The 142,136-nt window shown below is 40.8% G+C and overlaps 10 protein-coding genes and 1 long non-coding RNA gene across 12 annotated transcripts in view; 5 read left to right on the top strand and 6 right to left on the bottom strand.

The window, feature by feature from the left end:
* ajuba (ajuba LIM protein) overlaps positions 1–1,801 on the bottom strand; it is an 11,001-nt gene extending 9,200 nt beyond the window's left edge. Inside the window, exons 1-2 of the mRNA XM_049568105.1 lie at positions 1,401–1,801; positions 1–1,290 (exon numbers count right to left, since the gene is read on the bottom strand). The exon at positions 1–1,290 is cut by the window's left edge and continues 868 nt beyond it. Of these exons, the coding sequence (XP_049424062.1) occupies positions 1–705 (705 nt within the window). The 5' untranslated portion in view covers positions 706–1,290; positions 1,401–1,801. The remainder of the gene's footprint in view (positions 1,291–1,400) is intronic.
* A 5,452-nt stretch (positions 1,802–7,253) lies between these two features.
* On the top strand, positions 7,254–10,491 carry mrpl52 (mitochondrial ribosomal protein L52; the record flags this gene model as incomplete). Its single annotated transcript, XM_049569211.1, has 5 exons — positions 7,254–7,401; positions 7,802–7,871; positions 9,778–9,845; positions 10,024–10,088; positions 10,183–10,491. Coding segments are annotated over 5 exons (504 nt in total), but the record flags the coding sequence as incomplete, so codon positions are not given.
* A 12,837-nt stretch (positions 10,492–23,328) lies between these two features.
* Positions 23,329–47,967, bottom strand: mmp14a (matrix metallopeptidase 14a (membrane-inserted)). The gene is made up of 10 exons (XM_049568197.1): positions 47,519–47,967; positions 33,941–34,089; positions 33,665–33,787; positions 32,642–32,949; positions 32,395–32,556; positions 30,920–31,059; positions 30,634–30,772; positions 30,310–30,460; positions 28,233–28,348; positions 23,329–26,732 (listed from the first exon to the last, which is right to left on the bottom strand). The coding sequence occupies exons 1-10, from the start codon at positions 47,600–47,602 to the stop codon at positions 26,413–26,415; spliced, it is 1,692 nt and encodes a 563-aa protein (XP_049424154.1). The 5' UTR covers positions 47,603–47,967; the 3' UTR covers positions 23,329–26,412.
* A 4,865-nt stretch (positions 47,968–52,832) lies between these two features.
* lrp10 (low density lipoprotein receptor-related protein 10) lies at positions 52,833–64,875 on the top strand. The gene is made up of 10 exons (XM_049568481.1): positions 52,833–52,868; positions 55,013–55,180; positions 55,356–55,379; positions 55,739–55,883; positions 56,530–56,723; positions 56,871–57,442; positions 57,539–57,975; positions 60,592–60,786; positions 61,075–61,204; positions 62,951–64,875. The coding sequence occupies exons 2-10, from the start codon at positions 55,132–55,134 to the stop codon at positions 63,602–63,604; spliced, it is 2,400 nt and encodes a 799-aa protein (XP_049424438.1). The 5' UTR covers positions 52,833–52,868; positions 55,013–55,131; the 3' UTR covers positions 63,605–64,875.
* Positions 64,876–64,951: 76 nt separating this feature from the next.
* On the top strand, positions 64,952–74,498 carry LOC125883823 (leishmanolysin-like peptidase 2). The gene is made up of 15 exons (XM_049568406.1): positions 64,952–65,152; positions 67,477–67,828; positions 67,909–68,002; positions 68,246–68,297; positions 68,407–68,556; positions 69,635–69,760; positions 69,911–69,995; positions 70,209–70,354; positions 71,483–71,666; positions 71,821–71,890; positions 72,021–72,117; positions 72,244–72,345; positions 73,307–73,444; positions 73,932–74,041; positions 74,119–74,498. The coding sequence occupies exons 2-15, from the start codon at positions 67,492–67,494 to the stop codon at positions 74,306–74,308; spliced, it is 1,881 nt and encodes a 626-aa protein (XP_049424363.1). The 5' UTR covers positions 64,952–65,152; positions 67,477–67,491; the 3' UTR covers positions 74,309–74,498.
* Positions 74,499–74,939: 441 nt separating this feature from the next.
* On the bottom strand, positions 74,940–78,086 carry LOC125884309 (probable E3 ubiquitin-protein ligase RNF144A-A). Its single transcript, XM_049569208.1, has 4 exons — positions 77,912–78,086; positions 77,659–77,759; positions 75,787–75,942; positions 74,940–75,661 (listed from the first exon to the last, which is right to left on the bottom strand). The coding sequence occupies exons 1-4, from the start codon at positions 78,084–78,086 to the stop codon at positions 75,200–75,202; spliced, it is 894 nt and encodes a 297-aa protein (XP_049425165.1). The 3' UTR covers positions 74,940–75,199.
* Positions 78,087–82,010: 3,924 nt separating this feature from the next.
* On the top strand, positions 82,011–111,450 carry LOC125883686 (ubiquitin carboxyl-terminal hydrolase 47-like). 2 transcript variants are annotated; one of them, XM_049568161.1, is made up of 13 exons: positions 82,011–82,114; positions 84,213–84,305; positions 85,338–85,443; positions 107,343–107,455; positions 107,583–107,653; positions 107,735–107,863; positions 108,885–108,980; positions 109,091–109,219; positions 109,308–109,427; positions 109,520–109,545; positions 110,721–110,752; positions 110,844–110,903; positions 110,984–111,450. In XM_049568161.1, the coding sequence occupies exons 2-13, from the start codon at positions 84,233–84,235 to the stop codon at positions 111,094–111,096; spliced, it is 1,068 nt and encodes a 355-aa protein (XP_049424118.1). In that variant the 5' UTR covers positions 82,011–82,114; positions 84,213–84,232; the 3' UTR covers positions 111,097–111,450. The 2 variants fall into 2 exon arrangements, with proteins under 2 accessions (XP_049424118.1, XP_049424117.1); XM_049568160.1 differs by having other exon boundaries at positions 109,299–109,427.
* LOC125883689 (ubiquitin carboxyl-terminal hydrolase 47-like) lies at positions 87,689–89,231 on the top strand. The gene is made up of 5 exons (XM_049568164.1): positions 87,689–87,890; positions 88,006–88,043; positions 88,433–88,464; positions 88,558–88,871; positions 88,997–89,231. The coding sequence occupies exons 1-5, from the start codon at positions 87,786–87,788 to the stop codon at positions 89,123–89,125; spliced, it is 618 nt and encodes a 205-aa protein (XP_049424121.1). The 5' UTR covers positions 87,689–87,785; the 3' UTR covers positions 89,126–89,231.
* Positions 95,246–96,527, bottom strand: LOC125883690 (E3 ubiquitin-protein ligase ARIH2-like). Its single transcript, XM_049568165.1, has 2 exons — positions 96,137–96,527; positions 95,246–96,022 (listed from the first exon to the last, which is right to left on the bottom strand). Exons 1-2 carry the CDS (start codon positions 96,221–96,223, stop codon positions 95,561–95,563), a joined length of 549 nt encoding a protein of 182 aa, XP_049424122.1. The 5' UTR covers positions 96,224–96,527; the 3' UTR covers positions 95,246–95,560.
* Positions 111,451–119,704: 8,254 nt separating the features above from the next.
* LOC125883688 (ubiquitin carboxyl-terminal hydrolase 47-like) lies at positions 119,705–127,687 on the bottom strand. Its single transcript, XM_049568163.1, has 12 exons — positions 127,680–127,687; positions 125,771–125,824; positions 122,838–122,943; positions 122,528–122,637; positions 122,335–122,405; positions 122,132–122,257; positions 121,942–122,037; positions 121,677–121,805; positions 121,464–121,592; positions 121,307–121,344; positions 121,156–121,187; positions 119,705–120,696 (listed from the first exon to the last, which is right to left on the bottom strand). The coding sequence occupies exons 3-12, from the start codon at positions 122,858–122,860 to the stop codon at positions 120,686–120,688; spliced, it is 765 nt and encodes a 254-aa protein (XP_049424120.1). The 5' UTR covers positions 122,861–122,943; positions 125,771–125,824; positions 127,680–127,687; the 3' UTR covers positions 119,705–120,685.
* A 4-nt stretch (positions 127,688–127,691) lies between these two features.
* Positions 127,692–140,178, bottom strand: LOC125883693 (uncharacterized). The gene is made up of 3 exons (XR_007448588.1): positions 140,150–140,178; positions 128,285–128,363; positions 127,692–127,733 (listed from the first exon to the last, which is right to left on the bottom strand). It is a non-coding gene; the product is annotated as an uncharacterized LOC125883693 (long non-coding RNA).
* Between the last annotated feature and the right edge of the window lie 1,958 nt (positions 140,179–142,136).

Raw genomic sequence — 142,136 nt, 5'->3', positions numbered from 1 at the left:
GTGCCTCTCTGGCTCCGAGAGGTAGCCAGGCTCTGCCAGGCCGCCTCCACCAACTCTGGGAGCTGACCCATACCCTGAGGAGGCTGGGTACGGCGGGGGAACAGAGAGGGGCGGTGGCTGGGAGAGGAGCTGCTGTCTTCTGACCAGCTGCTGGAGCTCCAGGGAGTAGCGCCGTTGATTGAGGGACGCCTTGGAGCCAAACGCTCCCAGAGGGTCACACTCAGGGCCCAGGCCAGACTCACGCCTCAGGTGGGAGTCCACGCCTTCACCCAGGTAACAGGAAGCCCGCTGCTGGGGGGAGCGGCGCCTCAGTGGTGCCAAGGTGGAAGGGTGAAGTTGTTGCTCGCCATCTTGAGGTACGGCACCCACTGAGGAGGAAGATGGCGGTGGGGTGAGGAGCTGAGTGGGAGGCATTCCCATCCCTCCTCCTCCTCCTCCCCCTCTCCCACTCGCTGGAACACATGCATCGCTTGTGGTTGCAGAGGCAAGCGAGAACTGGCCGGGTCTTGAGGGCGAGGCAGCTGCAGCGCTGGGAGCTGGTGGCAGACCGCTGCCCCCACCGCTGCCTCCGGAGATGCCAGCGTTGGCGTTGCTGTTATTAGAGTTGTTGGCAGAGTCATGTTTTTTCCTTGAACTGTTGAATTTCACACTCCCCGAGTCCGTTAGCTTTAACTTCTCCAACAACTTGCTTATTGGCTTGTCCATGATGAACCCCTCTCGTGTCTTTACCTGCCTGGGCAAAGTCAAGTCCTACAGCTCCCCCTTTAAATTACAGTGTGGGTAGATGTATAGCAGAACAAAGATGCTCAAGTAAATCTACAGTTCTCACTACAACAGATGAAGTAGTAGCTTTTAAATTCTCACAAATAAATCAAAAACTGGCCTTGAAACTAGCACAAAGCTTAAAAAGGACCCTTATATACACAGAATAAATACAAAACAGATAAATAAGACTTTATGACATTGTCCTCTGAGTCATCTGGTTTGCCCTCATGTGGAGAGTCCACAGGCACAGGTAGGCTGTGGTGAGGAAGAATCCATTGGATTATTAGACAGTTACAAACAGTTCAAGTCAATGCAGCCAGGAAACAGGAGACACATACATCCAGGACACTTCAGCGTGACCTATGGTCGTGGAGGGCCTCCTTTGTGGACCCTCATGTGGCTCCGCACATCTGCATCCTCACGGTTAGTTAAAGAGTCTGAAATATACTTAATTAAAGTCGGTTTGATGTCTTGGTTATCCAGTGCGGTGTGGAGGTGTCTCTCCGTTTGAATTCTTCTTTATTTCTAAAAACACAAAGCGGAGAGGTTCAGCGGGATGCAGGCTATCACCACTTCATGTGGGTCCAGTGTAGACAAGCAAATAAATCCGTTTGAGCACAGATAGTCAGACTCACCCGACTTCTGCCATTCATCCCAGGACGAAATGTGCTCGGGAAAATTAAAATAACTTCATTAACGTAAACGGGAAACACACACGGCACTCGCTAGACCCCTCAGTCCGTCCGTCCGCCTGTGCGACTCGACTGCTTTTATCATTCCCGTTTCCAAAGGAGAAATCCTGTCCGGGACTCGGCGAAATAGTAGCGGACAAGTTTGGAGAGTAGGAAGGAAATGAGGGAAACCGGTGCGCCGTTACAGTTACATCCCAGCGGACCGGTGCTGGACTAAACGAGTCGCTCGAGATAAATAAAATCCCTCCCCGTGTGCATTGCACGGTCGACAACTTTGTTTCTTTCTTTCTTCCCCCTAAATAATTACTTACCTCCCCCCTCTTTTTTTCACAAGCGTCAAGCTAGCTAAGCTACGCAAGCTAGTTCCGGTTACAAGCTTTTCAAAGTGAACTTTTTCCAGGCAACCGTTGTATTTAAACAACACAAAATCGTTAGCTAATGGTGTTTTAGCGTTGGTTTCTTTTTCACGTATACCACTTTACTCCCCTTTGATTTTAAAACAATGCGTTTTTAAGTTGGTGACGCCTAACGTGTAATTTATCACTTCCATTTCGAAAGCGGCACTATTTGTGCTTTTATTTTGAAGGTGCAATGACTGAACGACCGTTACTTCGGTTAGCAGTGCTTGACGCGTCACTGCTCCTTTATCAGTCAGCGGCGGCTCGTTTCCCCCACAGGGCCGGAACACCTTTCCGCCAGCCATGGTTGTTTCGTCATTCAAAACTCCCTCAGAGGATGTGTCCACTCCGCCAAGACCTGCACTTTGCAGCAAAAATAATAATATTAATTAAATAAAATACTTTAATATTCAGGTTTGAGCTTTGAAGTAGGAGTTTTTCATGGGAAAATAACCCCCCCAAAAATCCTAGTGTCCACTCACTAGATTCCTTTAGACATTTTCAGTCAAAGAGTCAACAACTCTTAAGCCAAAAATAAATGTTTTCACAGTTTCTGACATTTTAAATGAGGACATCAACCTACGCAATGCCGTAGCCACAACTGAGGTCATGTCTTCAGTATTTTTGGCTTGCAATGTGTGGGGGTTGGACAATACTGGAAGAAGTATTCAGATTTTTTTGGTAGAAGTAGCAATAAGCAAGGTTTAAAATCACTCGGCTTACATGGGTGTAGATTTTATTCTGAAATCGAGGTGGACACATATGAAACAGGGGTTTCAGGGTCCTCCACGAGAACATTTTGAGCATCAAACACTCAATTTCCTGCTTTCTGGTGAGTTTTCTGTGCCATTTCAAGCCTTTTCTGCATCAGCTTATGGTGTAAATGTCCTAAATGTTGTCAAAATAAATGTCCTCTCCTACTTGTATGTTTTGACGTGTCCCCCACATCCCCCCTGAGATCTACACCTATGCTTTGCTACAATTAAAAGTCTAAAATACAAATACAAAAAAATACAAACATGAGAGTAGCAGAGGGCTGTTATCTTGACAAAATTAAAGATATTTACACCATAAATTAATGCAGAAAAGGCGAAAAATAATGCCAAAAATTACTAATTGAATGCATGAAATTAAGTATTTCACGCTCAAAATTTCACCCCCATATGTGCCCCCCCCCCAGTTGTTTAAATGAAACCTACGCCCTTGAGTATAAAGAAGCACAACATGGAAATATTCAAGCAAAGTACAAGTACCTCAACAATGAGTACAGACTTTGAATAAATGCACTTGGAAATAAGTTTTCACCTTTATGATATGGTGTCTGTCACACTTTGACTCAATACATTCATATTTCTAAAATCCTTTTAACCATTAAGTTGATGTTTATTATGACTGAGCACTGGATGCAGATGTATTCATGCGGCTGTGGCTTGGCACAGGCTTAAACACTGAAGTGACCGCCGAGCCAAACCACGGCTATAAACAATTCTGTTCTCAGAAAAGCCATTATTTTGTTTTCCTCACATAACTGTAACCCCCAAATCACAACCAAAACCAAGTCTGCTGCTCTCTTGATAACGTGTTCTGCCCAATCCTGTGCAATTAATGTAGGCTGTAGACTGTAATACAGTTACTCAAAGACTGTGAGTGCAATTTTGAGTTTGGCCATTTGTACTTTACAGTAGTTTAGTATTTTAATTTTCTGACAGGCTGCTTTGAATCCCCGAAAAACTGTATCCCTAAAAGATAACCTTTTTTAATGTGTAGCCTAAAGTGTCAGGAATGGAGGGACCTTACTCTCCTGAAGCCTATTATCTTCAAAAGATGTGTGGTCATTTGTCACACACTATGGGGTTGGTTGTCCCTATTATTGTTATTTCAATGGGAAAATTTAAAAAAAATAAACAAATTGAAGCAATCGTAAAAATGAATTTACTTAAGGTTTTCATGGAAAAATCATTCCTATGAGTCAATTTTTCATCCTTTAATAGCACCATAAACAACGAAACAAAAAAACACCAAGTGACAACCAGCCCCAACTACGATGTTTTGCTAGTGACTCAAGCTAACAACCACGTTGTTGCCTAGCTACGACAAAAGCTAGCCTATTCAAACTATAGCTCACCCTTCATAGTAATAATTATTTTACTATAAAACCACTGTGTAAACAATTAAAATTGACACACACACATCTAATGAACGTGACAACCAACCCTGTTCTCCCCTATTTTACACTGCATTGCATTTGCTTTACACATATATATTAGTTTATTCATAAATTTTCTGCACAAAATAAATGATTATGTTATAAAATGCTGCACGCTGTTATTATTCTGCCCTTCTACTATATAAATTACTTAAAACTGACTCCTTGTCGACCAGCTACAGCATTAAAATGCAGCCAACACATTAACATTTTAATAATATTTAAATTATGTAATATATTTAATAATGTAGCACCATAACTGGGGGCATTATATTTAGGCTACTACTTATATTTGGCAGAATATTAAATGTATGACTGCTATTGCTTATTTTTACATTGTGGTTAATGAAATTTAGTTAATTAAAAAATCTGAACTGTTTTAAACATTTGTAGTCGCTTTGATTCTGATTTAAAGTCAAATACTTTGAAACTGCGTCGCTGAGGGCAACGGTTCTACTTTATTGTACCACCAGCCTGTGGAATGCGCGGAGGGACACAGCGCGGTGGTGCGGCTGGTGAATTTTTTCGGCGTGTCTGAGTTCTCCAAGGAAGAGACAGGGTAAACATCCCGCTACTATTTCAGGACTGGCCGGCATTAGTCAGTGCTGGTTCCGGCCGTTTTGTGGCAGTTGAGGGACACACCAAAACACACCAAGCCCTGATAAAGTCACTGTGTTTGGCGTGGCGTGTTTAAAAAGGCTTGTCGGCTCTCTATCTGCCCCGGAGCCCCTCCATGTGGAGCCTTTCATGGCCCCTGCGGTTCACCGGAGTCCCTACAGCAGCAGCAGCAGCAGCAGCCTCTGCACACTCTGGCGTTTCCCTCACAGGCTGCGAGTGGGAACTTGCCTGAAAAGCTAACAGAGAAATTCTTCTGGGCTTAGTAGCGGAGCACTTCATACAAAAACAATACTTTGAAGAGCTGAGAGCGGCTGTGCTCTGTCTGCACGTCTCTGACACACTCATGTCTATTATATTTCCAGAAGTCATCTCCTGCACCTCACATCTCAATCTTTACCCCTCTCACTGTGTGTTAGTGTACTTATTTTTTTCAAAAGGCAGACAGCAAACATGACCTTTAACTTAAATAGCCCCCAGCTGTGATGTGTTTCATTACTCTGAGGAAATGTGATGTTTGAGGAGTAATTTCAGTAGAAAGCTTTGTGTCACCCAAACCTAAAGGAGGCACCTAAGTGTTTTATATTTATTAATTCTTTAAAGCTGAGAGGCTGATTAGCCCATAAAGGTAAAGGTCACAACTGAACTTTGACTCCAAAGTATGGGCCATGTTTCAAAAACCCTGGATCTAATTGTTAAGGTCATTTTGTGTCTCTTTGTGGCCATTTTGTTTTTCTTTGTAGTCATTTTGTGTCTCTTTGTTGTAATTTTGAGTCTCTTTGTGGTCATTTTGTGTCTGTAGTCATTTTGAGTCTCTTTGTGGTCATTTTGTGTCTCTTTGTGGTCATTTTGTGTCTGTGGCCATTTTGTGTCTCTTTGTGGTCATTTTGTGTCTCTTTGTGGTCATTTTGTGTCTCTTTGTGGTCATTTTGTGTCTGTAGTCATTTTGTGTCTCTTTGTAGTCATTTTGTGTCTCTTTGTTGTAATTTTGAGTCTCTTTGTGGTCATTTTGTGTCTGTAGTCATTTTGAGTCTCTTTGTGGTCATTTTGTGTCTCTTTGTGGTCATTTTGTGTCTGTAGTCATTTTGAGTCTCTTTGTGGTCATTTTGTGTCTGTAGTCATTTTGTGTCTCTTTGTGGTCATTTTGTGTCTCTCTGTAGTCATTTTATGTGTCGTTGAGGTCATTTTGTTGCTCTTCGTGGTCATTTTGTGTCTCTTTGTCACCATTTTTTGAGTTGTTGAGGTCATTTTGTGTCTCTATGGTTGTTTTGCCCCTTTTGTCATTATTTATTGTCTCTTTGTGGTCATTTTGAGTCTCTCCCTGGTCAGCACATGTTAATTTGAGTGACTTTTTGCCCCTAGGCCTGTGCTTGGTTGGCCCATTCAGTGATTCATCCATGCCTTGATCATACACTCTGTAATTCTACTGAGTACCATTAGTTCAGTGGTTTCAAAGCTAGGGGTTGGAATCACCCAAAGGTCCTCAGATTAATCTGAGAGGTCACAAGATTATTCACAAGATATTGGAGGGAACAAGATAGATAAATTTAAAAAAACACATTCTGTAACACAAATTGTTCTTCTCTCCCACTTTTCCTCAAATTCCCCTGTGGTATTTTGGATGTTTTGACTGCTTTTGACCTCTAAGAGTCTACAAAGAGAAGCCAAAGATAGACGTCACATTGTTAAACTTTATAGGGGTCAAAAATAGGGAATAAATAAGTTAGGAACCACCGCATTAGACTCTAATGAAAACCTGTCTTTCAAAACGTCTCCGTCTCCAGTCTCAAAGTGAGATAAACCTGATTACATCACGATGACATCATCAGGAGATATTTTTCTCAGACTAGACAAAGCTCACCCAGAGCCTCAGGACACATTATACAACTGTTTTAACAGGCTGACAAGTACTCCTCATGACTAGTCACTTGACTTTGACGTGTAAAACAGTGGAGTGCTCCTTTAATGGTTGAGGGAAATCCCTAATGGCTTGTTTCCTTTCCACTACAGCCTCAATACAGATAACAGATAACATGTTTGATAACAACATGTCTCCCTCAGACATGGCTCACAAGCAAGGCAGGGCAGTTTTATGTATAGAGCAGATTTAATTAGAGGTAAACTCAGTGTGCTGTGCATTAAAGCCATACAGCAACATTAAGTTGTTGTAGAAAAGATAAAATACAAGAAAGTGCAACAGCAACAAAGAGACAAAGTCTGTTTCAATGATGGTGGCTAAAGATATGGCTGGAGCATGCTGTGATGGTGGCCCTGTGGCAAAAGCTCGCTATTAACCCTGTGTTTGATGTTACCTCAAACAATACATGATAATGACAATAATAATAATCACATAAGACATATATATATATAAAATAAACAGTGTGCTAAAAATAATAGAAGAATTTTTTGAACAGACACGTTTTGAAAAGTGATTTTAAAAGATGTCACTGTTTCTGAATAAACATGAAAACACTTTTAATAACTGCAAAACATGCTGAAATCAACATGAAAATAATCCTTGAGAATTTCTTGTCACTTTCATCGTTTTATTTTCTTTATTAAGGACCATAAAATCCACTTTTCCATTCACAAAAACACATTTATGTCTCCACTGACAAAAGGACATCCGGGCCCTCACGGTGCATCTTTAGCTCTACCTGGTGGTCAACACGGAATTGTGCAGACAAGATGGCGGCGGCCCCCGTGAGGACATTGTGCTGTTCAGGTGAGACAGAGGTTATTCACTAATTGTATCGCTTCTAAGACTTACCAAAACTTTTAAAGTTGAGCTTCGTTGTTTTATACACCTCGTTGTTTCAGCCGCTGCCTTTGACAGAGCTGCCTGTTTGAATAACCGCCGTAAATGCAGTAACAACGAGCATCAATGCTAATGCTAATGCTAACAGTGCTGTCATACAAACTGTTTAGCAACTGAATTAGCGTCTATGCTGTTGAGGGTGTTTCTGCGCTGTTTTAACGTTACTTAACTGACATAGATGCGGTTTTACTTATTTACTAATTTACTTAAGATCACAGTGAAGTCATCAAAGTGCACTCTCTGTACTTCAGGTGACATTAGAGCTGATGTCTGAGGCTGTTATGTTTCTGTGCCTGTTGTTGTCCAGTGCTGAGGCTCTCCAGCAGGCAGTTCAGCACGACATGTGGAGTGCAGGCTGGAGAGAAGTGGAGGAAAGAGTAAGTTACTGCTGACACACAGTCATCCTCATGTTCCCTGGGTCCTGTGTCTGTTGATGCAAACTAACATTACACTTCAGTTCAGTCACTGTGGAGACATCAGTGTGTAAAGTTAGTCCTGCCCACAGGTTTCAGGTTGTAGGTTTCAAGTTGTATAATGATACGCAAGCTGTAGGTGTATTAATGCACTTACCACTAACATACAAGTTGATAATACTTCCTTCTATATATCTAAGTGGACATGTGAATCTGCAATTTTCTACAGGCATATTAACTCACAATAATGTAATTTTAATTTTGTCAATATTTTATGGGGTGACTCTATTTAACTGTGGTCAATATCACTAAACCATGTTGTGGAGGAGCTGTGTAAACCCAGGATATATTTCGTAAAAACCAGGACCAGGCATTTATCTGTGAATCAAGCATGGTGTGCCCGTGCCCCACTTAACAGTCATCTAGATTGTTATGTGGGGTTACTTGTATCTCGTCTTTTAACCAGATCATGACATGAGATAAGATGAAATGAGATTAGATAACATAAGATAAGATACACCTTAAGTGATCTCTGTTAGGTAACTTAGCTTGACAGAAATAAATAAAAATACAAGTAGCAAAAAAATTAATAAAATAAAAGGGTACTACTGCATATGTGAAGAAAAGCTGCATACAGTGTTTTGTAGCATCATTTGTAGGGAATGTGAAGTTGTATATCTTCCCTGGATGAGGGGCACCATCTTGTGAGGATCGCTCTGTGTTATTTGTGCCTGCTGCAGTGGTCAGTCAATGGTATTTGGACAGACTAATCACGATGAACAACATGGATCCATTCGAGTTGGCAGCCCAAGACTGTATTACAGACCCTGATGCACTATCTCCACTCATATACTCTCATTTTTGGAGTGAGTGCATACACTTAAGTAATAACACATACCTCACAAGATGGTTCCCCCATCTCATACAATGTGATGTACCTTCACATTCTCTATTTATATGAGTATAAAAATGAAAAGAAGCCTGGAGGTTTGGGGCTAGAAAGAGGTGAATTTTCTCTGTAGCCTGCTCCTTATCAGCTCATAGCTAACTGTTTCATTAGCCTCTATTAGCTAACATACCCACATCTCCAGAGTAGATATGGCTGTGGCTGGAGCAGCTACGAGGCCTGCCCACCACCTACACGATCAGCCCCCTTCGCTCCTTGGTCCGGTGGAAGTAGAAGTTCTGAAGGAAACGCTAAGTTAGCGATTAGCTTGCTATGAAGTGTTAGGTTGAAAAGAAGGCGGTGAGTGTAAGGGACGGGTAAGGGTTACATCCTGTAACTTAAAAAGTGAATCATTAAAATTTTGGGACATGCACATATTTATTTGGTCAGTACACCAAGACAGTTTTTCAGTTGGGCTTGCATCATCTGATGAGAATGAGATAATCAGTTTCCTGCTCTCTAATCACATTTCCCAGAGGCAACATGTACATAATTAAAAAGGGTGGGTCCCAGAATGGACCCCTGGGGGACACCACAATTAGCCTCAATTTTAGAAGGCACCAACTCACCCAGGGACACCACGTATTCTCTTCCTGTCAGATAAGACTTGAACCAGGTGAGAATTATGCCTGAAATGTTCAGTTGAGTATGGAACCAGTTTAGAAGAAACCTTGTATGGAAATTTGACGGTTGAGTTGCATTGTGGGTAATGTAGGCAACAGTGTTGTGCACAGTCTCTGCCCTACCATTAAGTGTTTTTTGTTGTATATACTTCAAACCATGCCTGATAACTGAAGTAGTGAACAGTAGTGAACGTTACGACTTTCCTCGCAAAAGTTATGGGGGGTTACACATTCTTGCACTGCACAGTCTCTGCACGACCATCAAGTGTTTTATTTTTACAACATTTATGTTTGCTTGCAGACATGGGCTTGCCCGAAGCGGTACAGAGTACGGCCCTCTGACAGATCTGCCTGATTGGTCGTATGCAGGTATTGTTTATTTTGACTTTGTTTTATGTTGAGTGACAGTTATTTTGAAGCAACAGATGCCTGGTTCAGAGCTCGCATACATGACGAGTCAGTCAACAGAGTAACTGAGTTAACTTGAAAATTCAGGGTAATTTAACCAGTGCCGAAACAGGTAGATTGACTCTCTTCTCCTGGGCAGATGGGAGACCAGCCCCTCCAATGAAGGGACAGCTGAGAAGAAAGCAAGAGAGGGAAGTTCTAGCAGTGAGTATCAACACTTTTACCTTTTCTGAAATAATCTTATTCCTGTTTTTAACCCCATGCTTATTGTCTGTAACCATGGCGTTCTCTCTTACAGAGACGTATCGTGATGCTGAATTCGGAGTTGGACAGAGGAATAGAGATGTGGAGTGAAAAACAACAAGAGGCTGAAAGAGTCAAGGAGCACAAGAAGTCTCTTTTACTGAAACCTAAAGGGAAGTTGTTAAGGGAGAAGAAATCTAAAAGTTAGAAAACTGTTGTAACCTTGCTCCTTATTCTGAACAATATGTTGATATCAGCCTATTGAATATATTTATGAGGACTTGTGGGTTTTCTTCTGCTGTATAATTTGTGTTTTTCACTCTTCATGGATTTCTGCAATAAATGTTCTGATTTATACTTTAAATATGAATCTGTTATGATCACAATATATTTTTTATATAGATATAATTCAGGGTTCATGTCTCTCAGCTTCCACTAGAATGCAGCATTTCTCCTCTTGTGAGGCAGTGCAGAGGCTCAAACGCCATTTTGTCTGGTGCTGGGCTCAGAGAGGAGTTTTGTTGGGCAAGCAGAGGAAGGGAGGAGCTGGCGAACATAAAGTAGCTCTGATTCAGGACCTCGCTGTGTGTGAATGTGTGTTTAAAGCCAGAGAGAGGGGTTCACACCTTGGCATGCAACTCAGTGTTATTACTCGAAATACATGACGAATGTTGGGTCAAGACCACCTCGGTGAAGCGGCTTAGTTAAGTTTGAGTGTAGAGCCAATAAAAAGGAAACCTTATGTGACGCCATCACCGAAATGATCCTCCATTTACATGAATTTAGAAGCAAGATTGAAGACAAATCTGCTCCAAGATGAAAACTCCCATGTCAAAGTCATTTAAATAAAGGAGCAGTGTGTAGAACTCAGTGGCATCTTGCAGCATTTCATCCTGCTGAAACTTCTCCCATGTGCCATGTCTGAACTCCCGGTTAGAATTCCTAGCATATTAAAACCAGAAAAAACACCGACTAAAGCAGCTTCACATCACAAATCTGTTTGTATCTACATAGGGAGCTGGTCCTCGTCTATGGAGACCGCCATGTTGCAGCTTTGTTTCTACAGTAGCCCAGAAAAAACAAACCCAACACTGGCTCTAGATAGCTTCATTCATGGTTTTGCATCGGCCACTGTAGTTAGAAGCGTCGGAAAAACACTGATTTTAACGTGAAACTGCTTCATTCAGTGTTTTAAATCACCTGGACTGTTGCGTTGGTGAGGAAGAGACCTCTGCGGATAATTTGGCTCCCTGTTAAAAACTCCTGAACGTCTGGACCTTAAGTCATTAGAGAACAAAGGTGAGCATGTATTAGCAGGTCCTGCTCAGACATGGCAAACGGCGTCGGAGAAGTACTAATTTGTTACCACAGGCTGTAAAAATAATGGAGGTAGCTACCATGATGTGACTCGTCGTGAAGCCTCGTGTTCGGCATTTTAGTCGTTGCCATCTTGTTTTTTTGGAGCCAGAAGTGACCGTGACCCACTTAAAGTGGCTCGCCCTGAATTATATGTAATGTTAAGCCAAAAAAAATTGTTAACGGGTGTGTTACCTACAAATTTCGCCCCCCGTACAGTTGTCATGAAGAGGGAAATTAGCTATAGAGACCTGGTTTAATCATCTGGTCTGTTTGTTTTGGAGAGGAAAAGACCTCTGTGGATAATTCGGCTCCTGGTTAAAACCTCTTGAACAATGAACACTGAAGGAATTCTTACCTGGAGACGTTTCAGCTGCAAGCCTCACTTCTAAATGCCACTAATCCCTCAAATCTTACTGCTAATGTGTGCTCAACTTTTCCTTTGATAACTTTTCCTTTGATAACTTAAGATCCATATGTTCAGGAGGTTTTTACAGGGAGCCAAATTGTCCACAGAGGTCTCTTCCTCTCCAAAACAAATGGACCCGGTGATTTAAACAGGTAGAAACACTGAATAAAGTAGTTTCACGTTAAAAGTCAGTGTTTCTTCAATGCTGTTCGGCTCGTCGCAGCTGAGGCTACTAACTACAGTGTCTGACGCAAAAGTCAACAGCCTGATCTAGAGCCAGTGTTTGGATTGTCTGTTCTGAGCGACTATAAAAACATAGCAGTGCAACATGGCGGGTAATATGGAAAAGACTTTGCTCCCAGAATTCTTAATTTCAGGTGATTATACTCTAAGGAAAACACTTATTCTGCCACTATATCCCCCTAAATTCGACACACTCGACCTTAAAAGCAGCTTCTTTTTCGAGGGGCATGTCGAACAACAAAGAGGAGAAAGTTTGAATTTTAAATGTGTCGTCCTGCAGCCTAGTGTCTGGAAAGATGATTAGGGGGCTGCAGCCAAGTTGGCAGAAAGTTGCGTCCCACAGAAAGTGATATTCTCTGGTATCAGCTCGAATTTTAAGCCCGGCAAAGTTTTAATCAAGCTGCAGAAACACTTGCCGTTTGCATCATCTGATTTTAAAAGCAGAAAACATAAATCAGCCCTGAAGAATGGATTGCACTTCGTCTCATGTGTCTTTAAAGTCGAGTTGAGTGGCTCCTGCAGGGACTTTTTCAACTTTTTGTCGTATGCGTTTATGGCATAAGGGGACATTTTGCAGAGCAGCTGTGCCTTTGTAAAGTCAGCACTAATTTGGTGTGACTTTGACTTATAAACAGACTATTTACAAAATGAGGTAACCCTTTCCTCTTGCCCTCGCTCTGGCTCCTTGCTCCCTTCCTCCCTCACGTTTTTCTCTGCCTCTTTTTGCTCTTTCTCTTTGTCTTGTTGCAGACTTCAGCAAAGCCCCACTGTAATTAGGGCTGCGAGCCGCTGAGTTGCAGATTCTTTTCTGTGGAGATGGGAGTTTTCTCCCCCCTCCTCTCCTTGTCTTAACTTTTTCATACAGTTGACCAGAGGAGCTGACCGTTTGTTGTGTTACAGAAGTGTGGGAGGACACTGAACACACCACAGAGGGCTGTAAGAAATGTCAAAGTGGTTAACAAGGCGACATTTTTTTTCATCCTCACACCTGCACCTTCAAAGACCTCCATCTGCACCCACAGTGAGAAATGTGACTCCTCATTCTTTCTCTTGACACACCATTTTTTCACATCCTGCTTTTCTGTGAATGTCTTTCTCCTCAACAACCTCTCCTCCGACTCCTCCCATCCTCCCCCATCTCTCCCTTCCTCTCCTCCCCGTGTTGTTTTGGTTTTGGGGAAATGAGAACCAGATGTTGCTTATTGTGCAGAAGTCAGCGATGGAGGGAAGGAGGGAGGGAGGGTGCTTCAGGGGGCGCTAGGTGAGGTCAGTCTGCGCGGATGGAGGGCGCAGGATGAGACACATGTGGCTGCTTTTGGAGATTAGCTGACAGACCTCTGTAGTTTCGCCCGCAGACCAGAAACAAGGGAGGGTTTCCTGGCAGATATGACCGGGATGGGGGTGCAGGAAGATGAGCATGGCCCCGGGTGCAGAGTCGGGGAGTTTGTGGAGGGTCTGATTCAGCAACTCCCTTCCCGAAGACCGCTTCCTGACCTGGGTGTTCCTGGAGAATGGGGCACCCTGGGTAGCATGTTCAACAAAATTACCCAGCCTGAACATTTTGAACTGTGCATGACTGTATGAGAACTGGCACTGGAGGCTGCAATTATCTTTGTTTGTTGCTACTTGGACAGTAAACCTCGTGGCATCCTGGGTTCCTCTGATATTTGTTTGCTTTTTAGGGTTACTTTCCTTCGAGACTTTTCTTAGAGTTTAAGCTCCAAATTTTTACAACTGGAGAATGTCAGAATCACTTTAGACCTATAAGCAACTGGGGAGGCAAGGAATTGCACGCCCTCCTTGTCCTTGCGAACGAAGAGGCCATTAACCGTCAGATGACGGGGACGGTGAAGAACGGGTCAACTTATGAGAGAATCGCTGAAGCACTGACCAGCTGTAGCTTCCCTCCCATGTCACTGTTTACGTAACACGCTGAGCTACACGTTTTGTTACTTGCTCACGCCCCCCATTGCCCCGAAAAAGGCGCATTCTGTATAAACAAAAGTAGGTAGGTGGCATTTCGCCACACTCCCAGATTTTGCTTTTATACTGTCTATGCTGAAAAAAGACTGATTGGGCTTTCCTGCAAATTTGCACAATTCCTGTTTAACCCCACCTCTCGCTGGGAAAGGCTTCAGGCCACCGCAACCCCCAACAGGATAAGCAGTTGCAGAAAATGAATAAATACGAATGTTTTCAAAGCCACAGGGAGACACTGAAGAGGGGCCTTGTCGATACTAATGTATTGTGTTTTATAAGATTATGATATGTTTTTAAATGTAAAATCTTAACCTGAAAATTTGTATAGCTGTCTGATAAATACAGTGGAGTTATAGGTGCATTTTGCCCATGAGATGTAGTGGAGTAGAGGTATAAAGTAGCAGACAATGGAAATACTAAGTGTTGCACAAATACCTCAAAAGTGTGCTTAAATACAGGAGTTGAGTTAACGCACCGAGTTACTTTGCGGCGCTGGAGGTCAGGCAAAACAAGAAAATGAAGGGAAAAAGAAGAAAGTCACAGCATAAAGTAAATGGTGCCATAATGTAGGTCACCCAAACAAAGTCTCAGGTTGAATTGCAAGCAGCTGTCCTGGCCACTTCCTGCCTGGCATGGAGACGGAGTGCTGAGCTTGATGGTTGTTCCTGCACCGCCCAGCCACACTGTATGAGTTCAGCATTAAAATGGCTGACAGAGAGACAGAGAGAAAGAAAGGGGGAGAAAGGAGAATGGAAGCCAACATGGCTGCCAAAGGTCTCATCTGTGTTCATGTCCGTGTTGTAAAAGACAAGACAGAGAGCAGATGCTTGGCAGATGAAGTTGACAGCACCTCCAAACAGATGACTGCGTGAAACAGACAGAATTAGGTGAAAAATGTGTGACTCATTACTGATCAGTTGCACCTTTTACAACATTAGACACGGTTACATCTTGTCTCACTGTCTCCCCACCAAAATGGCATCGAGACAATGTAAAAGTAACATTTTTAACAGAAAAAGAAGCTTTACAAGAATTTTCTTAGAAAGAAACCATAAATTCTTTGAAAGATTTCTGAAAAAAATAAAATGTAGTTTGGTTTAATTTTATGGAGCATGGAGACATTGCTAATTAATAATCCCTGGTTCCCAGTCTGTGGTTTAGCATCATCTGAAAGGCTTATCCAGTAAATCTACGGGACTGTAAAACAATTAATGAGTTAGGAAAGCAGGGGGAAAAAAATGGCTCCAAAACAAACTTTATTTTATCCCCTCTGGAATTCCCCTAATCATTTCTTTATTTTCCTGTGGATTACTGGATAACATCATCTCTCTGTCTTCAGGCCTCAAACATGACCCACTTTACTCCTTCTTCGGCTTGTTTCTAACCAATAACCAAGAGGACGTTGTCTCACTTTAAGGGGTCACAGGCTGAAAGGGTTGGGAAACACTGACCTAACGAGTGTTTTAGTCAGCGGCACAAAGCAAATCTGGAGTGTAAAGTTGTAAATTGTTTAGAGAATGGCTTTTTGTGTGTGTGTGTGTATGTACAGTGGCGTAAGATAGTACACACTACTGTGAAAGGCCCTAGTGCACGTTATAAGGTGCCAGAAAAAGATTTGTCCCAATACATAGTATGCCAAATGAGGTACACCAAGAACACCAGGATGTTCTACTACATCTGGTCCAATTTTGCAGTATGCAGGCCAGCATGCTTCTCTGGCCATTCTGACCCACAATCCCCTGCACAGCGGACGATACGTCACGTCAGCTGAGCCGCAAACAGATTACAGCTGATTGACAGCTCTCAGAAGATGCAATGACAATGACGGATAGCAGAGCATTCAAACAACTGCTGACCGGTCGAATAGTGCTAACAGGAGTATTGATTGTTTAAGTGGACAAAATAATCATAAATATTACAAACAACAAAAGGACAGAGTTTGCATGTTCTCCCTATGTCAGCGTGGGTTTTCTCCAGGTACTCCAGTTGCAGTACCTTCTTAAAGTAAAGAGAAAAAGAATGCGATTCTGAATGTATCATGCTCAGCTTGTCAGTCTTGACACCTAAACTAGCCTCTGTATCGTGTCGTCTTATCACATGATCAGAGAGTTGACACTAGGCAACATACACCGATCAGCCAAAACATTAAAACCACTGACTGGTGAGGTAAATAACATTGATCAATGATCATACACACACCCAAACGACAAGACAGACCGAGTACACCCCCCTACTGGCAACTCCACTCCCTGATGGCAGTAGGACAAGGACAATGCACCATGCCACACCACAAAAACTGCTCAGGAATGGCTCGGCAGACCTGACTAGCTCAAGGCATCAACCTAGCCTCCAATTTCTCCAGATCCCAATTCAGTTGAACATCCATTGGGCATGCCTCACAACCCACAAGACTCAAAAGATCCGTCAACAATGCCTTGGTGCCAGACAACTAAGGACACCTCCAGAGATCCTGTCTCGATGCCTCGACAGGTCAAAGGCTCCACCGCAGATCAGACTTGGCTCTGACCTGCCGAGGCATCGAGACAGGACCTCTGGGGTACTGGTTTGTCCCACAGGTGCTCGATCAGATTGGGATCCGGGAAATGAGTAAGCTAGGTCAATTCCTTGAACTCTTAGTCACGTTCCTTAGGCCATACCTGAGCAGTTTTTGTGGTGTAACAACGTTTAGATGGTGTGTAAAGGTGTCCCATGGCACCATTTTTAATTTAATGTGAGTTCTTCGTTAAACACAGGTGTAGTTCTGAGGTGGCAATATGTGTGAAACTGTATTAAACATCAAAAGACACCATGTTGGGGTTTTTTGAAGGTCAGAGGTCAGGGTTGGCTCCACAGAAGCAGCTCTGAAACTGATCCCTGTTGCTGCAGTTCTTCAATATGTCCTCAGCTTTCTGTTATAATGTGTTTCAGCAGCATCTGCAGATCCATCAGTGGTCCAGTGGAGCGGTGAAAGTTTCTGTAGAAAGATGGATCATTCAAAACAGTTACTGTGCATAAGAGAGCTCCACTGAGACAAATGGAAACTCCAGGTGACACAGAGAGAGACTTTGGCTGGTGGAATGAGGCAAGTGGATGAACAGATGTGAGTAGAAAGAGTGGGGTCAGTCAGGTTGGTGTACAGTAGATCCATGAAGTCTGCAGCAGCTACACCTACTGCAACAACACCTCTACTGGTGTCTCACAAATCGAAGCCAAAGGTATAGTTGAAGCCTGACCTGTTTGCATTCAGTTCAACCATTCGAGCCAATTATTAACTTCCTTGTCTGCTGTGTTTTAACCAAAGGTCACGGAGGGGAAGTTTATTTTCCCCAGATATTCCTGTTAACATGCGGCTCTGTATACACCAATTAACATACCATAACATGTTATTTATCATGTAAAGATATGGAAAAGTGGAAAGGCTGCAGCTGCTTGTGCCAGTTTACTTCTTTGCGTCAAAGTTTCTTACTGATGGTGGACTTGTTCTACTGTTCCAACTCCCTTTTATTCCATCAACCACCTTCATGGGAAGGTCAGCGTTGGGATATTTGCACAAAACCTGCTGCTGTCCAAGTCTTTCGTCGACAACTGAACTTGCTTGAGTTTCTTGAAGACATTTCACCTCTAAGTCATCTGGGGAGGGATCCCTTCTCAGACAACTTAACACCTATTCACACCTGGACCCATCTAACCCTAATGACACACAAGATGGTCGAGTGGGTCAACAACTCACATATGACCTCAACGACTTTGTAAGACTTCACACCCACACAGAGTTTAAAGCCGTCGACTCCGCATCAGTCCGTTAGAACCGAAGAAGCCTCTTGGATGAGAGATTATGATTATTATGATTACCATGACGTGGATGACTGAGAATCTTCCAGGTGTGTTTCTCCTTTATACCAGAAATCTTGGCTTTTCTTTTGGGCATGCATCTCTACTGCAGCCTTGCCAAATGTTGGCTGGTTGGTTTGTGGCCTCAGCTTCGTAAAAGGTCAAGAGGCTGTGTGTCGCAAACTGCGGTAAAAACCCCAGTGGAGACACATATTCCTAAAACTGAAATAATATCATCATTTACTATATCGTAATTGGAAAATGCTATCTTTGCAATAAGGCCATCCTCCATCCATTTTCATACGCTCTTTTGGGGTTGGGTCGTGGGGGCAGCAGGTTAAGCAAGGTATTGCAGACATCCCTTTCTTCAGCAACGCTTTCCAGCTCCTCCTGGGGGATCCTGAGGCGTTCCCAGGCCAGATGAGATATATAATCCCTCCAACGTGTTCTTACCACTTGGACGTGCTCGGAAAACCTCTAACGGGAGGTGCCCAGGAGGCATCCTGATCAGATGCCCAAACCACCTCAACTGACACTTTTTGGCGCAAAGGAGCAGCGGCTCTACTCCGAGCTCCCTCCAGATGTCTGTGCTCTTCACCCTGTCTCTAGGGCTGAGCGCAGCCACCCTATAGAGGACACTAATTTCAGCTGCTTGAATCCATGATCTCATTCTTTTGGTCATGACCCAAAGCTCATGACGATAGGTGAGGGTCAGAACGTAGATGGACTGGTAAATCAAGAGCTTTGCCTTAAGGCTCAGCTTCCTCTTCACCGCAACGATCTGTTGCAATGCACCTCTCACTGCTGATGCCACACCAAACCGTCTGTCCATCTCTTGCTCTCCATTTTACCTCCACTTGTGAACTAGACCCTAAGATTCTAGAACTCCTTCGCGTGGGACCGTAACTCACTTCCAACCCAGAGGGGGTGATCCATCATTTTCCAGCAAAGAACCATGGCCTTAGACTTGGAAGTGCTCTTTTAATTCAGAATATCCAAACAGAACACGCTGTTTACATGACTTGAATCAGATTCAGAATATTGTCATTTTCTGAATAATCGAGGATTATTAGCGTATATGTAAACGTAGTCATTGTTCAATGCTTGCTCAAAGCCTCCACCAATCAAGAACAAGATTAGAAGTGTGTTCATAAGGCACTGTAATGCAATAACGTAACACAAAGAACTTTCCAAACAGGAGTGTAAACAGTTAAAATGCTCAAAGACAAAGGTTTTCCAGAGACTAAGCTGTAATTTCATACCAACCAGTTTTTTTTATGTTGGTGGTTGTTCGCCTTGATGTTGCGGTTCACCCTGACTGTTGTTGTTTACCGTTACACTCACACATTTACAGTATGCGAAGAGTTAAAACAGAAAGGGGATTGAAGGGGGGAGGAAAGGGCAGAGAGAGAAAGAGCAAAAACAGACCAGAGATACTTGTGGTGAGAGGAGGAGTGGTTTGAGACTGAAGCCTCATAAAAAGAACAATTTTGCAGTGGGTGAGGAAATAAGAGAGAGGGAGGAGAGGGAGGGAGGCAGCTCATAGAAGGATTTTTTGGATAGAAATGTGCAGAGGGAAAAATATCCCCAGCCCTGTAAAATAATTTCTGTTTTACTACCCTTCTCTCACCTCTCCCTTCCTTTTCTCTCCTTCTTTCACTCAATTTTTCATCACGTTTTTGCAATTAATTTCAGGGAGACAGAGCCAGGTCAGGGCGGAGACTTTTTTTTTTAATGAACTTTAACACACGCACACACACACACAAACATTACAGTACACACACATGTAGCTGGGCTTGGCCGAGAGGCTCAGATGTTTCAGGAATACCAGATGCTCGGTTGGAACGTGCATCTCCTGAAAAATGTGACTGTTCCATCATTTTTTCCAACTCGTTCCTCGACACATGACTGCTGGCTCCACGTCCAAAACAACCAGCGGTGGTGTAACTGTATCCAGACTGCTCCATCTGTGGCCCTCCAGCAGCCCATGGCTATAACTACAAATCACTTTGTCTTTGTTTCCTACCATTTGTTTTTGTACAGCCCTGCATTGCTTATTCTTTACCGATTAATATCTATAAATAGGTCACCCTTTGGATTTGGTTGTACACAGTGCAGGTGATGGCCAAAGTGCTGACATAAAAAGATTAATATAGGTTGATCTTTTAGATTAATGCACTTTATTTATATAAATGAAACTTTTTTTTTAAAAAAAAAAAAACAAATTAGATGACCACAACAATCAAATCTGTCACTGATTAACATTATAGTCCCACACACTGGAAAAAGGAGGAGGACTCCCGAATGAAAAAAAAAAGATGGCAGATGTTTATCTGACGACAGCTCAGGCTGACACTGAGTGAACTGGAATGATGTAATCCTCCCAAACAAACTATGTCCTCCAAACACTTTTGAATCAGTTTGGCAAGAAATGGCAGCGACAGGCCTACAAATTGTGAGATTTTATATGTATGTTTAAAAAATGGTTATGCTTTCAAAGCTTCAACTCAGTATGACGTCAGTTGGCGACAATTTTGCATCACAAAAATGGCAGAGGTGGAGTCAAGTCATTGTTTTGCAAGTCACAAGTACGTCTTAAGTCTTTGTTCTCAAGTACCGCATCAAGTAGTGATTCATAGGGTTACTTCGTAATACTTGAAATAAAGAAATTTATCATCATAAAGTGTCTTTGAGTACCAAGAAAAGCGCTCTATAAATACAATGTATTATCGTTACATTAATGTGTTTTAGTGAGTCAACAACTTATTTTAAGAAGTTCATCAAAATCAAAAACAATCTTGAAATTTTTGGGAAGGATGGAAGTAAAACAAGTAAGTCAGACTGTCTTAAATAAAATTATTGGACCATTAAATATCACCACAACTTTTGGATAAACATTAAATTGGTTCAACTTAATTTAACTTTTTGAGGTCAAAGCAAATCATGTTGGTTGTACTAAAACAAATGAGTTTGTCAGATTATAGCAGACTCATTGAATTGACTCAGTAGTGCCAGATTTGGAACCTACTTGCATGCCTACATTTTTTAAAGTTGAATCAGTGGATGTTTAATAGAGTACACCCTAAAAAATGATAATGGAATTAGTGGATAAAACTTAAAATAAAGGTGTTTTTCAGCATTGAAAAAAAAAACCCAATTACATTTGTTTTGTTTACGTGTTTTATTCAGTTGACATTTTTTTTTAAGAGTGGGTCAAAATCAAAAACAATCTTGACATTTTTGAGTAGGATAAAATTAAAATGAATATCAACACAGCTTTTGGATAAATATTAAGTTGATTCAACTTAATTAGGTTTTTCGAGGTCAAAGCAAATAATGTTGGTTGTACTACACTAATTGAGTTTGTCAGATTATAAAAGACTCATAGGACTGACTCAATAATGCCAGAGGTGAAACTACTTAAAAAGATGCATGCATTTTATATTATAATACTTACAATCTGTAGGCAAACCCCGGCGGAGATCTTGTCTCTGGAAGAAGAGCGGAAGAGCCCTGGTTTCCTGTTGTAGGCTGTTTGTAGTCCGCGTAATATTGACCAATCACGTTTGAGCTGGCTGCAGTTGTTGCCAGGTTAAACGCTCCGTGCGGTGAACTAATGAGGCAGAACATAATTGGCCTCACTGCAAACTGAATCCATCGCAATGGTTCAGCATATTTACTTATATATAAACAGAAGTCGGAAAAGGAAATTCACCTCCTCCGCCCAAATCAAACCGGAATGCCAAAAAATCAGGGGTCTGCCCCCAGAGGCTGTATCGCCATCTGCTGGAAGTCAGATGCTGAATACAGCTGATGGGTTCCGAGAATGTAATACTTGTACCATTGAAAATGTAATATATATTAATTGTATAAAATTATATATTAGTGAGAGAGAGATGTATTAGATTTACAACTAGAATTACTGCCTGGCATTGAATAATGGTCAAAAAGGTGTTTTTGCCTAAAATGATGATGTCATAGCGACCTTGACCTTTTGGATATAAAATGTCATCGCCTCATCATTTTATCCTGTCAGACATTTGTGTGAAAATTTGTCATAATTACCATATGAATTCCTGAGTTTAGAAAAAAACATGTTTTGTCCGATCACAGTGACCTTTGGCCAGCAAAATTGTCTCATTTCATTGTTGAGTCCAAGTGGACGTTTGTGCCAAATTTGAGGAAGTTCCCTCAAGGCCTTCTTGAGAATGGGACGGATTGACGGACACTGTTGTTGGTGACGGCTGTTGTTTGTGCGGAGGCATAAAGATCCTGAATGCTTTATATAATATTTCACTTCTTTGCTAAAAAGCTTTGTTGTATGTTGTTGCATCTTTGTCTGTAATTTTTGATCCGCACGTTTTGCATATAACAGTTTTTTGTTGATCACCTGTAAGGTTTGTAAGCCAACAAATTATCTTTGATTGCATTTTTCCAACTGGCGCTGCGTAGCATAACTGCAGTTCTTCAGTGTTTTCTCCTGCATCTTGACTGGTGCTGTCTGATTGGTTCAAGCAAAGTGGGTGTGGTGAACTAGGTGTCGACTTGATTGGAATGAATAGCATTAATGTTAGTTGATTAAGGAAATAAAGGGAAGTGAATTGATTCGTGGCTCACTTTTTAAATACCTTATTTTTAAATCTTTTGGGTTGGGGAAAGGTATCAAGTATTTTCAAGTCAAAAGGCTCAAGTCCAAGTGAAGTCATGAGCCATTGATGTTAAAGTTGAGGTCGAGTTGCAAGTCCTTTTTTTTGTTTTTGTCGAGTCTTAAATCATAAAATTTTGACTTGAGTCTGCACCTCTGCAAAAACGGTACAAATGTATTTCTGAGTACTACCTGTCAAAGTTGTACATTATGAAGATTACAACATAGTGTATACTTTAAAGATTTAGCATGTAGCACTGAGTAGGGACACTGTCTTGATAAAAATGACTCAAGCAGACTGTTTGCCGAAATGGAGGCCTGAATTTATGAAATCATTATGAAACAAGACTAAAAGCAAAACACGTCTATCTCCAAAACATCAACTTTTCCACAATGAATTTAACAGACGTTTCCAGTTTGGTCACGGTGTATTTCCTGAGTTTGACAGTGAGGTTTTAAGAGGCATTCAAAGCACGAAGGATGGTGATTCACTTAATTCTTCCTCAGCTGGTATGCAACAAGTTAACAAAACTTAAGTTGCATTTGCATTCTTTTTTCATTATATCATAAAAAATGAGTTAATCAAACAGAATTTCCTTCAGAATAGTTTTATGAAGGACTCAGGGTTGCATTTAACATTGTGCTTTTCTGTCTGTGTCCGTGTGTGTGTGTGTGTGTGTGTGTCCCCAGTTACTGGTGAGGTGAATATGAAAGCATGGAAGAAATGTATTCCAAGATTGTAGAAAATAGTTTAATTTCACTTTATCTAATGAAATACAAAAGTGAAAACAGGCAGGAAAAAAAATCTCATTCCATTTTATTGATATGATCATCATTATAAATATCATTACCATTATCATTGTTATTAATTAAATGAATTCACCTTCAATTTTGATTTGTGTAAAAAAAAAAAAATCAATGAGCACCATCAAAGTTCATAAATATCATCGCTTGTTATTCTGTGCCAACATTTCTGTAATTTCGGGCATTTCAGAGTAAAAAAATGAAACTCCCTGAAGTCACATTAACTCCCCTGATCTGATCTAATTCGTCACATGCTGCTGAGTGTAAACTGGGATTCATTTCCATCATTGTCACGTTATGCCTCTGTCCAGCAGGACTCCAAATGACAATGTACAAAAGACAAAAAAAAAAAGAAAGTCATAACTTTACCAGGAGAACAATAATAACAATAACCATACTTATAATAACAACAATTTCCCATAAAAACGATAATAATTAAATTGCACCATATTGCTGGAAACTGTACCGCTTACGTTTGGACAAGCAGCTCTGCTCCTATTTGACAACAAATGTACTGGAATGTTTGAAAACTGTCATCCGTGAGTCACGTTTTTAAGAAGTATTTTTCCCATCTGACTGCTTGCACTGAGAGAAGAGTTTTGCCTGTGAATCAAGTTGCAGTTAAAACATTGAAAAGGATTTTTGTACCATCTTTGCTTTTAGTTGCCTTGTCAAGGCTACAACTCAACCATCAAAAGAAAATCCCCCCAGCAGCCTCATTAAAGTCTGACTTTTGTGGACTTAATCCTGATAAACAAATACTAATCATAAACCCCATCTGTGTCTGCATAAATCAATACTAACACTGTACATTAGGGACGTGCTGTACTCAGCTCCATCAAACATGAGGCAGGTGATCGTAACTAAAACTAAAAATGATCGTCTTTAGCGTTAAGCAGATGGAAGAGAATCCTCGTTGTAGTGCGTTGTACGTTTCTGCAAACCACAGATATGTGACATTCGTACATTATGTCCAAACATCGAACCTGTGGTTGACATGCCGTTATGTTGAGGCACAAAAACCAAAAGATCATGTTTTGGCTTAAAATACCCAGTGTTGGTGGCACAATTACAGCTGGAAATGCCCAGATGTCTTAAAACACCCAAAAAACAACCGCTTTTGTTCTTTATTGGTCTCCAAAAGTGGTCTACAGCTTGGCAGCCGTCTCGCCTTGGTGACATGCCATCCACCATCCCCTCCACCTCCTGATGAGAAAGTCAGCTCATATTCATGTAATAATAACTATGTCACTTTGGTGATGTGATTCATGTGAGATGTACAATCCATGGTTTGCAGAAATGTACAATGCCAACATTTTCTTATGGTGACTGGGCTGTGTAGTAGGGCTAGGTATCATTAAAAATGTTCTTAACTAGTAAGGATATGGTGTTTTATGAGATGAGTTATATGATTTATGAGTTATATGAGATTTTTTTCCACTAACGAGATGCCAAAGTTCTCAAACATCGACAGCAACAGTACTTCGCCTTTACAAAACAGTAAAAAATTTGGCAAAATTTTGTCTTAAATCTGGAACTACTTGATTATAGAAAAAGGAAATGAATCTTAGGAAAAATTATCACGTATATGAGGTCAGACGTTCAGTACCAACTTGACAGTTTTTGATACTATGTGCAACAGACACATTTCAGGCAGTATGTCTTAGATTTAGATTTTGCCTTTACATTTTTAAAGGGTGCCTGAGACCTAACCTGGCTGTCACTGGATGTCAATATGACTTTAGAAAGACGTTGGACTCTTACATCAGTTACGTTGTTAAATTTTGGTAGCATTGAAAATTAGGTTGATGATTTCTTAAATGTCTAATGACGATGGGTCATGTTCTCCATACCATACGATTAAATGTCATAATTCTTCGTCAAGATGATGGCACAAGACTTTTAGAAGACATTGGATTTCGGTTACTTAACACAACTTTTCATCTATTGTCAGTACTCAACGTCACATTGACACTGTACTGGTCATCAATATGATGCCAGAAAGACGTTGGACTCTTACATCAGTTACGTCGTTAAATTTTGGTTGCATTGAAAATTAGGTTGATGATTTCTTAAATGTCGTCAAGATGATGGCACAAGATGTTTAGAAGACATTGGATTTTGGTCACTTTACAACAACTTTTCATCTGTCATCAGTATTCTACGTCAAATTGACACTGGCATTAGACATTGTTCTGACGTGGAATATTGGTCGCCCAATGTCACAACCTAAATTCAACCACCTGGCCAGTTGGGAAGATTTTTAGTGCAACCGTCTGCTTCACTGTAATTTTTCTGTACATGATTAGAATAAAGGAACTTGAATTAATGATGTAAAAGTTTCGATACCCAGCCCTTCTTAGTGATGGAGAAAAAAAATCCAACAAATACAGGAAATACTGCATAGCCGAAAATCAAAACTTTGCCAAAACAAAGGATTCAAGAGCAAAAATGTCATGAATTTCAAAGTAAAACTCCCCCAAAAACCCCAAAGCTCTCAACAGAGATGATGAATTTCTGAGTAAAAGCCAAAGTGAAGCACAGATGTCAAACCTAGGAATGAATCAGACAGCAGTTCAGCTGGAGTCGTCCAGTTAAAGGAGAGGAAGGAAGGAGGGATGTTTGTTTCTTATACCTGGGATGTGAGAGAGGAGAGGCGGGAGGGAAGTCGTTGATGAGTCTCTTTGTAATTTTCCCTTCTCTATGTGAGACTTTGGGTATGTTGTAAATCTCTGAACACAGAACAGTACATGTAAATAGTTAACATACAAATACACATTTTCCTGATTTCAGTTTCTAGGGCCTTTTTTCTCTTTTTCGTGGCACATACAAACCACCCAACATTTAATGCATCGTCCCCCTCCTACCCCCTGTATCTTCTGTCTTTTCTCCAGTTGCTCTCTCCTCCACTTCCACATCTTCCTCCGCTCGGTTTCCATCTTCTCCCGGCCCTCGTTCTCTCCTCCTCTCTTTCTGTCCCTCTGTGGCAGTCTGTCAATCACACCGTCGCTCTGCCTCTACACCTTGTCCAGGAGGGATCTCTGGCAGTAGAGGAGGCGTCGAGGCGTGCCGTACTTCCTGAAGAACAAAAGCGCTCCCAGAGTGACCACAACCAGCACCAGCAGGAGGAGAGGGATCACCACGGCTGCCGGCCCGGCCCCGCTCTGTGATTCGTCCACCTCGATGATGATCACCTCTTCTTCCCGACCCTTCTTGGGCTCATCGCTTTCGCAGCCCATCCAGTCACTGAGCACAGACTTGGGGTAGCCGGACTCCACCTTCATGTACTGGTTGTTGAACTTCCAGTACTTGTTGGCTTTGTAGAAGTAAGTGTAAGCTGAGGAAAGAGGAGAGAAAGAGTTTTTTCAGGTTTTGAGGGTTGCTTTGGGCTAATCACCTGTCCTTAGCTTTGCTGCTAATTTGTTTTGAAGTAAACTCACAGATCATCTGCATAAAAAATTGGCACCTAAGGACTGGACAAAGGGAGACAGAGATCCACCTGGGTACATGAGACCCTCAGAAAGAGGAGATATCACATGGAGTGCCACCAGCTGGTCCAGGAGCTGCACCTGGGTGATTGTTGGTTCAAGGCTTACTTTAGCAGGAATCAAGGATAGTTTGAAAATCTGCTGTCAGTCGTCAGGCTGAATTATGAGCCTGGTCTTACTCCTGAGTCATCGAAATCCGGCGCTTGGGCAGTGACTTGTGGCGTCAGACACTGATTAAAGAAGACGTCCGTCAATGACGGCATGATGCACAGCCGGTCGTTGTTATAGTTTAATGGTGCTTGGTGGTGTCAGGGGGAAACACGGTGGGACAAAAACAAAAGTTAAGGCGGTGAAAGTCTGAGAAGGGCGGGTGGGAGTGGTGATGGATTGGTCCAACTAACACCAACTTTCTTATTTGTATCTGGACGTGGAAAGTCCATGACCAAACGTCGATATGTGACAAGGTCAGAGTGAGAAAGTGTTGGAATTACAGTTACATTAAGATATTAAGATATTAGAAAGTAGCTGAGGCTAGAATTTGTGGTTGTTCAGATAACGTTGAAAATGAGCGAACATTAGCGCAAACAAACCATGCCTACCACTTCTTCACCACCACAGAACGCCTATCTCTAAATTCATCCGATTGGACAATGTGAAAAAACACCAATGAGTTGAGTTTTTCATCTCAGGGTGTTAAGGGCCCTTCTGCAGAATTGCGAGGCCCATATCGCAAAAAGTCAAGGTGCTCAACAGCGCAAGCAACAGCAGTGAACAAAACCCTTCACTTTTATTAAAACAATTACAAAACGCTCTGTCTGATTGGGGCCTTCTTCATTATATTCACATTACTTATGACTATTGATCAAAGTCTCACTGTGTAAATATTTACTTAAAGCCCCAATAGTCAACTCTACAATATCAGTGCAATATCGTTGTCGACAAATTTAGTAAAAAATATTACAATGTTTGGTTTTTTTCCATATTGCCCAGGCCTACTGCCCCAAATCTTCTCAGTTAACTGATTGAATGTTTGGTTTACAAATTGTCAAAAAATGCCCAACACAATTTCCTAAAGCCCAAAGCAACATCTTAAAAATGTTTGTTTTGTCTGACCAAGACTGGTCAGACAAAGTTCAAACCTCAAATACATTCAGTTTATCATTACGTAAGATAAATAACAGCAACTAATGTTAACATTTAAGAAGCTGTAACTAAGAAATGTTTGACTTCTTTCCTTGATCATGACTGATTGATTGTCAAAGAAGTTCCCAAGTAATTTTCTCCCCATTGACTGTTTATCATTTCATCCGTAACTGTCTTGGAATAAAGACTTGGGGTCTAACACTTACATCCATCTTCACTCATGATGGTAGCTTTGATGTTGTCTGGTGCACCGCTCCACATGCTGATGGGCTTTGGATAGCCATTGTCCACGGTGCGAGTCTGCTCATTGAAACGGTAGTACCTGCAAATGACACCAAGACACACAACTATTAAAGCTCTACAATACATAAAAATATCTTCTAAAAGAACATTTTTGGGTGATTCATTTGTACAACAGAGGCTGCAGGGGAACACAATGGTTCATGTCTTCAGTGTTGTTTTTGGGAATGTGAGGGTTTTCTACAGTTACACAAAATTACACATGGTAGTATTTAGGCTGATTCTGACATTTTTAAATTTAGAGAAAAAGAAATACAAATCAAGGGCTTTACTATTTGCCTTCTTTTTCAGATATGTAGTGGTATGCTGGACCAGAATTAAAGACAAGAAGAAAAAATGAAGAAAAAAATGTGAGTAAGAGAACTGAACTTTGGGGTGCTTTCTTCGTAACAAGTTAAGATAAGATAGCATATCAAAAGTACAAGTTCTAACAGGTTACTACATATGTACCATAAGCACGAGTCGTCTTTGTTGGGTGAAAGGGAAAGAGATTCAATCTCTGCATGAGTACTGCAGGAATGCTCCCATACTGTTTCATAGTATCAGTGTAAGAGGACAACAAAGAAGTACACTCAGTCATTGGTCCTTTGAAATGAGGACCAAATTACAGTGGCTGAACGTGCTCCAGCGGTCCAAGATGAACATGCTGCAGCTTCAGAAACAATGCCAACTCAAGAACACATAATCCAAAATAAATATAACAACGGAAACATGCTGCAAATAAAAAATGTAGAAGAAAGCCAAAACAAATTAACAGCAAACACACTGCAAATACAGAAACGATGCCAAGTCAGAAACACATAAACCCTGAAAACAAATGCAACAGAAAGGTGCTGCATACTCAGTCGACACTACGGAAGTTCTCTGGGCCTTTAAGGGGCTATGCAGCATTTTTCTGTTGCATTTTTTTGGGGTTTGAGTTTGAATGGTTTCTGCACATTTTCATTTGTTTTCAGCACATTTCTGTTGCAGTTTGTAGCTGAGTGTGAAGCGAGTGGGATGAGAGTCAGCACCTCCAAGTCTGAGGCCATGGTTCTCTGCCAGAGAACGGTGGATTCCTCCCTCCAGGTTGGGAGTGAGTTGCTGCCCCAGGTGGGGGAGTTCAAGTATCTCAGGGTCTTGTTCACAAGTGAGGGTGGAATGGAGTGTGAGATAGATCTGTGGTTTGGCGCAGCATCTGCAGTGATGCGGGTGCTGTGCCAGACCATTGCGGTGGAGAGGGTGCTGAGCAGGAAGGTGAAGCTTTCGATTTACTGGTCCATCTACAGCAACCCTCACCTATGGTCATGAGCTTTGGGTAATGACCTGAAAGAATGAGGTCGTGGATACAAGCAGCCGAAATGAGTTTCTTACGAAGGGTGCCATAGAGATAGGGTAAGGAGCTCAGACATCTGGAGAGAGGTCGGACTAGAGCCACTGCTCTGTTGCTTCAAAGGGGTCTGCCAAGGTGGTTTGGGGATCGGATCAGGATGCCTCCTAGGTACCTCCCGTTAGAGGTGATTCGGGACCGTCCCACTGGTAGGAGGCCCCGGGGCAGACCCAGAACATGCTGGAGGGAGTACATATCTTGTCTGGCCTGAGAATGCCTGGAGGAACTGGAAAGCGTTACTGGGGAGAGGAATGTCTGGAATACTCTGCTTAGCCTGCTTCCCCTGCCACCTGGCTTCGGATAAGTGGTTGAAAATGGATTGATAGATAGAAGTTTCTGTTGTTTTTGTTTTTGATTTTCATATGTGTTTTTAAATCGGCAGAATTTCTGAAGCTGCAGCACGTTTCTTCGAATGGAAATGTTTTGGGCTTTTGTAGTGCATTTGCACTTGTTGGCCACCGTACCAAATTGGAGGAATAACTTCTCTTCAGAGAAAATGCAGAAGTCTTGGAACGACATAGTAAAATCGATTTAACAGATCAGATTACACATATAACAAGATCACCATACTTTTAAGATGTGTGTGGTGAACTGTGAATAGAGGACAGACTCACTTAGTGCCTCTGAAGAAGTATGTCTGTCCTGTCGGTGTGTAGAAGAGAGCGGCATCGATCTTGTCTTTGGGTAGACCGGTGCCAAGATCTTTCAGGCTCTTGGGGGAATCCTTGTCCATGGTAGACTCACTGAAAACCCAGTATCTATCACCTGGTAATGTGTGAAAGAAAAACAGGATGATGACCAAAAGGGAGTCAGAGAACAGAAACAGGAATGAAAGGAAACCAGTCATGAGAGTCAACACATGAAATTCATCACGGACGCAGCTGCAGTGACTTAATCATCCTAAACCTGGTTCTAATATAAATTCAGACTGGACTTACCCTTGAAGAAGATGAATTTCCCATCATCCCTCTCATAAGCGGCATTGATGTTTGAGGGCAGGCCTTTCCAGAAGTGACTGATCGTCATTGGGTAACCTTGCAACACCTTGTTGTTACGCACACGCCAGAACCACTTGTCCTGCAAACACACACGAACACACAGATTAGAAATACAGAAGAATATATTCCAACATTTTTACTTAATGCATGTTAGTGGGACAAGATCTATAATTTTGCCTCTAAGAACATTTGAATGTTTGAGATAAAAAAAAAGGGTCACCTGTACCTTAAATACAAACTTTTCCCCTCTGAGGACAGCGATGGTGTCAAAGTGTCCTTCACAGATGTCTGGGCCAATGTCAGGGTAGGATGGCTTTGTGGGTCGAGGGCGAGGAGGGGGAGGAGGAGGAGCCCCAGACTTGGATCCTATAGGGAAAAGTTGTTTTGAGAGAGAGATTGTGAAATGGTTAATAATTTATTTCAACATACGTATGTACCAAAACTACATCGGTCTATCACTTTGGTCCAGACTGAAATATCTCAACAACCACTACTTTGGTCATCTTCTTTTTGTGCTCATTTCTAGGTTCATACTTGTATTTTAGGTTTCTACTAGAACACGTTTACATGCTTTAATGGTCAAAAAACACTTTATTTTTCTCATACTGTTTGTGCTGGACACCTGTAATCACCCTCTGTCTGAAACGCTCTGTTTTAGCGCCGGTCTCTTTAAGCACCCCCTCCCAAAAAAGCTGTTTCTGGCTCTTCTGTATCTCAATGTCCCTGCATTATCTTCGTAGCTGGGGAATGACAATATGAGAATAGCAGCACTCTCTGCCATGAAAATCACTAATAAAAGTTAAAAATCACACCTGGACATGTTCCAGCAGGACATTAGCATGCAGCTACGTGTACGTTAGCAGTGTACTTGGGGCCGGGGAATGACTGTACTGCAGTATAATTGCATTTTCTACATCTTCTAGACCAAACTATTCACAAATGGACATGTTGCAAATGGAATATAATTTGAAATCATGGAGAAATTAACAACATCTGCTATTAAGATTACACGTTTCTCTGACGTTAGCATACATGTAGCAGTGTACTTGTAGCCGAGGAATGACTGTAACAGCGTATGGCGACATTTTCTACAGTGAAAAATCACCAATATAAGCTTCTCAATCAAAATCCTCACAACTGGACATGTTCCAGTCGGAATATGATCAGAAATCAAGGAGAAATTTACAACATTGGCAGCCAAGATGTCATTCCTGACGTTAAAATCTCGCTACTTGTAGCAGTGTTTGTCGTGAAAACACTTGTGGTAGCGTGCCTGGATCAGATGACCACATAAAGAAATCCGTCAGCTTGTAGTTAAAGTAGAAAAAAAAGTTGGAAACTTGAAGTTTTTGCTCACAGGTATCACTTTAACATATATTTACCTTGTTAAACTTTGGTTACGTTTAACACAAACATCTGATGTTGTAACATATATGACAGAAATTAAGGAAGAGTATAATAGGCCCCTTCAAAGCTGAGAAACATCAGCATGTTATCATTTAGTTCAAAGCTTTGCTGTGACTTTGGTCTGGTCCACAAGTTCATATTTATGTAATATTTCATCGCAGTGACAGTATGTGAATGTTCTGTGTAGTATTTATGCTCCTTGAGGAGAACAGTTGTGGATTAAAGTTTGTATAACAGGAACATCACAGCAAATAAATCCAATAAATTCCCAGTTCCTTTAGGAGAAGTCCCCACCATAGATTGCCTGGATGCCTCTGCGGTCGTCGTCTGGGAGCTGGAAGTTTTCTGTTTCAAACCACTGGTAGAAGGGGGCCATGATGGCGGAGGGGTCGTTGGAGTGCTCCAGACCCAGAGCATGACCCAGCTCGTGCACAGCCACCAGGAAGACATCATTACCTTCAGACAGAGAGATGAATATAATTTAGTTTGCTTTCATTTCTTCCAGGATCTACATGTCACTGTCTGCTCTTCTCTCTCTTACCCCCCTGGTCGGTGTTCCCGGTGGTCCAGGGCTCAGCGAGGTCAAAGTGAGTGTCTCCTCCGATGCCGTGTCCAGGGAAGTAAGCGTGAGCCAGGAAGCCGCCCTCGCCGTCAAACGGTGTGCTGTCGCCGTGGAAACCATCCGCGAATGAGAGCATGATGTCGGCGAACTTGTCGGTCTTGCCTCTGATCTGGCTGTAGGGGATCTCTCTGAAGGTGAGCGGGATCACACTCTCCCACACTTGAAAGGCTTTTCGGATGGCGTCATACGTGGCTCGCTCCCCGATCTTTGGGGTGTAGTTCTGTATGCTGTTCAAGAGAACACAGAGACAGGGGTTGAGGCCTGACACAAAATTATACACCAGAGAAGTAAGAAACTAAGTAAGCGTGTAAAACAAAACAAAAGTTTTTCTCATCCTTTTTGCATTTTTTGGATATTTTGTGGACAAAACATCACATCCTCTTAAGCCGAGGGGGAAACAAAGCATTCACTACCATCCTAAAGCGTCGCTATGCGGCTTTCAAGATGTCAAATAAACTTAAAAATCCAGAGTTAAAGGGTATTTTCCAACCTGGACTCTATTTTCACATGTTTTTGTGTTTAAGTGACTAATGGGAACAACATTTTTTGAAAATTGGTTCAGTATTGAGCGAGAGCAGCAGCCAGACTGTGACGATAACACTCAGGGCATGTCTGCACCATCAATGTACGTCCACTAGAAGTGGTTGTTTTTGCCACTGACAGACTCACACTGTTACCTGAGTGTCTCACAACATTATCATAAGGTTCCCTACAGAGATAGACCTTTTTGTTAAAGAGTAAGATCCTTTTTGTTTAACCAGAACTCTGATTTAGTTGAAATAAACCTTTAATTCACATAGATAAATGTGAAAATATACTGGCTCTATATACACTAAAATTACTTTTTATTTAAATAAATAATAAAATAATTATGAAGGTCATTAGTTGTGTATAATAAATCACATTCACAGTATGAAAGTATTGAATAGCATGAGTGTTTACCTGAAGGTGACCTCAGACTTGTCCCACTTCAGACCCTGCACAGCGTATCTCTTCCTCCTCAGGTTGGTTTTCAGCTCCGGGCCGAACTTATCTGGGACGCCACACCTCGGCCGGCTCATCGCCCTGGCAACAGCAAAATAAATTTCCATTTCTTAACTATGTAAAACATTCACACTCCACTGAAGGACACATTTTCTTGTAAATAACAGCCTTGCTTTCTCGGAAACCAGGCAGTTATGTGAGATTAAAAAAAGTTTTCTGTCGATCAGGACTCACTCTATCGTGTTGGAGTCGATGGAGCCGGTGACAGTCAAACCGTAAAACCTCTGCATGGCTGATATCGCTGATTCGATGGACTTTGGTGAGCGGATGGCCTGGGCTCTGACGTCACCTGGAGGCAGGTAGCCATACTGCTGCAGCCAAGCCTGCAAGAGGGAGAAGATAATCAATGTCCATGTGTTCAAACATTGATTGAAACTTAGTTTGTGTGGACAATTATTTCATTATCTGTTAACTTCAATGTCATGACGATGATCACGTCATCTTTACACCTTAAAAAAGTTAATCTTTATCAATTTGAGTGTTTTAGCACGATAAACTCTACACGCTCTCAGTTGAGTCTTACATTTCTACTCAGGGAAGCGCTTCTGTTAAACTTTGTTTATTCCAAAATAAACCTTCTAGACTAACTCATCGATCATCAGTGTTGCCAGATGGGAAATGTCAAACACTTGTACCAGAGGCTTAAAATTATCCTTTTTTGAGGAAAATGATCATACAAGAACAAACAGGCATAAAGGTAAAGGTGTAATTTTATAAAACACATATTCAAATAAGTTTTTGACACACCAACAAATCCACCCACATCATTTTTTTAAAGCAAGCTAATGCGTGTATGAGTGTATGAGTCCATCAGTTTGTAATAAACCTACTATTACAAAACTGAATTACAACACAGCATGACTAGAAGTCTGTTAACATTCTGCATCAAAACAATTAAGGCCATAAGCTAAGCTAATTAAATAAATAAATAAATAACTGGGCTAAAACACAACAGCCGTGCTCATGAGTCATGTTCATCATACAACACGCATGACTGGCTGGAAAAAGGTCATGTGAGATGAGATATGTGAACACAGATGTCGGACATGTTGCGTTTCATGTCAGAAAATGAACTAAAACAAAACAGCACAGACTAAAATTAACTACTAATTGTTGCGTCACAAAATGGTCACATTATTGTACATTGTGGCACTTTTGGCATTATTAATTGTACTGCGCACAGAGAGCAAAATTGTCACAAAAATACGAAAATGATTGCTACTACTAAGCGAAAGATATGTCAAAAGAATTACTAAATATATTCTATTAAATTGGGATAGTTCCAGGATTTTATGACTACAAACTACACAACGGTCCTTATGATATCATAACGCACATACAACAGTTCATAGGATAGCCATCGAATTAGCTCCCCACGAATGACGTAGGAGGTGTAGGAAAGTCTTGTGTTGTTAAACCCATCCACCACCCAAACCAGCCTCATTACACAGACTTTTCAGTCTTCACACTACTCCCGAACAATTACTGGCTCATTATTATGTTATATGAATTGTGGTGCATTTTCTATTTCAATGGAATTCAATTTATATGTTGCATGAAGTCATAAATATGATTCCAGTGAGATTTCCGTAGGTATAATGACGAATGACATCCTGATGGCATACTATGGCATCCTGTATCATTACACTGTATTCTGTTTTAATTAAAAGAAACATGGGCATCTCAAACAGCGTCAACAATTGTATAACCTCATGATGAATATTAACATTATGAGACACTAAAGCTGAAAGTTGTAGAAAAATATCAAATACGTAGGATCTTATACATGAAAGAGTTGATACACTTTAAACTACTCAAATGCGCATTTATAATATATAACATGATTCTGAACCACCAAACATGTAATCCTTTACTTATTTAATTTGACTTTTTTTGACATTCATGGAATAATTGATAGATTTCATTAGTACAAAAAAAGGTGGTGAGATAGCTGCCTTAAAAACACAACTGTAGTCTTTCTAATGTCAAGATTCAAGTGGCAAAATCCAAATGTTTGGACACTCAAACCCTAAAAACCAGGCAGTTATTATGAGTTTTGCAACACAGAAAAATCTGCTTGTTTCTGTTTTACTTTCTTTGTGAGTTTCTCAGTCAGCTCGAAGTCAAACGTGCCAGAAACAACACAAAAACCACCTGAAAACATCTTAGTCAACATAAAAGAAGGGATTGGCCTCTTGTATGAGCCTGTGTGTTTGTGCTTCCAGTCACCCTTCAGAGCTTGTTTGGACCTGCTTCAGGTCAGATGCATCACACACAGATTGCATTGTGAATAAGGGAGACAAAGTGTGTGTGTTTGGGGTTTTTGTACGACTTGTTAAGCTCTCTCCTCTGCAGCAGCCAACACACATTGAAGTAACTCAGCATGTTAAATTTACTGTCGTTCCGTCACATGACTGTGACATTATCCTGTTTATGAACTCTTAAAACCCAACACCAAATCCTCGCATGCCCCCTTTGATTTATGCTGAACTCGTTAGGGGGAACTTTGTTGTGGGGTGTGTGTGTTGTGTTGAGGAACCAAAAGCCAAATAAAACACACAATCTAAAAGCACTGATGTCATTTCAGTCACGATGACCCAGAAGTCTGTCTAGACTATCGCAGCCAAAGACAACTGGTGGTCATAATGCTGGAAAAAGCAACATTTTCAGCAGCATTTGGGCTCCTCAAAGCTTGAGTTTAAGATCTCCCTGCCACTGTCTACGTCTGTCCTCCTCCTCTCTCTGTCTGCCTTCATGTCAACCAAAACCACCACTATTTATCTTTACACATGAAAGGACAGCCTATTCTTTCCACCGCCTGCTGCTGGTGGTCTAAGACTTAAAAGAATAGCTCAAGAATGTTGGGAATAGTCGCTTTCTTGCCAAGAGTCTGATGTGAAGAGTCCACTGTTAAATGTGAAGCTGGAACTAGGACGTGGTTAGCTTAGCATAACGACTGGAAATGGGGGTGAAAAAGCTAGCTGTGCTTTGTCTAAAGATAAAAAAAAATCTGCTAATCGCAATTAACAACAAATGCTAAGATGCTGTATAAGTAGAGAAGAGTCATTTAGTCAGTGAACTTAGTAAAATCCATTACACAACAACATCTTGTGGAGTTTGCTAAAATAAGCTAACATTAGCCAGCATAAGCTAACAGACCAAGTAATCCAGCTGTAAAAAAAATCCTGAGTTGAAGTGTGTGTTTCATTGATTAAAAATGTCTTATTTCCATTCTTTAGAGAACACATGTGTTATTTCTTCAAAATTCACTCAGTCTTGCTTTAAATCTCACTAATTAACATTTGCTAGGCTAACTTGGGTTGTGGGCTACGTTAGCTTAGGTTGTGGGCTGCGTTAGCTTAGGCTGTATATTTAAAGGAGCTCTAATAATCAGAGCATATCCATGATTCAAAGTCTGTGGCGGGATAGTCTACACAGGTTCTCAGCATGGAGGTGGCTGAGGCGGCAGCCAGCTAACAGTGCTAACTCAGTAAACAGTGCTAACAACAGCAACACTGCTGACAGAGCTAACATTGTTAACTTTGGGGGGAGGCGGCGGGTGGGTTTTAGGCTTGGGCGGTATCACATTATTACGGTTTACTAGGGTATTTAGAAATCCTGTTGGTATGATTTTCAATACCGTCAAAGATACAGACGCTAATACTTCTTTTAAAGGCAAAGCAAGGCAAGGCAATTTTATTTATATAGCACCATTCATACACAAGGCAATTCAATGTGCTTTACAAGAGAAATACATTAAAATAAAACATTTAAAGTCATATGGAGAAGCTGTATTGAGGATGTACTGTATGTAGTGCACATTATGCACCACCAGAGGTCAGTCTCTAGTGAGTGGAGCAGGAAGCTGAGCTGAGAAGGACTGCTGATGGTGGGGATAACGTTACAGGGCTGTAAACAGCTGGCCGGTAACGATGGAGAGTGACAGCAGGGAAAACCGCACATTTTCAAAATTTAACTTGGTAACTAGCACTGTACACGGATGCCGTCATATACCATATACCCAGTGACATGCCAGGAAGGTATTGAGATATTGAAGCTGTCCCACCACTATGGGTCGGGGCAGTGTTATCAGCGTTAACGGCCATCTAGGTACATCGGTGATTAGCTAGCCGAGGTTGGAGCCAGGACTAATGTCACATCTGAGTTGACCACATTATAGTACCACAAGTTGGAAAACCAAGATATTGTTAACCACACCAGTTCTGACAAAGTTAGCCATAGTTAGCAATACCAGTTGATAATAACGTGTTACGCTGTGTTGTGCTCATAGTCACTGTGGCAACACATCCACAGATAGAAGTTGAACAGTACTGTGTCTACAACTCTTTTAATGAGGCAAAAATAAGACAGAAGTGCAAATTAACAAATGCAAATTAAAGTTGAAATTTCCAATTGGGAACTCAGAAACTCTGAGAAATGGAACGCACCAACCCACAGAGGGACTCATAAGCACTAGCATGCACTCGCCACCGGACCGTCTACCACAACAAAGGACAGAGAAGCTTGGATTGCAACACACACAAAGGGAGTGTGACTTCATTCTCTGCTCAGGACACCATTACTCGCTATATCTTTACATAGCATTAGTAGTTTGCTGCTGTGTTAATGTTCTAAATTTACAGCTACAGCTCCTTTAAGAGACAAACATGAGTGGTATCAATCTTTTCATCTACTGGTTCCCTATGTTGGAGTTGCAGAAGATTAAATACATCTTGAACTGTGTGTTTCCACTTATGTATCTGCACACAGAGTTAACACACGTCTTCATCTCCACCACAGATTAAGTTGATGGAATTACCCCGAATTCCTTCGTTAGCGTCATCTTAACCTCAGATATCTTTCTTATTCCACCATTAGTGCTGTTTTTCTCTTCAAGTCTTCCCCCATCGAGTGAAGGGAAACGCAGAGGGGGAGGGATGGAAATGGAGCAACTGCATGGGCCGGACTACCTGGCCGTATACCGGCTAGGCACACACAGCTACTGTTAGTCATGTGGTGAGCAAAGAGGCCAGAGAACAAGGTTCACTTATGACGACCTGCAGAGAGGCAACATCTCCCCCTTCCCCCCATCTCTGCATCGTCCCCCTAACAATTTCTTTAAGATTTCTCAGGATTATTTAAGCGTATAGTTAATCTAATTTATCCCCTGACTCTCTCTTGAGTCAATCTGCCTACAACACCAACCAAATTTACTTTCTCTGCCTCTACACTGACTGCTGCTAGTGTGTCCTGTGGCTCCAGTGTGGTGACGCGTCTGCTTCTATAAAAACACTCCCCTGAAAAGTCTCCCCCCCACACCGTCAAGACCTCCACTTCTCTCCCTCTAGTCCCAAACTAACTCCACACACCACCAGCGCCACCACCTCCGGTTAAGACGCCAGGTATCCCAGCATGCACCCCTCCTCCCTGGAACTCCCAGCAGCCACCATCAAAGCATCTATTTATTGAGACTTGTACATGGCTGGTATTGTTGGCCTCGGGGGTAGCTAGGTAGCTCGCTACACGACCATGTGTGGTCAAAGGGCTGGCTGCTGGTTTGGTAAACACACCGCTGAGTGTGTGCAGTGTGTGTGTGCAGTGACGTGAGGTCTAAATGTATAATGCACAGACACTGAAACACAACCAGCGTGATGTAAAGCTGGTGGAAGAGGTTGTTTCGGTGGGGCTGTGATGTATACATGGAGTCTGTGACCCTACTGTGACCTGACTATCTTAGGTATCACTCAATCAATTAATTCATAGAACATAAAGTCATTTTTAAAGTAAATTAAGCCAAACATTTCATGGTTCCTGCCACTTAAATGTGAGGATATGCTGCTTTTTGTTGTCCTCCATTCTACTAAACTGTATATCTTCATCTTTTTGGACTGTTGGCTAGACAAAATAGACAATCTGAATATGTCGCCTTGGGCTCTGGGGAAATTGTGATGGGCATTTTAAGGCCATTTTCTGTTATTCTAAAATCTGTATTCGTATGAATAATCAAACTGATTGAAGACACTTTATATATCTAATAACTCAGGCAGGTAAAGTATGTGCCTCCAAAGCACCACTGCATATGGCTGCCTGCAATTATCGTCTTCTCAAGATCAGAACAGCAAAATCAAATTCTTGTGGCAAGTGAATCTTAAAAGCATACTTCAAGGAGGCCCTGGTGCAACAATAAGCTGCTGGGCCCTTATTAACCCTGCATTCCTCTCATACTGGGTGGCTATGGCTCAGAGGTAGTCAGTTTATCCACTAATTGGAAGATCTGTGGTTCAATACCCAGCTACTTCAGTCTGCACATCGAAGTATCAGAACCCTAAATTGATCCAGATGGCTGTTCCATTGGTGTGTGAGAGCGTTCTACAGGCACTCTGGACTATTGGCTATGGAGGCCCATTTTTGCAAGTGTGATGAAAAAAAAAAGAAGACTCCGTGAGAAATTTCCTTGAAATATTGACTTAGTATCTCAAAATAATGACTTAACATCCCTATGTAATGGGTTAGTGTCAATGTAATGACTTAGCATCTCTAAATATTGACTTAGTACCTCAAAGCATGACTTAGTATCCCTTAATATTGACTTAGTATCTCAAAATAACAACTTAACATCCTATGTATTGGCTTAGTGTCAAAATAATGACTTAACATCACTATGTATTGGCTTGGTGTCAAATTAACGACTTAGCATTCCTAATATTGACTTAGTACCTCAAAAACAGGACTTGGTATCCCTTAATATTGACTTAGTATCTCAAAATTATGACTTAACATCCCTATGTATTGGCTTAGTGTCAATAGTATCTTAGCATCTCTTAGTAATGACTAACTGTCTCAAATTAATGACTTAGTGTCTCAAAATAGTGATGCAGTATCCCCTAACATTGAGTTTGCATTGACAAAATTGAACTAATGAAGATTTTAAAAGTAGATTTTAATGCAGACATCCTCCTTAGGCTACGGCTTTAAGTTAAGGTATCAAGTCAGTTGATTTAATGCTGGACACAAAGTGTAAGTTGTATTAGCACAATGCAGTTGATACCCAGTCAACCTGCAGCTTTCAGGGCCCCTTTAAAGTTGCTCAATTGGTACGCAACGCACGATCACTACATCCAATCAGTATCAACAACTACAAAACGTAACCATGATGTCAAGCAGCATGCATATGATGTCTCAATGTCCAGCTGTCACCCATCACAGGATAAGCAAGTGCCATCTATTGTTACACTCTTACTCACATCCACATGACACTGTTTCCCGGATGCACCATAAAAAAAATCCAACCACAAGTTCCTACAAGACTTAAAAACAAATAAAATAAAACAAAAATCCCCCGTGCATTTATAGCTGCTGTGGTTAAAAAAACAAGAATGATGACGTTTTGTTAGGAAGTGAAACTGTGATTGTGTCTGAACATCTGTCATGTGAGTGTCTGTCTATATTTATGCAACGGATCCTAAAAGAAACTATGAATTAAACTGAAATAAAGACGTGAGCTTCTGTATATTTAACTATTTAACCATGTAGTAGTGCAGTAATGTGTCTGTTAAACAATGCCAAAGGCTGTCTTTTTGTTTATGGCAATGCTGCCATGTGTCTAAACACTGTTTGTTTCAAGCTGCCTCTATAAACCTCCACTGTTTTTAGTGGGAGTCTGTTTTTTCTAGCTCGAGAAATGAGCACTTAAACCAAAACTGATGGAAAAAATGGACAGACAAGAGGGTGAAGTACAGGAGAAGATGATCTAAAGTGCAGAGTTACATTAGCGAAGGAGAGGTAAAGACATTAGAAGGAAGAGCGGTAAAAGAAAAGTGGAGAGAGAGAACGAGAGAGAGGTTGGGAGCATGGCTGAATTTAAATTTGAGGGACTGAGTCAGTTGTTCCTCTCGCTCGGTGCCAACGGAAAAAACTGAGAATTCTGCTCATGAGTGCCTGAATCTCACATTGCCTTCATTTCTTGGCGTCTCTGACCCAGTTAGCACTCACATCAGCGCTGTGCGATATTATTTCTGCATTTACATTTCTGCTGGGTCAAACGGGTCAAATAAAAATCACTGGATCGTTTTATACTGTCTTAATGAAAACCCACTTAACTGATGCAGGCCAGCAGCAACTGGTATGCTAATTCATTTTATATGGTGGTAGATAAACACATATAGATCAAGGTTTACTGCAACATAGGACACTGCTTGTATGCCAGTAGGTCCATATAGACAACTACTGGTGGAATGTATAAGTATGTTTACTAAAGTACTGCAATTAAGCAAAAATTTGAGGTATTTTTTCCTTCCCTTAGTATTTCCATCTTATCTTGCAAATGTTGTACTTGTCCTGAAATGCATTTGACAGCTTGCATACCAAATAGCTCCACTCAGAACAGGTACAACATTAAGATGATGAGCACCACTTTCTAATAAGGTAAGATCTTTTAGCAGTGGGGGAAGAAGTATTTAAGTGTTTAGATCCTTTAATTAAGTAAGTAGCAATATCGCAGTGAAAAAAATGCTTAAAGAACATTATTAGCAGCAAAATATACAAACACATCAAACACAAACGTCTGCAAATGGGCCATTTATTTATGAGAGATGCAAATTTTAAAAAAGGCTAGTAAGTAGACCTTGAGTTGACATTGTTTTTGTCAGCTATTTGAATTTTGTATGAAGGCAATAAGGCTGCTTGATTATGGAAAAATTCATAATCACGATTATTTTGGTCAAAATTGAAATCATGATTACGCAAACGATTATGTTTTGACTTTGAAAACATGCTGTATTTATTATTTATTTAACAGTGAATGAGGCTGGATGCTTATTCGTTGATGATGTATTTAAAAAAAAATACACAGGCCTAGTTGTGGCACTATGTGGCGCGCTAACATTGCTTAAAGGACCAATCCGGGGTAAAATTGATCTGGGGTGTATTCCTGGATGATCCCGAGTTGAAACGTGCCTTGGGAAAATCATGCAAAACGGATGTAGAGCTTAGACAGCTTCAGCGCATACTAGCCGAATGGCTCAAACAGCTAACTCTAAGGGCATAGCGCGGAACCCCACTTAAAAGCTATCATTTAACCCACTTCCAGTGCACAGAATTGCACCACACTTTGGTGGTCAACTGCAACGGGCCCTAATATCAAACCAAAAGCATCGAGAAATTCTGAGGTTATCAGAGAGTTTATTTAAAAAGATTGTTTCACGATCACCAGACGATTAATTGCGCAGCCTTATAAGGTCATCATGTAAATTTATTGATTGGCTACCAGGTCCAACAACAATAATTGTGCATAACAAGCAACAACTACTTTAAATACTCTCAGGGGGTGGTGGAAGAAGTATTCAGAGTCTTTACTCAAGTAAAAGTACTAATACCATACTGTGAAAATAATGCGTCCTGGTTTAAAAACCTTACTTAAGTAAAAATGTAAGAATTCTTAGTTAAAATGTCCTTAAAACTCCACAGTGTAGGATTTAGTAGCATGTAGCGGTGAGGTTGCAGAACTGAAACGTCGACCGTGTACCAAGCGTCACTACAGTCGCCAACGTGAAAACATGAACAGCCTTATCAAGAGCCAGTGTTTGATTTGTCCCTTCTGAGCTGCTGTAGAAACAACATGGTGGACTCCGTAGAAGAGGACCCGCTCTGCATGTAGATATAAACGGCTCATTCTAAGGTAACGAAAGCACAACAACTGCAACTGCAATCTAGTGAAAAACAGTTATGAATATAAGGCTACAAACCATTTCATGCAGTGAAAACAGTTTCCATGACAACTGAGCAAACTCCATTGGCTGATGTAGACCATGAGATGCGAGAAAAGGCTCCAGAAAAAGCCAGGAAGTAGACCTTGAGTTTGCATAGTTTTTGTCAGCTATTTACATTCGTTATGAAGGTGATCATGTTAATTTACTTACAATAATTATTGTGTATATAACTATTAACAATGGTTTTGAAATATCTTATCTGTCTTATATCTTCCATGAGAGAGCATTTTTTTATGCTCAGGATTTTTTAGTGTTGTTTTATCCTCTGCATGGAAAATTTGAGCACCTACCCTCCAGACAGTGATAGATTTGGAAAGGCCAGGCCGAAAACTGTTAAATGCTGATGATGACTCTACTGATGATTAGTTGCCCTTTTAACGACTGGGGGTTTTGGTGATGACATAGGCTTACTTTAGGTTTCCTGTTGACAGTAAAGTGTATTCATGTATTTTGTCATGTTTGTCATTCTTGAGTCCGTTTGCCTACGTCTCTGTAGGTAGCTCTGTGTTTTTCACCTGGCTGTAAGACATTTCCTCTCAGGGCAGATCGAGTTGACGTTAAAATGATGTAAAAAAAAACAAACAAAAAACCCTAATTACGATCGTACTTCAGTAAATGTACTTAGTTACTTTTGGCAGGTGGTTGTCAGGTCTTTAAGCTGAATTTGGTTCAGCACATCTGGCCTTCAAATTAAGTAAAAACCAACCAGCTGAGCACCTGAGACTAAAAATAGTGATGCATTATCTTCAAAACCTGCATCTTTGACATGATGTTGGAAACTCTCCCTCTCTGATGTCCTTTGTGTTAACAAGGTGGGCCATTGTCATGGGTGTAGAGCAAAGATAAGCTCCCTTCCTCCCTTGAAGTCCATCAGTTTCTCATTAAGGCAGATTCCAGCTGATTATTTTGACATTTCTTAAGTGACAAACCTGCTGCCTGTCAGAGCGGCGTGCACCAGATCTGGAGCGAGGCCCCTTTTTCTTTTGATGCTACATCAACAGCCACTCCACCCGAGATAAAGAGAACTGAACCCAGATGTGTTTTGACCGGATCTGCAACCCTCTGCTGGGATCACGAGACATGTGTCTCCAGATGGTGAGGGGAAATCTCCGGATTTTTTTTCGCCAGATATGGAGAGATCCTGCTTTAGACCCTGTTGTTTTCTTTGCTGCCCGCTTCCTGTGCTCGCTAAGCTTTTTATTCAAGTCAAAAAAGGTTAGACAAGGCAAAAGCGGTGAATGAAAACAGATGCCGGGAGGCCGCGAAGGTACTCGACTTCAGCAGAAGTCATTTTCAGAGAAAAGGGGAAGTCTTATTTTTCTATTGGTGGAGCTTCTCTTTTCACTCCGCGTGGATTAAGTGGGTTTACTTTGTCGGAGTGAAGTCAGTGAGGGATGTTCAGATGTTGAGCAACACTCATGAACCACAACATTCCTGTAAACTTTTTCTCTGTCTGAGCTCTTCTTTCTCAAACCCCCCTCAAAGTTGCTCCATCAGCTTTAATTAAACATTTGTGTCACTTGCTTGTTTTGTCTTTGTTTCTCCTATCTTTCTCCAAACACAGACACGTCTATCTTTTGATCACAGGGTTCATGTGCAGCTCTCAGGTGATGTCATCCTGACCCCATAATCAACTCTTATCCTCTTTCTGCATCAGGCCTGACTGTGTCTGACAGCATCACAGCACCGTGTGTCACATTAAATCCTACACTGTGGCTTATTATCATTTTAGCACCCAAGTAATATGTTTTACCAGTATAATACACAGCTGTAATGTTTTCTCATTTTGTTTACAGACATTCATCACTGTGTCGGTGTGTCCGCCACAGGAGGGCAGCCGTCTGTGGCGTCGTATAAACTGTCTGGCTCTCTGAGTTATCCACCATGTCTGGCTTGACTCACACGCCAGCAACTTGTGGTCAGTGACTAAGGTCCTCCTTCACTCCTTCGTGCATCCTATTCCACCCAGAACTAGCACAAACTCTTGTATATTTTAGGCAGGTTGCAGCTAATGGACTTTTTGCTGTGTGAATCAATTTCCTGTGACAGCTGCCTGTTGGTGGTGCATCCTGTCTTCTACAGAGAAACACCTTGTATGTGCAGTTTTCTGACGGTATGACTGGTTGTGACCAAGCATCACATCAAACACCCTTATGACCGCTGGAGCTAGAGCAAATGTAACATGGGCTGAGAGCCAGAGGCGCCCACGTTGCTCATACCCAATTATTTACAAAGCTGCATGCGACCTCATGACAAAATATGTTGTTCAGTTGAAGGCTGCACTTTCGTGTCTCCAGGCCGCAGTTTCACAGCCTGAGGCCTCCAGTCTGGAGCGCCTCATGTCCGGCTTGTCGTGAATGCAGACCAGCTTCCCTGCCTGTGTAACCTACACAGGCAGATGTAAACCATTAACCCCCTCCCCTGTACAGTACCACCACTACCCCCCTTTTTTTTTTTCTCAGAACAAAGCAGCTCAGCTGAGGTTTCTGCCCCTGCATGGCTGGATCTCCCCCTCCTCCCTCACAAGCCACAAGAGTTAAGACTCATGACATTTTTTCTCTGGATGAAGTTTCATCTGTTGTTGCAGTTTCTGCTCAGACGGACAGCTCTGAGTGCAGAGCGATAACCATCAGGAGTGTTTGGGGAAGGCAGAATAAACATGGGAACATAAACAGTTCCTCCCTAACTGCTGGAAGATTAGAGACAACCTCCATTAGAAAGACACCACAGATATCAACTATACTTCCCTGTTGTGATACAAAGAGTGGCGCCCCCACATTTTGTTTTTCATAGGGGTGGCCAGATGGGGCTACTGAAAATCTTGGGGAGGCACATTGAAACCAAAAGCCATAACTGAATTTCAGGGATTCAATTATGCTGTTGAGACTAAAGGGATTGCATACCGATATACTTTAGTTTCTTATCTCACTGTTAATATGACTAATTATCTAACTATACAACATTTTGAGTTTCTAATAATACTGCTTTAATGTGTTATGTAGCCGTATGTACACACGTGACAATTAGTTGTTCTTCAAATAGGCTGGTAGACCTTTTCCTTTGAAGGACAAATATACCGCTTTAATTTACTGGACCAAGCTAGCACTAGACGCCAATATGACGTCAAAAAGATGTTGGACTCTTAGCGGGAGAGACGTAACATTTTGGTTGGAATGCAAATCGAGTTAATGAGATTTTGAATGTCGAACTATGTTAGCATGTCACATAGCTGGGTTTTGTTCTCCATACCTTCGAACTAAATGTCGTTATTATACATCAAGATGACGTTAGCATGAGACATTATGGAAGTCATTGGATTTGGGGGACTTCAAAGCACAACTTTAAGCCTATAAAATATAAGCATCATCAATCGGCATTACCTGTTGTCCTGACATTGAATTTTGGTCACCCTATGTCACAACCTAAATACAATTGAATAGCAACATTTAATGACATTGCTAGTGGGCTATTTGGCCTTCTAAAGTTTAGAGGAGACTCATGGGTACCCATAGAACCCTCATCTTGAGGTGAGAGTTCAAGGGACCCCTTTAAAAATGGCCATGCCAGTTGTTCCCTCGCCAAAATTTAGCCTAATTTTCAAGCGTTATGTAGCCACTTTCCGAAGAAGCTAGCATGACATAGTTGGTACCAATAGACTGCTGGGGTTGTCTAGTTTCTGAACATACCACTATCATTTTGCTTGCTTAAAGGATGAGCGCCATAGCCCTTTAAAGACAATAGTATCGGCTTCAAGTTATTTTTGCCAGGCAGTGGGGGGACCAGCAATGGGTGGCTGTGGCCCCCTTGGCCACCTCCTGGGGTCGCCACTGGATACAATAAGGTTTTGCAGAAAATTATAATTAGAAAACAACTAAAAACAACATTTGAAAGTTGAGGAAACTGACAGATTCAAGTTGTTTACTCCTAACATCTTGCATTTTCATTGTTTAAAGTAAATGAACAGTGATTTTTCCATTCGACTCACCTCTGCTTTCAGTACATTCGCAGTGACGGAGGTAAAACCAAAGCAGCAGAGACCACAGGCCAGGGTGAGGAGCTGGGGCAGCATTCTTGTATCTGCAAACTGCCCCGGAAAAAGAAAAGATCAAGAAACTAACGTTCTACAAAACTCCCGCCGTCCTGACTGCAAGCGACGAAAACAAAGTCGCTGCTCCGTTACGCTTTTAAAACGTGGCAGAAAACTTTTTCTCGCCTCCGCATGAACACTTGAACGCACCGGGCAGCCTTTGTGCACAAAGCGAGTCCTCTACAGTCAGAGCTGAGCTGAAAACACCGAGCAAAACCCTAAAAGCATCGGACAGCTGTGACAAATGCTCAGCTGGTGTTGACTAAAGCTTCATAGTTTGGGCTTCCTGTCCTCTGGTGGGGTTGTCTACAGCGTGTGGACGTGGTCACGAGAGAAAGGGAGAAAGGGAGAGAGATGGATTTTCCTCTGGGTCCTCCTCCAGATGTGCAGACGTCATTTTTTTTCACGGTTGACAAGGTTTATTAATGTGTGGATTAATGATACATAGACAAATATGACCATGGCAATCTAAAGGGATCCTACATCATTGTAAAGAAACATTGAGAAGATGTTTAACTCTGTGGTTTGATTTACTTTGACTCTTTTATATGTTAAAAGACAACATATCTGTATTTAATAGGGAAACTAAGATATTTTAATGCTAAGTAAAATATCACAATTTAAAAAAACAGCTCCGTGTCAAGCAAGAGTTCTGCATCCAGAATATTTAACTTGCAATCCTGTTTAAAGGAGCAGTGTGTGGGGTTTAGTGCCATCTGGTGGTGAGGATTGCAGATTGCAACGAGCTGGTTACAAACCAGTGTTTGTCTGATGCAGTTTGACAGATTGCAGACAGGCTGCAAGCCCAACACCTGATGGTGTGTGCTCGCCTTTTTCTCTGATAACTGGAGATTCAGATGTTTAGGAGATTTTAAGCGGGAGCCAAATTATCAGCAGAGGTGTCCTCCTCTCCAAAACTTTGGACCAGAGAAAATAATCCACACACTTTTAATTGGCTCCCACATTTCAGTCAGTTAGACCTCATCAGTCATTAACGACGCTACTTTTCCAACCTTTACTTCTGTAGCAGAAACAGTCTGGTGTTACTTCAAAGTGTTTCATGTGACATATTCAGAGTAGTGTTATCATCATCCAACTAAACAGCAAAAATACTCCATACTAACGTCACAAATAGTGATACCTGCACGTAATTTAAGTCTCAGCCGACGCTAACTTTTTGGATTGTATTTAAAATATTTCCACATTTATCATGATAAATTTAAAGATTACCGTTTACAGTCTGCATTATTGACATGTTATTGTCTCGCAGTTGCAGACACTTTCAGTACTGTTTCATCTCAGTAATATGAAGTAGCCTACTCATTCATGGTTCTAATGATGTCGCTCGTAATACACCCCCCCCACCTCTTTCACATGAACCCGTGCGTGGCTGGATTGGAAAACCCAGAGTTGACTGAACTAGCTGATAACCAGCTTTGTAGTACCGGTTATTCAGACAGCCAATGTTAGGGTTAGTCAAGCCAGATAACGAAAAGGTATTTCTGGGTAAGTTGAACTGGCTTTGTAGTGAAATAAAACAGTTTCACATTGAAAAAAAATCAGTGTTTTTCCAATGCTGCTCATCTCAGAGGGACTTCTAACTACAGTGGCCAGTACTAAAATGCAAATGGTCCCATCTAGAGCCAGTGTTTGGTTTGTTCATTCTAGGCTACTGTAGAAACATGTCAGTGCAACATGGTGATCTCTTTAGACAAGGGCACGCTCCCTGTGTAGATAAACAGCTCATCTAAGGTAACGAAAACACAATTCTTATTTTCAGGTGATTATACACTGATTATTATTTTATATTCCATTTTTGCCAATATGTCCGCCTAAACCCTACATACTGGACCTTTAAGTAGGAGTCATGGCTGTTTTTTCACTTAAAGCTCCAGTAGGCAACATTGTTTTGGTATAATTGAGTAAAAATTTTATAATATCCTCTAAGCATAATGTAAATCAAGTGGTCTGAGACAAACAATAGGTTTCTGCACCTCACCATGGCTCTGTGTTCAGCCTCTAAAGAATCAGTATCGTGTCGATGTGCATCAACCAATCAAAGGTCAGCTCAGACCACTGCGTTCCTATTGGCTGTTGTACTGCATATGCGCTTTGCCGTGCCGCCGGCAGAAGGGGAGAGCAAGCGGCAATGGCGAACAGTGCACCAGGTAAAATAGCTATTCCAGCTACAACTGCCTACACGGCTAAACCCAAAAAAAGGAAGACAGAACTCGGTTCCCCGGAGCCCTGGAGGGAGGGGAAGGGTGAGGTGGGCCTGGGCACAGCCAGAGGGCGTGAGGGTCGGCCGTGGGAGCGGAGCTCAGGGCTCTATGCAGAGAGTGAGAGCCGAGCCTCAGGAGTATGTGCGGGTCCGTGAGGGAGGGATGGGGAGGGCTGCTGCGCGGTGAGGGAGAGCCGAGGCTCCCAGAGAGGGAGAAATAGAACCAAGTAGTATAAAACACTCGCGTGCTTGTCTGGTAGGAGGGGCTCAGGGCGGAGACGAACGAACCCTAACTCAGACGAGACTCAAAAATCAACCGTTTTCAGGCTTTCTACCTACTGCAGCTTTAATTTAATGTGTGTTTCAGCTTCCAGTTACTTTATGGGTTATATTTAGCAAGCTTACCCAGCTTTATGAGAAGTAAAGGAGCTCTACCTTGACCAAGATTAAATGCTACACATTAGTGCATCAGTAATATGACAATATAACACTGCCAAACAGGGCCGCCCATAAGAAGGAGAAAGGGAGAAGCTCTCGGGGACCCAGCTGCTACGGGGGCCCATGAAGACCAGCAATAACCACGTTCATTCTAAATATGAGCACTGATAACCACATTTTATTTTGGACCTATTTTATACACAATATGGCAGAAAATTTGACATTAACCATAACGCCAAAAAAAGTAAGGTCATAGTTGTGAGATCTAGAGAGGACAAGAAATCGTTTTTTCCTGCCTTCCACCTTTCAGATGGATCCTTAGACATGTCGAAGGAACTGAAATATCTTGGACATGTCTTCTCAGATGATCTTATGGATGACAGTGACATCCGTTGTCAGTGTTGTAAAATATATGCACAGGCCAATACGCTGTTGAGGAAATTTTCTATGTGTTCTGCAGATGTTAAATGTGCTCTGTTCAGGGCTTATGTCACCCCGCTGTATACAGCTCATCTCTGGTCCTCTTACAGAGTGAAAAGTATGCAGAGGCTTAGAGTGGCATATAATGATGCCGTGAGGCTGTTGCTCCGTGTTCCTAGGTGGCACAGTGCCAGCCAGTTATTTGTGTCCTCTAATGTACCAACGTGTCAGACACTGTTACGAAAGTTAATGTTTAATTTTATGTGTCGACTGGATTTATCAGAAAATAGCATTATTATGGCCTTAACCTGCCCTATGATGGGCTATCGGTTCACATCCAGGCTTCGAAAGCATTGGCATGAGAACTTGCACCTCTTTTTGAACAAACAGTGATGAATTACTTATATGAAAGTATATATTTTTATATTATTTTTATTATTAAAATGATGTATTTTAAATGTATGTAATGGTTGTGTGTATGTGTGTGTGGACCATTTGAGTCCGTAATAAAGATTATTGTTATTATATCATGAAAAGGTCTGTGGTTGACCCTTAAATGGGATCAAGTGCAAGAATTTACTTACTGACTACCAATAGTTACTGGTACCAACCATGTTAATATATCATGTCAGAAAGGGGGCGAATAAAGCTCCAAAGTTATATGCTAAATTTTGACAAGGGAAAAAGGAATATTGTCATTTTCCAAAATGGTGTATTTAGATATTTTTGCATACCGGGGTCCCTAAACAGTCTTGGAATTCCATAAATTGGGTCTGACTGTAAAACTGAGTGTTGACAAACATATACTCTTTACATTGTTTCAGTTCTGCACACAATTTGACCAATATTTAATTTGATTTTATTCGACCCTTACGATTCAATAACTTGCAGCAATATCTTCAATCAGTGTTTGATTTTACCTTTCTGTAATCATTCATTGGAGGGTGTTTTTTGCCCCAGGACACATATGTGGCTACCTCTGCTTTTCAAAATAAGAAAACAAGTAATAAATAAGTGTTATGATCAATAATGACATGTATAGTGATATGGGTGTGTGGATGAGGGGCCCACTTTGGAAACTATTTCCTAACACCTGGTTATTATTGTAAAGCACTTTGTAACTTTGTTTTGAGAGGTGCTGCATAAATAAAGTTATTATAAGCCTGATATCATTTCTGTGCTTTTAAATAACTAAAAAAATATGAATGCGTGACTTTAAGGGTATTTTTAAACTGCAGTACTGCAGCTTCCCCTCCACTCAGACACAAGTTCTGCTTGTTGTTTCCTCCTTTGGATGTCTGAGCATGATGTATGTGGACAGTTTGACACCTAAAGGCTGCTGTCACATTCATGTGCAGAAGTTTATCCGTGCTCACCTTAAATCCGAGTTTAATATGTGTACGTACAAAATGATTTTGTGACACCACAACAACTTTGGAAGCCAGTCGTGGAATGGACTTAACAGCAGAGTAGGAGGCAACTTGTGTTCAGCAGTTAACCTTTTGAAATGGAAAATATTTGCACAATCATATCTGGATTTTCCAGTAAGAGACGAGGAGGTCTAGATGTGACTTAGGGATTTTTAATGAGGTGGAAAAACCACATTAATATTCAAACAGGGCAGCGGTGGGGAAAGTTTTGAAATCCCTTGTAAATACTGGCCTGCTTAAGTATAACAGAGGAATTTTATATGTCCTGAAACATGTCTGGGATGTAAATAGCCTACTTTTCTTGGCAATGCTGAAATATTAAAGAGGCAAAAAAATTGACAATACTGAACTTTAAAAATAAATTGCACAATATTTACTAAGTTACTTTGGTCGTTTTAAGGAGCCCTGGAGGTCCCAGACACATTTTCTGTGAATTAAAACTGATATATTTAGCCTATATGAGCCGACACTGACACCTTGTGTTAAGAAATAAACATTTCACACTAACTCCTTTTTTCTTTTAACACATTAGCCGCCCTGGAGGAATATATATAGCAATATATACATTTACAGTGTTGTTGCAAAGGCTCATATTTAGTGCAAAACGTTTTAATGTGAATAAAAATGTAAAGTTTTATGAATGGAATAAAAGCACAGCTAAGCCCCGCCCCCTTCTGTCATGAGCTAAAGTACACGGAAGTGGATCAGAACTTGTCAACAAGAAAGGCCGACTGACATGGTAACGTACTCGGCTCCTGTCCTTTTTTAATCATTTAAACATGTTGTTGCCGCTTCTGACCTACATGTTGGGATTTATTTGGGTACTTAAGTCCTCCATGAGGTGCTCGGAAACATTTCCTTGTGGTGTCGCCGTCTAAAAAAAGCGTTTAAACGAAGACAGAAGTCAGGATGTTAGCATTAGCCGTTAGCTAGCATGTAGCTAGCTATTAAAGCTCTTGTGACTGAGGACGGCGAGCAGCTGCTCCCTCCCTCTCCTTCAAACCGAAACTATCCCATATCGTTATCTCAGGACGTTATCTTAATTTGTTTGGAGCTAAATGAGGTATTCAATGACATGTAGTCGATATCCTGATAGTTTAACTTTACTGGGAAAGGCTTTGAAAGTGTTTGTGTGGCGAGGATTTCTTCTCGGAAATGCTAACACTCCTGGCGTCATTGTTGAGAAGATTATAGGAAGGAAGTCACAGTGTGTGTGTGTGTGTGTTGTGTTTGTGAGGAGACACAATGTTCAAGATCAAAATAATGTCAACTTCAAGAGGCCCCGCTAACAGTATTCATGTATTGTTTCTCTGCCCGGATATATAAAAGTAATGGATTGATTATGGATGTCAGTCTGTATATGTCAGTGCTCACTTTGTAAGGGCCAGAGCTGTTGTCCTTGATTAAAATAGCTGCACTCGATACTCAATCAGTCACATTTATCCATCTGATAAATACATCTTTAAACTGCTTCAAATGGGAGCACTTGAGCAGACAAACCAAAATTGACTGAAAATAAGCGCCATTAAAAAATAGGAAGACTGCAAAATGGATTTGGAGTCAAGGAAATTTATTGAATTACAATAAAAGTTAAACCTCACAATATGATATCGTCAAGATACTAATATCACATTGCAGTATTATTGTGATTTTAAAGGTTTTGTGATGTGCTGAGTATTGCGATTACATACAGGCCATAGGGTTGCAGTGGTATGAGTTATACAGTATGATAACCATCTCAGAAAACATTGTAGTTTCATGGTATTACAGAATTTATATCATCATCAATCAGAGTGACCCTTAAAAAAATGAAAATGGTAGAGTTAATTTTGGTTGAACAAACGTTATATTACTATAATTGAAACTTGAAACTATTTTGTCAATGGAAGTATGTGTACAAAGTCTCCCTTTGACTATAAAATAAAGGGGAGATTTTCCATCCATTTTCTTTTTAAATATCACAGATAAGCAAATGTACATGGTATGATAACCGTCAACTTTTATATAATGGATAAGCAAATGTGCACAGTATGATAACTGTCAACTGTTGTATCCTAGATAAGTATATATAAATGTAAAAAAAAAAACCACACTTAGTGTCTGTGTATCGATACAGTATCGGCACGCAAAGTATTGTTGATATTATTCAGTTGAAAAAAAGTATAATTCTTACATTGAGGTCTTAGATTAAATAAACAACTGCAGATAAAAAGTTATTTTCATTATTAGTTGATCGTTTGTTTGAGAAAATCTTAAAGAAAATGGCAGTCCACAGTTTAAGTTTACTTTTTCAAACAGCTTGTTTTGTCTGACTAATGGTTCAAAAACTATTTTGATCATAGAAGAGTAAGAAACGAGTAAATAATTACATTTGACAAGCATTTTTCTTTAATTATTTATTATCAAAACAGCTGACAATTGGTTTTCTCACAGTTGATTAATCAACTTAATTCTTCAGCCCTAATCACAAATATTAAATTAACTGTTTCGATGTGTTGGCTGGCTTATTTGTTGTCAAAGTAATAGCCAAACCAGGGATGCAGCTACCAATTATATTCTTTAGCAAACATACTGTAAATCTGTTTATATCCACATTTAATCAATTGGTCTACAGAACATTAGAAAACAGTGAGAAAAGCCCGTTACAGTATCCAGAAACCTACAGTGACTTCATTAAATCCTGACTTCATTTCCAAACCCCAATATGTTAAATTATAACATTATATTCTTGGTATTTTTGCCTGATTAATTTTCTATCAATGGAATAATTGGTTAATTGAGCTCTAGTTATAGCCAAACATTATGATGCTTAATGGATGACTGTTTAATGGCTGACAGCCAATTCTAACACACCTCCTAATCATTTTTTTTTTCACTTTACAGATGAAGTCTTCCTGATCAAACCTCCCATAATGGCTCTTCTCTGACATTTTTTTTTTATCCTTTTAAAGTCCTCGGTTTTTACATAATTTCCAACATTTTGGAGGAGAAGCATTACCACAATGACAGTCACTTACAACCTCTTTGCCGTCCTAGTTGTCACCATAGCAGGTGAGTGAATGCAGACCTACCAGTGTGATTGACTGTTTGTATATCTGGCTTTAAATGTTTATGAAGCAAAGGTCATGTTTGCACTTCTCGTGTCCTACAACATTTACAACCTGTCCGCCATGGTGATTTAAGACACCTGCCTGACTCTTTCTGTTTTTGCTTATTTCCTCCGCAGCATTTGAGCCAGCCCTCTGCTCCGGTAAGAGACACACTACTCAGCACTTTATCTCATGTTGTGACTTTGGATGAAGGATTTTTCAATGTCACTCTCTGGTTAACCTACACCGTGTCATCGTCATGCTAACAGCGGGCATCAGGCTCGCTTAACTTGCTTTGTTTTTGTGCCACTCTGCTTCTTCACACACTGATTTACAGCTGCAGTGTGATTACATGAAGCTAAACTGGTGTAATCACATTAAGGTTGAAGCCGAAATAGTCAGGCTGCTGACATTTTGTCCAACCTCTCGCAGGTTTAGCACCACACACCAACACTGTAACCTTTAAAAGAGGAACCGTGTTGACCTGTTTCTGTTGCTCCTCTGTCTTGCTGTCTCTCAGCCCGCTGTGGGCATTCCCTCCAAGTCTTAGACGGTAAAGTGGGAGAGATCCGGAGTTCTGCTTACCACAGCTGGTCTTACCGCTTCGGCCCCACCTATGACTGCTGGATCATCAAGGGTGCAGAAGGAGAACCGATTGTTCTCAGGTAAAGGCACTGAGGGAATTTGAAATACCAGATACACCCTGTGACCCCCAACAGGATAAGCGGTTACGGAAAATGAATGAATGAATGAATATTAAAACCCATCCCTATGACCCATTATTATTGATCCCATTGCCTGCTGTGATTGACTTGTACTCATCACTTTGACGCCTTGAGGTCGGAAGCAGTTAGAATAGGGCAAAGAGGTCATGGTTAGGGCTAGTACGAGCCAATCTCGGATGTTACCTGAGATTTAAAGTGGTACTTTTATAATAAAAAAAATCATAAGTGTACTGAATGGGTCAAGCACAGGACTTTCACTGTGTAGACATAACAGTGAGACAAATGTTTTTGCTATGTAGAACAAAATGGCGAACCTGAACGTGCCTGCTCATATTCTGTGGTTAGGATATAGCCTAATGTTGGGAATGGCCTGGGAGTGGGCAGCATGAACAAAAACTGCCCAAGAAACTCTATGGATAAAACAATCAGACAGGGTGATCCAGCAAACCGAAACTTGACCACAGTGATTCTGAAATCATATGCAAACATCCGCTGATTTGCAGCATTGCCCATCGTGTCCTTCAAGATATTAAAGGGTCTCACTCTACTCTCAAAGATGCTGATTTTACTCTACATCCTTTCTCAGCTTTTCCCAGTTTTCAGCACGGTGTAGGAAGGAATGGGTGTCTATAAAATCATCAGCTGGCGGTGATCCGGTTGTCCTATGTGGCTCCAAGTTGCCGCAGCCAATGGAGTTCCCGGGGGGGAACATTACAGTGGTGCACCACTTCTTCCCGCATCAGTTTCCGGTGTCGTCTTTTCTGCTGAACTACGCCAGAGGTATTTATCAGTTTGTGCAAAGTATAACAGTACAAAGAAATTGAATATGGCTCCGCATTTTTGCTGCCAGTTTGGGTTCTTCCTATTAAAAGATGATCTTAATCCCCTTCTTATATCCTTTATTCCTTTCTGTGTCTACACCTCCAGACTCTGGTGAATGCCCAGTAACATCCTTTGAGTGCCTGGGGGGCCGCTGCCTTCCTCTCTCTTGGCGCTGCAACGGCCAGGTGGAGTGTCTCGGTGAAGGTGCCGGCCTCGGCACTGATGAAAAGGGCTGTGAGGCAGAAGAGGAGACCCCAGAACCCCCAAAGTATGGCAGCACGCAGGCAGATGAGACCAAAGCGGAGCCGTACAGTGAGAAGAACTATGATAGGGACTTGGAGAGGCAACACGTTACAGATTCTGAGTCTGATCTGTGGGCGCTGCTGAAGCAGAGGGACGAGGAGGAGGCCCAGGTGGATCGAGAGCAGCCTCAGACTCGCATGGAGCCAGTTGTGACGCCCACTCCAATTGAGTGGCCCTGTGGAGGGCTCCTGCAGACCTTCTATGGGACCTTTTCTCCTCCAGCCATCCGGGGCCCCGCGCTGTACTGTGTGTGGACTGTGGATCCTCAGGACTCGAGACCACTGAGACTGGACCTGCAGCAGCTGGTGCTGGGACCCGGGGATAGACTCACTGTGTACAACAGAGAGCAAGGCAAAGGAGAAGTTATTAAAACTGTGAGTTTCTTTAACTGTGATCATGCATTCAAACATTTATTAAAACCTACATAATCACTCTTTTATTAACGTTATGTTCCCTTTCTTCATCTTCAGATCACTAGCGCCTCCAATTACAAATCAATCCAAGTTGAATCTCACACTGGCCTGCTGTCGCTGACGTATGAGACGCTTCCTGGCTCGGAGGGCAGTGGCTTTAACGCCACTTTCCATGTCGGGACTTACTGCCCCCCATGGGAGGGCAGGTGTGGCGGAGCAGCAGGAGGATGCTTTACCCAGGAGCAGCACTGCGACGGGAAATGGGACTGTCCTGAGACTGGAAAGGACGAGGAGGGTTGCAGGGGCTGCGGTCTGAGTCAGTTTGCTTGTGGTTTAGCGGGGCAGAGAGCGGTGGCATCCAGTCACTTCGCTGGCAGACCGGTGTGCTACCCAGTCACGGAGAGATGCAACTACCAGCTGTACTGTGCTGATGGCAGCGACGAGAGAGACTGCACCTTCTGTCAGCCAGGGACCTTTCATTGTGACAGCGACAGGTTAGTGTGTGTTAGAATCCTTTTTTATCTCTCTGGCTCAGAGAGGACACCCATTGTTCTCTTCTCAACCTTGGAAACAGCAGTTGACAAAACAAGCTCACAGTGTCAGTGTCCATTTAGACGCTGCTCACGAGTTAAAAGCTGATGTTCAAAGCTCATTCCTGACCTTGGAAACTGCAATTGACAAAACAGTCTGTCTTCAAGGTTCATTTAGAGGCTGTGCAGCTACTATTGTTTGGTTTTACATAGTTGTTTTGTCAAATGAGGTAAAATGGTTTGTGTGTTTTCACTGTGGTATCAGTATCAAGGTGTGTCTTTGTTGGAAGGAAGTGTGTGCGTCAGAGGGTGTGTGCAGAAATGTGACCATCTAAGAGTAGGTGCCAGGGTTGGAAATCAGCAGCTACCTTGTAAATTAGGCTGCTAGATTTGCTTCACTCACCAGCCAAAAAAACAATGGTAGTCCATTGAGTAACTGGTAGATTGTGGAATCCACAAGCCACAGTGGCAAGTGGACAAAAGAGTGAATTTTCCAGCCCTGGTGGCACCTAAATTCTGTATTTTGTGGGTTTAAAGCTGTGTAGCGTGTGGTTAAATGTCCACGGGTGTAATGATTTAAAAACAGTCCGCACTAGTAACAAACTTTAGCAGCTGAATCTATGTTGAATTTTCCAAAAACAAACCCTAAGAATATTTCTTATGTTTCATTTTTGCCTTGTATTCATTCATTCAGTTTATTTTTAGAGTAATTAAGATGCTACACTGTTTTATGTCAGATTAATTACAACCTTTATTACAGTAACCAAACAAGAAATTTTGTAGTTTTGTTTTATCCTTGTTTAGGTGCGTCTGGGTCTTTGTCAGTTGAATTAATTCGCACATTTGTTTGTGACATTGATAGTTAGTCGAACTTCTCACTCCACAGTCAAACACCTTAATGGTGGCCTCAAGCCAAATCACTCTTTAAGCGATTTCACTGTCTCAGACAAATTTACAATGTCGGAAAAAAAATCATGAGAGTTTTACATCAGCTGGTGCGTGCTCCAGTGGTCTTGATCGTTTGGTGTAAAGTGGTCGTAAGACTCAATTCAAGCTGTCTGAAGTAAGTCTTTTTATCGTCTTGACGTTCTGACAAGATCAAATATATTCAGTATTATTGAAAGTTAAGACTTGGCGCATGCAAATAGTGAAAAATGGCCACGCTCTGTAGAGCACCAAACAGGAAGCAGCAAACTGGGCAGACCGTAAACATTGAGGGGACTCAGGGGAAGCACAAGAACATGAACAAAGGAGGAGAAACTGTTGGAGTTGTGGAGTGAACACGAGTTGGTGTTTAATGCAGCGTGTATCTGATGCACCAGCTAGTGAGAAACTTTAATTTTTGAAACCGTTCGCCTCACATTTCCACGGTCTCCTGCCTCTAAAATGGTGCAGTTAACCAGGGATGCTGGCAGCAAGTTGAGGCGACAAAATCCAAAAGTTTAATACAGCAAATACAGTTTATAGATTATATTGATACTGAATTGACAAGAATATTGTCGACAATTAATATGTCGTACTTCGAATGTTGATGGGAAATAATCTCAAAAGGAATCTAGTTTTAATTAAGCAAATAGTGACCCTGTAAGATCCCTAGTCTGTGCAACATCTTAAAGTGTGTAAGTTACTCACTTTGTCTCGAGATTTGTCAGATGTCAGACTAAATTCTCTTCAAAGTCTTCAGTTGTATGGTAAGCACCATTTGTATCATCATTGTCTCTAAAACAGATGCCTGCTGTGTGCACCCTAGTAAATGCACCAATGCACGTGCAGTATTGTCTGGTTCTGATGGTAACGCCAATATTTAAATATCGCGAATGCAACAAAATTTTTAAATTTTGGGGGTGCACATTTTGCTGTCTCCTTTCTCAGTTTTTCATGTCCACTGATGGCAACCTGGTTACTGTTACTGTCAAACCTTGGAATGTATAACTGCAAAATTAGGAACTTTCATGTGACCTATTTAGAGCATACATAACACAAAACACTTCACTACTAAAGACATCATTTCAGCACAGAACAATATGTAATCTAGAAAGGCTTCATTTCGAGTTGGACAAAGTGCTGCGTGACCATCTATTGTTTTGCTCTATGGCAGGAGACAGGTTGAATTCTGCTGATGGCGATACCTCCAGTTGTACTGACAAAACTGCTAACGTGACTAGCAACCATGCTACAGAGCAGCTAGCAAAAGTGTGGATGTAATAACTATGCAAGGGGCGTTAATGTAAACACAAGTGGTCAGCTGGAGATGGATGATAAACCCAGGTGTAGATGCCGATGTGTCTTGGTGGTCCACTTGTGATCAGATCACGCAAAACACATGTTAATACCAGGTCGAAACGGGGCCTTGCATCTGCTGTGTGATTCACGTCTCGTCTCAACTCTTACATTACCTCATTAAATACATAACATCTTATCATACACGATCACACTATCTAATTATGTGCCATAAGGCTGGTTTACAACCATGGTTTTATTATAACACTTTAGGATGCAGCTTTATGTGAAACTGAATCTCCCTCTCGAGTTATTCCTGGACACTCTAACACACAAATGGCCCATTGTTCCCGTCTGCAGGTGTGTCTTTGAGAGCTGGCGCTGTGACGGCCAGGTGGACTGTAAGGACGGAACAGACGAGCTCAACTGCACCGTCATCCTGCCCCGCAAGGTCATCACCGCGGCAACGGTGGGGAGCCTGGTCTGTGGGCTGCTGCTGGTGATCGCCATGGGCTGCACCTGTAAACTGTACTCGCTCAGGACCAGGGAGTACAGGTAAATGTTTTGAGTGCCAATAGGGATATTGTTTGACTCAGAGTGATAGAGTAGTGCCAATAATCTGAGATGGTGAGTCACAGGTTTGTTTTCCTTACTACTGGCTTCAGTTGTTGCCAGACAACACCTCTCCAACAAATGTCATGTGTTCTCTTCAAAAAACTAAACTTTTCAACTAAGTACAAGTGAAAACTATCATATAACAAAAACACTGATAGCTTTGAAAGATAAACACATATGTACATTGGCTGTGCTCTGGCAGATCTAAATGCGTCTGTTTTCTGGCAGCTTGTTTGCACCAATCAGCCGCCAGGAAGCGGAGCTGATCCAGCAGCAGGCTCCTCCCTCCTACGGTCAGCTGATTGCCCAGGGCATCATCCCCCCAGTGGAGGACTTCCCCACAGAAAACCCCAATGAGGTGAGAGAAAAGAGACCACAGGAACTGGAGACTGGGTTTTGATAATACTTTGAGAGCTGCTGACGTGGTCTAGACTAGAGCAACCTGTCGAGCACTGCAGCTTGCAACATTTTTGGCGTATTCTTTGTGTTGTTTACATATTTCTGATAAATTACTTCGTGACACCAGTTGTTAATGTTTCATCTTTAAAAGGTAATACCACCTTTAATAGCCAGCGCCTCACTATCACTGTCCTCATTCATATTTTAAGAAGCTACAAATTATATTCAGCCACAAAATAAGTCTGAAAAGCTGCAAATCAGAACAGAAGTACAGAGAGTTGTTGCATAGAGATGATACACCATCTCGTCTGGTTGCATTGGTGTGAACCGCAGGTTTTTAGAACGTTGCAGAATGGTGCATTGCAAGAAATCTTTCCCTAGGAATTGGGACACCATTCACTACGTCACTGCGTCGGTTACGTTCATGCATACGTAACTACTTTAAACAGGAAGCTGCGAGCCATCTACATTTCCAACCAGCATCTACCATGGAGTCTCCAGTTGAGTTCATCCTACCGATCGCGTTTGCTGTATTCATCATGCTTCGTTTGATGAACGACAGACGACAGGGGACTTCTGCTAACTAGCTAGCTGGCTAACCAGCTAACATTACGAGGCAGCATAGTCATACTAGCTGGCGTGTTATCATAATGTGAAAAATCCGACAATTTTGCAGAAGGGGACAGATGACAGACGCCAGATAGTGCGAGCTAGCTAGCTAGCTAACAAGCAACCTGACGACTGTAACGTTAGGTGCTCAGTGGTAGCCATGGCGACATTTACCCCACGCTAGCAAGTCAGCATCTGAAATCCCTCGCTCCGAAGGGCTAGTTTCATACCCACAACCCCTCGTTATGCCCCCTACCCCTACATGCAAAAAGGAATTGGAACACCCCTACCCCTTGCGGGAACACGCAAATCTAGGGGTAGGGCTAAGGGAGGGTATTGGGACAGGCCCAAAGTTGATGAACTGGACTAAAGTTGGGCTGCTAAGATAAGCAAAACTAAATCAAAACATCAGTTTACAAACTCTCACACAACTTGTGGAGTATAATCCAGGTCTCATTTATCCAGTCGAATGCTCAGTACTTCCATAACACATGTATCTGCACTTTGCACGAGCAGAGTTCAAAGCACGTGCTTGCCCAGGCAGGTCTGCTCGTACGCAGACGTGTTTTAAATATCACAGTTTTAGCAAAAAATGCATGTGGTAAACTCCTTCCCCAGTTTTAAAAAGGAGCATAACAAGTTATTTAAATGCTTTAAGTTTAAAAGACATGTGTGAGTATGACAACCCCACATTTTTTCTCTCGACTCTTCAGCACACTGTAATCCATAGTACACATTGTTTTATGTGATTTATATGTCTGAGCTCGGCTTTAACATCAGTATTAATCCCCAGCAGGCTGTGGGCTGAAGTAGGAAGTGTAAAGATAAAGCTAATGTGCTGTTACCATGCAGGTTCACACTAATGTGCTTTATTATTAGGTGTTGAGGACAGCTGAGGTAGTGGAGGCGGAGGGATTAAGTGTATAAAACAAAGCCCGTTCTGTCTGATGGGATTTGGCTGAGCTACCTAATCGTTCCCTATACTTAGATGGCAGTCTTGTGAATACTGCGTTTGGTGTTTGAGATAATTTAGTGTCACTTTAGGATGCTGAGTGAGAGTTGCAGAAGGTGTTTAAACTGTTTTGCTCCTTTTCAGACCTCGTCTCTCTCTCTGAGGGGAATTCTCCAGCTCCTCCGTCAGGATGCCGCCAACTCCCCACACCGCAGACGCAGGCCCCGATTCGTCCGCCGGGCTGTTCGCCGCATGAGAAGGTGGGGTCTGATCCCCAGACCTCCCTCCAGGCCGAGTCAAGCGTCCAGCTCCGGTCAGCAGCAGTCAGACGCCGCTCCCTCCGGACAGGAACCAGCTCACTCCACTCCCACCAGCTCCTCGTCAGCCGTGGAGGCGGTCAACCAGCCGGTGCCTCAGAAACTTGGCTTGCTGGCTCAGTCAGAGCAGCAGCAGCAGCAGCAGCAGCAGGAAGCGCCGCCTCCTCTACTGCCACTGCCGCCCGTCGCCTCCCCGCCTCCACCTCCGTACGCTCCCCCAGCTCCAAGCCCGGTCACTCCCCACACTCCTCCCGTCGCCGTCCCCCCGAGCAGCCCCTCCCTGGCCTCCATCTTCCACACGCTGGGCCTGAGCATCTCCCTCTTCAGAGCCTCGCCCTCGTCCTCCTCCACCAACTCCATGCCCCTCTCCGCCTCCCCTTCGTTCTCCTCCTCCTCCTCATCCTCCTCAGACGACGACGTGCTGCTTATCCCCCTGTCTGAAGACACCACTTCAGAGGATGACGTGCCCATGCTCACCTGAATGACTCCCCCCACCCACCTCTCCTCGTATCTCCTTTACTCACTGATAATAACTGAAACCCAGTCTTTCCACGTTTGTTTGAACTCGAGCACAGGCCACGGCGAGACTCACCCGCACTGTGCAAGTCTGGTGCCTTTTGAAATTGCTTTGAGTTGTTGGAATCAAGTATTCTACCTTTTTTTTTTTTTTTTTTTTTTTTCAAAGACCTCCTTGAGAAAGTTTTAGACGAAAAGCATGGCCGAGGTATGTTTGAGAGTGAGTGTAGGTGAGTATTGGACGTGCACTTACAGTTATTAATGCTAGGCTGCACATTGAAGGTAAACTTTTGCACAGAAGAATCTTCCCTATCCAGAAACTGAGGCAGGCTACTGTCAGATTGAATGAGTTTTTAGATGGAAAATATTGTGTTTGTATGACTGCAACTGTGTGAATGCATTTGCATTTTGAGTCTTACATTGACAGTGGAGTATGTTTGTAGATGTGGATTGTCTCCACATACTTCTGCCACTTGCATCCGGTTTCATGTTATATCACAGATAATCTAAGAAAAAAAAAATTCCCCCTATTTAAGTGCCTTTTGAGGAGTTTCCCGCAGATGGCTCGATGATTCCTGAGATACACACTGCACACCAAAAACACACGGAGGCACACGTTTTCTCACGTCATAGCACGCACCGACACATCAACGGCTTTATTGTAACATGATGAATATAATGCATGTACTCTGCAAGCTGGCAATAACTTTTTGGGACCCCTGTTATAGTGCACACTGATTGCAACATTTCGAGTACACACACACATGCTCGTGTACCCTTCCCAAGTGAATGTATGTAATCTAAACAAGCAAATGTGTCAAAAGACAATCTCTTCGGTGCCTGATTTTAGGATGTGTGTGCGTGTGTAGTGTGCACGGCCCCGCTGACGAAAGGGGCCCCGAATTCACAAAAAAAAAAACAAAAAAAACCCTCAACTTGAATCTTCAACCCTCGAGGGGAATCATTCTGTCACATTTTGACACAACAGACTTGTGGTGTGCCATTTGTATTATTGTACATTTTATGGTGTTTTTATTTCAGCGAGTTACTTTTCTTTTTTCCTCTTCAGTTGTTTTGCTTTGTTGAATGTATTAGGGTCGACGTGGAGTAGCCAGACGTTTTAAATTTGCAATGTAATGAGGTAAATAAGAGAGAAAGTGATTCTATGGTTTATTAGGGTCAACTTCACTGTATATAAGTAAAAATGTGGCTGAGATTAAACGATTTGCACTTTTAGGTGTTGGGTATTGTGGTTTTTTGTTTGGGTGGTGTTGTGTTGGGGGGTCGGGTGCGTGAAAAGACACCTGACACCTCAGTAGCAGATGACAGAGTCGCTGCATTGTGCTTTGTATTTAAAACTCCTATGGAAATTCACAGACCCCTGAGAGAGAGCTCTGCAGTGACTGCTCTTTGAGAAGTTCAGATCAACACTGTGGTGAGCAGCATGGAAGGCGAATGCAGAGAAAATGAAGCTGTTTGCCACTGAAGATTCAGACTGCATGGATGGACTGAGGTAAATATAAGGAATTATTTTGATTTAATTAATTAATGCTGCAGGAAAGTGATGATTGGAGCTGAAGTTTGTTCTGCATTTAACAGCTGCTCCAGCGTTCTATCGCCTTATTCCTCAGAGCAGAGTCATTCAAAGTTAAACCCCACAGGCTAAAATTTGCTCATGATGACCTTTGATCCTGCTAAAATCATCTAAGTGTGTAAACGATCTCTTCGTTTGTTAGATGATCTGTTTTAAAACCAGTGGAAACAGCCCTGAAACAATGAAATGATTCTACTGACCTCTGCCAATATATCGGTTACTCTGTTTTACCTGTCACTGCGGACTTTCATCCATGGATGCTTTTTTTCTTCAGTGATGTGATGGGTCAGAGGTCACAGACATTTATCCCACTAAAAAGAGAACCAGCTTCGTAGGACTGAAAGCCCAGAGTTAACCCTGAAGTTACATCGCTTACTCTGAATCCTGCTTTGTAGCACAGGCCTCTGGACCTGCTCTCTATATCTTACTATATAATGACGAAAACTCTGTCTGTGTGTCTGTTCCATGTTTTTCTCCTCACTGATTTGGTCAATCCATGTGAAATTTGGCACAGTGGTAGAGGGTCATGGGAGGATGCGAATGAAGCAATATTACATCAATTGGCCAAAGGGGGCGCTATAGCAACCGATTGAAACTTTGAATGGGCATATCTCATGCCCCGTATGTCGTAGAGACATGAAACTTTGCACAGAGATGCCTCTCCTCATGAGGAACAAATTTGCCTCCAGAACCCATAACTTCCAGTTATATAGATTTTCCGCCATTTTGAATTTTTTGAACAACACTTAAAATCGATGTCTTCCTAGGAAGTTTGAGCGATCTGCATGAAACTGGGTGAACATAATCTAGGGACCAATATCTAAAGTTCCCTCTTGGCAAAAGTTGGAAAACTTACTAAAACTGAGCTTCTATAAGGCAATGAATATTGCGGAGGGCGTGGCTCATCACATAAAGGTGTATAACATCTCAAGGGTTTCACCCATCACCACGCAACTTTGTAGGCATATGACCACACATAATCTGAGGGGACCCCTCCATTATTGACCCCATCAAACAAAATGGGGGCGCTAGAGAGCTAATTTCTTATCTAGGCCTAACCGCCATATGGATTTTTACTAAACTTGGTAGATATGTAGAACAGGACGCCTCAAGGTGACTGGAGAAATTTAACTCTAATTGGCAACTGGGTGGCGCTATAACAACAGAAAAATGCTTAAAAATGGCTAAAATGCGACCGATCGCTGTGGCTCCCCCTGTGGACCAATGTTGTTGTTTTTTTCTAATTTTTGGTATGACTAAGTCATGGTATGGTATGCTGTACATAATCACGGAAACTGTCAGTGTGTCATTCTGTCTGTCCCACGTTTTTCTACTCATTGACGTGGTCAATCTATGTGAAACTGCACATACGCATTGAGGATTGGCATAGGTAGAAGGTGACAAAGCTACCGATGGGTATGGAGTAATAGCTATAAATACCTCATTCTAAGGTTATGAAAACACGATAGTTCTCATTTTCAGGTGATTATACAAAAAAGGAAACACACTTATTAGATTGTATTCCATGTCTGCCAATATGTCCCCCTAAATCCTACAGACTGGAATTTTAAATTAAATTAAGTTCAATCACTCATGCTAAATGGACTTCTGCTTATGATATGATTCTACAACAAAAAAACACATAAACCCTTCCAGAGATCTCATTTATAAAAGAATGCAGTGGATCGATACCAAAAATGTACGGACAGACAAAAGTCAAAAATGGCGTGCGCCGAAAAATATTTGACAATATTTCTACAGTCCGACTTCCACCTCACCGTCTGTGTTGCCCGTTTCCTGCCTCCAAAATGTTCGTTAGCATGGGTCAAAGTTTCTTTCATCAAGTCTGTTTTTATAGATTGTGACTTTTCCATGGAAAGTGGTGCACGCCTCTTTCAGGCCTTGTTTTGTGCGTGTGCACCCCAGGTCACTACACTTCTGTGTTCAAATCTCGCTGAGCAAGACGTCTCTTTCTGAAATCTCACGAGAAGTGATTCGTAGCAGGAACAAAATGGTGGAAGTTGGAGAGAGGAGTGTTGGTAAATTTGTTGCGTTGGTGTACAGAAAGTCTTTCGAATACTTACCAGATGTTCACGAGATTTCAGGACGAGACTTTTCCTTGAGTGAGACTTGGTTACAACAGACTGGAACAAACAAAAGGTACAAAAAAATGTTTTATTTCAAAGCTCCTCACCCAAAATGTCTAACAGCTACTCACCATCCTCGCTGTGACCCTGAAATAGGTCTCAGCTATAATTATGGTTTCACCTCCATCCCAGAGACTCTGGGTGGGGATGCTGGTGGTAATGCTGATGGTGGTGGAGCTGCCTGGAGCCCTGCAGAAGTGCATCCACGACGAGATCCAGGCCCAGGCCGGGGTGGTCCGAGCTGCAGACGGCCCACACAACGAGCCCAGACTCAAGAGGACATCACCTGTTAGTGGAAAGATAGCCCCGCCCACTCCTGCTTCTCCACAGCCAATCAGGATCCGGACGTGGATTGCAAGGGAGAGCAACAAGCTATCAGAGGCTGAGAAAGAGAGGCTGGAGGCCGCTGTGGAGGAGGCTGTGAGGATGGTGTCGTCTTTACTGTCAGGTGGCCAAACAGACCACACACACACACACACACACACACACACACACACACACTATAATGAACTGTTGACCTTTCAACAGTGGAGAGAGCACCAGGCCCGTTGTTGCTCCACAGAGACGTAAATAAATACTGCAAGTTTCTCTGGAGGAATTCAAGTTCTGCCAACTACAACAGGTGTGTATCCAGTGTGTGTGTGTGTGTGTGTGTGTGTGTGTGTGTGTGTGTGTGTGTGTGTTAGAGCAAATTCACATATAGCCTATCTGTGAAATGTGTAAACTTCACTTTGTTACAACACGAAAATCACCATAAATAAATCGATAAAACTAAATATATTATCAGCACTAAAATGTTGCTAAATTACATTTAAAATAGATCCCACCTTTCCCCCTTTCACTCGAGTCAGTTTTCTTCCTTCAGGTGTGGTCGAGCCAACAGCAACTACAGATCTGAGACCTGTCTGGATGTGACAGTGAGTATCAGTCAGAGGGATTTGGAGTGTATTCCTGTGGTAAGCTGGGAAAAAAAACACACACAGCATGTACCTGTGTCTGCTTGTTTGCCGTCCCTGTTCAGAACAGATCCCAGATGATCACCTGGCTGGATGTGATATTTACCCAGAGGCTGACTCACCTCACAGGACTGAGCTCCGTCCTGACGGTGCTGGAGTCTCGGACACCGACTTCCTGCTGTACCTCCATGTACAGGCTACTGACAAGTGCCGAGCAGAGGTGAAAACCCACTTTTCAAACCTGTCTCAGAAGTGTTTCAAAGTAGTTACACTGCTCAAAAAAGTAGGGAAACACTTAAACCACACATTAGATCTTGATGAACAAAGTTGGAAATCTTTCCTGGTGTGCATTTTATATTTTGTTGAGAGCAAAATGACGTAAAAAAGCTCAATGGAAACCAAAAGCATCGATCACAATCGATCATTGAAAATTGAAATCACAGGCTGATTCAACTTGTATGAACTTTATCAATTCATGATGTGACTCAGTCGTGTGTATGGCAGCATCGTTAGTGGTGGAAATTTCAATTTCAATTAAATATGGCAGTTAAAGGTCCCACGTGCGGGAATTAGGGGCCGCACATGGTGTTTTCTTTAGCTTGTCATCACCTGAATCGTTATGTTTTCGTTACCTTGGAATGAGCCATTTTTATCTTCATACAGAGCGGGCCCTCTTCCACTGAGTCGGCCATTTTGTTTCTCCAGTAGCCCAGAACAGACAAAGCAAACACTGCCTCTAGATGGGACCATTCGCGTTTTTGCGTCGGCTAACGTAGTTGTTCTCAACGCCTGGCACATGGAGGAAGTTTCAGTCGGTTGCAACCTCACTGCTAGACGCCACTAAATCCTACACACTGGACCTTTAAAATTTAAAAAGTTATGTTTACTATAAAACAGATATGCAAAAATGGCTGAAATAATAAAGGAAATAAAATAACGTAAGGATACAGTAATTTACGTGTTTAACGTTCTGAGCTTTTGAAATAATCCATTATAACCACAAGATTTTTTTTTTAAATGACCCTTAAAATTCAAACATTTTAAGTAAAATTTTTTTGTCACATCTTAAACACTCACAATTTAAATTCTTATCATTTTCTTAAAAAAAAAAAAAAGCAGCAACAGACAAACAAAATGTTTAAGAAGCTTTAAAACAAAGTGCATCTGTCTTTTTTTTTTATTTCAGGATGAAATGTTTCTTCTCTTGCGCTGAGATCTGCACTCAAAAGTATTTGCGGTCATCATGCTGCCATTGACTGCTGTTATTTACCTCATACTATGTCCTGTTCACCTCTCAGCCTAATGTGTTGGCCTACGCTGTCCACTGTCAGACGGACTCTCATGGACGACCTGTAGCCGGGGTGGTGGTCATCTGCAGGGACAGGCTGACAGGAGCCGCATACAGCCACGAGGCTACTGTTCAGGTACCATTTATAATATTTAGGCTTCTTTTTTTATACAGGCAGTTTGATAAAATGTTATAAAATTTGTTTGTTTTCGAGATGACACCAAATAAAACAAATAATGGCTCTGTGTGAATACAGGAAGTCTGTGTGTGTTCCTCTGTTTTCCAGACTGTGATCCACGAGCTGTTTCATGCACTTGGTTTCTCTAAAGATCTCTTCCACACCTGGAGAGACTGCTCCTCCTCCTCTCAAGGTTTTAAACACATTTTGATACCACTGTGTCAAACTTTGAAACATGATGTGGTATGACAGTCTTATATAATAGTGTTTAATTGCGTGTGTAATTAGGATTTTAAGAGGATCAACAATAGAATCCTATATAATATGTTGTCTAAAATAAGCAAGTACGCCTTTCTACACATAAAAGTTGATATGCATTGGTCAGAGAATGGTCTTTTTCTTCCAGTGGGCGCTGTCTGTTCTCCTCGAGGCAAAGTGATGCACTCTGATGGATCCGGCCAGATGAGGATTTACACCCCGTCTGTCATCTCAGAACTTAAGAGGCACCTGGCATCTACTGACCCTGAGCTAGGGGGGCCGCTAGAGAACCTGGTACTGAGTAGCTCCAGTTTAAAGAGACAGTTCACCCAAAAAAAATCCAGTGTTTATATTTGTTCTCTGACAATTAGTTAATGAGTGTTGGAGATGTCAGCTGTAGAGATGCCTGCCTTCTCTCCAATATAATGGAGCTAGATGGCACTGCTCCACTCTGTGCTGTGATACTTGGCAGGTGTCGTTCAGTAGAAAGAAAATAGTTCCTGCATGAAACTGCTCACTACAAACTAAAATAACCAGGTCATGATTTCTGTAAAGAGACATTGCTTTTAGTTTTTTAAATGTATTTTTTTGCCACTTTGAGCACCACAAGCTGAATCTGGATGACAACGATGATGTAATCATGTGTAAATAAATACAGAAATAAATAAATAAAAGATTAAATAAGCACTGAAATGAATATGGAAATATATGATAAATGCATAAATAAAAAATAAATAAATGCAGAAGTACCTACCCCATTAACATACAGATACAGAAATCAATCAATGTAGTCGCACAACAAGTAGAAATAAATTTAAGATATCCATTTATTTATGACCTGTTTAATTGTCAATTTTTATTTATTTATGCATTAATCAATTTAATTTCACATTGTTGTTTTAACATTGATTTTTTTTTAAACATTTATTTCCTTATTTATTTAATCATTTATTCCTGTATTTATTCACACATTTATTTATTCCTGTATTGGTTTGGTCATTTATTTATTTATCCCTGTTTTTATTTATATGTATTTTTATTTCCATATTTTAGCATTTATACCCGTATTTATTTATTTATTTATTTATTTATTTATTTATTTATTTGTACATCTTTTTTTTCTTCATATTTTTGCATTTATACCTGTATTTATTTATTCACACCTTTTTCTTAATTATTTATGTATACCTTTATTTATTTACAGATGTTTAATTTAATTTGATTTAATTTAGTTTAGTTTAGTTTATTTAAGACAGGACAGTGCAAATTAATAAAACACATAACACAGCCAGAGTTAGCAAAAATGCTATTTACAAATGTATTCATTTATTTATAGCTCTCTCTATAGGGTGAACTTTCCCTTTAACCTTATTTGTAGATTTAGTGTGTGCTCTCCTTACATGTTTGACACTCTTCCCTCAGGATGTTCCTCCAGGCAGAGTGTCCTCTCACTGGGAGTCCCGGGTCCTGCAGGGCTCCATCATGGCCGCGGCGCTGGGGGACTGGACCACGGTCCAGATCGACCCAGTCACCTTAAATGCGTTACAGGACACAGGCTGGTACACTGTCGACCTGAGCCGGGCACAGAGTCTAGTGTGGGGAGACGGTGAGGAAAGATAAAGATATTAAATGTAATCACATGAACAAATGTATAATCTACGTGATCATAATTACAAAAAAACCCAAACAGAATTATATGTCATTAGATTGAAGTAGAGACAAAAATAGATAAAACTGGCTAAATGTGTTTTTTTTAACAGGTGAAGGAGCCATGTTTGGTTCTCTGTCAACCTGTCAGGACAAGTCCTCGTCCTTTTTCTGCACTGGCAGGTAGATTTATAGTTATGTATTTATTTTCTACATGACTGCTTATGTTTTTTTAGGTGGAATGTGGGTCACTTTTTATTGACATACTATATTTGCAGCACTAATATTTGTTTTATTATATTATTCCTCTCAGTGGATTTGGGTGTCATTATCTTCATCTCCACAAGGGGGAGTGCCAGACTGATCAATACCTGGAGGGATGTAGGGTGTTTAAACCCCTCAAGAATGGAGTAAGTGTTAATCCTTTCATGTGTAAAGCAGGAATATGGGGCCAATGCTGTTTTCTTGCAATCTGTGGCATTTTATTGCCGTTGCAGCATCACACTTTAGCTCGTTTACCTCCCCCTGTTCTTCAGAGTGAATGCTGGAAAGAGGAAAATGGCAGGCAGTCTGCTGAAGAGAGCGGCGAGATCTTTGGTTTCGGCAGCCGTTGCTTCTTCTCGAGCCTGACCAGACAGGTGAGTGTGTGTGAGCATGTGTGTGAATGCTTGTCACTAACTGTTTCCTATTGTTTGAAGGGATACTTAACAACCAAGTAGCCATATGTCTATCACTTTGGTTTTTTTTGCACGCCTCAACAGTGGACGAAGAATCCAAAAACTTAGGAGTTTATTTACCTGGGTAAAAGTATTCCTGGTAATCTGTGTGGTTTGCGTTTCCACCGCACCTCAAAGTTCAGGAAAATTTATTCAAATCAGGCTGTCGTCACAGCTTGTCGGCTATTCTTCCATAGACTCAGTCGTTTCGGGTCGAATTCCTGCTGAATTTCTTCCTCGGCAAACACGCTCCAAAGAGCCTGGAACTCGTCGTCCATCCACTTCTCATAGCTTCACTTCTTTTGCTCCATTTTCCAAATGATCAAAACACAAAAGAAGTGAAGCTAGTAGAAATGAAATAAAGTTTGCAGCCATACTGGCACCGAAGTGCGGAACGCTGCAAGTGTGTGTTCCACCAATCAGCGTTCTTCAGCAAACAGCCCCGCCCCTCAAGAATTCCGGGGAATCCAAAAAGTCCTACCCGTTTACTAGGTACTTTGTTCAGGGGAAGCTTTTCAAAAGCCCAGGTAAATGATAAAAGTTCCTGCCGTGGAAAAGGGGCTATTGGGAAGCGCAGTTGGTTTGTGTTATTGTTCAACTTTGGTGTTTTGAAGGGTTAGTTCGGATTCACCAAAGTCACACAATAACAACGAGTTGTGTGAGAGTTTATAAACAGACAGTCTGATATACTTTTGGTATTGTTAAACATGGACCCCTATGACTTCAGTTCACCAAGAATTTTCCCTGGTTTTTGGATTCTTCGTTCACTATGGAGGCATCTGAGAAAATTACTAATTCAGTGTGTAACATGGGGAGAGTAATTGATACACAACTGATAATTTGTAGGTTGAATTTTCCTTTAACATTGATTTCTGTCTTTTAGAACTGGAGTCAGATTCTTTTGTCCAACAGCTCAGTGGAGGGACGTTGTTACAGACACAGGTGCACTGGACCGAACAGGTACCAAATCCAGGTGTCTGGCTCTGAGTGGGTGAACTGTCCAGCAGGGGGCGCCATTCAGGTAACATGACACAACCCTATGCTACCACAGTATAAATCAATAAGTACAAGTACCTCCAATTTGTACTTAAGTACAGTACTTGAGTAAATGTACTTAGTTACATTCCAACACTGTATTTAGAGAGGGTACAATATGCTTTAAAAACAAGGTCGTTACCAAAACATAACACCTGATGTGACAATAATACACTGATGTTTAAAAATGCTCCATACTGTACAGGGCGCCCATTAGTTCACCTAGTAGAGCAGCCACCCCATGTACAAAGGCTTTGTCCTTGCTGTAGCGGCCGTGGGATCGACTCCAACCTACAGCCCTTTGCTGCATGCCCCCTCTCCCCCTTTCATCCTAACAAATGTCCTGTCAGTCAAAGTCAAAAAAGGGCCTAATTATATCTTTAAACAAATGCTACATACAGCACCAAACAGATCCTCACTTCTTATCTGAACTTTCATCACACTATCTGTTCTTTGCTGTTTTTAACCGTCAGATCAAAGGATACCAGGGTTCAGTCCACTGCCCTGACAGGAGGTTATGTGTGTACCCTGACGTTACTCCTCCCTCAGATGACCTCACTACATTTCCTGCTTCTATAACAAGGCAAGTACAACTAACAGCAAGCGCCTTATTTATTTATATTAATCTATAACTCATATTACTTTTTTCTTTTTGGTTAGTGAGAGTGTAACTTCAGCCCAGAACGAGACCTGGTCGCCCATCAGACTTCCCGCAGAGCTCACTGCAGCCTCAGCGCTCGGCGTCACTGCAGCTGTGTGTCTCCTGGCTGCAGCCGTGGTGTCTGTGAGGAAATGTTGCTCCTGCAGGATCAGGATCCACTCTGCCCCGGACCATCACACTGAGCTGTAGCAAACAGCTGCCTTTAAAAACTTTGAATGTTGAGCTCAGTGTTGACGAAACTGCGGTTTTCGTGGCTTATTTTTCTCCGACTAATGTGAAAGAGAAATAATTAAATAATTAATTCAAACAAATGGTACATTTTAATCAGACTTTTTTTTTATTGAACAGAAAATATAGCAAAGCCAATGACAGGTTCCTGCCCCAGACATGATGACAATAAATTATACTACAATAATGAGAAAACATTGCTAAACCTATACACAAATACAACATGCTAATGTTATTAGCACAAGCCTATGGCATTTTACATCGTATAAATTAGCCTAGTGGCTAGCGGACTTTTCCTCTACTCATATAAAACCAGGTACAACAGCAACATTAAACAAAGGTAACGGTACATAATTCAGCTACATTGCAACTCACAAGGTTCACCAACAAAACAACTGTCTTATACTAACAAATACAACATGCTAACGTTCTTAGCACAAGCCTATGGCATTTTACATTGTATAAATTAGCCTAGCAACGAGCTGAGATTTCCTCTTTGTGGAGGCTTTTTTGTCTTCACAATTTATTGTTTCTTATTTGTGAAATTAAAGTAAATAAAAGCTTTGTTTCCACTGAAGGAAATGGCGTCAGCTTACAGAAACAGACAGGAGGTCTGCGTTGCCACAACATGTAGTTAAATTTCTGGGGAGGTGCACGTCAGGCTACAGTGTAGGCTCTACGTTGACGCAGAGCTTACACCATAGGTACAGCGTCAATTATATGCAGAAGTATAAATACCACATAAGACTTTATAAACAGGCTTATAGATACATGATACTGTAAAGAAACTAGCTAGCTTCAAAAAACAAAAAAGTACAGTGTTAAATCAATAGAAGCTGATGCACTCACAGTCTATTTCCTCTGCCATACAGGTATAGAGGTTTGTCTTGGGGCGACACCACTGGGGCAAAGTATGTAGTATGATAATTCCCTCAGCTCCTGGCACTCTTTAGCGAGCTTTAGACACACAAAACAGAACTCCACCTTACACTGCTGACATGTGACATTTTTACAGTGAGTTCTGTCATGCTCCACCAGCAGACCACAGGTGGGACAGGCACGGATGGAGGGACAGCCAGTGACCCCCCTCACATTCTTGAAGGTGATATCTGGGCAGGTCATCAATATTTCTAGTGATTTGTTGATGCAACCTTCATTCGCACAGCGGTCTGAATATGGAGATGGATGTTTCCATTCATTCAGGCACTGCCAGCAGAATGAGAAGGCTTTGTTTTTGTTAGCTGTGCACACTGTGCAGCAGACCCTGAGATTATCCAGGTCAGTTCTCACCACAGAACACTTGCAGCCATGACACTGTTCATTCAGAAAACAAAGATAGAGATATTTTTAAATCCATCTTTTGAAGGCCCATATGAGTGCACAGCTAGGAAATGTAGTTTCCAAGAACTGATTGTAAAAAGTGTAAGTAAGGTACTTACTGATTTGATGTCAAAGTAGTTCTTGACAGCATTACTGAACAGTTTCTTTTCAAAGTAATCCCTTTCTCCAGGGGTCAGCAGAGCCATTTTACAAACTTCTTCATATGTCCACTCAACATCACAGCCAGTCTGGCCACACACAAATCTGCACTCACCCTTGGGGATTGAAAAGAAAATCAGACAAACTTTCATGAATTAATATGAATGAATTAAAAAGAAAAACAAGAATTTAAGCTACTGTATAGACACGGACACGGTCAGCTAGAGCAAGACCAAGCACCTGAGTGTTGTTGCTAACAGGCCCCCAGGAAATGAGCTGGGCTTTGAAGCCGATTTTTGTAGTGGCCAAACAGTGGAATTACAACTCCTGAGCCCATCACATGATGCCATCTCTTTTGGAAAAATTAGTGTCTGTTGAATAATTTTAAGCATTAGAAACACTTTGGGATACTTTGATTCATGATTTATTTTAAAAGCATAATATAACTTTATAATCCTCTCTAATTTGCATATTACCAAAAAATTTAATTTACACACACTTTTTCACCCAAATTGAGAGTTGAGGGGATGAGCTTTGTCCATGTTGTGATTCCATGTCCAGAGTGAGAGTGTATGCCCACTTTATCCACAATCAAATCATACGGAGTATGAATACTGGGTAATACTCCTCTAACCAGGAGCATGCATTCGCGCACTGAGAAAAGCATAAACGTAGCCCGCCAATCGGGACGTGCCAACCAGAAGAGGTGCGGACCCCACAGTATATTTGGACGCAGATTCCTGCGATCGAGATCTGATACCCTCTTCAGCGAGTGGCATAGGAACAACAGGACCCCTAGGTGGAGGGCTCTGCCTGTGCTAGTAGAACTAGGGTTACAATGTTGTAACCTTCTTTCTATCCCACAAAGGCTTCTTCTTTGATAGCCAAAGCACACAAACAACTGTTCAGTGCATCTGATGGAGGGCGTGGGTTCAACACAACATGCCAGAGCACAAAGTGGGCAGAGCAGATGCGTTTTTGCCTCCCTTTCCCCCTAATGGAGTGGAGGACAAAAAGCATCTAACTCTATAACTCATGACCTGAACGAACTCCTTCTGTTCCTGAGAACAAAGGAAGGATTTTGTGTGAGAGAAGCCCCACTGCGGTCAACATGAAGTAGCAAGCAACTTGGGTGCACAGATGGGGCGATTAGTTCATACGCTGTCTTAGCTGAGGTCAACGCAAACAGCAAAGCTGTCTTGGATGTCAACGCCTTCAGAGAGGAGTGCTCCAGAGGCTGGGAGGGATTCTTCAACAGGGCCTCGAGCACCAATGGCAGGTCCTGTTGCGGGGACTTATTTCTTGTAGCTGCCATCTTGGAAATATGCAAATAAGAGTTCCAGATGCATCCAATCATAGAAATAAGCATTCAGTTGTGTTTCGTTAAGTCAAAACCGTAAAAAAGACACCAAGTTCATATTTGTAGCTCATCTGGTTCAAGAGTTATAGACAAAATGGTTTTAAGGTGGCAGCCATGTTGGATTTTTGCTGTCATGGTCATCTGAGTGCCAATCTGTGATATACAGCTGTCCAAATTTGGTGCTTTTATCACAAAATGAACCATTTTTCAGTTCTGCCAACCCTCTTTAACAAACGATATTAATTTAGCCAACAGTAAATGATAAGTAATAGTAATAGTAAGTGCTTTCTACTAGCCGAGTGGTAATGTAGGCCAATGAGCTAACCGTAGCTAAGGCTATCCATTTAGCTGCCACTCTACATGAATAACACATTTCTTTTCCAGCGTTCTATCAGTGTGATGATGGTCAGTCACAGGGAGAGGTCACAAGATCTTGTTTTTTTGCCAACTATTTGACTCGCCAATACGTTACCTGGTCCAACAACCAGCGACACCAGTTGGTGAGAGACATCGGGGTGACAGCATGACCACAGGACATCTTTGCTCTGAGAGACTTGTAGTCATTGCACTCGACTATGTGACACACAAAAACAAGTACTACTGGTTAAACTTCTGAGAGCTTAATAATGTGAAGACATGAGTCATAGACAGCAGCCTATAATAGATGAGGTTATTAATAGTCTTTAAGATAGCTGAATAAATTTGAAATCAACTTGGCTACTTACAGTCCATATCATCATCTCCATCGACGAAAGAAAATGTGTTGTCGTTGACGTCATAACACACAGCGGCAACACAGTTGCTCAGTTGCCCAGAATCACCGCTCTTGAGTTCAGTTGCTAAATTGCTTTGTTGTCCCGGATCACTCCTCTTCTGTCGAGATGCAAAACCTGCTCTCATTTTTGAGGAAAAGCTTCTACTCCTCTTAATGGACAAACTCCTTTTCAATTATCTAGTATCACTCCTCTCCTGCTGAGTTGCCTCATTGCTCAGTTGTCCAGAATCACTCCTCCTCTGCTCAGTTGCTGAATTATAGCTCAGTTGTCTGGAAACAGTCGTCTTCTGTTGAGTTGCTATATTGCTCACTTGTCCAGAATCACTTATTTTCTGCTGAGTCACTAAATTGCTCGCTTGTCCAGGATCACTCCCCTTCTGCTCAGTTGCTGCATTGCTCAGTTGTCCAGAATCACTTCTCATCTGTTGAGTTGCTACATTGTTGCTTGGTTGTCCAGTATCACTTCTCTTTTGTTCATTTGCTAAATTGCTCAGCTGTCCAGAATCACTACTCCTCTGTTCAGTTGCAACATTGCCTATTTGTCCAAAATCACTTCTCTTCTGCTCAGTTGCTGAATTGCTCAGCTGGCCAGAATCACTAGTCTTCTGTTCAGTTGCTATGTTGCCCATTGGTCCAGAATCACTTCTCTTCTATTGAGTTGCTAAATTGCTTAGTTGTCCAGAGTGACTCGTCTTCTGTTGAATTGCCGTATTGCTCAGTTGTCCAGACTCACTCTTTCTCTGCTCAGCTGTCAGCTTTGAGCCCATCCCGTCTCCTTCTCCAAAACAACAGTGGAGTGAATGGAGTTGTTTAACTTGTCTTTGAAGTCATGTGATTTTTCAGTTGCCCTATTAGGCGTCCATAAAAACCTCGCATCGGCATTCTAGTTTCATTCCAGATCCTCTGTACCTGAGCAAACACACCTCACTGAACAGGCTCAGCAGCCAAATGGTGATCCAGCTCAAAGTAAATGGACCCAGGGGAGAGGAGAAGATCATCGACCTGTGTGACGCTGAGGAGAAGCTGAAGAAGATGACTGTGCAGGACCTGAAATGGATCATTACTGACAAATTTGACGTTTAACACCTTTCTTGATACAAAACTTTGCTGTGACGCCATCAAATCCCCTCCTCTCCCGTCAGTGGTAAGCGAACACTGAGTTAAGTCTCTTTATTTCTCCTAGAGGGTGACATCCGGGTGGTGTACAAAACCCAGATGATGGAGGACCCCTCCCTGCTGTTGTCCTACGGGGTCCGGCACATGTCCAACATCCAGACGCTGCTGATGCTGCCTGGAGGCTCCTGATGAAGACACATGATGAGACCAGTTATATATTATGATGTCAAAAATAACACTGAAATATAAAAACAAATATAATGCCCTGATATGTGTCCTCTTTGTTCTGTGAAAGTTAATTATTTGGACTTAATACAAGGAAGCTGTGCTTCATTATTACTGCCAAGCAGGTGGTTTTCTATTATTAGTCTACTTTTCCTTGAGAAGAATCGAAGTCAATGCAGTTTCATTTGCTGTGACCCAGGAAGAGACATATGCAGTCACACCAATGCAGGCTCCATGTTGAGTACGGCCACCTGTAACCTGTCGGACTACCTTATGGAAAAAATTTTATTTATATCAGATCAGAAGTCCTTGCTGTTTTCTTACAGAAATCTTCACATTTCTGAAGTCATCCAAGGTAATTTCTGAATGTGCTGATGTTGGTGTTGTCATGATATGAATCGTGTTGTACAGATTAAGTATGTAAGGACTGGTGGATTAGACAAGATGTTAGTCGGTCCTGTCAGTAAAGAGACAATGCAACAGCAACAGTTTAACTTTAGCAACTCAGCAAGAGAGGAGTGATTCTGGACAACTGAGCAATTTGACAACTCAGCTGAAGGCGAGTGTTTCCAGACTACTGTGCAGCAATTAAACAACTAATCAGGAGACAACTGAGTGATTTAGCAACTAAAATGATACATACTGGATGATTGCAGTCACACTAATGCAGGCTCCACGTTGAGTACAGCCACCTGTAACTTACCATGCTGCAAGGTGAGTGTGTTTGCTGATCCTGTGAGTTTATCTATCTCCCTTAACTTTAGCTTATATTGTAGTTATGCTATGTAGCGTGTGAAATAGAGTATGGTGAATGTCTAAGGAAAGGTAGTATCAGCACTGTTTCTACCTGGAGCTCACATGTACGGAGCCTGGGCTTGGTTGAAGGTGGCAGTGCTGTTTGGGCTGAGAAAACCATGCGTAAGTAAGGTGTGTTAGGAAAGGTAGTATCAGCACGGTCTCTACCTGGAGCTCGCATGTACGGAGCCTGGGTTTGTTGAAGGTGGCAGTGCTGTTTGGGCTGAGAAAGCCATGCGTAAGTAAGGTAAAGGAGGTTGTTGGGTTGGTGTGGGGAGCAGTGAGACCTGGCAGTAGGGGAGTGTCAATGGGACGCCAGAGATCACTGTCTAGCCTCCTGGAGGTGTCGTGGGACCAACTAGACGAAACACTGGTGAAAGGAGGTTCCCACCTGATGACCCCAAAGACATGCTAGTTATCACTGCTCATTGGTTTGTATAGTTAAGCCTTGCCATAATAGCTTATCATAGGACTTAGATTATTCACTGAGTGTTGATACTTTATCTAGAGCACAAACTACTTGTGTTTATTTGAATGTCGGATTACCTTGTGGAATTTTTTTTATTTATATCAGATCAGAAGTCATTGCTGTTTTCTTACAGAAATCTTCACATTTCTGAAGTCATCCAAGGTAATGTCTGAATTTGTTGATGTTGGTGTTGTCATGATATGAATCGTGTTGTACAGATTTAGTATGTAAGGACTGGTGGATTAGACAAGATGTTAGTCAGTCCTGTCAGTAAAGAGACAATGCAACAGCAACAGTTTAACTTTAGCAACTCAGCAAGAGAGGAGTTATTCTGGACAACTGAGCAATTTGACAACTCAGCAGAAGGCGAGTGATTCTGGACAACTGAGCGATTTAGCAATGCAGAAGAGGAGTGGAAGAGGTAAGGTAGCCTAGTTAATGACTGATGGGGTCTATCTGATCCAAATGATGGTTGTAGTTTGCATTCATTTTAGTATGAGCATCAAGTTTCATTGTCCATCAGTTGTGTGTGATAATCAGGATGACAAATTCAAAGGAGTATTGTGATGACTGAAGACAGACTGTAGACTGTCTCTCTTTGGTCTCATGCGTTTGTGACTCTTCACCTCTGTCTGGTCTCACAGGGAGAAGATGATCTGACCTCCTGTGTCTGTGGTTAGTTTACACCTTCATTTTATTATCCACAAACACTTAAGAATTGAACTTAAAGCGGTGAGAGATGTTCCAAATCGTCAGTTTGTCTGCTCCTCACTTTCTCTCTCTGTCCTCTCGACAGGGACATCTGTAGTCAATGTGACACAGTCCTCCTATCAGGCTGAGGAGAACCACAACATCACACTGGAATTCATGTTCACAACCAAAGCTGACAGTTCCCTCGTCTCCCTTTTTATCTACTGTCAACTGTTGGCTGATCTCAGACTCTTTGTCCTGTTTCATCTACATGGAGGTATTAAGGTCCCAGAGTCTCAGGATGAACAGTTCACAGGACGAGTCCAGTGTGACAAAGATGTCCTCAGAGAGGGACGACTAAGACTTCATGTGTGCTGCTGTACCTGTTGCCAGAGTCGAAAAACCATGCATCATGCATAGGCGTAGTTAGGACAAAAAAATATAAATAAATAAAACAAAAAATAATGATAACAAAATAACCGCATTTTTGACCGTAGCATTTTCCCGACTTCAAAAAGCCCCTCAGGTTTTAAAAAAAAAGGACCAGATGATTTTTTCAAGTAAATGAACATCATAAACATAAATTAACAGTGACCCAAGGTAGAAACATAATGCTGTGACCAGGTGAAAACATTTTGCTAAAGTTTAATCATCAAAATTATGAAACGCTTTGTGTAGCATACATTTCAATTCTGCCTTGAGTTTCCTGAAACATAAACTGGCTCGGCCCCAGTTCCTATAATGTAGTGAGCAAGTCTCATGACGCGACGGAGGCTGTCACTGAGCGACAGGTTGACACTGACAGGGAACAATCCTCCTCTGGGACTCACCGATGTCTTGTCTGATGGTCCGCTGTCAGTAAGTATTCCCACATTTTGTCTGATCTTCGCATAAATATCATTTTATCATGTTAAAGTGATTCTGAGTAGTTTGTAATCGGTGTGAGGTGTCATCACAGCCAATACACGGACAACAGTCAGTGTCACTGTGGGCAATGTTAGACAACAATGCTGGTGTTTTGCCGAAGCATTTGTTCTTATAATAATTTTCAGAACAGTCTCAGAAATGTACCAAGGGTGCACCACACACCACCCAAAACACCTTAAATGCAAGCCTTAACATTTGTTAAGTTCAGTGTTTGTCAATCATGAAACACGAGCAGAACGTATGTGTGCGTAAAGAGAGACATTTACGCGTATTTCGGCACTCATCAATATGTTAGTGGCTCCGATCTTTTCATAGGTACTAAGAAAATCTACACCTGCTTCCGACTGCTCGTAGTTCTTGTGTAAATAAGATATTGCGCAGTTGTCATCGTTAGAAATTACAATTTAATACGTTAGGCACATGCCTTTGTGGCATGGCTCGACTCTAATGCTGCTGTCGGGCAAACCACTTTTAATGGAGAGTTGATGCAATGGGCCACATTTAAAAACGAATGCATAGAAGTTTAAAAACAAAAAAAACATGTCTTGCAAAAAGGACACTTAGGATCCTCTGACAGAGAGGTCTCTCCGATGATGCAAGCAATGCGCTCCTCTGCAGCAGACAGCTGTGACTGAGAGGAGCTGTGTGTGCCTGTGTGCGCACTTACGCGTTTTCTTGCATCGAGTTTCATATAGGACACGCAGTTAGCTGCACCTGTTACCTCCTTCCAGGCCTTTGCTTTATGGCACAGCAACAGAAGGTTTGTTAAATCCACTTACAGATTTACTAGCATTTCACGAATAAGACCCACTGGAACTGTGGCAGAGAAGTGCTTATGAATTATAGCCTACATAGTATCCCAGTCAACTTTTGTATGTGGGCCCCATGTGATTAGCTCAGAAACTGGCCCTATATGGGATTGTCCAAGGGTTCCCTAATGGCCCAATGTCAATTGCCCAAATGGATGTGTTAACCCAAGTGGGCCCCACATGGGTTATGCTAAGGCTACCTGGGCACCAGGTGGGTATGGGCCCAAAATGAGCACGGGCCATTAGGGAACCCTTGGACAATCCCATATAGGGCCCGTTTTCGGGCTCTTTTACTACCAGGATGGCCCCACACATGATTACACATATTACATTTTAATACGTTTTTATGTTACTTGACTGTGTTACACTCTATTGATATTGTAGCTGCTACAAGATATTGCTGCCAAACGAAATTTCGTTGTATATTTGTGTACAATGACATTAAAGCTTCTTATCTTATCTACATACAAATGTTGGCTGGGATATAGGCTTTTATCAGTGTCAGTCAGTGAAAACATTTTTTAAATCCTTCAGTCTGTGCTGGATATTCTTCCACTTGTGAATGGCATACAGTAATGGTGATATCTTCTTTATTTTTCCTTTAACGACATCACCATTTTCAATACTCTATAGAAATTGATCGGTATCAATAGAAACCAACTATCTGAATTCATATTAGGGAAAGTTTCAGGGATTTAATGTCAATTAATTTTACAAGATGATCGTTGGAGCCACGATAACATTGTTTGTATTTGCTTTGATTCATGTTTAACTTACAGTGACTACATGTAAATAGATGCAGTTTCGTTATTTGTACACGGGGTGGCGCATTAGAACAGAAAAACGCAGGTGCTATAGGTTAAGTGCAGGTGATGAGCAGCAGGTGTGTGTGTGTGTGAGGAGGGCAGCATGAAGAGTTTGTAGCTTGTTGAAACTGAAATTTAAATTTAAATAAACTAATACACAAAATAAATTATTTGCAAACGCTTTGTTTTTGGTGTTGGGAAAGATATTGCTGTTGTTTGCAGACATTTTAATTAATGACGGAATGACTCCTGTGGTGTCGTGTAGATCTAGTACAATGCCACTTCCTGGACCAGACTGTATGCCATGAGGCCTGTAGTGTTGCTGTGAATTGCAATATTTGCATGTAACAATTTGCAAGACTGATATTGAATTGTTTACATATATAAAATAATAAAATGCAATAACACTTTCAGGGGCAGATTCAAAAGGAAAGATGGCCAGCTCCAGAAAACGATCCCAGGATGAGGTGAAAGAAGCAGAGAGGAAGAAACGAAAAGAAGATGCAGGTGAAGTACAAAAGATTATTACAAGCCACTTTGTGGATGATAGGTAGGTGATGATGCAGGTGTCACTGTGCAGATAAAATATATACCTGCATTTGGTTTCATCAAAATACTATTATGTGCAGTTATTCAAGTGACTCTTGAATATAAATATTAATTCAACATACAATGGACATATATATATATATATATATATATATATATATATATATTTACGTTACTCTAATTCTCTTGTTTATTCTAATGTATATATTGTAGTTCAATTTTCACACTTACAGCCTCAGCACAGTGACGATATATATTTTATTTTGATATTTTAATCTTTATATCTTAAGTGCTAGCGTTAACCACAGCAGCAAAATGCACTTTTTATTTTTATTTTATTTTATTTATTACTTTATATTTATACAGGTTTTTTTCATACTCTTCTTCTTACTTCTTATAATTCTCTATTCTTTACATCGGAGCAACTGTAACAGATTATAGTTTGCCCCTAATATTTCTGATTCTGATTGTAGTATTAGTGCTAAGGAGTGCTAAATATAGCAAAATAAGTTTAATTCTATGGGGGAAACATACAAAATGAGTACTTTAATTGACTGTACATTTCTGTTTGATGACGTCATGGTTTTCTTCCAAGCGTAATATGTCTGAAAATACACATTAATATGAATCCAACATATTGTAAGTGTAGATAAACTGGCCTGTTCATAAAACCCATTTGTACACAACATTAATGATATGGCTAACCATTACCCATGGATCTTCGTGCAGTCATGTGAGCTGGCTAATACTTACTGTACAATGAGATGAACTAGTTTTCTAACAGTCATGTACAGTTGAAACATATTAACCAACAAGCTGTATTATTATTCCAAGTGTATGGATATTCTTGTAAGCCACAACTGGAGAACCTTTAGGGTGTCGAATGTGCTCGGTCCGGCTCTGTGTGCTCTCCTACCACTCTGATTTGTTTGCACGTCTACATGTTAATGAAGATGGTGTAATGACACTGTGATTTTCTTTCCATTAAAGTAAGGCAGCCACAGGGAGGTCATTATGGTCTGTACAACCAGGGCGCCACATGTTACCTCAACAGTGTCCTGCAAGTTCTCTTCATGACACCAGAGATCCATGACAGGTTTGAAACCTTCATCTGTAGAAAATAGAAGCAGGAAGACAATTATGTCGAGTATTAACCAGACACAGTGATACAGCTGAGTGTATCAGGTACTGCTGTTTGGTGAGGAAACATGGTAACATTATAATATTTAAAAAGACGGTCATCATTAAACTCCCCTCTTCCTTAAGGTTGAATCCAAAATCACAGATCACAGATGAAGAGCTGAGAAACCTCTGTGAAGAACTGAAAAAAGCAACATGTGGAACCAAAAAGATCACGGATGTTATAGCGATCAAAAATGGTAAGTTGGCCAGTGACTATAGAAAACATTAAAGAGCACCATGAGGAAAAGTCACACAACAGCTGCGTTAATGTTACTGGCTTAAAATTTCCACATCATTTTCAGTTCGTCAGCAACGTGATGCAGCTGAATGCCTGGAGATGATTTTACAGAAACTCAGCCCACAGGCCTCTAAGGTGAGAGAATCTAGAATTTACCGGCCAAATGATCAGACACTTGTTTCATAATCAATATTTCTCTCTAAAGGTTTTTGAAGGACAGCTGACATACACGACTAAGTGCTCCAAACGCCACAGCATCATTGAAGAGATGAATCCATTCTGGATCCTTCCACTGTCACTGAAAGATACTGATGAATCAACCTACAGTGTGGTAAGCAGCCAAAGATCACAGTTGTACTTCAGTATTTCAATGCAGCGTCCACTGACTCAAAACTGATGGATAAAGCATCAGTTATAAGATAATATTGAATCATTAGTTACATCTTAAACACCATTTACTGTGTGGTGTTGGTGTGTTCCCTGTACCCCTCATTGTCCTGATTGCTCTCTTTTGAGGGATGTTTAATGTTGCCCCAGCCTTCCACACGGTAAGTCAAATAAGGTTGTACAAGTGATGAGTACAGAATGTGCAGTGATTTATGGTCCAGTATGTGTTTTGTTTCACTCTTTGCCAGCTTTGTTCTTACATAACTCATCTGAGGTTTCCAGTAGATTTTATCAACTAACATCACACCAAGAAATTTAGCTTCATAGACTCTTTCCACATTAACACTATCAATTGTTCCCAAACAACATGAATTTAGTTTGCTCAAATTTAAAGACAACATATTTATGCTAAACCATTGTTTTAATTTACTCATTTCTGTCGTGACCTCCTCCAAAAGCTGCTGCAGATTATTCCCAGAACAGAGAGCATTGATGTCATCTGCAAATTAAACAAATTTTTAATTTTCTGGACACCATACGTATGTCATTTATGTACAAAACAGTTGAGGACCTCATACTGACCCTTGTGGGACCCCAACAGTTATGTCTAGGCATGATGATCTGTGATGACCCATTTTCACAAACTGCTGCCCTCTAGTAGTATATCTTTCCAGTTTTTTGAGTAGTATGTCATGGTTTATGGTGTCAAATGCCTTTTTAAAATCTAGAAAAACTCCTACAACATAATTGTTGGGGAGGATGGCGGGCATACAAAGTTCAGGACTTTGACTCCAAAATTTCAGGTTCACGTCTAGACTCCTATCGTAGGTTTAGGCAACAGAAACACGTTGATTAAGGTTGGGGAAAGATGTGACTTTGGTCAGGCTCAATATTAATAAAAAAAGATAACAAAAAACAAAACAAACAATGAATACTGCATTGCAAAATTGCCTATAGCTGAAATATGCTGTTAGTTAACATTTCACTGATAAGTTCAGAATCAACATTTTTGCAACTTGCCAGGTACGTAATCAGCAAAATTCCCTCATTTGGTTAAAAGAAAACATAATTTGCTGAGCATTCCCTCAAAATATGGGTCATCAACCTAACATGAGTTCCACTGAAAGTCTGCCCAATTTGAAGAAATTTCCTCAAGGTTCTCTGGAGAGATTGCGATATACTTGAGATTCTCGCTTGCTTTACAGGAAAGAGGCTTTCAAATGATTTTCCAGCTTAAGTCATTCAGTGGAGACAACATGGTGTACTGCAACGAATGTGAAGAGAAAACAGAGGCGACCACTGTGAGTTTGCAAAAATGAACTATAGCTTGAACAAAGTTTATACTGGAATCAAATAAAGACCTTATATGTTTGTTTAATTTAAATTTTCTTGTGTTATTTAGGGATGTGAGATGGTGAAATATCCTCAGATTCTGACTCTACTCCTCAAGAGGTTTGACTTTGACTACAGCACCATGTCATATTCCAAATCACACCGCTGTGTGGACGTGTCACGAACGTTACAGAGACAGGCAAGGGGAGGTAACTTTAAATTTCTTTTGTTTGCTTTTAAAATCTTCATATACATAACAGTGTACTTTACTGTAGAACAACAAGTACAGACTGTATGGGATGGTGAATCACATGGGCGGTCTAGCAGGAGGACATTATACAGCCACCATCCTGTCCCATGAGGACAACACCTGGTATGAGTTTAATGACGATCACATCAACAAGGTGAGAATTAATTCAGCACATCTATTAGCATGGCATTTGCTCAGAACCTTCCAAAAAATTAGATATTGAATGGCTATTTGTTGAGTGTTCCTCTTGTCTTTGTTGAATGGTGCAGGTTGAAGAGCAACCCTTTGCACAAAACAGGACTTACAAGTATGTCTGATTAATTCTACTTAATCAAGTCTGACATAGTTGACAAAACAATCTCACCACAAAATCCATTCAGTACTTGTGCCAGAGCTATCTCACAATCTTCATCAGCAGACAGCTTGCCCAGTTTTCATGAAATTGTAGAGGTTCAGTTTTCCCTTTTTTTGGAGTACTTTCAGGATTTCTCTTTAAGCTGGTATGAAGGAGTAGCCCTTAAAATAGTTGAGAGGATCATGTTATATGATTAAAAACCACTGTTCATCTCCTAAATGGACCTACTGTTTCCGAGATCAAGAATAAACATACAGTCTTAAACTTGAGATATATTCTACTATTCATCAGGGAATGTTTACTAAATGGTCTCAACTTTGTTTTTCTGATTAAACAATTAGTTCCAGCACTGCATATCTGCTCGTGTACAGAGGTAAGATCTCAAAAGGAGCAACATCAAGAGTTTCTTGAAGCATTTACCAGCTAATTACTGTAATCAATATATTTATTTTCCTCCATTTTAAAGCCTCAAATGTGAGAGACAGGGGGAAAGGACGACAGGATATGGATGAACAAAGGGAACAAAAAAGAAAAAGGGAAGCTGCTGAGAGAGAAAACAGGTTCCTGGAACAAAATCAAGAGAGTCGAAGACCAATGAAAAAAGCTGTGAAGAAAGCAGTCAGTCTTCAGGTTCAAAAAGAAAGTTTAATCTTGGACATAAAGGAAGAAGATGCTCTGCTCCATCCCGAACAAAACACGAGGTACCCAAGTCAACAACGCCCGGTTGATCACACAACAGCAGAAAGGAGGAAACAAAGGCTCCAAGTTGAGGAAGGTGAGGTGAGAAAGGGTACAAAGCCTTCTCTTCTTGCTTTTAATGCATTTTAGTTCAAGCATTTGTCTAAGGAAAATAACTTATGTCTTACTTTACTTTATTTTACTTTACTTTACTTTACTCAGGTGAGAACTGTCCGCAACCCTGCAGGAATCCAACTGGCATCCATAAGAAAGCTCTTTTGATTTCTCTCGTCAGTATTATTGGCGCATTAATTGTGATAGTTCCTGTTTTAGTCATGACTCTGAAGAAATCTTAGCATACAGATGATTTATGTGAGCACTGAACAAAGGTTCAAAAATGTCCAAAATGGTTTCAAACAAACAGGCATTGAATGTAAAAATGTCTAATTTTATGAAATTTGCAGGGAGGATAAATTACAAATTGCAATTTGCAAAATTATGTTTTGATGGTGAAGAAATTTCTAAAGAAACATCAAAAAGATTTCTTGGAGTTTTAATCAGTGAGAAACTCACTTGGAAAGATTACATCAGTTTTGTTTGCAACAAGGTCATAAAATCTCTGGGAATTAGGCCTATTTGAAAAATTTGTCCTTTGTTACATTCATCTTGTTTTTTAACATTATATCACAGTCTAATATATCCATATCTTACTTACTGTCATATTGTCTGGGCAAGCATTGACCCCACATACCTTCATACAATTCTTCTGCTGCAAAAACATTTTATTAAAATAGCAACTTGCTCCAAAACATGTGCTGAAACTTCTATTTTCTTGAAATGTAATGTACTGACTATTTCTGATATTAACATTCTTCAAATAAGTACTTTTATTTTCAAAATGAAGTAAATGAACACTGATTTACCAGAAAGCTTTAATGATTTTTTACGACAGTATTCACTGAGATACCGTGGAGCCCAACTGTGGAACATTAACATGAACTGCCGTGCTATAGCTTGCTGATTAAATCTTTATGCTTCTTAATACATTTTACCTTTTTACTGAAATAATCACAGAGCTGTAAATAGCTGCGAAAGTCCTGCCCACTCACACCATATGTTTGACATAGATTATCGAAACTTTAAAGCTCCTATTTTTTCACAGTGTTGCATATGGAGGTGATACCAGAATAGGTCCCAACTTTTGTGATTTATTGCAGACATTTCAGAATGAGTGTATTTCTTGCAAAAACAATAAAGTTTATGAGTTTAAACATTAAATATTTTTGTCTTTCTACTGTATTCAACTGACTATAGGTTAAAAAAAGATTTGCAAATTTTTGCCTTTGGTTCATATTTACATTTTACACAGTGTTCCAACGTTTATGGAATTGAGGTTGTTCTTTAAACCAAGTAATTTTATGCTGTGGTTTTGCTGCTTTAACACAAATAAATGATCTGAATACTTATTCAAACCATGAGTACATTTTAATTTATCTTGATTTGACAGGAAAAACAATAACGTGATATTAGGAGAATGAACAGTTAGAATAAATGCAGACTGTAACACTGAGGTGAAAGTAAACATGACTTACAAAAACAGAGTAAACATAGTTTAAAATTTGACTATGATGAGTGGAAAAAAGAAATTAAGTCTCATGTCGTGTGAATGCTCCAAATTATAACTACAAAAACAGTCTTTGGCCCTAACTGTTACGTAACGCTGTCATGGGATTAGGTTTGTGTCTCAGCAACAGTTGTGATGAAGAACCCTTTAAAAAATGAAAATAAAATAGATTAGAAAATGTGTATTTTTATTCAGATCAACAGAGTTATGTCCTCTGCCACACAGGTATAGAGGTCTGTCTTGGTGCTACACCACTGGAGCAAAGGTCATATGGTTTTTTCTTCAGGCACGCTTGAGTGAACTGCAGACACACAAAACAGAACTTCACTTTGCACCGGGGACAGACCATGGTTTTACATTGTCTTTTGTTATGCTCCACCAGAAAACCACAGGTGGGACAGGCACGGATGGAGGGACAGCCAGTGACCCCCTTCACTGACTCAAAGATGATATCAGGACAGTTTCTCAGCATCTCTAATGGCTGACTGATGCAGCCATCATTTTCACAGTGGTCTAAACGTACAGCTGGAATTTTCACCTCCCTCAAACACTGCCAGCAGAGTAGATAAATCTTTTTTTTCTCCGCTGTGCACAGTGTGCAGCACACACTCAGATTGTGTAGATTAGTTCTCACCACACGACACTTGCAGCCAGGACACTGTCAGAGAATATGAAAAACAGAGTTAGATGTCTTTAAATTTATCCTTGCATTTGTATTTTCTGAGAGCAGTTAGTAAATAGTGTAGCCTAATTGAGATACTTACGAATTTGACATCCAAGTAGTTCTTAGCAGCATTGCTGAACATTTTCTTTTCGAAGTAATCCCTTTCTTCAGGGGTCAGAAGAGCCATTTTACAAACTTCTTCATACGTCCACTCAACATCACAGCCAGTCTGGCCACACACAAATCTGCACTCACCCTTAAAAAGTATAAAGAAAAGCAAAGAAAACCTTTTTAAGAGTGAAAGAATGAGCAAATTCTTTGAGCAACTTTGCTTACAATTCACTACAATTAACCTGCATCACATCAATTTGACCTGTCACTAAGCCCCGCCCCTTTGTGATGGTCCGTCAGCCTGGTGGAGCTAGCATCGAGCTTACACTGTAGCTAAGTGTACTCCCTGAGGAAATATAATCTAATTTTGGGGGAATGAAAAGCAAGAAGCAGCAAAAACAGGTCAAAATGTTAAAATCAGAAGCCAAAGCCTAACGTACAGATCACAGTGTAAAAGTGAACCACATGGTGACTGGAAAAGAAGAAAATGCAAAAATGAGAACAAAGGGAAACGTTGCCGAAATTCAACTACCTGCTGTGTGATATCACAGTGTGTGCAGACGAACAGTGTTATCTCCCCCCAAGCCACCAGCGCCTGGACCTCTGCCGGCTGATGGGCGGGGAGCTCCAGGGGAGGCCAAACACTGTTCACCTACACACACTGTGATGACACACAGCTGGTTGAATGTCGACAAAGTTTCCCTGCTTCCCTTCACTGGTTCCTGTACAGCAGGGTCGGTCTTTATCCACTGTTATAATCATTAAAAAAGCAAAAGCAGCATGTGTAATTCAGTAGACTGGTGGCGTGCTTGGTAGATGGGTATGTTACCAAGGAGGAAGTGATTCTTTCCTATATATTCCAATGGCTTTTTGTGGGTATACCCTGTGTACCTGCGTATACCCTCCACTACACCACAGGATACACCTTCAGTAGCTAAGTCAGCTACCTAGCTAACATTAGCTGGCTAACCCTGAATTTTTCAGGAATTCATTTTGGTTTTGGAACGGGAAAGAAACATTTATGTCCTTCCAACTTCTGTAGGTAACAGGTGTCATTATTACACGTGCCCCAAGCACAACGTTGGTTGAGCTCGAAAGTCTGACGTTGAAAGTGTAAAACAATTGCATGAGAGTCTACGGAGCACAGCTGGAGAGTTATCACACTCTTTCCGGAGCTGGCCAATGTTACTCTATGTTGGCCTATCTGTGTTGAGGGGCGGGACTTAGTGAAGGGTCAGTTTCAAGTTCGAACTTGTATCCTCACATAACAGCGCTTGTCTCAACTCACTTCACATAGGGTGAGGGTTAAATAATGCTGCAAGTTTAGACTAAATTTTGGCGAGGGGAAAAACAGCATGGCTATTTTCAAGAGCCAATCCTTGTGTGCTTTTTTTTTTGCTGTAATTCCACTTGTGGACACTGTGTGGCAGTGGCATACAAACAAGGCCTTATGTAGATGGGCAGGGAAATGCAGCCAGGTGTTGCAAAATGCTAGGTTTACACACTCAAATATCATTATTATGATATAAATATAGGTCTACCTCTTTAGCAAATAGAGACACCAGATGGTGAGAGACATCGGAGTGACAGCATGACCGCAGGACATCTTTGCTCTGAGAGACTTGAAGTCATGACACAAAACTATGAGACACACAAACAAGAAACGATGCGCAGTGTTACAGGGTACAATTAGGAACTTAAAATCCAATAGTAGGCAACAGTAATCCAACAGTATAGCTTTGTAAATGTAAAACTTTGCTACTTACAATCCATTTCATCGTCTCCTTGTACAAATGTCAGCGTGGAGTCCCAAGGGTCATAACATTTCTCTCCAGTTGTCCCTCTCCTGATGTCTTTACTCTCCTCCTCTCCATTCATGAATCTGCTTCTGATTTCTTCAAAGTTATGAGCCTTCTCTTCAGGTGGCAAACGCCTGCTTTGTTGAGAGTCATGACTCCTCTCCTCTAAATGTATGAACCTCCTTCTCAGGTCTTGGAAGTCATAACTTATCTCCTCTTCAGATTCTTCTCTGTTTTGCAGAGCCATCCCTCCTCTGTGTGCAGTGTTAGGGCTCCTCTCTGCCTGTCTTCACTCAGTGTATCCACGCTCTCCTCTGACAGGTGACTGCCCTGTCTGCACAGGTAAAGAGGAGGGCGGTTCGTCTTCCTTAAGTCATGTGATATTAAGGCGAGGCAAACCCTTTATATACTAAACCTGATATTGATGGGGCTACATTAGAATCATCTGTACCTACACACAGCCGACAGTCCTCACTGAACTGATGCAGCAGCCAAATGGTTATTCAGCTGAATGTACACGACCCCAAAGGAGAGGTGAAGGTCATTGATCTGTGCAAGAATGCAAAGGAGTTTAAGAATTTTCACCCAGAATCTGATGACTGGCCAAACACTTGCGTATTAAATACAATAATTGTGGTTGGAAAAAAAAAAATGGAACCATGTTTTATTTGCTTAAACTGTTTGCACATGTAAGCAAACATTGACACACAAAAGGCTGAGACTGATTAAAGTTGAATCCTACAGTAATTAAAGTTGGTGAAGGATCCTCTGAATCAGATGACAATCATTTTTGTGTTCTGTGTTTTTATAGGAGTGACTGAATTTGTTAAGAGGTGTTAAATGTTGGTACCAAATCAGGCTGAACCACAAAAACATGCTTTATATTTACACTGGAAATACAAAGAAACTCCAAATCATGGTAAACCATGACTGATGATGACTGACCATGAGTGTTTGATTTGCACTGAGGGAAGTTTTCTTCTTTTACCAGTTAGTTATTTGGACGTAATACATGGAACATGTGCTTCATTACTGTCAAGCAGGTGGTTTTCTATTTTTAGTCTACTCCTCCTTGAAAAGATTCAAAGTCAGTAATTAAATGCGTCAGTCACAGATGTTTCTCACAGTCAACACTGGCACTTGTAAACTAATCAAAATGATGGAGCAGCATCTTGAATTGGGTTTACCCTGTAACTACACAAGAGTCACTGTGGTCACCTTAATTACATCAAACCACAGAGAGACATATCCCTCTGTGGAATTATTCATAACCTTGGATACAAGGAGTCACAATGTGTTCGTGAGAAACACTGAATGTGACATGATTTATGTTAAAGAATCAAGCTAGTGTAATTAGCACAAAGCAAATTATCAATATAAAAGAAACAGAATAAGGGGTCTAGGAACAGACCCCTGTGGTACACCACTAAACTGTGCCATTTCTGATGTCCATAAATTAACATTTACATACAGTATTACTGCAGAGCACCTTAATATCCTCTTGTTTGAAGAATCAAGGATTTCTACAGAAGCTAGAGTTCTTCCTATGACTTCCTACTGATCAAAACACTTCTTGATCAGCAGGGGAAAGTGCAAGTACCTGAAAGTAGTTTGGCAACATTCTCTAAAAACAAGAACAAGGATGTGGTTATAATATTCAGTCAGTGATTGGAAAACAATCAAGTACAAAAATAATTGTGCTGCATGCTGGTGATGGGCAGGAACAAATATGTAGAATGACCTGATTCCTCTTGCTGTCAATTCCAAACCAAACATACTGCCTCCACACTGTATCTGACTTTAGGACTGTTCTCACCGTGGTTTGTTGTGTGCTGCTGTAGTTGCCAAAATCCAAAAATCAAACCGTTTTCATGTACTAATGTAATATCATACTCAGATTCATACTGGAAAAGACACTAGGACATAGAAAACTGCAAATTTTTAGCAAAGCAGAATGAGTTTTGGTAACGTTTAGTCATTTAAATTAGACAATTCCTTAGTTACTAACTTTAGATCTAATGCTGTCTGAGAGTTCCTAAAACATAAAATCAGGCTACCATAATATTTTCTATAATTTCCAGCATCAGTTTAAGATAATGGACCTCGTGCAGGAAGCGATATATGAACAAATGTATTCAAACCACCAGTAAATTTTTATTTATCTTTATTACACAGAAAAAACAATATTGTTACATCAGAACAATAAATAGGCTACATGATCACAAAACAAAACAACGATAAATCAATTAAAATTAAATTGAGTAAAGATATTGTACAGATCAGAATGAATGCATACTGTAACAATGAGATGACAGTAAACATGACTCCTACAGAAAAAGAATACACATAGTTTTAAATATGACTATAAATATTAATTCTGTAAATGTTCACTACAATTTTGGGTTTACAGTAGAAATTGTCTGTGTAAATGTTTAACTGTGAACAGAAGGAAGTGATTCTCATGTGACACTGCCCCAAATCTTACAAAGTAGCCCACAAAAGAGTGTCTGAGTCTGTAAGTCTTATATACAGCTGGCATGACTTCCTGTCTGAGTGATAAAAGTGATGATGATTATCAAGAAGAATTGCAGGATCATGTCCTCTGCCACACAGGTATAGAGGTCTGTCTTGGTGCGACACCACTGGGGCAAAGTTCATAAAATGAAGATATGTTTTCCACATCTGAACACTTTTCAGTGAGCTTCAGACACACAAAACAGAACTCCACCTTACACCGCACACAGTACACATTTTTACAGTGAGTTCTGTCATGCTCCACCAGCAGACCACAGGTGGGACAGGCACGGATGGAGGGACAGCCAGTGACCCCCTCCACATCCTTGAAGGTGACATCTGGGCAGTTTCTCAGTATTTCCAGTGGGTCTTGGCAGTCTGCATTCCCACAGCGGTCTGAACGTGGAGCTGGGCCTTTCCACTTCTTCAAACACTGCCAGCAGAACCGATAAGCCCTTCTTCTCCTCGCTGTGCACACTGGGCACTGGACACTGAGATCATGGAGGTCAGCTCTCACCACACGAGACTGGCATCCAGGACACTGAGGAGTGACGTTAAAACACAATGACATGTTTTTACATTCAAACGCTGTATTCACAACAAGCAAATAAGATTTCTCTCAACAGTTTTTCAATAATGTAACTGAGATACTCACTGCTTTGACATCCAAGAAAGTCTCTGCAGCGTTGCTGAAGATTTTGCTTTCAAAGTAATCCCTTTCTTCAGGGGTCAGAAGAGCCATTTTACAAACCTCCTCAAAGGGCCACTCAGCATCACAGCCAGTCTGGCCACACACAAATCTGCACTCACCCTTTAATATTATAAAGAAAATCAAAGAGAAAAGTTTCAGAGTGGGAAATGATTGTTTAATGTGTTTCTTCTATCAGCTAAGTCATATACTGTCTTTTTACTATTTAATCTATATTTTTAACCTACTATAAAGTTACTCTTTTATTACACATGCTGCCACTATGCACTTTGTCAGAGAAGTTAGTCACTAAAACATGTTTGAGTTTTATGATGAAGGGAAGGTGATGATGTCATTAGTGTACCTCATCCAGCAAAAAGAGACACCAATTGGTGAGAGACATCGGAGTGACAGCATGACCGCAGGACATCTTTGCTCTCAGAGACTTGAAGTCATAGCACAAAACTATGAGACACACACACAAGAAAAAATGTGCAGTGTTACAGGGTGTAAACAATAATCAATAAGAACTTTTTTTTAACAAAATGTTTATTGAAATTTGAATTATACATTGCTATTATGTCAGGAAATAGTGAGGAAAAAAAATAGTCACAGATTGGGAAACGAACATACAAATTATTAATCATGGCAACATGTACATCTGCATAAAGAGTCGCAAAAAAACCCCACCTTTAATCAATTGGTATAGCCAAATTATAAAATGAAATGACATAAAATAAAGTAAAATGAAATAGAATAAAGTGAAATAAAATGAAAGAAAGATAATAAAATCAAATAAAGAAAAAGAAAAAGGTAAAATGAAATGAAATGACATGAAAAAATAATATAGAACAAAGTAAAATGAAATAAAATGATGTAAAATAAAATGAAATGAAATAAAGTAAAAATAAAGTAAAATGAAATAAAGTAATGTAAAATAAAATGAAATGACATAAAAAAATAAAATAACATAAAATGAAATAAAATAATGTGAAATGAAATGAAATGAAAAACTAAAATAAAATGAAATAAAGTAAAATAAAATGAAATGAATAAAATAATGTAAAATGAGATGAAAAACTAAAATAAAAATAACGTAAAATGAAATAAAGTAATGTGAAATAAAATGAAATGAAATGGAAAAACTAAAATGAAATGAAATAAAATGAAATGAAATGAATAAAATAATGTAAAATGAAATGAAAAAAAATAACATAAAATAACATAAAATGAAATAAAGTAATGTGAAATAAAATGAAATGAAATGGAAAAAATAAAATAAAATGAAATAAAGTAAAATGAAATGGGAAACAAATGAAATAAAGTAAAATGAAATAAAATGAAATGAAATCAGTTTTGGCCAACTTCACAATTAAATCAGTACAGCACCTTGTGACTTTGTTAATCTATCTAATCTATCTGTCTATCTATACAGGGAGTCTTCCTGTTATTTTTTCCTTGAGTACATTTTCATTAACTTGTCTTGCCACTGAGGGAGGGTGGGGGCAGTGGTTTCAGCCAAGATAGAGTTATCTCTTTTTTTGCCACCAATAAAATAATATGCAGCAACTAAGCCTTCACATTCAATGGGCCTATACAGTCAGGTCCATAATTATTTGGACAATGATACAGTTGTCGTCATTTTGGCTCTGTACACCACCACAATGGGTTTTCAATGAAACAATGAATACCTGCTTAAAGTGCAGACTCTCGGCTTTCATTTAAGGCTTTTTTCAAAAATGTAGTGTGAACCGTGTAGGAATGACAACCATTTCTTCACACAGTCCCCCAACTCTAAGGGCTCATAAGTATTTGGACAAACTAACATAATCATCAATTAAACAGTCAGTTTTAATACTTGGTTGCAAATCCTTTACAGTCAATGACTGCCTGAAGTGTTGGACACATAGGCATCACCAGATGCTGGGTTTCTTCCCTGGTGATGCTCTGCCAGCCCTTTACTGCAGCCGTCTGCACTTTCTGCTTGTGTTTTGGGTGTTTTGCCCTCAGTTTTGGCTTCAGCAAGAGAAACGCATGCTCAATCGGATTCAGGTCAGATGATATGACTTGGCCATTACAGAACATTCCACTTCTTTGCCTTAAAAATGTCTTTGGTTGCTTTTGCAATATGCTTCAGGTCAATGTCCATCTGCACTGTGAAGCATCGTCCAATGAGTTTTGAAGCATTTGGTTGAATCTGAGCAGATAATGGTGCCCCAAACACTTCAGCTTTCATCCTGCTGCTCTTGTCAGCAGTCACATCATCAATAAATACAAGAGAACCAGTTCCACTGGCAGCCATACATGGCCATGACATAACAGTACCTCCACCATGCTTCACTGATGAGGTGGTGTGCTTTGGATCATGAGCAGTTCCTTCCCTTCTTCCTTCTCTTCTTCCCATCATTCTGGTAGTCGATCTTTGTTTTATCTGTCCATAGTATGCTGTTCCACAACTGTACAGGCTTTTTAGATGCTTTTTGACAAACTCTAATCTGGCCTTCCATTTTTAAGGCTAACCAATGGTTTGCATCTTGTGATAAACCCTCTGTATTTATTCTAGTGAAGTCTTGTCTTGCTTACAAGAGCAGCAGGATGAAAGCTGAAGTGTTTGGGGCACCATTATCTGCTCAGATTCAACCAAATGCTTCAAAACTCATTGGACGATGCTTCACAGTGCAGATGGACATTGACCTGAAGCATACTGCAAAAGCAACCAAAGACATTTTTAAGGCAAAGAAGTGGAATGTTCTGTAATGGCCAAGTCATATCATCTGACCTGAATCCGATTGAGCATGCGTTTCTCTTGCTGAAGCCAAAACTGAGGGCAAAACACCCAAAACACAAGCAGGAAGTGCAGACGGCTGCAGTAAAGGGCTGGCAGAGCATCACCAGGGAAGAAACCCAGCATCTGATGATGTCTATGTGTCCAACACTTCAGGCAGTCATTGACTGTAAAGGATTTGCAACCAAGTATTAAAACTGACTGTTTAATTGATGATTATGTTAGTTTGTCCAAATACTTATGAGCCCTTAGAGTTGGGGGACTGTGTGAAGAAATGGTTGTCATTCCTACACGGTTCATACTACATTTTTGAAAAAAGCCTTAAATGAAAGCTGAGAGTCTGCACTTTAAGCAGGTATTCATTGTTTCATTTAAAACCCATTGTGGTGGTGTACAGAGCCAAAATGACAACAACTGTATCACTGTCCAAATAATTATGGACCTGACTGTAGATAAAAAACTATCTATGCATGCTTTGAAAATGTGAAACTTAGCTACTTACAATCTAAAACATCTTCTTCGTCTACAAATTGAAGTGTGGAGTCCTGGGGATCATAACACTTCTCCTCTTCTTCACATATCCAGCTGCTGTCGTCAGAGTAAGAAGTCCACTCATCTTCATCAAGCTGCAGTGCGCCTCTGGGAGTCAGGTCTGAGAAGTCATAAACCCCCTCCTCTTCATGAGTCTGAAAGGCACTGACACCATTTCTGCTCTGTTTCTTCCTCTGCCGTTTGGTTGACACTTTGCCTCCCATGTTGCCTCCCTCACGCGCACCTGTGAAATGATGTCAGGCACCTGCGCGGAGCGAGGTAGCCTACTCCTCGTTTCTGCGAAGTCACGTGATTTAAAGCTGCCAGAGGTGACGCACGCCTTTTTTTCCTCTTACAAAATCTATTCAGTCAATTAGACTTGGATCGTTTATAACTGAGCTCACACACCTGCTAACACACTCACTCAGTCCTCGCACTGGTCTCACTGAACAGGCTCAGCGGCAAAATGGTGATCCAGCTGAAGGTGCATGATCCCAGGGGGCAACAGCACATCATCGAGGTGTGCGACAGGCAGGAGGACATGGAGAAGATCACTGTTCAGCAGCTGAAGAAGAAAATTGCTCATATGCTGAAGATGCGTAAGTTCAACATCTCTCTTCTTTATACATTTATAGATATATAATAAAAATACAAATGACTATTATCCTGTTAAAACTGGAATAAGTAACTTAAAAGAACTATTTTAAGTAATAGTAAGTAATTTGTTTTCTCACTATAAAGGAGTAATGATACATAATGACGAGCCTGATAGGTTTCAGGTCAATTAAAAAAAATTTGGTTTATGTGTTTATCATCCTGTAGCAGACATAACTTTGCAGGGTTGTTTTCTCTGGGGATTTCCATCAGAGGTCATGGCAAATACTCCCTGACTCAAGTCTCTTTGTCTCTGCTCAGACGATGACTTCCGGATGGTCTTCAGAACTGAACCTCTAGAAGAATCCCATCTGCTGTCACAGTTTGAGATCAAGCACATGTCCACCGTCCACATGCTGCTGATGGTGACCGGAGGCGCCTGATGGGATGAGGATGCTGAGGAAGACAGAGACACAGAGACTCTGCACTGCCACATTTACACCAGATGTATATCATGATTTATAAAACAAATAACATTTGATTGTAAAACAAACAAACAAACAAATAAAATGTATTTTCTTTACAGATTTCATCTGTGTTTTTTATTTGCTGGGCTATATCTATTAAAAATGTATGTTAAAATGCCCTCCAGTGGAGAATAAGGGCGCCTGATCAGCCTACATGCTAGAAAAATATACCATAGAAGAAGTTTGTTTGTACAACAGTTTTACACTTTAATCTAAGTCACGCTTATCTTATCTTATCTTATCTTAAATCTTGTATCTAATATCTTATCTTATCTTATCTTGTCTCGTCTTATCTTAAATGTTATGTCTAATATCTTATATCTTATGTCATCTTATCTTGTCTTGTCTTATCTTACCGTATGTTATCTTATCTTATATCTTTTATCTTATCTTATCTTGTCTTGTTTTATCTTACCATATGTTATTTTATCTTATCTTGTTTAAATCTTATATCTTATCTTATCTCGTCTCATCTTATCTTACCGTATCTTATCTTATCTTGTTTTGTCTTATCTTAAATCTTATATGTTATATCTTATCTTATCTTGTCTTATCTTATCTTGTTTTGTCTTGGCTTTTCTCAACTTATCTTATTTTACCTTACTGTATGTTATCTTATCTTATCTTATTTTATCTTATCTTACCTTACCGTATGTTATCTTATCTTATCTTGATACGTCATGTCTAGTCTCGTCTCGTCTCGTCTCGTCACGTCACGTCACGTCACGTCTTATCTTATTTTACTGTATGTTATCTTCTTTTATTTTACGTGTGTTATCCTATCTCGTCTTGTCTTGTCGCGTCTTGTTGCGTCTTATCTTACATAATGCAAAATGCTCCATGGCTGTTTAATGCAGAGACAGAAAGACTTAATTGGATATTGTGTGAGACCTGTACACTTATGATTTCCTTGTTGGCTGAGTGGCAGCCTTTTTGAAACCAGTTTTGCAAAAACAAAAGAAACACTTTTAGCCTCCCTCAGTTCTTTAAACAGAGCTCAGTGTCACCCAATATTATTATGTTATAATTCCGCAAGACATGACATACATTCTGACATTACATTTCTAACAATAATTAGGCTATCTAGACCTATCTTTACAATTTAGTATGCTAAAAAAAGAAAGAAATGGAATCAAGCTCCCTGTGTGGTTTGGTTAAAAAAAGATTCAACACAAAAAGGTTGTATAATCATTTCAGATGCTGATGATTGATTGATGAGTGACATCATCACAGTATGATTGAGACATGGATAAAGCTACATGCACAGCAAACGTAAAGTTCTGATTAAAAAATTATTTCATTTATTTCTGTCCTGTCATTGAGTTTGATGGGTAAAATGACCCCAGCTGGCACCCCAGTGTTTATCCACTGTTGACTCAACGTCATGCACCATGGTTGAATCACTGTTGAATTAGCCTATGTTTTGATTTTGAAAGATGAATCAAAGTTGAATTTGCAAAGTTGTGTCAAAATTGTTTCAGATCTTTCTGAAATTCAAATGTTGACCATCAGAATTAAACATGGTTTCAATGTTGTTTCAATGTTGAAACAAAAACTGACGTCATTTCAACCACATTTAAACGCTGAAGGTCGGTTGTGTGCCAACTGGATGGAGTCTCTCCAACAGAAAAGTACCGAAAACATGTTTGGACTGTGGAAAGTTTTGTTGTTTCACCGGTTAATTCACTGGACTTAAAATAACGACTGCAACCAGGGCCAAGTGACTGCTCTCATTGTGTCAGTCACAGGATGTGTTACAGGCAGGTGCCAGATCCACAGTGAACACCCTGATTATTAATTCTATAATTAGTAGCTGCTAAAAAAGAGTCACCTCCTCATGTGAAATGAATTATTACCGAATGTATTGACAATGTGTTGTCGTGAGAAACACTGAACTGAAAGAGAAAGGATGAGCAGGAGAAACTGCGACTAATTGTAGTTACACTCTGTCAGCAGGGAAAGACACAAGGCTATTTTTAATACTGATAATATCAATGGTTGGAAATCAAATCAAGGATGTAGTTGCAGCTATACAAATATATAAATATAGACAGTGCAGGCAGTGGTTGCACTGGGGCCTGTGAGATGGGGGCCCCGTACAGAGAGCGGGCCCTGCAACAATGTGTTGGGTGGAGATTATTTGTCCTATAGGGCACTTTGTGTCTGTGAAAAGTGCTTTATAAATAAAGTATATTGTTATTATTTATTTGCTATTTATGCTGTTGAAAAGGCAATCCATTCTGTGTCTTTTTTTGTTGCAAAATAGTCAGTACCATCTCTAACGACATTATATGCTTATTCTAAATTAAATGCATAAATTATCATTGTCTTTGGTATTTTTTTGTCATACACAGATACAGTGATGATTCTATTGAAAATAAAAGAAAAAAAAAATACAGTGCTGCCTTGCGCCTTCCTCAAAACAAAAAAACCCTACCTTAATAATCCGTCAAGTTATTGGCGAGGCTCGTAACGTGACGTAGGCTGAGACAACGAGAGCCACATCCTCCACTCAGCCTTACTGGTGTCATTATGTGATGGCAGCTGTCTGTGAGTATTATCCAGATTTCTCTCTAATATTTGTGCGCTGTGTTTGACTTACTAAGTTTTGCATCTTTTGTTGTTGCAGATTTTCTGTGATAATATTAACTTCTGAGACTGATTCCTTTGCGACACTACTGTCAGTGCTTGTCCAAATGATGCAGGCAGCAGCTGTGTAAAGAACAACTAAGGTTACTGTGGAATATTTAGTTCACGGACAGTAGAGGGTCTGATGAGGTTAAAGAAAGCACGGAGATTAAAGGAAAACTAATTCAGACAGAGATCCAACCGACAAACAAATGTATAAAAAATGATATTTTAAACACAGGAAGGACTCGTATGGTAAAGTGGCACGAGCACGGAAACATTAACGAGATTATAATCAAATCTAACATTAAAAATCAAATTAAAAAACTAACTCGACACAGTTTTGCTTCTGTTTTTACTGCATTACTTCTTGTTGGGAGAATCATTTAGTTGTTTTTGATGCTGAATTTTCTGTTGAATATCTAAATGTTTCCTGTGGTGTCACCTGTTGAATACAGCTGAGGAGTGAGTATAATTAATTGGCGAGATAGCGCCCCCTCCTGGACCAGGCTGCATGCCACAAACCAGGGGTTCAACAAGGGATTCCCAACTTCCTGAGAGCCACTTTCACAAAATGACAGAAGGCCAGGGGCCAGTTAATGAACAAACATTAATAATATTTATCAGTATGTATAATAAATGAATTGCTTGTTTGCAACCGCTCAACATTCACTGTCCGTAGTTGCCAAGAGGGAACTACTACTTTCTCTTGGGTGAAAGTTGTGGTGTGTTGGACCCATCCATCAACCCTCCCACCTGCCCCACTTGGACTTTTGCTGCCTTAACTTCCCTTGTGGTCCTGCTGCATTTCCGCCGTAAAACTATACACCGGTAAGCATCTTGCCAATATTAAAGGATGCCTTTTTTCGTTGGTTTCTTACACTACAAATTGCCCAAGCACCGGATTCCGACAACTTTGGGGCGAGACCATGCTCGTTCGATGGGCCACCCAGCACCCTATTGTGGGCCAGATTCAGCCCACGGCCCACAAGTTGAGTGTCCTTGCTTTAATGTCTTTAGTGTGGCTTTGCATTGCAGCATGGACATTTCACCATTAGTTGGACCACTGACTCCTAACCTGGGTCCCGACCTCCATTAGAGGTCACCAAAGCTTTATGGAGGGGTTGTGAGGCCTTCTTAATTTTAAGGTCGTGCAGACCTCAGGTTTGAACAAGAGATGTAATGAAAAGGGATGCAGATAGATGTGACAGTGAAGGAGGTGGATGATGAGGACGAAAGAGACATCCTGTAGGAGACGAGGGTGCATGCTGTGTGATAGGAAACAGGCCTATTAAGACTTTAAGATGTGTTTGTCAGAAACACAAATCATGCCATAAAAACCTGGTAAAATCTACTAAAACTGGAGCCACAGATACCAATTTGCAACACTGAAACTGATTTTTATATTTTTCTGCCTAAAGATAATAAGTGTTGAATTTACCGCATAAGAAGACACAAACCAAAATAAGTGAAAACTTGTTTGGGCTGGGGGAAATTTTGTTCTTTTACCTGTGTATTCATTAGACTCCACACACAGAACCACTGCTTCCTTAATGCCGTCATTCTGGGATTTTTCCTTCAACTCCTCCTTAAGAAGATGATGTTGAGACACTGTAGTTTGCCAAGTGAATGCTTTCATTCTAAACTGATGAGTCGAGCAACAATGTTTGTCACATTACTGGCATTTGTATGGTGGAGCAGCATCTGATTTATTACCTTGTAAGCATGCCACGTTCACTGTGAACACCCTAATTAAGTCTTGAACAATGAGCAGCTGCTACAAAAGTAACACAGAGAAGTGAAAGAGAAAGTATTTTGGTCGGTGGGAGAGGCTGTGAGCACCTGGGCATAGATGGGCAACATTCCCTTGGCACAATAAATCATAACAAGGATGTGGTTTTAATATTCTGTCAATGATTAGAAAGTAATTGTATCATTGGATGGGAACAAACTAACAACTTGTTGCATGACCTCATCTTTCGACTCGTCAGGCCGTCAGTTTCCTTGATTCTTTCAAAGTAACATCAACTTGTCAGATCTTACAGTGTGCTAAAAGCATGCTATTTCTGATGTGCTAACACTGAACGGTAATGCCATGGGAATGGTACAACACCACAAAGTGACATTTTTTCCTTCAACAACGAACACACACAGTTGGTTTTAGGCAACAAAAACACGGTTAGGTTAAGGCAACAAAAGCAAGTGGTTAGATTCAGGAAAAAATCTATGGGAAACACTGCTTTCTTGCCACATCCACATACGACGTGCAAGGTACCCTGGGTGTGTTGGTTGGTGACATACATTGCCTTATTTCAAAATACGTTCCTACGTTGGTACAACACTGCAAATTGATGTTTTTTTTCTTCAACAACTAATGTGTGTTCGTGCAACAAAAACATGTGGTTAGGTTTAGGAAAAAAGAACAGGGTTTGGCTTTAGAATCTTACAGGACACAAACACCTCTCTCCTGGGTGAAAGTCGGTGTTTGTTGGACCCATCCACCAACCCAGTCGGACTTTCGCTGCCTTAAAGGATAACTTCGGTATTTTTCAACCTGGGCCCTATTTCCCCATGTGTATGTGTGCGTATGATTCATAGGTACAACTCATTTTAAAATTGGTTCAGTATTGAGGGAGGCGGATGCAGCTGGCAGCCGCGAGGTAGATATGGGGGCAAATGCGTCCCGTATAAGTTTGCGCATTAAAAGTGCTTTTTTTTTTGCCACTGACCGGTTCAGACCGCCAGTGCTATCTCTGTAGATAGCATACTAAGTGTTTCCCTTACCCTTCACTTCCTGTGGGCTGTGTATGATGTCATGTCACGAGAGCTTTGCTTGTTGCTTGGTTAAAGGATGCCTTTTTTTGTTGGTTTCTGACGCTGCAAGTCACTGCCCAAGCATCAGATTTCGACGACTTCCAAGTGAGACCAGGCTCCTAAGAAAGGGAAACCAGGGTTCCAAAAATGAAAAGAAAGACAAGAAATCAAACTGATTCTGTAAAACAAACATTTCAAAAATGTATGAGAGAGACATGGATCAAGAGAGGAATGGAAGGAGGTCCACAGGAACTGCTTATGCATAGGGCCCAGAATTTGATGCTACTCCCCTGCCTATTGATTACATTGTTTGTACAGGAATCAAGTGCAAATGGAAGTTTAACTTCGTTTTTGTTTTTTTTTTACCTGGGACAGAAGCTGTGATCCATGATCAGTCTCGTCTGCAAAAGGCAAGAAGAAAACTCTACAGGGTAACACTACATTTTCTTTTCTTCTTTATCAAATATACAAGGTGCTTTCTTAAGTTTAGACTGACGTGGGATTGAACTGTTTGCCCTGATGTGAGACAGAATAAGACTTTCTTGTCTTCAGGGGGAGATTAAAGAGGAAAGATGTTCAGCTTCAGAAAACGAGCCCTGGATGATGTGGAAGCAGGAGCAGCAGAGGAGAAGAAACTAAAAGGTAGAAAGTATTTTGCAGGCTCCTTGGTGGAGAGAAAACAAAATGCATGGATGGATAGATGGATAGATAGATCTGCCCAGGTGTGCTGCACTGCTTACAGTTGTTGCAGATCTAAAAGTTAGTGGTGATGGTGTGATGACACTGTTTTTCTTTCTTCTAAAGTAATTCGGCCACAGAGACTTCCTCATGGTCTGTACAATCAGGGCGCCACATGCTACCTCAACAGTGTCCTGCAAGTTCTCTTCATGACAACAGAGATCCATGACAGGTTTGAAACTTTCATCTGTAGAAAATAGGAACAGGAAGACTGTTATGTCAGGTATTGACAGGGGACATTGTTTTATTGATAATCCGTCCAACAGAGAAAGCAAAGATCACAACTTGAGCCAGACTTGATTACCACATTCACAAAAGTCTGTCATGTGTTTTTGAATATCTCAAAGAGGAAGGACCATGACGCTTTTACCTGAACATTAATATATCTGCTGCTAGTGTCCAAAGTTTTACGTTCAGCTCTTGTTACAAGACTGTTCTGACCTCAGATGACATATATTGCAATCAAAAGATCAAGCTGGACCATCTTCTTTTTTAGACAGCACTCAATGATGCAAAGGCTAAAGGTGACAGTAACTAAACTCTCCTCTTCCTTAAGGTTGGATCCAAAATCACAGATCACAGATGAAGAGCTGAGAAACCTCTTTGAAGAACTGAAAAAAGCAACATGTGGAACAGAAAAGATCACAGAGATTTTGGGCATTGAAAATGGTAAGTTGAGCAGTGAAGAACAAAAAAATATTAAAGACCAACAGGAGGGGAAGTCACTCAACAGCTGTAGATCCACTGAGATGCTTTGGTTGAGTTATATACTGGATTCTGATTTATACGTTTTCAGTTCATGAACAACGTGATGCTGTTGAATGCCTTGAGCTGATTTTACATGAGGTCAGCCCACAGGCCTCTGAGGTGAGCACTTATTAAACCCATAACAGAATATTCCAGCCAACTAATCAGAGAGCTCTGTTATAAGTGCTATTCTATCTCAAGGTTTTCGAAGGACAGCTAGCGTACACAACAAAGTGCTCTGAAGGCCACAACATCAACGAGGAGACGAATCCATTCTGGACCCTTCCTCTGTCACTGAAAGATACCCATGATGATACAACCTACAGCGTGGTAAGCTTCCCCTTGTTCTACTGTAAATAGTTATTAAAATAAGGTTGGAGTGGTAAAGGGGGGAATACAAAAATTAAATAGTCCAAATGTTGAAACAACAGTAAAGTACAATCCAACAAAAACGTCATACTGTTAACTAACAGTAAAAGGGTCTATAGCAACAAAATGTCTGACTGAAGCCAACTACCAGTGAAGGACTGAATAAATAAATAAAGAAAGAAATCATAATGTAATTGAGCATAGCGTTAGTTTAGGCAGGACACAATGTCAAGCTCAGCTCACATCCCAGCTACATCGGCTGATCTCAAACAGCCCAATCAACTGATGGAGCAGCTGATTGATGGAGGGGAGTCAGCTGATAGATCACATGATTCCTTTCTATGCAACCAATTGGTAAATCTAATTCAGGGCGCCCTATTTAAACTGCTCTGGCCTGCCTACTGTTGCTGCTTCCTCTGCAAGCTGCTCTGCAACCCACCTCCACCCCAGCTCCTCCTTTTGCATGCTTTGTCTGACTTATCAATGTCATCTCTGTTTGTCATTGATGCTGCTCTGTTCTGGTCCCAGGGGTTCTTTGCTGCTGCTCTACCTGCTTTAGGCTTTCCATGTAGGCACATGGAAGGGCAGGGAGGTTTGGTCTCTCTGCTTCAGGCTTTCCTCGTTTGCACGTGGAAGGGCAGACAGGTGTGCTCTCTCTGCCTTATGGCTTTCCATGTAGACGAGTGGAAGGGCAGGGAGTTTTGGTCTCTCTGCTTCAGGCTTTCCTCGTTTGCACGTGGAAGGGCAGACAGGTGTGCTCTCTATGCCTTATGGCTTTCCACGTAGGCGGGTGGAAGGGGCTTTCTGCGTAGGCCTGAGGAAAGGCAGAGGGGCCCCAGAACAGAGCCATACCGCCAAATATAATACTGCAAATGGAAATAAAGTTTTCTTTGGCAAAAGTGTTCCTGACTGAAATGTTTTTACAATAATGTGAGATTGGTAATCCAAGTTGGAATGTATCACACCATTTGTGTTTTTACAGGAAAATGGCTTTGAAAGGATTTTCCAGCTGAAATCATTCAGCGGAGACAACATGGTGTACTGCAATGAATGTGAAAAGAAAACAGACGCAACCTGTGTGAGTTTTCAAACACTGACTGTAACCTGGACAAAATTTATACTGGAATGAAATGTACATTTTGTATGTGTGTGTTTGCAATACGTAATAATGTTTCTTGTGTTATTTAGGGATGTGAGATGGTGACATATCCTCAGATTTTGATTCTACTCCTCAAGAGGTTTGACTTTGACTACAGCACCATGTCATATTTCAAGACGAACCGCTGTGTGGACGTGCCACGAACGTTACAGAGAAAGGCAAGGGGAAGTAACTTTAAATATGTCATGTTTAGTTTTAAAATCTTTTCATGTAGCTGACCATGTTTTTCCATTGCAGAACAACAAGTACGAACTGTATGGGATGGTGAATCACATGGGGGGTCTCAGAGGAGGACATTACACAGCCACCATCCTGTCCAACGAGGACAAAACCTGGTATGAGTTTAATGACGATCACGTCAGCCAGGTGAGAATTCAACACATTACTTTGCATGGCATATATTCAAAACTTACAAAAAAATAAAGTCTAAAAAACCCTTGTTTTGTTGAATGGTGCAGGTTGGAGAGCAACCATGGACTTCCAAGTATGTTTGATTAATTCTACTTTATCAAGTCTGACACAGTGGACAGACTCTCACCACAAGGTCCTTTTAGTTGCTGTTAAACATGCTACGGTGACCAATGGTGACTGTGTGGACAGAGTTTCACACAAAGCTGTAAGAAAAAAGGAGGACTATGGGAAACTCACAGCAAATGTCATGCTGTTATGCCACCCCGCTGATCTCTATAAAAAGGTATGATCATGGAATGGGGGGACAATGTTGTCTCTCCTTTAAGCTGGAGGTAGTAACAACGCTAAAATGATGTCTGTATAAAAGGGACAGCCTGCAGGTCGAGAACATGGGTGGCGCAAATGTGACATTTTGACGTGTTGTGTATGTGACCCATTGCCGGGAGATTTTGAAAACAGCTGATAGCAGTTAGCGGCAAACTCGAAGAACAGCAGCAGTCGAATGTCTGCAAACTGGGGACAACAAAGAGTTCTGGGAGCTCCTTGATCTCTAAGCAGAGGATGAGATCAGCTGCCATGAAGAGATGGAAATGACTATTTATGTTTATGAAGCGCTGCTCGATGTGTATGCTATGTCACACTTAAGGCTGACGCTGTTGTGTTACATCACACCTCTTTTGCTGACGCGATGCCGGCATGCTGTCTGAAATCACACACAGGAGTGGCATGATGCTGCTGTTGTTTGGTTTTGTGTAAAAATGCAAAAAAGCAGCATAAAGAAGGGACTTTTTAGGGTGATCACTGCGTTAAAAGGGCTTTTGTCTGAAGATTAAAAGACATACTGCCATTTCAGGCTGAGGTCACATGAAATTTCGGTTTACTTAAATGAACAAATCATCTGTGGAGTCCAGTGATCCCAACACTGTCAGAGCTTTTGATCGCATCACACAGTTTCCATCAGCAGACAGAGCTGGTTCAGTTTTCCGTGGACTTGTAGAAGTTAAATTTTTCCATTATTTGGACCACTTAAAGGACTTTTCTTAAACTGTCATGAACGAGTAGTCCTTGAAATTGCAGATTTCAAATCTCTACATTTGAAATCTTCCAATCCGCTGCAGTGCAGAATGGACTTTGTGGTGAGATTGTTCGGTCAGCTGCTGTGTTCTGTTATCTATCTGGGCATGTTCATTAATCTCTAACTTTTTGTTGTTCTATGTGAACAATCACCCCAAAACGATTGTTCAACAGTTCCAGCACTGCGTATCTGCTCATGTACAGAGGTAAGATCACAAACGTGCATCAAGAAACATGTCTAGTCTGGTGATATTAGCAGATATTTAACCAATATACTGGGTTTCCTCTGCTTTAAAGCCTCAGGGGAAAAGTCCGGAGAAATGGACACAAAAAAAGAAGATGGTGAGATGACGAGAGGTAAACCTCTTTGTTTTTTTATGCATTTTAGTTCAAGCATTTGTTTAAGGAAAATAACGTATCTCTAACTTTACCAACAGAAAATACTTGGAAGAGTTCAAGCAACATCAAGAGGAAGATTATTATTACTGCCATTGTTTGTGGTTGTGCATTAATTCTGATAGTGCCTATTGTATGGTTTATGAAAAAATAGAGTAGGGAGGATTTATGTCAGCACTGCACATGGGCTCAGAAATGTCAACCAACCATGTATTTAACCATGTGAATAATCAAGGAGCACAATCATGTACAGTATAATCAAACTTTGGAACATCTCTCACCACAGTAAATTGATTTCTTTTGACTTTTATCCTCTTTATCGCCGCCCTATGTTTCAGTGTGAGTCACTATATGTTTTCATGTTTCTGTTAATGCTATATTTACTGTCATGGACTTTTCATGTCGCTATATGACGTGCAAGGTACCCTGGGTGCGTTGGTTGATGTTCTGTGACGCTGTGTCAAGTTCTGCCTGTTACATGCATTGTCTGTTTTCAAAATACACTTTCATTTTCGCGGGAAATGTACAGTTTGCATACAGTCTCTGACAAAATAAACACACTACATTGGTAAAACAACACAAATTGACTTTTTTTTTTGCCTTCAACAACAAACTGCCATCTTAACTTTTGTTGTTGTCCCACTGTGTTTCCCCCTGCACCGGTAACCAGTATCAGCGACCGACCACATATCATGCCAACATGAATGGGTGGCTTTTTATGTCAGTGTCTGATGTCGGAAGTCACTGACCAAGCGCCGATTTTCAACAACTTCAGAGTGAGACCGGGTTGGATTTAGTGGCATCTAGTGGTGAGGATTGAAGATTGCAGTAAACTCAAACTACTCCCGGTTAAGATTACTTCAGTGCTCAATGTTCAGGAGGTTTTTAGTGTGAGCCGACTTATCCACAGAGGTTTCTTCCTCTCCAAAACAAATGGTCCAGGCGATCAAAACCAGTAAGAACAAAACTATCTTTCTACTTTGCTAAAATTTGCAATTTTCTATTTGCTTTTGTCTTTTCCAGTATGAATCTGAGTATAATATTACATTAGTGCATGAAACTGTAATAAAATTGAGAAAATGCCACATCCTTTGGTTCCACTTTTTTATTTTTATTTTGGCAACTACAGCAGCACACAAAGCACACAACAATCCAAGGTAAGGCACAGTCTCAAAGTCAGATGCAGAGGCAACCTGTGTGATAATATCCACAATGTGTTTGGTTTGGATTAGACAATTAAATGAATTAGGTCATTCTACATATTTGTTCCTGCCCATCACCAGCATGCAGCACAAATATTTTTGTACTTGATTCTTTTCCAATCACTGACGGAATATTATAACCACATCCTTATTCTTGTTTTTAGAGAATGCTGCCGAACTACTATCAGGTACTAGGAGTTTCCCCTGCTGATCAAAACACTTTTTGATCAGCAGGAATACTTTCAGTCTTCTGTAGAAATCCTTGGTTCTTCAAACAAGAGGATATTAAGGTGCTCTGCAGTAATATGTAAATGTAAATGTATGGACATCTGAAATGGCACAGTTTAGTGGTGTACCACAGGGGTTTGATCTTAGACCCCTTATTCTATTTAATTTATATTATTTGCTTTGTGCTAATTACACTAGCTTGCTTCTTTAACATAAATCACGTCACATTCAGTGTTTCTCACAAACACATTGTGACTCCTTGTATCCAAAGTTGAATAATTCTGTGGTTTGATGTAATTAAGGTGACCACAGTGACTCTTGGGTAGTTACAGGGTAAACCCAATTCAAGATGCTCTGTCATCTGATTAGTTTACAAGTGCCAGTATTGACTGTGACAAACCTCAGTGACTGACACATTTAGTTACCGACTTTGATTCTTTTCAAGGAGGAGTAGACTAAAAATAGAAAACCACCTGCTTGACAGTAATAATGAAGCACATGTTCCATGTATTACGTCCAAAAAACTAGCCGGTAAAAGAAGAAAACTTCCCTCAGTGCAAATCAAACACTCAGTCATGGTTTACAATGATTTGGACTTTCTTTGTATTTCCAGTGTAAATATAAAGCATGTTTTTGTGGTTCAGCCTGATTTGGTACCAACATTTAACACCTCTTAACAAATTCAGTCACTCCTATAAAAACACACAACACAAAAATGATTGTCATCTGATTCAGAGGATCCCTCACCAACTTTAATTAGTCTAGGATTCAACAATCATCACTTTTTGTCTTTACTTTGCCTTCTCTTGTCTCCATTTGTGTCTTCTACTACTTAGCCTTTTGTGTTTAAACGTGCAAACAATTTAAGCAAAAAAAACATGGTTCATTTTTATTTTTTATTTTTATTTTTATTTCATTTATTTATCTTTTAACCACTAATATTCTATTTAATATTCAAGTGTTTGGGCAGCCATCAGATTCTAAAAAAACATTTAAAAAGGGTTGTCACTTTACAATCACATGACTTAAGGAAGACGGACCGCCCTCCTCTTTACCTGTGCAGACAGGGCAGTCACCTGTCAGAGGAGAGCGTGGATACACTGAGTGAGGACAGGCAGAGAGGAGCCCTAACACTGCACACAGAGGAGGGATGGCTCTGCAAAACAGAGAAGAATCTGAAGAGGAGATAAGTTATGACTTCCAAGACCTGAGAAGGAGGTTCATACATTTAGAGGAGAGGAGTCATGTCTCTCACTCCTCAGTGTCCTGGATGCCAGTCTCGTGTGATGAGAGCTGACCTCCATGATCTCAGTGTCCAGTGCCCAGTGTGCACAGCGAGGAGAAGAAGGGCTTATCGGTTCTGCTGGCAGTGTTTGAAGAAGTGGAAAGGTCCAGCTCCACGTTCAGACTGGTGTGGGAATGCAGACTGCCAAGACTCACTGGAAATACTGAGAAACTGCCCAGATATCACCTTCAAGGATGTGGAGGGGGTCACTGGCTGCCCCTCCATCCGTGCCTGTCCCACCTGTGGTGTTCTGGTGGAGCATGACAGAACTCACTGTAAAAACATTTACTGTGTGCGGTGTAAGGTAGAGTTCTGTTTTGTGTGTCTGAAGCTCACTAAAGAGTATGCGGATGTGAAGAACGTATCCTCATATTTTGAACTTTGCCCCAGTGGTGTCGCACCAAGACAGACCTCTATACCTGTGTGGCAGAGGACATGAGTCCATGGTTACCAGTCAGTGTTTGAATCAATTCGAAGATTCTACTGCTCACTTTTAACGCACTTCATGGCTTAGTCCCGGATGTTTTGTATTTAAAAGTATAACCTATGTAGCTGTCTGATAAATTTAGTGGAGTGACAATGACAACTTTTTTCTCTTAAATGTAGAGAAGTAGAAGTACAAAGTGTCAGAAAATGGTAATAGTAGCCTACCTATAATTTGTAATTACAGTAAGTGCAGTACTTGAGTAAATGCACTTGGTGAGAGGAAGAGAGGGTTTAACTTCTCGGAGAGTTGCTGGTTATTGATATAATGCTATTTCAAAACACCTCAGACACAGAGGGGATAGCAATGACTTTGAAAAGCTGTGTAATCAATAAATGTATTATGGACATAAAGTGTCTGAAACTTGGACTATATGTCGCTCAGACTGTTACTGGGTACATTTGCACTGTGAAGCCACATTCTGGGGTCATGGAGGTACGCCTTTAAACCTGTAGACAATGGCGCCATCTTCTGGTCGTTGCTCTCACCTACTGTCCATCAGAGTCTCATCCACCTTTCAAACCTTCTCTGTAATTTTAGCATTTGGGTGTATTTTAAAAATCCGTTATTTTACTTGAGTACTTTTTATCTCAAATATTGTCCTTCTGTACATTTCAAGTCACATCCTTTACAGAGTAAGAAGAAAAGTCAAATTAAAAAGACCTGATGAACTGTGTGAGAACAGAGAAAAATGCCTTAACCCAGTGGTTCCCAACTGGTCCAACCTCTGTCTCTGTCAAATAGCTGTTGGTTAGTCACTCACTCTATAGCAGAGACGACACTTCAGAGTAGAAGCTCTGTGCTGGAATTCTACTGTACTTAAAAAAATAAATAAATCATTTCTTAAAAAACTTGACACATTTGCAAGTCACTTGCGGTCCATTCAGGATGGGCCCATGACCCACCAGTTAGGAACCACTGCCTTAACCATTATGTAGATGGTCCACGCCTTAAAACGTATCATTTTGGCACGTTAATGCACCTGTAGCCTTCATGTCACAGCCAATGGGCTGTTCCATTCTTAGGTTCCATCTACTGATGCAATGCAACACCCAGTGAGCGTGCTAAGGGACTGTTTGTTACTTCTTAGGGGGGAGGTGTGGTGCCAAAAGGGGGAGGCATGTCAAATATTTTTAAGCACAGGAGAGGAACTTCTGTTTTTACTTTGGCTTAGGGGAGGCGCACAGAAATTTAAATGGATGCATTTTGTATTTATTTTAATATTTTTTAAAGAAAACATGCCACGTCTTCCTTAAAAAAAAAACTTAAAAAAAAACAAAAACTAACGTTACACCATTTCTCATCACCAAAAACTGTAAAAACTGAAATTATCACTGGATTTTCAAATATACAGTGGTCCTTGAACGCATCATGTGTGAGGAATGCTTCCACCAGTGGAAAAAAAACAAACAAAAACGATATTTTATCACTTTATTCTACTTTGAACCCTGGGCTGGGGGAGCCCTTCTGTGTGGAGTTTACATGTTCTCCCCGTGTCAGCGTGGGTTTTCTCCAGGTGCTTTGGTTTCCTCCCACAGTCCAAAGACATGCAGGTTAACTGGTGACTCTAAATTGTCCGTAGGTGTGAATGTGAGTGTGAATGGTTGTCTGTCTCTATGTGTCAGCCCTGTGATAGTCTGGTGACCTGTCCAGGGTGAACCCTGCCTCTCGCCCAGTGTCACACCCAAGCCAACCCCTCCTCTGACAAGTGGAGAACAGTCCCTAAAGGTGTAACAAGTAAAAAAGACCCAGGATGTTACGTCACCAACAAGCTTCTGCTGCATCCAGTGCACAAATAATTTCAATAGGCCCTTTTCACTGGAGACATTTTAACATGTCCCACCAGGTGTAAATAATGACATTAACAATGACTGAATTCCATTTAGCTGCTTTGGTTTCAGGGCCCTGGTGTTGTGCATGCTGCCTCTCTGTCACACTTGAACAGAACAGAGCCGTCATTAGCGTCATCATTAACGCCTGTGCTTGTCCTGCCATGACAGGTCAAAGTGTCTGCTGTGAACAAGGTCGATGAGGTGTGTCAGGACTTTCTGCTGTGACTGCAAAGTCGGCTCACAATGTTAGAAAACTTTGAGGAGTGCTGGGACGGAGACGTTGAGTGGACTAGTTATGTTTCTGAGAATAAATGAGTGGAGAAGTTGAACCTGAAGCAGACTGTGGAGGACTTCACTCGTCTTGGTGCTCACACAGAGCTGTAGAGATCATGGGTGAGTACAACAACAAACTCATTGTGATGGATGTTCGCTGTGCAGAGAAGAATGTCAGTGTTACAGGCTACAAGCTGTGCACAACTTCTTTTAAAGGAACCGTCTACAGAATTTAGTGGCATCTAATGGCAGCAACCAGCTGAAACTTCTCCCAGGTGTGCTCCCGGTTAGAGCTCTGTCAGAGTTCATTGTTTAGGAGGTTTTTACAGTGAGCTGAGTTATCCACAGAGGTCTCTTCCTCTTTAAAACAAATGAACCAGGTGATTAAAACCACTAAAAACACTGAATGAAGCAGTGTCATGTTACAAATCAGTGTTTCTCGGTTGCTGCTTGTCACATAGGGGCTGCTAACTATGATGGCCGAGACAAAAATGTGAATGTCCCAATGTGGAGCCGATGTTTGTCCTGGGCTACTGTACAAACATGGAGGTGCAACATGGTGACCTCAATAGACGTAGATATATACAGTTCATCCTGAGGTAACAAAAACCCAATGATTCATATATTCAGGTGATTAAACACTGCTGCTGACTCTATAAGAAGTTTTTTTTTTTTATTTAATCTTTATTTAATCAGGGAGTCTCACTGAGATCAAGATCTCTTTTTCAAGAGAGACCTGAGAAAAAAGCAACATCCATAACAACAAAAACACACAGACACAAGCAGGAACAACACAACAAGGAATTAATAAAAACAATTACATGAATCATGAAAAACATCGAATAGAGAAGCTTTAAAAACTCCAAGAGGAACAAGAGATTCAAGTTTGAGGGTGTCTATAAGAAGTGTCAAAGTTATTTAATATATAAAGTCTCATATTGCTTGTTGCACCAACTGTCAGAGGTGTGTCCTCTTTCCTGGTTGTTGATAGTCATGTGCTCACTGAGGCTGCAAATAGCCACCTATAGAAAATGTACATGTTGGTTTGGACATGGATTAGATTAGACTCACTTCCATGGTCATTGCACAGAGTCACTGAGACAAGGGAATGCAGGGGCTCTGTGATGTACTGTGTACATGTTGACATGCTATTTTGTAGCTTAAATGTGGTATTAATCTATCTGATATGATCCTCGTTATCATATGGCTACATTTTTTTCTTTACCATCTTTTCTTCCTTTAAAATCAATGTAAGACAGCAACCACAGTGTGAGTAAGTAGATGATGATGATGATGATGATGATGATGATGATGATGACAGTCTCAGAGCAGAGATGTCCTGCGGCCATGCTGTCACCCCTGAGTCTCTCACACTGTGGTGTCACAGCCAGCTGGATGAAGTATCTTATGTCTTAGACACTAGCTAAATGGTAAACAAACATGGCAGCACACCGGTAAGGTAAGACAACACGTTTACATGTCATTTTCTGTATGTTCTCTGACATTTATCCTAACGATATGAGGCGGTCTTTGTGGAAAAAAAGCTTGTTTAGTGGACTAACTTTGCACTTGAAGGTTGCCCGTTCACTTACGTTTTAACAGGTCTGATGCTACTATGCGCCCCGGCTGTATCTAGGCTAACGGCTAACATGCTAACTATTATTTCTATGTCACTAGTCACTTGAAACAAATTTAGGACGATAGGAGACAGGTTGAAATAAACCGAAATTTCCCTTTAACAAAGATGCATCAGGAGCCATTGCTCATACTCCCTCATTTTTATGGATGGTATTGTGGCAGTGCTGGTCCTGTAGTGTTGACTGTGTAGAGGTGTGAGACTCAGGGGTAGGCATTTAAGAGGCAATCAATTTAAAGGCCCATTGTGTGGGATTTGGGGAGATATATTGGCAGAAATTGAATATATTTATAATAAGTATGTTTTCTTTCGTGTATAATCACTTGAAAATAAGAAACTTTGTGTTTGTTACAGTAGTCCAGAGCAGACAAACCAAATACTGGTTCTATATGGGCAATTCACATATTTGTGTCAGTCATCATAGCCAGCTCTGTCTGGTCGTTTTTTTCTGGAACTCACTGTATTTCCTCATTACCGGTGGACAAGGCTGCACACTGATATTTTCTGCAGTGGGAGTCTCTCTTGAAATTAATATATTTCTAAACGCTTGAAAACCAAATCATTACTAAAAGTATACGTCATCCAAGAGAGACAATAAAAAATAATGTAAAGGTCAAAGTTGTCACAGTGAAATGTAAGGTGTGCTGATGGATTCAAGTCGACAACTCACCTGTGTGGCAGAGAAAGTGAAAGAATGGGTCTGTCTGTAATTTTTATGTAAACTCTTAATGGTTGTTGATATATACGGGATGTGACAGTCCTAGTTTAGGAGTGATTTAGGAAAGTTCTCAGAGCAACTCTGAGCAAGGAAGGGACAGAAACTTTAACCTTAGTGAGGACAAGAGGTATGATGCATTCTTTTAACAGATGTGATTGGTTGTCAAAGACACACCCTTTTGTGAGCCTGTAAGCTGTGGACACCCAGTGGAAATGAGATGAACTGCTGACTGTGAAAGTGTTGTCACTGTTAGTGTGATCACTCTGCTGATGGAAGCTTGAGACAGACCCAAGTCATCACTGCTGCACTGTTGTGTTTTTCAACTTTTCTGTCCTAGTATTGTGACCATTGTATTGCCTTGGGTGGGAAATGTGTGCGTATCCCACATGATATCAACCACACATATTATCCCTGCATGATCTCATCTGTAGCATTTACTCATTTACACACTGTCATCCAGAGTTTGAAGAATATTTCTCTGACCTCTTTGTGTTTCCACCATTTTCTCCTCTGCTTAAAAGTCCTCCTCCCTGCTCCTAACAGTTCTTCAACTTAGGAGCTCTTTTAAGGTCTAGGATGCTCTGTGAATAACTTATTTTACAAGGACCTAGTCTGAACTTTAAGGGGAATTTGTAAGAAAGGGTCACAATTGTAAGAATTTTCTTAGAATTTTGTCACCAGGAGCAACTCTTAGTGCTAGGAAGCTTTGAGAATACGGCCCCTGATGTTTTATTGTACTGTCAGTCACTATGCAGTGAACTTTTGAGTCTTGCAGTCTCCATATTACATATTGACTCTTGCACTGATGATCTTATGATTTTTATACCTAATATTTGTAATTATGATTTTATATAGTTGTTTTATTAACTTTTATTGTATATTGCTGCATTTGTTTGATTTTATTATTTATGGATACATTGCTGCTTGTTTTTTTTTTAACCGTCTTGTGTCTTGTAAGGTGTCCTTGAGTGCTTTGAAAGGCACATATAAAGAAAATGCAAGAAATTCTTTATCTACAAAGTGAAAGTGCTTGAAAAAGTTCACTTTGGATTCAGAATCGACTGAGAAACTTTTTGTCACTGAATAAAATCACAGAAATCTTCATGCGTTTTTAAATTTTTATTGTCTTTATTCACAATTTCAAAGTATTTGGAAATCCAGTTTTTCTTTAAAATCAGTGCTGCAACATTTCGCTGGTTATATGTGGTTGATTGATAACATAGCAGTATGTTAAACATTTTTATCAAAGTATGATTCATGTTTAAAATTCTAAAAAGTTGGTTCATGTTTTAAATTCATCAAATCAGAGCTGATGTGTCTTTAAAAGTCACCACAACCTCACTGCTGGCTACAACATGTATGTACACAAGATTGGATATATATGATATTTTTTATGCCTCCGCACCATCAACAGCAGTAACCTTAGGCATTAATTTTAATTTTTCAGGTTGTCCATCTGTCCACTTTCAGGGAATTTCTTTAAAATTAGCAAAAACATCCACACGACATAAGTGACAACTGATTGGATTTTGGAGGCCAAAGGTCATTGTGACCTCATGAAAAATGTTTTTGGTCATAACTCAAGAATTCATTCGCTAACTACGACAAAATTTCACACAGATGTCTGAAAGAATGAAACAAAAAAGTGATGACAGTTTATATCCAAAAGGTCAAAGGTCAGCTTCACTGTGACATCACAATGTTCTGCAAAAGGACTTACAGTATATTACTCAATGTCATATCTCAGGAACAGAAGGAGAGACGTTTGGTCAGATCCTGAATGTGAATATGAAAATACTGAAATGTGCATGCAGCACCTTTAAATAGCTCATAGGTCTACATCTTTCAGCATGATTCCTGCTCATGTTAGAAACTTTCTGCACATTCAAAACATATCTGTATTCTCTGAGAAAACTCTTTCTGCATTACCCTCCTCTCCTCCAGCCTGATGGCCTGATGCCTCATGCCTTTTCATCTGCACATCATCCCCTTCAGTCTGTCCCATTTTCCTCTTCTTTGCATTATCAGTGTTCAGTTATCAGTTCTCCTCCACTTCATTTAAACTCCACATTGTGTTGCTCCAAATCATTCAGCTCCTATTTTTGCAGTGCGTTGTCCATCAGTGAAAAAATAAGTGAAAAAAAGGATTTAGCAATGATCAATGAATATTGCAGTTACAGCCTGAATGATTTCTTTATGTTTTGATTTAAAGGTGCTGTATGTAAGAATGTGGCCAAATGTACTGGGACACTGCTAATGCTGCTTGCCATGCTGCTGTAGCTCAGTCGTAACTGCAACTGATGCTGAGACTCTGCTGACTGCGTGACTGGTAGACGGCAGTGGGTGGCGCAACAGGCCAAAACACAAATTCAAAACAGAAACATGATTTGCAGACTGCAAAAAAAATTTTTAGATGAAAATATTCTGGCCGTACTATTGTTGTCGGTGAGATCAGTATGTTATATGAACATTATTCCTTAGTCTCTGTGACATATTAGGATGATTTTACGACTAATTGCTTTAGATTTCTTACATATAGCTCCTTTTAATCTTACCTCTGTACATGAGCAGATATGCAGTCTTGGACCTGGTGAACAATAATTTAAAGTTATTGTTTACATAGAACAACAAAAATATGACACAACCAAGTCAACACTTCTGGAAAATGTAATAAATCTCATTCACTATTGATAATATTTAACATACTTGTAAGTTGAGGCTTCTGCAAATGGCTGTCGTCTAACCTGCATCATTGAAAGAATGAACACCGTCAACAAATTAGCATTTCATTTCAGATCTTTCTGTTGGTTTGTTTTGAGTGTGTACGGCCCTAATGGAGTAGAGGAAGTAAAGTCCCCCTCACCTTGCTGACGTGATCGTCATTAAACTCATACCAGGTTTTGTCCTCACTCCACAGGATGGTGGCTGTGTAATGTCCTCCTCTCAGACTGCCTATGTGATGCACCATCCCATACAGTTTGTACTCCTTGTCCTGCAATGAAGAACACAGTCAGGAACATGGAAAGCAAACATAAGGAGCACCATTCAGATATAAATTACACATAAAAATTACTGCCTTTCTCTGTAACGTTCGTGGCACGTCCACACAGCGGTGTGATTTGAAATATGACATGGTGCTGTAGTCAAAGCCAAATCTCTTGAGGAGCAGAGTCAGAATCTGAGGATATGTCACCATCTCACATCCCTAAATAACACAAGAAAGATTATGAAACAATAAAATGATATGATTGATACGATCTCACTACAATGTTTTTATGTGATTCCAGTATTACGTTTGGCCCGCCCACAGTTGGTGTTTTCATTTTAAGGTCAAAACTCACACTAGTTGCTTCTGTTTTCTCTTCACATTCGTTGCAGTACACCATGTTGTCTCCACTGAATGATTTCTGCTGGAAAATCCTTTCAAAGCTTATTTCCTGTAAAAACACAAAAGAGTCCAGATTAAATTAGCGTGCTCACATTACATAAAAATACCACAGTAGAACTCTTTTGTTGTGTTTGGATGCTTACCACGCTGTAGGTTGTATCGTGGGTATCCTGCAGCGACAGTGGAAGAGTCCAGAATGGATTTGTCTCTTCATTGATGCTGTGGCCTTTGGAGCACTCAGTTGTGTGTGTCAGCTCTCCTTGGAAAACCTTAGCATGAAAATCTGTCATCACACAGCATTCTGATTAGTTCACGTGTAAATAACATAGATTCTTTAAGTGCTCACCTCAGAGGCTCGTCGGCTGATCTTATTTAAAATCATCTCCAGGCATTCAGGGGCATCACGTTGTTCATGAACTGTAAATATGATACATTAAATTGAATCTATTGATTTCATCGAAGCATCTCACTCACTTCACCACTGATACGTGACTTCTTTAGTGATAAGCTCTTTGTATGTTCATTACTCTCCATTTTACCATTTGTAATCCCAAATGCTGCTGTGATAGTTTGTGTTGCACATGTGTCTCTCTTCAGTTCTTCAAAGATTTGTTTCAGCTGCCGATCTGTTTGTGAATCATGATCCAACCTTTAGGGAGAGAGCAGTTGCTCAGTGAACACTGACCACAGTATATACTGCCCATTATAACATAGTTACTGATGGAGTTTTGTATATTGAAATATCCATATAAACCCAAAAGCATGACCTGCTGTTAATATTTTATACAATGTTTTTTTTTAATTGCTTTCCAAGAATATGCGCTACAGATGAAAGCAGCAGTTTCAAACCTGTCATGGATCTCTGTTGTCATGGCGAGAAGTTGCAGGACACTGTTGAGGTAACATGTGGCGCCCTGATTGTACAGACCATAATGACGTCTGTGTGGCTGAGCACCTTACACGGAAAGAAGAACGCAGTGTCATTACACCATCTTTATTAATCTATTATTAATCAGTCTTTAATTGATACCTTATTATTGGGAAAAAACCCTTGATATTCAATAGCGTATAATATCATTATTATGTGGCTCATCAAAGTGCTGTCCTACAGACACACATAAACATATCAAACAGCCACATGTTTGGTTTCCAGACACGTTATTACAGGTTGTTGAAGCAAAATATAAGCCTATCAGTATATTTTATTTACATTTTAACTGATAATTTAATTTAGTTTTAGCACTTTTTACATTAGAGCCTAGATTTTTTTCCCCTCCATTTAAAGGAGCATCATTTTCTTTCATTTCATGAAATTCTTCCAACTTGTCACACATGATTTTTTGTGTGATGCATCATCATGAAAAGACCTCCAAGCCCTCAGGTGCGACATACAGGAAGCAGAGAAAAGAGGAGGCGGAGGTCCCAGTATCGAAGTATGTCGTCTTTTATAACATTAAAAAATGCCGTTTGACTACGAGCTACGATCGCTGCCGAGGATTGAGTTAAGCTGCTGAGCTGGTTTATTGCTGTTTGTATCTGGTTAGTCTCGCTCACCAGAGCTTTCTCAAGAAAAGAAAGGTCTGGCTGGGCCGACTCTCACTTTAAGATTGGAGAAAAAAACGCCCCGGCTGCTTGTATTTCTTTCAACCAATCACAATCGTTTTGGGCGGTGCCACAGCAACGGTGCGTTTGCAAAAATATTGCTGGAGGGAAACAGGTTTTGGTGTAACACGCCCACGAAAACATCGCCTACAGGACGCGAACCATGGCAGAAAAATGGCTACATCCCCGCAAGATCAAACACCACAAAAGTTAGTAAAGGACGTGTTAAACTGCAACCGGAGGTGGTAGGGCGGGACTTCAGCGGGTGGCTCGTTCCGCCCAGTGAGAAGCTGATCTATGCAGCGAACTTCCGCCCACTCAGACTAGTATCTGGTTAACTACTGGCTGCTTAGTGCTCCTCCTCTTACTGAGCACATTAGATATTGTGCTGAAATTTGATAACAAATAGAGACAACTGTAAAACTAATGTGTGACTATATAATTGTAGTGCAACCTCTTTTATTCTAGTAATGCATAATCACAACTAGATAATAATTGATGTTATATTGAACACATCACTGGTACAAGCAGTAGTCTGTCTGCTGCAGCTACATGTTTTGCTTGTACTGTACAGTCAGAGGTAAATCTACTCTACATCTGTCCAGATGCACTGAGAAAATATTTGAACAAGAAGCCCCGAGAAGCTGCTGCAGAAGTCGTGAGGTAGTGGTGTGCTGAATCCAGCCGTGCTGCTGCTTGTTGCCTGACTTGTACTGCAGCTGTATTCAAACATACAGTATATCCATACTGTTACACCACTTCATGAAGTCTGTTGTGTCATTCTGCTTCATATAAAGTAGGCACTGTACAAATAGATTTTATTTTATTTGACCTACATTTACTGTAATTAGTAACAAGGTTAAACTGGAACATTCAACAGTAATAATAATAACATTATAATAATAATATTAATAACAACAACAAGAACAAAAATAATGATAAAAATGACCACAAATAATTGGCTAAACTTACATTCTTCAGCGAGTGGAGGAGATGTCAGAGAAGGCCCCTCTGCAGCAGCTTCTCTGGGCTTCTTTTTCTCAGTGCATCTGGACAGATGTAGAGTAGATTTACCTCTGACTGTACAGTACAAGCAAAACATGTAGCTGCAGCAGACAGACTACTACTTGCACCAGTGATGTGTTCAACATAACATCAATTATCTAGTTGTGATTATGCATTAATAAAATAAAAGAGGTTGCACTACAATTACATAGTCACACATTAGTTTTACAGTTGTCCCTATTCATTATCCAATTTCAGCACAATATCTAATGTGCTAAGGGAGGAGCACTAAGCAGCCAGTAGTTCATCAGATACAAACAGCAATAAACCAGCTCAGCAGCTTAATTCAATAAAAGATGACATACTTCGATACTGGGACCTCCGCCTCCTCTTTCCTCCGCTTCCTGTATGTCACACCTGAGTCTTTTCATGATGATAACCCAATAATTTGATGAATAATGACCTCTTGTTGTCTGTCAGTCACAACCCCTACCTACCTGAGATGCGCACAGATAACTCGTCCCATCCCCCTCTCCCACAGTGACGTGACTGAGCACGGTGTGGGACAGGTTCAGGGCCAAATAATGACAAACAACAGGGGGGTTGTTGTTGTTGTTGTTTACTTTTTCTTTATTTGTTCTTTTTTTTCAAGATAGAGTATGAGGAAAGGGCGCCAGTCGGGGCTGCAACTTATTATTAGTATTTATTTTATTTTATGTATTCTATTTTATTTTATATTTTTGAGGGCTTGCAGCTGCGCTCCCGCCAGCATGTGGCGCCCTAGGTGACTGCCTATATGGCCTATGCCAAGAGCCGGCCCTGGACTTAAATTTGCATCTCATATGTTACATTTCAGAGAAGTGAGCAATACTTACCATAACCCCACAAAGAGGTAGAAACGCTTCGCAATCTCCTCCATAGTGCAGCACCTGATTATAAATAAAAATAATTTACTGTCAGAAACTTGGAAACATATATTTGGCTGAATGAAATATGAGAGGTGAACATTAAAATTACTAAGTGATCAAAAGTCTATGGTATATATTCTATAGTATATATTTATATGTCAGCATTTTAACTTCTATATTTATCAAACCATCAATGAGCTCTGTCTCACATCAAACCTCAGTGTTTAATCTCACATAATACATTTCAGAGAAGTGAGCAATACTTACCATAACCCCACAAAGAGGTAGAAACGCTTCGCAATCTCCTCCATAGTGCAGCACCTGATTATAAACAAAAATAATTTACTGTCAGAAACTTGGAAACATATATTTGGCTGAATGAAATATGAGAGGTAAACATTAAAATTACTAAGTGATCAAAAGTCTATGGTATATACACTACTGGTCAAAAGTTTTAGAACACCCCAATTTTTCCAGTTTTTTATTGAAAATTATGCAGTTTAATGTCTCATTGTACTCTGAAATGAAAGCATAGAACAAATAAACAATTGAGGTCAAAAAAGAAATCATGGAATCAATTTATAAACCAAAATGTATTCTAAACCTTTGGCAGATATAACAGCTGAACACACTCGTGGCATTCTTTCTACAATGGAAATCAAATATTCTGCAGAAAGTTCTTCCCAACTCTGTTGCAGAAGTTCCCATAAATGTGTGTCACTTGTAGGTTGCTTTGCTTTCACTCTTCTGTCCAGTTCATCCCAAACCAGCTCGATGGGGTTTAAGTCTGGAGACTGTGCTGGCCACTCCATGTTTTCAAGCTTACCATCTTGTTCTTTTTTCCCGTGGTAGTTCTGGCATAGCTTGGACGTATGTTTTGGGTCATTATGTTGCTGTAGGATGAACCCTTGACCAACTAGGCGCATACCAGAGGGTACTGCATGGTGCTGCAGAATGCTGTGGTAGCCGTTCTGGTTCAGGGTGCCTCTCACTCTGTACAAGTCACTGACCCTGGATCCAGAAAAACAGCCCCAGACCATCACGCTTCCTCCTCCATGTTTGACAGTTGATGTCACACACTGAGGAACCATCCTTTCGCCTACTCGGACGGGCGTACAAAAATCCTGCGTGATGAACCGAAGATTTCAAACTTTGATTCATCAGTCCATAACACCTTCTTCCAGTCTTCAGTAGTCCATTGGTGGTGCTTCATGGCCCAGGCAAGCCTCTTCTTCTTATTCTGATGTCTTAGCAATGGCTTTCTTGCTGCAACTCGACCGTTCAAACCTGCAACTCGAAGTCTTCTCTTCACAGTTGAAACTGAGACTTGCTTACTACGACCACTATTAAGCTGTGCTTGAAGGTGTTGTCCTGTGAGCCGCTTATCACGCAAGCTGTTGACTCTCAGAAACTTGTCTTCTGATTCTGTTGTGGCTTTGGGTCTGCCAGACCTCTTCCTGTCAGAGTTTCTCCCAGTTTCTGAGTGCCTTTTGATGGTGAAGGAAACTGTACTCACTGACACCTTGACTTTCTTGGCAGTTTCTCTGTAGGAAAGCCCTACATTTTTAAGTGTTATGATGGTCTGTCTCTTTTCCATTGTTATTTGCCTTTTTCTTGCCATTTTTATGGTAACACACTACTTTCTGCAGTACAATACTGTTCAAATGATGCTCACAAGGGTATGGTACCAGAGTGTGTTCCAACACTGCTTTTATGCAGACAGAGGGGGTTGTAAGTAATCAAGAAAAGTTGGAACACCTGTAGGAATTGGTAGCACCAACTTTCAAGGCTTGATCAACCTCCATTGCTGCAGAACGGCTTTAAGTTGTTAACCCATTTCTTGTTCCCTGAAAAAGGCCTTTTTGTATAATTCTGAAATGTATAATATTTTTCAGTTTTGGGTAACCTTACCCTTTTTTTTAACCTCTAGCAGTTCACTACTTACCTTTGTACCATTTCAAGCTATTCATTGGACTTGAACGGCTTGAATTTCAATAAAAAACTGGAAAAATTGGGGTGTTCTAAAACTTTTGACCGGTAGTGTATTCTATAGTATAAATTTATATGTCAGCATTTTCACTTCTATATTTATCAAACCATCAATGAGCTCTGTCTCACATCAAACCTCAGTGTTTAATCTCACGTAATACATTTCAGAGAAGTGAGCAATACTTACCATAACCCCACAAAGAGGTAGAAACGCTTCCCAATCTCCTCCATAGTGCAGCACCTGATTATAAATAAAAATAATTTACTGTCAGAAACTTGGAAACATATATTTGGCTGAATGAAATATGAGAGGTGAACATTAAATTTACTAAGTGATCAAAAGTCTATGGTATATATTCTATAGTATATATTTATGTATCATGTCAGCATTTTCACTTCTACATTTATCAAACCATCAATGAGCTCTGTCTCACATCAAACCTCAGTGTTTAATCTCACGTAATACATTTCAGAGAAGTGAGCAATACTTACCATAACCCCACAAAGAGGTAGAAACGCTTCGCAATCTCCTCCATAGTGCAGCACCTGATTATAAACAAAAATAATTTACTGTCAGAAACTTGGAAACATATATTTGGCTGAATGAAATATGAGAGGTGAACATTAAAATTACTAAGTGATCAAAAGTCTATGGTATATATTCTATAGTATAAATTTATATGTCAGCATTTTCACTTCTATATTTATCAAACCATCAATGAGCTCTGTCTCACATCAAACCTCAGTGTTTAATCTCACATAATACATTTCAGAGAAGTGAGCAATACTTACCTAACTTCCAAATTGCATTTTTCATAAAGACAAATGGTCTTGGTATTTGTCTTATTATTATTTTCAGCAGGTGCAGCATCTGGATATAAACAAAAATAATTTACTGTCAAAAATCTGGAAACCGAATGAAATTTTAAGGGTGAACATTAAAATTACTAAGTGATCAAAAGTCTTATAAATGTAGAATTCTTTTGTAGTGGATGTTTAACATTAGGTCGAAAGGCATGGTGTTTTAATGAGCAAAACTAATTTCAACAAAAAACAATATATCTCTATCTGTCTCTCTCTCTCTCTCTCTCTCTCTCTCTCTGTCTCTCTCTGTCTCCCTCTGTCTCTCTCTATCTCTCTATCTATATATATATATATTTATCTGTCTGTCTCTATCTGTTTGTCTATCTCTATCTCTATCTCTCTATCTCTATCTCTATCTGTCTCTATCTGTCTCTCTATCTCTATCTGTCTCTATCTGTCTGTCTCTCTCTATCTATCTCTATCTGTCTCTCTGTCTCTCTGTCTCTCTCTCTTGGCCAGTCTCAATCGGAATGACAGCTTGCAAAGCTTTTTTTCTTCTTCTTTTGGTTGGCGGATTGCAAACAATTTAAAGCTGCATACCGCCACCTACTGTACAAGAGTGTGCAACATCATGTCATTTAGCCTGTTTCTTAAATTCTACTCATCAGCCTAGTGCACTTGCAAAGCAACATGGGAGTTCTGTAGTTCACAGGGAATTCAGTGCGGGAGCTGTGGTGGAAATCAATTCTGAAACCGAAGTTTTTCGGGCTCCAGTTTCCAAAAAAAAAAATCAACCACACGAGTGGTGTGATTAAAAAAAATATGATATTCACACAAAACTCGCTACCAAGTGATGTAATACACATGCCAAAGCAGTAGGTGGCGATGTAACGTCTAACGGAAAGGTCATTTGAACCAGTCAGAGTCAATACCAGAATAGGCAAGTGCGGAAAATAAAATCAACCCGATCCACAAAAACAGCACAACCTAATTCAACAGCAGAAGTGCCTGAACCGACCCGGCCGGATTCAGAAACTCTGTTGGCAGGCCCGTCGCTGCTTTCGTGGTAGTGTAGTTGGGGTAGCTAGCAACAGGAGCAGCCTCCTTTGTTGGTCGTTAGGTCGAGCAGCTGGATATGCCGTCCAAAGAGAGCAGATAGCATGCTCACAAATAAAGTAGTCAATCAATCAATCAATCAATCAATCAATCAATTTTATTTATAAAGCCCAATATCACAAATCACAATTTGCCTCACAGGGCTTTACAGCATACGACATCCTTCTGTCCTTATGACCCTCGCAGCGGATAAGGAAAAATGCTCCGAAAAAAAACCCTTTAACGGGGAAAAACAACGGTAGAAACCTCAGGAAGAGCAACTGAGGAGGGATCCCTCTTCCAGGATGGACAGACGTGCAATAGATGTCGTACAGAACAGATCAGCATAATAAATTAACAGTAATCCGTATGACACAGTGTGTGTGTGTGTGTGTGTGTGTGTGTGTGTGTGTGAGAGAGAGAGTGTGTGAGAGTGTGTGAGAGTGTGTGTGAGAGACAGAGAGACAGATGCAGGACAGACGGTAATGACAATGACATTAATGAAAGTAATAATATTATAGTTATAGTTCTGGCTACTGTGGTACAATATGTTGAAAGTATGTATTAATATCTGGCAGTTTACATGTGTGACAATAGTCATATGTGTATAATAACAGTAGAAGTATGAGTAATGACTAATGATGGCAGCAGCAGGAGGCATCTGGCAGGACCACGGCAGCAGCACAACCACACACGTCACGCTGTCCAGGCACCGCTGCGATATGAGTTAATCTGAGAGACAGTGTGTGTATTATAGGGGGTCCTCCGGCAGACCAGGCCTAAGTCAGCCTAACTAGGGGCTGGTACAGGGCAAGCCTGAGCCAGCCCTAACTATAAGCTTTATCAAAGAGGAAAGTCTTAAGTCTAGTCTTAAATGTGGAGACGGTGTCTGCCTCCCGGACCGTAACAGGAAGATGATTCCACAGGAGAGGAGCCTGATAGCTAAAGGCTCTGGCTCCTGATCTACTTTTGGAGACTTTAGGGACCACGAGTAACCCTGCGTTCTCAGAGCGCAGTGTTCTGGTGGGATAATATGGCACTATGAGCTCTCTAAGATATGACGGAGCTTGACCATTTAGAGCTTTATAAGTTAACAGTAGGATTTTAAATTCAATTCTGGATTTTACAGGGAGCCAGTGCAGAGAAGCTAAAACAGGAGAGATATGATCTCGTTTCTTAGTTCCTGTTAGTACACGTGCTGCTGCATTCTGAATTAGCTGGAGAGTTTTTAAGGACTTACTAGAGCTACCTGATAATAGAGAGTTACAGTAATCCAGCCTTGAGGTAACAAAAGCGTGGACCAATTTTTCTGCATCTTTTCGGGTCAGGATAGGCCTAATTTTTGCAGTATTACGCAGATGAAAAAATGCAGTCCGTGAGGTTTATTTAAAATGAGAATTAAAGGACAGATCTTGATCAAATATTACTCCGAGGTTTCTTACAGTAGTGCTAGAGGCCAGAGCAATGCCATCTAGAGAAACTATGTCATCAGATAAAGAGTCTCTGAGTTGTTTGGGGCCAAGAACAATAACTTCAGTTTTGTCTGAATTTAACATCAGGAAATTGGTGCTCATCCAAGTTTTTATGTCTTTAAGGCAGTTATGGAGTTGAGTTAATTGATTGCTTTCTTCTTGCCTCATTGACAAATACAACTGTGTATCATCCACATAACAATGGAAATTTATAGAGTGATTTCTAATGATGTTGCCTAAAGGAAGCATATATAGAGTAAACAGGATTGGTCCGAGCACAGAACCTTGCGGAACTCCAAAACAAACTTTAGTACGTAAGGACGATTCATTATGAACGTGAACAAACTGAAAATGATCAGATAAATAAGATTTAAACCAGCTTAGTGCAGAACCTTTTAGGCCAATTCAGTGATCCAGTCTCTGCAGTAGAATTTGATGGTCAATTGTGTCAAACGCCGCACTAAGATCGAATAAAACAAGTACAGAGACAAGTCCTTTGTCTGAAGCAATGAGAAGGTCATTTGTAATTTTAACTAGAGCTGTCTCAGTGCTGATGATGCACTCTAAGTCCTGACTGAAATTCCTCAAATAAATTATTATCATGGAGAAAATCACACAGCTGGTCTGCGACTACTTTCTCAAGGATCTTTGACAGAAAGGGAAGATTAGATATTGGTCTATAATTGGCTAACACCTCTGGATCCAGGGTGGGCTTTTTTGGTAGAGGTTTAATTAAAAGGTAGTGTGACATATAGGGTATTTATGTGTATCTGCTCACTCTGTAGTGACCCTTCGCCTATCCAAAAAAAAGGCCACCACAACGGTTGCCGTGTGAGGTAATTTGTGATGCGTGCAATGCAATCACAGACGATATTTCCAATGTTCCAATATTGATTTATTACTTACTTTGATTCAGTTCAGGTACAGCCATTTGTCACACATAAACCAAAAATAAGCGAACAAAATAACTCGACTGTCGTCTCCACAGCGCCTGGTGCATGCAGCACGGTCAAAAAACTTTTCGTCTAAACACAGCAACACCTGTGTGTGGTTACACCTTGATTATATAAACCCTGGTGCTTCCCAATTGCCAGTACCACTACTCCCCCAAGTGGCGGGAGTGTAACAAAAAATACAAATACACATTTAATACAAATGGCTCTCACACATTCAATTGTGACATTATTTTATGCATATATCGATTTTGTATCTTTACAGATACCATACAGATACCCCCCATTCAATTTAAAGCATAACTGATTTGAGTAAAGGCACGGGAGCAAATCTGGGTGAAGAATCGGTTGGTTCTTCAGTTGGCAGTTACACCTAGAGTGAAGCTACTGAAGACCAGCAAAATCACTGTTTGTTTTCATTTATTCTTTCAGGTGGGTAAATGTCACCTGAGCACCTCCAGATTTTATCAGTAGTCTACCCTTAATAGATAATTTGTTTATATAGTTTGTATTGTGCTTCGTGATATTGTTTGAGGGAACTGTAACGTAAGGTAACTGCATACGAGTGGATGCAACCATCACTAATGCTAGCGTAGTTCCTCAGGGATTTAAGCTGTTATTACTTTCATTTTGACACTCTAACCTGTGACATCACATTAGCTAAGGTTGTAAGGACTGTAACTGTTGGCAGCTGTTGTTGAATTTGTTTAAATATGTTGAATTATATTTTTATGGGTTATTGTTTGTCGGACGATTGAGCTAAGCTAACTGGTGCTAACGTCAGCTGTCACTTGTTGCCATAGCAACGGTAAACAGTCACATAGGGGCTAAAGTGCAGAGTGCAGAATCAAGCTTCATTGTAAATATAGTTAAGATACATTGTATTTAACACAGAATGTGGGATTTTAGTAGTTGGAAAGAGCTATTTACCGTTGCTCTGACGTCAAACAATGGAGACAGGTAATAAAATACTGCGGTTATCCTATCTACACGCAGCCGCTGGCACCGGAGTCTTCCAAAAACTTCACCCTCGACTCCGGTTTCAAAGAAACGCGGTTTCGGGGGCCCAAAAGTGCGGTAGCGTGTGGCCAAACAGCCAAATCGCATAGAATAATACACGGTTTCAGAAGTACACGGGTCTGTGTGGACTAGGCCTAATAATAGCAAGAATGTTTTATTTGAACTGGTGCATGTAGATTGCTTTTGTTTAGCCAGGGCAGAACTATTCGACGGCGTAACGGTCAGTACCGTCGATGCCCCGGGGTGGAGCAGTAATGCCGACTGTCGAGCGTTTCCAGTGGGAGAGAAGGAATCGTGGGTGTAGCCCGCTCTGTATGTATGGAGCCACGTCAAACCCACCAATGGAAACTCTCCTCTCATCCATCAGCGTAGGCCCCACCCATTAGGTGCAGTTGAACACTTGAAGCAAGCAGTTGAAGCAAAACTTAAACTTGCAAGCAAAGAAGACTGATTTATAAGCAAAATGATCACACAGTTTTACTTAAACTTGATTTTTGATTGCAGTTCAAGAAATATGCTGTCAAAACAGTTTTATATGATTGCAACAAAAAGACACAAAAATACCTCCATGGAAAGACAGATGCTGAAGGTCTGAAGCAAAAAGACAGAACAGAAAAGGAGAAGAACCAGGAAGTGAGTTCTAAAAAAAACACAGGGAGAAAAAGAGCATGCAGAAGTAGTCCAGGAAAACTAAAAAGAGACTTTTTATTTTATATATTTTGGTGGAGATTTTAATTGTACTGTAGACAGCAAGATAGACAGGAACCACGCTGAGCCTCATGCAGCCTCTGGCAGTTGTTTGCTTCATCTTATTGAGGCTCATGAGTTGTGTGATGTGTGGAGAGGTTTTCATAATGCACAGAGACAATATACATGGACACAGGTAAGAGAGGTCTCTGTCTATGGCCAAGCTTGATCAGTTGTATTGTTTTTAACATCGTTTTAATGTTTTTAAAGATTGTTGTATTTGCCCTGTTGGTTTTTCTGATCATTCACTGGTAACAGCGTCTGTTTTTATTCAATGTGTCAAACCTAAAAGTGCCTACTGGCATTTTAATACAGTGTTGTTAGAAGATAAATGTTTTAGAGAAGCTTTTGTCCTTTTTTGGAAAAATCATCAGAATTTGAAATCTGAGTATACGTCGTTGCAGCAGTGGTGGAATGTTGGAAAGGTCCAAATAAAACAATTCTGTCAACGATACCCTGTGAATGTCACCAAAACCTTACTAAGTTCGATAAAAAACCTGGAGTCTGAAGTGGAGGCACTCCAAGAGTTAGCTGAAACCAAAAGAGACTGTCAGCATACTGAGAAACTTGTTGAGAAAAAAAAAAAATCTGTTTTAATCAACCTATTAGGTATTTCAGCTAAGGGGGCTCTGGTTCGGTCCCGTTTTCACCTGAAATGGACGTCACGTCACAATTTTCCTTTTCCTTCCTTCCTGGTCTGGAGCGTAAGAATGGACAGAAGAGGTTCATTCACAGTTCTGACACTCGACAACTGCTGACTGACCATGGGGGAGATTCGAAGGTATGCTGTCAGTTTTTACGGTAACTTGTTTCAAAGTGAAAATAGGGAGGAGCGAGCAGTGTCTGAGAGTTTTTACGATGGTCTCCCTCAGGTTGAGCAGCAGAGTAATGTTAAGTTGGAAGCAGCTCAGTCCTCAGTTGAACTTTACCCTGCTCTGCAGAGTATGCAGAGCAAGCTCCCGGGATTGATGGTTGATCGTGCTGACACACTTGAAAGAGTGCGAGAACGGCTTAAGGACTTCCAGAGAGAGGAAGTACAATCCACTTAACAATATTATGTTTAAACGTTAACCAGACAGTACTCAGGTGCTGAAGATTGATGTCAAATGGTAAATAAGTGGATACAACCTATTTTTACTAGAGTACCATATCCAATTGGTGTAATTTTCACCACCAATAATTTGTTTAACCTATGTGTGTTTTACTTAACAAGATAACGGTTCACTACAGACTTTTCTTTCAATGACGTAGAAATTAAGACACTCTATCTCAGTGCATAGGGCTAGGATTACCTTCAGGCCCCACCTAGTGGTGGGTTACTGTCCACTGAGCAAAGGCTTAGTGGGTCAAAGTGTGACCACAGCAATGGAAGTCTTTTTTATTTTTCATGTTTTTTATAGGTTTTTGGTAAGTTCTTTCTCTTTAGTAATGATGATATTACAAGTTGTTGTTCCCACACAAAAGTTGCCAACATCAGTGAAGACATAATAAAGGAGTTGTGTATTGTGATTATAAAGTAGTGTAAATGTCAGCGGGCTCACTAATCCGATTAAAAGTAACAAAATAATGACTAAAATGAAGAGGGAGAAAAAACAAATTAGATTTTTCCAGGAAACCCACTTATCTCAAAACGAACATGAAATATTGAAGAAATTTGAATCCGCTGAAAAAGGCACAAAACAGAGAAGTTTTCTCATCTGTCTCCACTCCACTCCGTGCTGTGTGCCGGCTATGTGTGATCTACTGTGCAGTCGGCAGAGACCCTGCCCCCACTAAACACCCAATCACTATTTAGTATGCAAATGAGCCAAGATGCATCGGCGTCAGGTTTCTCAGTCCTCAGTCAGTACGTTTACATGCACAGCTTAATCGAGCTATGCTCAAAATTCGATTTTGGCGTCTAATCGGACTTCTGTCCTTGTCCCAGTTTACATGCAACTGAGAAAATCGAATTACTGACGGGAACGTGTCCTCCTCCTCAACACTAGGTGGCGATATGCGTTGTTTCAGCAGGTTAATATGGCCCCCTTTCCGGTTGACCTATTAAGTCACTTAATAAACAACTGGAGTCAGGCAGCAGACCGGCATTTTCCAACAACAGCAAGATGGATAATCGCACAGCTTTGTTCATCTCATACGTAATGTACGCGTTACTGATTGTGCAGATAAGGTGCACGCTATCCCTCGTGGTCATGGTGATTTCGAGAGGCAGACAAGAACGCCGTATGCTGTTGGAGGGCTCCAACAATAGCATGTCTTGTCTGTTCCGGGGTCATACGCCAGCGCGGTGGGTGTGGAGCATGCGCACATGCATTGTCTAGTTTAACTCAGATGAAGGCGTATACATGACGGAGAGAATCGAATTCCAATCGCATTATCTGGGTGTCTTAATTGGAGTTGGAGAACTCCAATATTAGTCGGAGTAACGCGTTTACATGCACTTCAGTTGTCCAGATATAGTCGGATTAAGGCAATCATTCATTTTTTTCAAGTGTCATGTAAATGTAGGCCTACTGATTGAGGCAGAATGCAGCAGTAAAGTGAAGCTCCGTTAAACTTGTCGTGGCGTCTTGTGTCGTGAGATACTAAATATATAGTTAATATATATAGTATATAGTTATAATATAATGTAGTTATAGTGAGTGAGGTGAGTGCGCGAGCAACCGCCCGCCCACAAAGTATGTTCACGAATAGATTACTTTCTTATATATAATACTGACAGACACAGAGTGCAAGAATGCACCATTGGTCCCATGGATGTCTCAGACCATTCATCAATTTACTTAATTCTTCATTTTGACAGCAAACCTAGGAAAACAAGTTTGAGACTAAATACAAGCTTGCTTAATAATAACATGGTTATTGCACAAATTAAAGCCGAAATTAAGACACTTCATGATTATGGCGAGGTGGACCCAACTATGCTTTGGGATGCATTAAAAGCTGTCATTATGGGAAAAAATCATCGGCATCAGCTCTGTAACAGGAAGGCAAAAGAACATAAACTTAAAACATTAGAACAGAAACTTGAATATTTAGAGAAAGGCCATAAAGAACGTTGGGATTCACAGGACCACAGATGATTTGTCATTTGTTAAAATCCAAACTGGACATGTGAAGGCTTTTCTTCTCTGCATGCTCTCTGTTCTTCAAACAAAGACAGCTATTTGACACTCGTCTCCACAGGAGGTCACCTCACACCTCCCAGTGAGACCAGTCATCAAGCTCGATTGGACAGTACTGTTACAGTAACATGCCCCTCTGTGATGTCACCAGCGAAACTCTAAGATAAGTCCCACAATAGCTGCTTTTCCACCAACATTTCCAGGAACTTTTATTACCAGGAATTTGTTTACCTGGGTAAAATAATTCCTGGTTACCATGTCGCGTAGGCGTGTGTGTGGATGTGAAGGAGTTCCGCGCCGGCACAAAAGAGCCGATACCGTTAGCACTTATCTGTACTACGGTCATTGATAATTTAGTCCCGGGGCTAATTTAGTTCCAGGTTTCGGTACCCATCTTTATCAAAACAGAAACATGGAGTGGAGCTTGTAAAAATTAAATAAAGTTTGCAGTGGCTGGCCTGTGCCAGGAAGTGCGGAACGCTGCGTGTGTGTTCCACCGACCGGCATTCCTCTGCAAACAGCCCCACCCCTCAAGAATTACTGGTAATCTGAAAAGTCCTACCCCCCTACTAGGTACTTTTTTCAGGGAAAGTTTGGGGTTGAGGGAAAGTTTTTTCCCTCAAGTTCCTGCAGTGTTAAAGGGGTTATTCTCTCAGTCCTTCTCTTTTTCTGCTGGCCCTGGACCAGCCCAGATGCTCTCTTGCTCGTGAGATGCCGAGCAACTCACATCACCTTTGACAAATCCAGAGGTACAACATACTCGGGCGGAACTTATGCGGAACGGACTCTGTGGAGGTCTGCAAGCCCTGTGCGCGCAAAGCACAAGGCCCGAACATGCTCGGGTGTACTATAAGCGGAGCGGACTCCGCGAGGACTGTCCGCTGTCATTTGGGCTTCCACAGTCAAACGCACTTCCGCGTTGTAGTTTCCTGTAAAAATCCGTGAAAAATCCCCGCGATGTGAAAAATACATGCCGAGCAATCACTGGTGCGCGGAGTGGAGTCCGCTCGGTCGTAAAATCTGAGCTTTGTGCGCACAAGGCTTGCGGACGTCCGCTTTGAGTCCGCACGGACCTCTGCAGAGTCTGCACCGTGTACGTTCCACCCGAGTATGTTCGGGCCTTCAGATTTTACGACCGTGTGGACTCCGCTCCGCACACCAGTGATTGCTCGGCATGTATTTTCACATCAGGGGATTTTTCACGGACATTTTTGCAAGAAACTACAACGCGGAAGTGTGCTCGACTATGAAAGCCAGAGTGACTGCAGACATTCCTCGCGGAGTCAGCTCTGCTTATAGTAGGCCTACGCCCGAGTACGTATGTTCACTTAGTCAAGGATAAAGTATCAGCGTAAGCACAGAGAGAGAGAGAGGGAAAAAACACTACTTGTCGACTCCTCCTGGGGGGTGTCGAGTTGTGTCACTGACGTATCGCCAAATCCACTTTTCTGTTCATGCTCTAGTTCACACACAGAACTTTTTCTTTATACTTTTAATAATTAAATAATTAATTTTAGTAATCGAAGAAGTGCCATATGGAAGAATCCTCCAGACCCCCCAACAGAGGTCTGGGCTTAGCCCCAAATGTCAGCAAATCCTAGGAACACCCCTGCGTACACCTGACCTGTGCAGAGCTGCTGCAATTGGATTTCTCTCTTGGCAAGGATGACTAAAGACAGCGAATGTTGAACTGTTGCAAACAGGCAATTAATTTATTACATATACTGATAAAAACGATTAATGTTTGTTCATTAACTGGCCACTGGCCTCCTGTCATTTTGCAAAAGTGGCTCTCAGGAAAAGGAAGTTGGGAACCCCTGGTTTGTGGCATGCAGCCTGGTCCAGGAGGGGGCGCTATCTCGCCAATTAATTATACTCACTCTTCAGTTGTATTCAACAGGTGACACCACAGGAAACATTTAGATATTCAACAGAAAATTCAGCATCAAAAACAACTAAATGATTCTCCCAACAAGAAGTAATGCAGTAAAACAGAAGCAAAACTGTGTCTAGTAAGTTTTTTAATTTGATTTTTAATGTTAGATTTGATTATAATCTCGTTAATGTTTCCGTGCTCGTGCCACTTTACCATACGAGTCCTTCCTGTGTTTATAATATCATTTTTTATACATTTGTTTGTCGGTTGGATCTCTGTCTGAATTAGTTTTCCTTTAATCTCCGTGCTTTCTTTAACCTCATCAGACCCTCTACTGTCCGTGAGCTAAATATTCCACAGTAACCTTAGTTGTTCTTCACACAGCTGCTGCCTGCATCATTTGGACAAGCACTGACAGTAGTGTCGCAAAGGAATCAGTCTCAGAAATTACTTGACGGCATATTAAGGTGGCCCTGGTTTATTGTAAGGAACCTCACTGCAAGGCATAAGGCAGCACTGAATCTTCCTTTTTTAATTTTATTTCGGACCTAAAAAGTGTCTTTTAATTTTGATGAGAAGACTGCTGCTACAATAACGTCCTTGATTTGTTTTCCAGTCATTGATATTAGGACGATTATAAATAGTCTTGTTCTTGTTTTTTTACCTGCTGACAAATACATTTAGCAGTTCCTACTTCTCACACTTTCTGTTAGCTCAGTATTTCTCACAAAAAAAACCCAAAAAAACATTGTAGATAGTAGATTGTAGTTACGATTCGTATCAGTCACACAGTAGATGGCTCTTTGACAGGACAGGTGGTGTCACTGCTCCACCACATTGGCTCCTTCTATGAACAGGTGTTCCCTAACATGATATGTCATCCCTGAATTAACATAAAGAATATACATATTTAATATAATTAACACATGCCACCACTTGCTCCCTCCCGGAACATTATTATCAGTGTCCATAAGCCCAGAGACGTCTCTCAGACAACACCCTTAAGGAAACCCAGGACAGGACAGGCAAGTGTTTATGCAACAACTTAAACAATAGACTATAAACTGTTGTTTATTAATTATTGAACACATAGCCTATACACCGCACTCACACTGCCAGCTGAATACTCATTCCAGCACCGGCCAATAGACACATAATTAAGATTTCAAATATTCAATAAATAAAGCCATTGAATAACTGATTGAAATGTGCAAATATGCAAAGGGAAATGTTCTGTGCAAATCCTGCCAGTAAAGTGCATCTATTGTTAACTAGCCCACAGTGCCACGTGCTGTTATTGATTGATTTAAGTTGTTAATATAAAGTGCATTAATCCAACCCCAGCTGTGCATTTACATCCTGCATTTACAAGGCAAAAGTATCAGCCACTAGTAAGGAAGTGCTCTTTGTTACTGAATCGAGGGCTCTTCAGATGTGTTAGTTCAGGTATAAATCACCAAATTTTAATTGACTAATTAGATTTTGTAAAGAAAAAACAACTTGCGTCACTCCGGGCAACTTATCATGTGATTTCACAGAAAAGAGTAGAAAAAAGAGTAGGTTACCTCGCACCGCACAGGTATCTGTCAGTAGGCTCCTTCGAGATGAACTGCGGCTGGCCTGGAAAGTAGACGAGAGCAGACGGCTGCAGCAGGGGGCGGTGACACATAGGGTGCGTCCCAAGTCCAATAGTATCCAGCTGCAGCCCCGGAGCACAAGCCCCTGACGTCACACAAGCCCCTGGCTTGCCGGAAGTGCCCCTGGCATGACGGAAGTGACTTCTCTCTTTTTTTTTTAACAACTTTTTTAAGTAAAATTGCATAACATAGCGTCTATGAATTGATGAATTGTCCATTTATTTTACCTTTATTTAATCATACAAGTCAACTTTGTTTTTTGTTGTTTGTGTTTTTGTTTTTCGTGACGTTCGAACCATCAATAAAAGAAGCTGCGCTCAGTGGGCGCTCCTTCTATATTAATATTCATATGCTTCATTAACTACGACCTGTATTCATTTAGGTCAGACCTTTCAAACTACAAATATTTCACCATTCAATGTCAGAAATCAATGCTAACATTCAAAAATAGCTGACTGTTACCCTATTTCGTGTGTAAGTGTGCACAATGAAGAGACAAAAGTCAATTTGACAAACTTTATTTTCGAATTTCCACAAACAGTATCTGACGGTCAGTCCGCTTCTCCTGGCAGCCTGCAAGACACAGAAAAGACAATGAGCACGTAACGCCAAGAAACAAATCCCAACTTCACCACTGTTTTTTTTGTTTGTTAGCATTTCAGCTGTCTTATAGCCAGATTGAAGGCTTTGGGTCCGTCACTCTGCTTCATTTAGTGTTGTAACGGCCTGACTACACGGTGTCGGCCCAACGTGAAGCAACGTCCGTTCGACGGCGGCACCGCTGGATCTGCTCCGTAAAAGCAGCCAGCCTGGCGTTACTACGGGTGCATCCCAAATCTCATTATATTCGCTGATCAAAGCCGTAACCCCCCCGTCATGACTTTGGTCACACAGTTTCGCATGTCACCATTGTTATTGACTCGAAGTTTGTGGCAATTACAGAACGGTCTGTAGCCCTGCTATTCCACTGTCACTGTGATGAGCATCATTATCATTATTATTATCATCATCATTATCACTATTATTAAATCCACTCGCCATCATTCAACAAGTCAGCTGCTGAGTGAAAAAGACATATCAGATCTGTCAGTCTGCCTCAGTCAATTCAATTTTATTTATAAAGCCCAATATCACAAATCACAATTTGCCTCACAGGGCTTTACAGCATACAACATCCCTCTGTCCTTAGGACCCTCACAGCTGATCAGGAAAAACTCCCCAAAAAAAACCTTTAACGCGGAAAAACGGTAGAAACCTCAGGAAGAGCAACTGAGGAGGGATCCCTCTTCCAGGACGGACAGACGTGCAATAGATGTCGTACAGAACAGATCAGCATAATAAATTAACAGTAATCCGTATGACACAATGAGACAGAGAGAGAGAGAGAGAGAGAGAGAGATGCAGGTAATGACAGTAGCTTACAACAACATTAATGAAAGTAATAATATTAATTAATATTAATATTAATAGGCTAATTAATATTACCTACAAGCTATTAAACATTATTCCACTCACATGACATGCAGGACAATTAATGATGGGCAAATATGTTTGTGTGTGTGTGTGTGTGCACGCGCCTGGTGTTATATCAACACGTGTGGTTCTGGACATGAGCAGCTGCACATTTAACAGCCACACATCACCGACAGTCCGCTGAACAATGCAACAGGTTGTGAATGAAATAAACTTTTTTACAACATGACAGTCTTGCAGGAAATATCATTAACGTTACTCTTTGTAGTCACGTACAGTAGGCATGTGAATTACAGCGTTTCATTGCAAAGAATGCGTGTAACGGGTACACTTGCGCTGTTTCTCCGCCATCTCGTTCAAATGGGCCAGATGTAGGGGGCGGGTATTTATACGTCATGGCCTCACACTGAAAAAGACTTCCTGTTAGGAAGCTCTCAACCAT

This window comes from Epinephelus fuscoguttatus, linkage group LG23 (assembly GCF_011397635.1).
Source record: "Epinephelus fuscoguttatus linkage group LG23, E.fuscoguttatus.final_Chr_v1".
NCBI classification, from domain to species: Eukaryota; Metazoa; Chordata; class Actinopteri; order Perciformes; family Serranidae; genus Epinephelus; species Epinephelus fuscoguttatus.
This window is presented reverse-complemented; position numbering and strand designations above follow the sequence as displayed.

What these genes read in the sequence shown, in the direction of transcription:
- LOC125883823 (XM_049568406.1), top strand. Translation starts at nt 67,492, where the DNA reads ATGGTTTCACCTCCATCCCAGAGACTCTGGGTGGGGATGCTGGTGGTA. An exon ending in CTGCTCCTCCTCCTCTCAAG is followed by an intron (nt 69,996 to 70,208) that starts GTTTTAAACACA and finishes TTTTTCTTCCAG; the next exon opens with TGGGCGCTGTCTGTTCTCCT. An exon ending in GGGGGCCGCTAGAGAACCTG is followed by an intron (nt 70,355 to 71,482) that starts GTACTGAGTAGC and finishes CTCTTCCCTCAG; the next exon opens with GATGTTCCTCCAGGCAGAGT.
- LOC125883686 (XM_049568160.1), top strand. Translation starts at nt 84,233, where the DNA reads ATGGCCAGCTCCAGAAAACGATCCCAGGATGAGGTGAAAGAAGCAGAG. An exon ending in AGAAAACAGACGCAACCTGT is followed by an intron (nt 108,981 to 109,090) that starts GTGAGTTTTCAA and finishes TGTGTTATTTAG; the next exon opens with GGATGTGAGATGGTGACATA. An exon ending in GAGCAACCATGGACTTCCAA is followed by an intron (nt 109,546 to 110,720) that starts GTATGTTTGATT and finishes ATTGTTCAACAG; the next exon opens with TTCCAGCACTGCGTATCTGC.
- LOC125884309 (XM_049569208.1), bottom strand. Translation starts at nt 78,086, where the DNA reads ATGAGAGCAGGTTTTGCATCTCGACAGAAGAGGAGTGATCCGGGACAA. An exon ending in TGGAGATGATGATATGGACT is followed by an intron (nt 77,760 to 77,911) that starts GTAAGTAGCCAA and finishes TGTGTCACATAG; the next exon opens with TCGAGTGCAATGACTACAAG. An exon ending in GTCGCTGGTTGTTGGACCAG is followed by an intron (nt 75,943 to 77,658) that starts GTAACGTATTGG and finishes TCAATCCCCAAG; the next exon opens with GGTGAGTGCAGATTTGTGTG.
- LOC125883688 (XM_049568163.1), bottom strand. Translation starts at nt 122,860, where the DNA reads ATGACAACAGAGATCCATGACAG. An exon ending in AGCATTTGGGATTACAAATG is followed by an intron (nt 122,406 to 122,527) that starts GTAAAATGGAGA and finishes TCATATTTACAG; the next exon opens with TTCATGAACAACGTGATGCC. An exon ending in ACGATACAACCTACAGCGTG is followed by an intron (nt 122,038 to 122,131) that starts GTAAGCATCCAA and finishes GTGTTTTTACAG; the next exon opens with GAAATAAGCTTTGAAAGGAT.
- LOC125883690 (XM_049568165.1), bottom strand. Translation starts at nt 96,223, where the DNA reads ATGGCTCTTCTGACCCCTGAAGAAAGGGATTACTTTGAAAGCAAAATC. An exon ending in CTTTCTTGGATGTCAAAGCA is followed by an intron (nt 96,023 to 96,136) that starts GTGAGTATCTCA and finishes GTCACTCCTCAG; the next exon opens with TGTCCTGGATGCCAGTCTCG.
- mmp14a (XM_049568197.1), bottom strand. Translation starts at nt 47,602, where the DNA reads ATGCTGCCCCAGCTCCTCACCCTGGCCTGTGGTCTCTGCTGCTTTGGT. An exon ending in CGGGAACACCGACCAGGGGG is followed by an intron (nt 32,557 to 32,641) that starts GTAAGAGAGAGA and finishes CTCTGTCTGAAG; the next exon opens with GTAATGATGTCTTCCTGGTG. An exon ending in AGGCATCCAGGCAATCTATG is followed by an intron (nt 31,060 to 32,394) that starts GTGGGGACTTCT and finishes TTTTCCCTATAG; the next exon opens with GATCCAAGTCTGGGGCTCCT.
- LOC125883689 (XM_049568164.1), top strand. Translation starts at nt 87,786, where the DNA reads ATGGTGAATCACATGGGCGGTCTAGCAGGAGGACATTATACAGCCACC. An exon ending in ATGACGATCACATCAACAAG is followed by an intron (nt 87,891 to 88,005) that starts GTGAGAATTAAT and finishes TGAATGGTGCAG; the next exon opens with GTTGAAGAGCAACCCTTTGC. An exon ending in ATATCTGCTCGTGTACAGAG is followed by an intron (nt 88,465 to 88,557) that starts GTAAGATCTCAA and finishes TCCATTTTAAAG; the next exon opens with CCTCAAATGTGAGAGACAGG.
- lrp10 (XM_049568481.1), top strand. Translation starts at nt 55,132, where the DNA reads ATGACAGTCACTTACAACCTCTTTGCCGTCCTAGTTGTCACCATAGCA. An exon ending in CCTAGTTGTCACCATAGCAG is followed by an intron (nt 55,181 to 55,355) that starts GTGAGTGAATGC and finishes TTTCCTCCGCAG; the next exon opens with CATTTGAGCCAGCCCTCTGC. An exon ending in CTCAGGACCAGGGAGTACAG is followed by an intron (nt 60,787 to 61,074) that starts GTAAATGTTTTG and finishes GTTTTCTGGCAG; the next exon opens with CTTGTTTGCACCAATCAGCC.